Source organism: Gymnogyps californianus, chromosome 2 (genome assembly GCF_018139145.2).
Source record: "Gymnogyps californianus isolate 813 chromosome 2, ASM1813914v2, whole genome shotgun sequence".
Lineage (NCBI taxonomy): Eukaryota > Metazoa > Chordata > Aves > Accipitriformes > Cathartidae > Gymnogyps > Gymnogyps californianus.
In genome coordinates, this window is record NC_059472.1 from 93,618,213 (window position 1) to 93,740,108 (window position 121,896).

At 38.0% G+C, this 121,896-nt stretch overlaps 1 protein-coding gene and 1 long non-coding RNA gene across 4 annotated transcripts; both read left to right on the plus strand.

The window, feature by feature from the left end:
- The first annotated feature begins 13,964 nt into the window (after positions 1-13,964).
- On the plus strand, positions 13,965-119,767 carry CDYL (chromodomain Y like). Of its 2 annotated transcripts, XM_050891264.1 has the most exons (8): positions 13,965-14,060; positions 62,226-62,892; positions 96,697-96,741; positions 108,934-109,190; positions 109,798-109,970; positions 113,376-113,586; positions 118,325-118,468; positions 119,495-119,767. In XM_050891264.1, the coding sequence occupies exons 1-8, from the start codon at positions 14,037-14,039 to the stop codon at positions 119,651-119,653; spliced, it is 1,680 nt and encodes a 559-aa protein (XP_050747221.1). In that variant the 5' UTR covers positions 13,965-14,036; the 3' UTR covers positions 119,654-119,767. The 2 variants fall into 2 exon arrangements, with proteins under 2 accessions (XP_050747221.1, XP_050747222.1); XM_050891265.1 differs by lacking the exon at positions 96,697-96,741.
- LOC127012856 (uncharacterized) lies at positions 42,551-50,214 on the plus strand. Of its 2 annotated transcripts, XR_007766038.1 has the most exons (4): positions 42,551-42,663; positions 48,509-48,686; positions 49,649-49,828; positions 50,030-50,214. It is a non-coding gene; the product is annotated as an uncharacterized LOC127012856 (long non-coding RNA). The 2 variants fall into 2 exon arrangements; XR_007766037.1 differs by lacking the exon at positions 48,509-48,686 and having other exon boundaries at positions 42,551-42,679.
- Positions 119,768-121,896: the final 2,129 nt, after the last annotated feature.

Below are 121,896 nucleotides of genomic sequence, written 5' to 3' on the forward strand. Positions count from 1 at the left end.
CAAAAGAACACCCTCTAAATCATTATTACAGAAGCTTACAACAAAAAACACAGCCAAAACAATTTTACGGAAGTTGTAAAGTGCTTGAGCAAGAGGTGGACTTACCTGTGGATAAGGAGGAAAATATTTACATCAATCTGCACATGTTGTCAGCATTACTGGAGGCCCTCTGAAATGATAGTGGAAATACCTGTGAATATTAGTAAGTTTTAGAAGACGGTTCCACCCCTAGAGTAGTTGCTCCAAGTGAGTAAATGCCCACTTAATTAGAAGAAAACAACTTGACTTTGACACATTTGAAAGGCTTGTTGAGCTGTAACTCAAGAGCACATTCTGTGGGTACTACCGTATCACAGAATGAGTTAGCAAAGGCTCCAGGGAAAGTATCAGAAAAAACTGTACAGGCTTTTTTGCCAAGTGTCATTATTTTCTATGAATGCATTACATTATCTGGTAAAATAGTTTGAATGTGCCACCAAACATGTCATGCCCACCTGCACTTGGAGATTATGTCTGAAGAGAAAAGAAAGATCAACAGAAAATCTCTAAAGAGCAAATTGACATTATTCACGCTTTGAAAACCAGAAATGCCAAGGCTATTTGGCATAAGCGTATAGTAGCTTGGTAGTATGGACAGTGATTGGCATCTCTACTACATATTTCTCAAGTGACTATGTATATAGCAAAAGTATAAAAAAGCCAGTGTGAAAGGAGTCTTGGTAACAAATGATCTATACCACGCTGAATTTGAAAGGGATTTTTTAACAATTAATTCTTTGGTTAGGTTTGTAAAAAGAACAACAGATATGTCCTCTAACCCACTTGCAGTTACAAATTAAACTAAATTAAAACATGCTTTCTGAGCAAAATCATGTAATGTAGTAGCAGTGTGGGCTTCCACAGCATTGTTAGTGAATCCTGAACTGTAACTGAGTTGCTCTAGAATTTAATGGACTATGTTCCTGAGATCAGAACAACTATCACCTCCTATTTAAGATGCCACAGTCTAAAGTGAATAGGAAGAAAGTATCTGGAACTTTTATCCTTCAAATCACAATTGGAAAAAATTAACTTTTGTTCTGTGTAGAATTAAAAAAAAAAAAAGAAGAAGAAAGCAGCAGAAGAAGAATAACGAAGAAGAAAGAAGAAGAAGAAGAAGAAGAAGAATTTCTCTTTGGATTGAAAAGATAAAGTGAATTTCATGCAATTTAAAGGAGACTAACAGCCAGTTGCAAAAGCCAGGAAACAGAAATGGAGCCTTAAGGAGCCAATGAGGTCCTCAAAACTGAGAAGTGCCTGAAAACTCTATTCACAATGAAATCTGGCTGGGACTGTTCATCTCCAAATGGAAGTCAAAGCTGACCAATCTTAGTCTTTTTTATATCTCTAATTACTACTGTCACTAATGGAAAAACTGTAGGTATCCATTCACTTGATCCTGTTGCATGCAGGAGAAAAGAGATGAGAACAAATTTAAACAAAGCCAACATGAATCTAGATTACAAGATTTGCTTCACAAATGACAGGAACTCAGGATTAGTACCAAAGAAGATGTGGTGATTAAAAAAAGAAAAAATGAACACCCCAAGAAATGACAAGAATTGTCATTAAGCACTGTTGCTGATCTTTCAGATTTTGCATGTTAGTTGAATACTCAAAAATAAATTATGTTGTTGCTTGATTACCAATTGACAATAACTAAAAAATGTAAATTTCTTACCAACCTTTACCTTACTGGACACTTAACAGCCAGAACTTGAAATTCCCCAGAGGAAAAGAATTGTTTTCCCTCTTTTCAGGCATGGTTTTTTTCCTGAAATAATATCCATGTGGGGACTTTTTATTTTTGTTTTTACTTCCCCAAAAAACATTTATAATTCCCTAACAAGATTTAAATAGAAATTGCATTTCTTCAGCAAGCCTGAATCAGCAGGGCATTAGTTTGCATGTTGAAGACTATTTATAGTGGAGGGGAAAATCTGTGTATGTGCATAGGTGTCTTGCTTTAAGGTTTACGTTCTGCTGAAAACAAAAATTCTTTTCTTGATATCCTAAAATGTGAAACAAATTCTTACCTTGGGCAGCTCTTCAAAACCCAAGGATCCTAACAGCTATGCAAACACTGTTTTAAATATTTTTCAGTATGTCAGGAATAGCATAGAGGATGGTTATTAATCTTCACCTTCATAAATTCCCTCCATCTCCTGAGATTCCAAATTAGCTGACAGGTTTGAAAATTCTCCTCAAACAGCTGGACAGAAAATAAACCTACTTACATTGTTCACTGCTACATTGTCATCATCAGGAATGTAATTGTATTTCATGTTACTGAGAAAGTACCCATGATGAAAGCTAGCAAAGACTTCTATGGAACAGAATAAATAAGAAGGTGGAAAGTGGACTTTGAAAATATATATATTTATCTTTAATAACTATTGCATTGTTTCATCTCTGTTGAGGACATACTTACAGCCATTCTCCTCTTCAACTTTCTGTAAGTGAACTAGTAGTATATTTCCTTATGTGACATTTCCATGATAACACCGAACACATATTTTAACTGACCTTAGAATATCAGATAAATGTGCAAGTATTGTAACCAGTTCTCTTTCATTCATGTGCCTCTGTTTATTTTATTTTTGCCAGATATTGTTTTCTTCTTACACAATGTAATAGGAATGTGACTATGACAAATGTGGGTGTGTCTTTGAATAATTTTTCATGCTGTATTTAGATCTGTCCTTAATATGAAGTTTCTGTGCTATACATAAGGCACTGGACACGTAACTTTCAGGTCTTGAAGTGTGTCTTCACTTCCAGCCAGGTGACAGACACATACATCTGAACACCTGGGTGAACCTTCTGTGGGTGAGAGTATTCCCACAATGGAGTAGTACTTTCATTAATATCCCCACTTTTTTTTAAACTCACTCCTGTAAGTCAGGTTATTTGAGCTGAGATACTCTTTCAGAGTTGATGGTGTCAGTTGTTAGAGGTTGCCTGTCCTTGGGGGTGGGGGGAGAATTATGAGAAGCCATTTGATGACTATCAGCATGACTATGTTATTCCTGCATATCCCTATGAAGTGGATTGGTTCCAGCTGGACCTTAACCAAAATTGAATTAAATATGTGCCTAGGCTCTTTGGTGTTTCTAAAATCCCCTTTTCTCTCATGCTTTATTCCAACTGCTAAATAAAGATGCCTTCTTTTAAGGGAGCTGTTTGTCAATATCAAAAGAAAAACAGGTGCCTGAAACCAGTCAGATCTGCAGGATGGTAGGCATTAGTATATACAAGATAGCGCTTGCCTCCTGACTGAAAATAAAAGAAAAGCAAGATTGCACACAAACACAAGCCCAGGATCAGACAAGTCAGAGAGGAGACAGAGGTGAAGTCAATCCTGTAACATTGAAAAGGACATGTTAGGATTCTGGTAACAGCTGATACTGACTCTGCTGTCTACTCTTACACTTACAACTCTGAAAAAAAAAACTTTTTGAGTTTATTACCCCTTGGATACATATACATTGTCTGCCCAAGAATGAAAACTTCTCTTTAGCAAAATTATGTTTGCTGACTCTTAGAAGTTGCTTTATAAAGCTTTGACTCTTTGAAGTCAAGAGTTTTATCACATGACTAATGGACTATGTCCATAAAGCACAAAAATCTGTTTTGTCTTATTATATGCAACTTACTGATGGTTTTCTTCGATATGTTTCAAATATACTCAAGAACAACTCCTGTAAAGAATAGGATTTGAAGTAGGCCTGAGCCCTTGGCTTCTCCTGTTTCATGCAGAAGCAGGGAAATGTCTTCTGTGACGCCATCTCCAGCTTCCTTGACATGTTCCACATGACAGATTCTCTGAATAGAGCCAGGAAGATGAACAGTCACTGTTCTCTGCTCTGGACTTAGATACTTTTAATAGAAATAGAACTGATTTGTGATATATTTTTGATGGTTGACAGGGTTTTTTTCCTTGCCATTCTGCAGAGCTTTGAGTAAAAAGTCTATTCCCTTGGGAAGTGCCAGTGTTCCAGCCTTTGTAGGTGTAGAAAATCCTTCATTGCCCTTTAAAACCGCTTCCATATACAGAAACAATTTTAAGTAGTTCTGAGGTCTTTTGCAGAACACCTTTAAGTGTTCATCTTGTGTGAACCTTGAACTGTTGCAGTCAAGTTAATTAGAGCAGCCTTTATAGGTTCAAAAGATACAGACAACAATTGCAATACTGTTTTTTCAAATTTTCAAAACTATTCTTCAAATAGTTCCTCTCTGGTATATGTATCATATTGAAAAAAACGTAACACTGTGATGTGATATACAAAGATGTTATCTTCTGCACTCATTTAGGATGACCTGTATGACTAATTCATAATTATGCTATTTGTGAGTAATGGAATCATCCTATATTTATTTTCAAAAATTTTTATACTATGTAGTGTTTATGCATGCCTGTGCTGATCTGAGATTGTATCTTTGGGGAGTGCATTACATGCTATGTTAGACTGTTTTTATTATAGCCAATACAGATAGTAATGCCTACAGTTAACTTGCTCGACACTTTCTAGTATAAGACACTTCTACATTGTTATCTTTGCTGAGTTTAAACCATTTGGATTACAACTTTTCAATATATGCCTCTTGATGAATTCTTTAAAAGAATATTTCACCTGAAAAGATTCAGTTTGTGGTGGTTTGGGGTTTTTTTTCCAGAAAAATGTTCATGAAAAATATGTTCTTCTTTGAATAGCTTTTGTAGTTTCTCACTATGGGGACGTGCCAACAATACAACTTGACAGCTGCTTGACTCCTTGAGGAAGTACTCACTGGAGTGTCCTCATATCTCCTTTGCTCACTTCTTTTCCTTACTGCTGCATAGTGATCTAAGGGTAAGATTACAAAAGGCAGATGTAGGGAACTTTTAACGGCAAGAGTTCCTTCCAAACTACAGCAGTGATCATTGTTGGAATTTCAGTGAGCCAAGATGACGTAAATATACCAACATGGTTGGCATTTAGTTAGTTTTTCAGTTTGATTAAACATGAGTTTAGACCATTTTGTTTTATTAACTTTTTGGGGTTTTTTTAAGAATAATGAATATTATGCTGTAACAAAAAGTTATTAATGCCAAAATAAAAGATAGGCATTGTTTCTGTGTTAATGCTTGACCTTCTAGAGGAAAAGTCATTCCCCATTGCATCGCTGTAGAAAGACTAATAGAAACATATCCATGCCCTGCTAAAACACAATCTCCTCATGTGAGGACAATGAACACAGTTCAAGACGACATAGAGGCTTGATGGCAAAACCTAGTAAAGTGTTTACTAGTGAATTACCCTTGTCTATTGACAGCAAAACTTGAATAACGATACCAAAAGATCGCCAGCTAACAGCAGCTAAAATCTAACAGAGCAAATCCAGTAGAATTCAGCCTATCCTAATACAGGCAAACTTCTGGAACAAGGCCTTTTGTTCCAGTGCCGCCAGTCTAAACAACAAGGCTATTGACTGCATGTGCCAGCTTTTGTTAGTGAGGGCTACCTGAAAAGATGAAAATTGCATGAATCTGCAATTTCAGATCCATTAATTCTCAGCTGCAAAACCTCCATCTGTAAACTGACCCAAGAGGAGTGGTCATGTTGACTTAAGCTTCTATGTTAAAGGATCATACTGTCATGGTCTATCCCTAGGAAATAAATCTATTTCCAATGCAATTGCTGAATAAGTCTCAAGAAGCCATAGCATAGTTTTGATCTTTCATATCACCACAATTATTGCAATTAATTCATCTGCGGACCACCAGTCAAATCAGCAAGCCCTACAGACAGTTTCAGAGAAAGATAAGGAAACAAAATGAAAGGCATTCAGACCACTTCCTCTTCCACTTTGTCACACTTTTACTAAGCTATATACTGACATGAACGTGCTTCCCCGAAAAGGAACTGTTCATGAACCACCTCCAAGAAAAGACATCGATTTTCTCACTAAAGATTCCTTACCTTTTGCAATCCTTCCTTTACAGAAGATAACATTATTTTTGTTCAGGCTATACTGAATCCACAGTCAAATCTGCAGCCTAATGATGAATCAAGCAGACATCTTACTTTCCCTTCCCTATGCTGAAAGGCAGTTTGCAGTTTCGTGAACAGTTTTTCAAGCACCAAACCTAACTGATTAGCATAATATTCTTATATATGAGAAAAACTTTGGTAAGAGGTACTGGTAGAACTAGGCTACACTGCAGTGGACTGGATAAACCTACTTTATGATGATTACAGAAAGTCTAAATTTAATCCACTATATAGAAAACCTTTCTCTGGACAGTCAAGGGAAATCAAGCACTGGATCCCACATATCTACATCTATATTCCCAGTACTGAGGGGAAGCTGTAGGGCCTGTTGAGTCCCAAGAGGCAGGCACAGAACCAGGTGATCAGACCTAAGCAGATGATCCCATGGATGTTTGTTTTGTCATCATCTTCTTCAGAAGATACGTTGCAGTCCTAGGAACTGGAGGAAAGAAAGGATCGCAACCTGTAACATTCTGCGAGCAACCCTGGTTGAGACATCACAACAGTATTTGATATTCTGACATCACCATGTTAAAGTAAAATTACTCTTCCAGCTACAGAAAAACACAGGGTTGAATCTTTAAACTGAAAGAAAAATATAGAACTTTGACCCATTTCTGATCTGCAAAAATTCGACTGTTAGATCAAAAAGTTCATATTCTTTATTCATAATAATGCATTTCTATTGCTCTAGAAGATAGCTTTCCTCTGCATTTTTCAGTTTTCCCTTTTTCAGTTCTTTAAGAAGAAAAGATAGTTAAGCTTTTTATTTTTCTCATCTGAAGGGAAAAAATTATGGTTTTTAGTCTTTCTACAACTATCAGAAGGAATACCCTCTTCTTTCTCATTATCTACAAATGTCCTTATCATGGAAAACAGCTAACAGTTTACCACCCAGACTAACATTCTCTTCACTTGACAACGCTGGTTATAGGATTTTGAAAAGGCTTGATATGTCATGTAGAGAAAAAAAATGCTGGAGATTTTTAAACTCTGGAAAAGTCAACCTGTAAATACCATACTCATGACCAGAAAAAAAAAAAGTTCTCTATGAACAAATTTCCTGCATGAGCTATATTGGAATATCTACTTCATTAAAAATCTGTAGGGCTCTCTATATTTTCTATAAAACCACAGAATTTCAGCTGTCTCTATTCTCCACATACTTCAAAACTGTATTTAGTGATGAGAAGGTAAATTATGGATTCCAGAGAAAAGCAAAGAATGGCTGTCTTTCAGACATGGTACCTATATTTACATCAGTTCTCAACCTACTACTTTCTTAGCTTATGATACCTCCTTTCAAAAATTGAAAAGGACATTCCCTAATTTAATTTTCAGGTAATGCACTCTTCGTAATGATCGTTACATTGACTATGAGAATGAGCAAACTGTTATGGCTGATCAGCCATTTATAGCGTTCTGTAAGGACAAAATTATCCTTCAGCTTCACTATGCTCCCATCCCAACCCAATTATAAAGCTAGGATTTTGTTTTCTTAGTTGTTTTATAAACCAGTTCTCATCCTCACCAAGGCAAGGGAAGCTACATTCCAGTGGTAAGACAGCGCTACTTTGAATAGAGTCAAGGAGTTCAAGGAAGTAGCTAAAAATTTTTGTCTCTGATGTGGATGTAAACATCTAAACGCTGCTGGTGACCAACAGGGTGAGCTGAAAGGGTGAGCAATGTGATTGCACAAGATTATTTTTGGTTTACATTTCCAGTTTGGGGCTTTTAAACATAAACTTTTTAAAAGTTAGGTAATACTTGTACACCTTCACTGTCTCTGTGTGTTCTCCAATCAGCTATTCGCATTGCCTCTTCCATGGAGCTTTTGTCTCATTCAAGGCACAGAGCGTCTTCTAGGAATAAATCAGGGATGTGTAGCAGACAGATTTACCAGGGACATAAAGAGACATTAATCTCATCTCTGTTACCATTGACTGCACGGCTCCCGTAGTCAGGGCTATCTATGTCTGTTTCTGTGTACTGATGGAAGTTGTCGTATTTAAGATTCCAGTTTCACATGTTGCAGAACTAGAAAGGTGGGTCGTGAAAGAGGCAGGAGAATGCAGGAAGAGAAAAGCAGGTCCTATAGATAAAACATGCGTTTTGAACCATGAGATTATAATTTAGTCCTACTTATGTCACAAAGCTTCCATTTGATACTAAGCAAGTCATTTAAAACATAGTAGTCATGGATGGCTTCTATATATATCTTTGGAAACTCAACTCAAGATGTTGGGTGCCCAGCTGGAGTTACAGAAGCATCTAATATTTACAACAGTAACGAATATCAATAGGAATGCTACTTTTAAAATAAAAGGTACTGTATTCTCTTAGGTACTTAAATCTAGGCCTCTAATTGAACAGCAGAAATCAGTGGACATCTCTGACGGTGTTTAATTTCATGTCTCAGTTCTACATGGGTAGAGGATGGATAACAATACAAACTCATTTCATGGGCAGATTGTGAAGAAAAACCAATGTTTGTTAAAAAAAAATATTACATTGAGTCTATCGTTGAAGTCCACAAGGAAACAGTGGAGTATCTGCTAGCATTCTTTGAAAGCAAGAATTTAGGGAAAGAAACTATGTCCTTATCAATAGAGAGCTAGATATGATGATGTCAGTCCACAAAAATTACCAAGAATTTATTACTATAAGCATAATTACCATTCTTTTCTTCAGTTATTTAAATCTGATTATGTTACTGTCTTAATCTAATCTAGAAGTCAATGTTTTGCAGATCCATGACAGTAATGTCTTAGTAGTTTAGAGAATTAGGAGGCTCTCTCTTCTAGACTTCCATGTAAAGAATCTTGTTTAACAGTTGTTCCTTCAGGTGATCCTATTGTCCTCAATGTGTCACAGAACTAAACCCTTCTTTCTTCCTGAAATGACCTCTGTTTAAACTGCCCCCACTACAAAATGGGAAACGTAGTTCTCAGCTCTGTGCTGGAAGTACAGATACAGATTGCAAGAAATGCTTTTTTCTAGCATTTTTGTTCATTTTAAACTTAAGTGTCTCAAATCACTTAGAAGACAAGAGACTGAGATGGAGATGAGGAAGAGGCGAGGAAAGGAAGAGGGACAGAAATTACAGAGAATATCAGAGTGCAAGGATGAGCCACATCCTAGGTGTTAAGATGAGGACAAATGAGCATAGGATCAAAATAAGAAAGAAAAAATATTAGGTGCAAAGTGATATTATGTATTTCATATCTCATTTGCCAACATATTTTGGCCAGTATGGAGTTTTAAATTATCCAGTTGTCTTAGATCAAGAAAGCCTGGATCACAGAAACATGAGTAGGATTAATCTCACCTTTCTTTGGGCAGTTTGCAGAATAGGTGCCATACTTCCAATCAGTAAAAATCCAGTCAACAAAGTAAATAAAATTTGGACTTCAATTCATCTGGCCGGACATAGGCATCTACTTTAGGATGAGATGAAGCATGCCGTGAATTCCATTGACTATGCTGACTAGCTTTTTGTTGACTGTGAAAAAGTAGCATAGGGTGGTTTGATCAGATGTTAATGCCTATAGCGTAGACCATCGCATTTAGCCATATCAATCCCACCTTTTGAAATCCTTTAGCTAACCACTGACTGTATCTCAACTACTAAATGCTTCATGTCCAAGCCTGTCCTGGTTTTGGCTAGGATAGAGTTAATTTTCTTCTTAGTAGCTGGTACAGTGCTGTGTTTTGGATTCAGTGTGAGAATACTGTTGATAACACACTGATGTTTTAGTTGTTGCTAAGTAGCGCTTATCCTAAGTCAAGGATTTTTCAGTTTCCCATGCTCTGCCAGCAAGCAGGTGTGCAAGAAGCTGGGAGGGAGCACAGCCAGGACAGCTGACCCGAACTAGCCAAAGGGGTATTCCATACCATGGAACATCATGCCCAGTATATAAACTGGGGGGAGTTGGCCAGGAGGGGCAGATCACTGCTCTGGCATCAGTCAGCAGGTGGTGAGCAATTGCATTGTGCATCACTTGTCGTTTCTTGGGTCTAATTTCTCTCTTTTTGTTATATTCCTTTTCATTACAATTATTATTATTATATTTTATTATTATCATTGTTATTATTATATTTTATTTTATTTTAGTTATTAAACCGTTCTTATCTCAACCCATGAGTTTTACTTTTTTTTTTTCGATTCTCCTCCCCATCCCACTGGGAGGGGGGAGGAGTGGGCAAGTGGCTGCGTGGTGCTTCGTTGTTGGCTGGGGTTAAACGGCGACAAAGCCCTACTCCCAAATACTAAAAGGCAGATAATCACCTTAATATAACTGATCACAAGTTACTGATAGTCACTTTATTATCAAGAGTTATGATCTTATGGATAAATATCTGCATATCAAATATGGCTGTGAACCCTTGATTAGAGCAAATCCTGGAGATGTAGACCCATTCCCATCTAACACAGATCTCTCTGATATTTTCAGTACTGTAAACTTTCAGCCAGCTGTGTCCTACCACCATAACTATTTCAAATTCGGCTATTCCACCATCTATGAAGATCTTTATAGACATTACAATGGCATACAGTGAGGTCAAAATGGAGTTGACCTTTCAAACGAACTTGATTCCATGATCTGTACCTTGCCCATAAATTAGAACATTCTTCGTTCTGCTAAACAGAAGAGCGACTGTCCTCCTGACTTTACCATGACTGCCACTATAGGCAGTTGTCCACTTCAAACCGGAAGCACTGTATACGTATGGTAAAACTTCCTGCCTGGCTGCCATTGTCTGATTCTTTCCAAAGCCGGATTAACCGAGGCTGTTTCAAGCACCTCTAAAAACATTTGCTGCCACTGTCAGAACTCAAACTGGCCTGGCTTTCCACTCTTCCTAGACTGCTCCATTACTGTATTCCATACGTCTTCTCTACTAGAAACATTTATATGGAATGTTAGTAAAGTCATTTAGGAAGTTGGCAGGAAGATTGGTTTCAACAACCAAAATACTGTTAAAAATTGACACGTCCTGCCTCAGTGAGGGAAGTGTGAAACACCTTAAGAAATAAGAAGGAAATGGTGATCTAGACAATTCACCATACAACCTTTGGACAACTTGATTTTTTCTAGAGAAAGCAAGATGAGAGCAAGCTATCATGGAACTTAGTGTAGCAAAATCCAACTGCAAAACCCGGGCACCAGTCACAAAACCTGGTACCTCTCAGATGCTTGAACCATAGCACTATTGCATGGTATTTTTGAATAGTACGGTTGATTCTCCTGAAAAGTCTTATAAAGCAAGGACAAAAGGTTAGAATAGGAGGCAAAGAAGAATTAATGACAATGCAAGCAATGAATATGTGTAAAAGACGACCTTTTTTCACTGAAGATGAAATGTGGAGTGTGGTTGAAACGTTAAAAATTAGTAATAACTCTGAGCTCTTGCTGTTTCCTTGAAGTACTAAAAATAGAGCAGTACTGATGAACTGTGTTTCTTTTTAGTCATCCAGAAGATCAAAACACCTAAGACCTGGTTTACTGCAATGGTAAGACCCTTAGTACAAATTACGATGTTCTATTCTTCTGCCTTGCAAGCCAAGTAAGTTCTTCAGCAACCACTGCTGCCATCTCTTTGCTAAAACATGAGTACCAATTACTTTAAAAGATTGTCCTTCAAAGGGTGGCTACAACAACGATGGTATGCTGAGTACAGCTCAGAAAGGATTCAGACCACATCTTAGGAACTGTGATTAAATGCTCACCTCCAGAAGGCAGACACAGAGTTCCTAGATCTTAACCGTCTCCATTTCATACCTGGGCCTATTGTTCTGTCAATGATCCTGTTACTGTCACTGAATGACCTCCTTTTTCACCACTTAGATTAAGCCTAGCTCTTGAAGATCTCAAGGAGTGGTTTAAACACAGATCAGTTCTAACCTTTTCACAGACTAGTTAGGAAATTAGGAAAGCATGAAAAGTATGAAAGTTGTTAGATGTTTTATCTGCACAAATGATGTCCATCTAGCAGGCCAGTACCAGAAGAAGGATGTTGACCTGGGAGACACGATGTATTTGTCACAAAGAATGGGCAGGTTAACCAAGTCTGAGAAAGGAATCTCCAGCTCTTTCTACATAAAACATCCAAAGCCCACAAATGGATCAATGTTTTCCGAATGGGTACCTGCTGGGCAATGGTCCAAAACTTGTTTATTGAAGTAGAACGTTGAGGAGTTTCTTGGCTTTCCAGAAACGTTTTTGAAAGACTTTGGCAAAAAAATGAAAATAAGAGGAAACTTGATCAAAAATTAGTTGAGTCAATGGGTTGATTGCTTACACAAACGTGATGAACTCTGCTTTAACTTATGCTGTTCTGCAGCAGAGTATGGCTTCCTGGTGTGGTATGGAATAAGAAACACTCACCGGAACAAATGCCTCGGCGTGACAGAGAATGCACGGTACGGCACTCCTGTCCTGACACTGGTTTTGTCCCACCCTTCAGCCCTTTTGAGAACAGAAACGCCGTCTTGCAGAATTTGCTCTTGAAGGAGTAACGCATCACATCTACCTTTGCACAACGATGCCTTCAATTCATCAGGTTAATGGTTTACTACACGGCACCTTACTTGCACGATCTCCCGTGAAGCACCCCCAGATGACACACGAGGTGAGAGGAACAATTTGTCTGGCATAACTAGTACCGGACTCCTAAGAAACTCAAGCACTGAGCTACTTTCTGTTGACCCCTCGTGCCAGGGAGGCTTTGGTGGGGCCTTCCCGATTTTGCAAACAGGGTCAGTTGGGAGATGTAAGCCACATAGGTGCCGCGGGCAACGATCACTGAGGGCTGCTGACTTCCCGAGTGGATTTGCCCACGTCCTTCACTCTGTTGCGGCAAAGGCATTCAACCAAGTCAGTTCGGAAAAACGCATGCAGGCGCTTTACAATGTTGCTGACACGTGCGGTGGTGGCAGAGCAGGGCAACGGGCTGGCAACTGGCCGGAGCCCACGGAGGAACAAAGCTAGGAGGGCCGTGGGGTCCGGACAAGGCGTGGGTGGTGGGGCGAGGAGAGGGACGAGCGCGGGGGGCTCAGGGAAGCGACGAGGGCTCCGCACGTGCGCGGGCCCCGTGTCCCACACCCCCCGCCTCCCCAAACTCCGCGGCCGTCCCGCGGCCCCCCGCTCCCCCGATCCCCCGGGCGCGGCCCCTCCCGCCCCCCGCGCCCGGGCGCGCGCCCCGCCGCCCCCCGCGCGCCGCCGGGCTCAGCTGAGCAGACAATGGGAGATCAAAGCGGGGGGGGGGGGGGGGGGCGGGAGGAGGAGGATGGTGCCGGGGGCGGCTGGAGTCGAGACGGAGTGGTTGCGTGTGGCGCTCTCTCTGCGCTCGATTAGTGTTCCTGGGGAGGGAGCGAGCGAGCGAGCCGGGGACGGAGGGGTGGGGGTGCGGGGCGCCGCCGCCGCCGCCGTGCGCGAGTGCGTGTGTACGAGTGACTCTGTGTGTGTGTGTGTGTGCGCGCGCGCGCGCGCGCGAGTGTGTGTGCGCGAGTGAGTGTGTGCGTGCGTGCGTGCCGGCCTGCCGGAGTGTGCGAGAGGCAGCGCGAGGGCGAGGGAGCGAGCGCGAGCGGGGAGCGAGCGAGTTGCGCAGCTGCCGTGCGCGCAGCCCCGCCGCCGCCGCCAGCAGCAGCAGCAGCGGCAGCGGCAGCGGCAGCAGCAGCAGCAACACCTCACTGGCATTTAGCGAGCGGAGCTGCTAGTTGCGCTGGAGAGAGACGCGCAGGGAGGAGGAAGAAGAAGAGGAGGAGGAGGAGGAGAAGGAGGAGGGGAAGAGGAGGAGGAGGGAGAGGGAGGAGGAGGAGAAGAAGAAGAAGGAGAAGAAGACGAAGAAGAAGACGAAGACGAAGACGAGGAGGGAGAAGAGGAGGAGGCCACACGGACACCAACTGAAACAAAGTATTTCCAAACCAGCACCCAACTCCACCTTGTGAGGCTCCCCAGCATGGCTTCCGAGGAACTCTACGAGGTAACAGCCCCCGAGCGCCGGCCCTGCCCCCGGCCCCGCCGGCCACCCCACCCCACCCGCCTTTTTGTTGCTCTCGGGAGAGCCGGCGGTCTTGTCACCCACACTTGCCGCGGCTGCCCCTTCCCGCTGGGCCCAGCGCCTGCGTGTGTGTCCCCCCCCCGCCCAGCCTGGCCCCCCGCCCCCCCTTCCCTCCCCAGTTTTGCTGGAGGAGGACGGAAATGTGACTGAAAGGAGGAGACGGCAAAGTGTTACCCGTGGCCTGCGCTTCCCCCTCCACGTTCACACAACACTTTGACTCCAGAAGGAGAAGGGAGGGGGGGGTGCTGGATGGTGGGGAGCAGCGCTGACAGCCGCGACTTGCTCCGGGAGTGAGCACGCCGAAGTGCGAGACCGGCGGTGTGCAAAAATGTGTGCAAAGCCGAGTTATTGCATGTGTCCGGGGGGGGGGGGGGGGGGGGGAGAGGAAGGCAGAGGGGCTTTCCTCCTGGATTTGTGTCTGTACCAAAGTCCTGTGCTACTATCCTGTGCCTTGGCCATGCCGCAAGCTGCGGTGATGCAAAATATTAAAATTTAAGCTCCTCGGCTCTTCGTGCTCTAACGATACGGTTAAGGTTGCGAGGGAAGCCGAAAAGATTCAAAGTTAAGGCTCTGACACGCCATCCTTCACTCGTCGCTCGGGAGGTGGTCAAAGGGTGTGCTGACAGGAGAGGAAGGTTTTAGGGTGAAGAAGGGAATGAGGTGACAGCCTAACTTTGAATTTCCTGTCTTATGTGTGGCAATTTCACATCCTTGCCCTTAATTGAAAAGCATTATGGTTCTCTTGGATTTAACTTCCTTGTTTTTATTTTTACAAGAAGTCATCCCTGGGAGTGAAAAACCGTTGTTGTTTTGGAGGCATTCTTGTCTTTTGGGTAAAGAAGGGGCCACCCAAAACCAAAAATGCTTTTATCTCATAGTTAATATGCATCCAGGCAGTGTTCTATTAAAAAATATTTATATCCAGAGGCTGGATGGCTAAGGTCAAAGGGAGACAGACAGCCTTCAGGACAGTTGACAGAAGAAGATGTCTTACTGTGCTGTTGGTGCATGTGTGTCTCCCATTAATGGAGTTACATCTGTGCTGCTGTGGGTGAATAGACCCATAGAAGCCAGTGAAAGGTGCCCCGGGTGGGCTTATATTTTAAGCAAGTTGACTGCCGAGCGGAGGTGCTGAACTGATAGACTAGAAGACTGAAGGCCCGTATTCCCAAGACAGAAAAATCATAGTTAATTGCTTTGGCAAGTTTCCCCATCCTCATAATGTGGCTTAAGCCAATCTTGAAGGGATCACCCCTGGAAGTAGGAGAGAAATTTAGGGACCACTCTGGGTATGAAAGGATAGCCAAAAACTTGCTTTGACTTTGGAAAAAGTTCTCTCAGGTTTGTGGATTTGGGCCCATAGACTGTGCTGTGGCCAATACTTGCTCTTTGTGTGTTGCTCTATTTGATCAAAGACAGGCAGTGGGATATCGATTTTGATAGGCATAAAAAATGACCAGAAAAATTCTATTTGCAGGACATTGGACTGAGGTTAAGAGTGACCACTGCTCATTACTCTTCTTGGTTGTCTTAAGTTGTGTTCGAAATGTTGACTTGTGCGGAAGGCTCAGTAGTCTCTTGAGCTTGGCCATCCTCACTGGGCAGGCGGTGTGTGATGTCTGTTGGGCGAAAGCCTCTTTCGCAAAATGCCTGAAGTGATAAACTACTTTTTTATTTTAAAAATCAGACACATTCTTTAATTGTGTAAGTGCAAAGCTTATTTGAGATGCTGAAATTGTTAATGCTTTTGGACTCGGATGTGGTCAAGCTGTCTCTTTTGCAATTTTTTTTTTTTTTCTAAGTTGCTGTTCATTTTTGACAAGTTTTGTCTTGTCATGAAATTTATGGCCATGCCTGAAAAATCATAAAAGAATAAATGATTTAAATGTAGTGAATGCTAATTTGGGAAGTATTGCAAGTTGACCTGAAATGTTGAATATTGGGTAATTTAAACCCTTCTGTGAACTGCCTGTGTTATTGACTGGGGGTTTGCTTCTGTTTCATGGATATTTTCTTTGTAATTCATGCCATACAATGTTCTTTGAATCCGGTGATTGAAATCCAGTGCCATTTGTTATATCTCCATTTTTCCTTCTGAATCTTGATCTTGTGTGTTGATTGAAAAAAGTGTATAATCTATTTGCGGTTGTTAGACTAAGTATGAATGCCAACTACTCCTGCTGATATGTGTCATGGTTCTTCCAAAATACAAATGCAAAATCCTCTTATAAACAATAAAAATGAAGGTAAGTTCCTTTTTTTAAGGAAAAAAATCTTTATGGATTCACTTGTTGTTTGTGGGATGATTTTTATTTTTACTCTGGTTATCATCTCTGGAGAGAGGGAGCCGAACTGTAGGCCAGTGATTTGGAATTCAAAGATCGAAACCTTGAAATATACTAACAGACTGGAAGGATGACTGTATTGGGCTGGCTGTATGTCATTTGGTCCCGAGCATTTTAGAGATTGCGGTAATGATTACCTGCTTTTTTCAAGGGGGGGAGCAGATCTGAAGAAAATATGAAACTTTTATTGAGAAACGTTGAAGAGACTCTTTTTTTCTAGATGGAAAGTGAAACAAGTAGTAGTGTTGCCAACCTCTATGGGTGAGGCGAATAACATAGTTTTTCTGTTTGTAAGTTTGATTCTTCAAGTGACAACATGTTAGCGAGGTGGACAGACATGGAGAAACTGGTGAACAAGACAGGTAAAGGAAAACATAAGAAAAGGTGCCGTCGGGGTTTTTTTTCCCCAAATTTGTTTCAATAGGCATTGACATCTTACGGCATCTTTCTGCGTGCGTGCCTGCTGCCGTCTGCGTTACTGTGGCTTTTGGAAAGTCCTTTGTACAGCTGCTTGGGCAAATAGTAGGGCTACTTTCTTTTACATTGTGACAAGTTTGCCTTGCCTGACTGACTGGTTCCCACCCATTGAAAGATTGTTGCTTATTCTTATCATCTTCACTGGAGTAATTAGAAGTAGGGTACCCACAGCATTTAGAAGGTTCATTTGGAAGCAAACTATGTTTGCTCTCCCTGCAGTCAAATCACTCGACTTCCTCTGGCAGACCCTTGCAGTGATGTCTGGGATTGAAGTCATCCTGAATTGTGGTTGGCATGACAAATTTGTGTGATGAAACGTGGAAGTGATCCCATAAAAGTACTCCCCAGGACAACTGTGTGTTAGCCAGCAGATCAGAAGTACCAAATGGTGGTTGGTAGACAAATACTAAAGCTGTGCTGAATTTGGAAAAGTCTCTTTGTCATAAAATTTAATAACTTTTTTTTGTACTAAGTGCAGTGGAAATATATTGAAGTTCTCTGCCTGTTGGAGATTGTATCTAATCAAACGACCAAGTGTTTCCATCTTTCCTCTGAGAATTACTGGTACAGCTATTGGTATACGTGGCCCACTGGATCCATTTGTATAACTGTACTTAGGCTTGGGCCGTGATTGCTACTCATATCAAAACATTTTTACTGGGTTTTACCAAGAAGTAAGCAAAACAGTTTGTGTGAACTTTGCAAGTGCATCAGTGTCTTTTCTTCACTCTGTATTTCACCTTGACATTGCTCATAAACCTAGCGTTTTAAGATGACTTAATCGATTTCCATTAAAATATTACAGGTTAATACATTTAAAGTCCTGTAGTCCAAAATCATACATTTTTGTATGTTTTATAGAATGGAAAATGTCTTTTTTTTTTTTTTTTTTTAATTCTTCGAGTGTCTTGCAAAATACACATGCATTTTTTTTATCCCAATGTCTAGTATTCTCAAGGTGATACTTCACTTCCAATGATGATTCAGTATTTTTGGTTTTATTTTTAGAACTAAAGCCTTTGACATTAAATTATACAGATACAGTGAAATTACAGACTGAAACTAATTTCAGGAGCAACTGGCTGAAGTTCTATAGCCTTGCATTAGGCTATATGTCAAGTTTGATCACCTAATAAGTAAGACCCAAAGACATGTATTCCATGAAAATTTAAACTTTCTGTATACAGTAGTGGCCACAAGTCAAAAAAAGTGATCCTGTGGGCTGTTCTTCAGCTACTGTGCTAGTTTTTTAAATGATAGAGTATAGAAAACTGAAGGAGAAATGCTGTCATTTAGTTGAAAATTTGATACTGCATGGGAATTACCCACTTAAAACCAAAGTTTATCTCACAGCCCTAGTAACACTGCAGCGATCAGATCTTCATCATGTTTTGTGTGCATTTACTGGAAAGTTTAAACATTTGTTTTGCTTAAGTTAACTGAAAGGGTAAATCCATTGCCCATAGTACGCAGCTTGGAGTTTGTTGTAATTTCTTATGGCTATTTGATGAAAAATTGCTGTTAACAAATTAGAATTGCCTGTTTGGGCAATAGCCATTTTTTTCCCCATTGAAACGGGTTGGTTTTATTCAACCTGTCTTGCAGGAAGTCCAAAATATCTTGGGATCTATCTTCTGCTGCTTGTTGCTAATGGGCTGATTCCTAAGATCTTGGTTAAACATCTGTGATACTTGTTCATAAAAGGGGTCTTAAGGTCATTGAGCTGTAATGCCTGAATCTTTCAGATTTTATTTTGTCAACAAGTGGTGCAAATGTTATTGCTTATTTCAGAAGAGGTAAAAGACTAAGACTTGCTTGACTAAACCTAGCCAACTAAACACAACTAGAAATTTACATCAGACCTGTTTGCGTTGCTTCCACCCCTTAGGAACTGTACATCTAACTTAAAATAGCATTCATCCCCCTTTGGTGACTTTCACTTCTTTAAACCAGAGCGCAAACGCAAGAGCACTGCAGGAATGGAGCCACCATGTTTAGTGCAAGAAACTCGACTTTTTTCCGTGTCCCTTGCCACACTGCTTTTCACCAGCTTGAGTTATCTCTTATCTCCTGTCCCAGAGCTCTAGACAGAATTGAGGAGGTCTGGTACCCCATCTGCTGCTGCTGCTGCTGCCGCCGAGGAAATGCCTGAGCCCCTGGGGGCTCCTCCGGCGTGCCCTGCCCTCTGCAGTGCCGCCGGCATGGCAAGGCTCTAGTGGCTGCTCCCGGAGTTCAAACACCCACGGCCAGAGGAATGAAATTCTGCCTGGGTCCTGTGTAGGATCGCAAATGGTTCACAGATAAGGAGATGTTTTAGCAGTTTTTATGCACAAAACTCTTTTGTACATACGTGTATATGTCATAGGTATATTAAGAAAATAGATTTTTTTTCTTTTTTTTCTTCTGTGTAACTTGCTTTGAACTGCCCACGTCCATCAGGGAAAAAAAGGATGGGAGGGAGAGGAAGCGGGAGAGGGGGAGAGAAGCCCCATCCACAAAGCATGAGAGGCTTGATAATTCTTACCTTCACAGTCTCTGTCTTTCACAGCAGTCTGTGATTTCATTTCTTGAGTTTTTTGGTCAATCAAAGATTGGCTAATGTGGTGCCAGTCAAGTTTAGAGTTACAGAATAATTACTTCCAACTTACAAGACTGTACTATCGCAGAAGGCTGCTTCCACTACGCTGACGTTCAGTACCTCTTGAATGAGGATAAATTATTAGACACAAAGGACTTAATGAGACACGCCATAGCCCCTTGTTCCTCAGGAAGGCTGGCATAGCTGGAACAGCGTCAGCGATGCCGTGTCCCTCTTTGACTTCTCAGTAGGTGCAGCTTCATTTCCTCCTGACTGCTGCAGCGTGTCTGACCTGTGCCAAAGCAGTAGAAAAAACAAGTTACTAACAGTCACTGTTTCATCTCTCTCTGATAAATACTCCATGCTTGCAAAGACTGTATTTGATACAGAACTTTGACAACTAGAATGACTTCCTAAATATGTGATAACTGGATGTGCAGATCTGCTGGATATAGCTGATATGCAGGCCTATAATGCCACTCTTACTCTTCTGTAATAAACTCCAAATCTGGTGTTACTGGCAATGTATTATTTTTGGGTATCTGTTGGAAGCATGAGCTCCACAGACTGTATTTGCAAGGTGAAAAGGGATGCGCAAGTCTCTTCCTGTTAACTTCTTCTGTGCCTTTGAGGTTTTGGATGGCTGGATGGCATGTGATATCCTTATTTGTCAATAAATACAGGGTTGTTGGTTTTTTTGTTTATCTTTGAGTAAAACATTAATAATTTTCATATTAAATGTACCGTGTGCTTTCTCTGACAGTATGTTGTTAGTCCAGAAAGTATCTTAAAAATGAAAGTTCTGTATTTTTCATTATCAAATGTATTCTCCAAAGCCATAGTATCTCTCTAAGAAGAGCTTTTATTTTTCTAATTTTTGATGGGCTTTTAATATTTACACACAAGAATTTTGTGTTCTTTGAAATCATTTCTTTGAACTCCTCTCCGTATTACTTAGAGGAAAAGAAAATTGACATGTTACTGGTTCAGTACACTATAAAGGCAAGAATATTTACTGTTTTCATAAACATCCTCAGAAAACTTACATGTGTCCCTTAATGGTGACCTGCTGTAGATCTTTTTCAAGGAATTTATGAATATGTATGAATACATATAATGGATATGTATAAAAAACATTTTTTTAACCATAGATTTGCATTTTTAAATTATTTTGAAGCCACTTTGCTAGCATAAAATGCAAAATAATGCAACTATTTACTAAATATCTTTTAACTATATATTTGTTTTATTGAATAATGAAACAAAGTAACTACTGTAATAGTTTTGTAATTCTTCAGTGAGGCTTCACATTTTATAATCACACTGCATAAAATAAATTAGTACAGCTCTGATCAAATCTTCCTTCTTGGCCATGTTATGTCTGATGGTTTGTTTGTTTCATTTTTTTTGTGGGGAAAGATAAGGTATGTGTTTTAAGTGGCCTAACCACATTTGTAGTTATGCCTCTCCAACTCCTCTGCCCCCACAGTTTCTGAAAGTTTCACAGCTTTTAAGTAAATTAAGTCTTAATGTTCGATCTTTGCTGATTGTCATAGTAGCATCTGAAAAATCAGAACCCAGGGTTTTTTTGAGTATCCTGGATGAACAGGGAAGGAAGGAGATGTACTTTTTTCTTTTTCTTTTTTTTAAAAGTGACTTCGTGATTTTCATTTTGCAAAGACATTTAAATACCTCTCTAAGCATCTCTACTTCCTGTAAAACACTGGTTTATGGAAATTTGCTTGGTTTAGGGAATAATGAAAAATTTGGCTTTAGTTTTAAGATGCCACAGTTTAAAGCAAGGTATAGGAAGTATGTTGTGATCTATTTATCACAGAAAAATGTTAAATGTACATTTTGTAAATATGTATGTAGGGGAACCATTGAGGTACACTCTTAAGAGTGTTGAAATGAATATGTCTTAACTCCAAAATACTTCCCTGACACTGTGATGTGTCGAATGTTGTATTCAGTGGATATTCAGAAGTCTATAGCTTTTGAAGTTCTTTCCATAAAATGCAGTTCTTCAATGCAACATCGTCTGTATATTGGTAATGTTTTTGTTACCAGTAACAATGTAGATATATGAAGGGTACAAAACAATTCAAAGTAACTTTGGGAAAGTTAGCTGGATTATAGTTTGGCTAGTTGCTAAGTCAGGCTCGTTTGTTGTGTTTTGATTTCAGCACCTGATTTTCCCCAGTTATATGTATAAAATATAGCTTGTGCTAGCACAGTGTGACTCTTCCATCATATTTCAGTGGCTAGGTCACTTACAAGGTTAAAACTAACAGACCTGGGATTGTGTCTCTAAGAAGTAATGAGAATGTAAGACTATATGTACCGACACAAAAGATCCGTCCAGTTCAGCATTATGATTCCTATCAAGGGTCCGTAACGTCTTACTGTAGAGGGAAAAAATGGGGAACGTGGCACAGCGATAATCATTGGGAGCTTTCGTGGCTGGTTTGGTTGGGACCAAGGCAGATTTCAGCCTTGGTTATAAAATGCCAGCAGCATGACCTGAGCTCCCCAGATGTTCAAAGCCCGCCTTCATTCCCTGCGCATATCTGCTGGAGGGTCGCGGCTGCAGGTTTGGGCAAAGGCGGGCACATCTGTGGGAAGAGCGATGCCGTGCGTGTTTCCGTTGATCCTGGCAGGGCATGGTGTAAGCGGGAGTACGGTATGATTGCCAGGTCGCTCACTTGTGTTAGCACAATTGTTCGTCGGGCTAAACTGTCATCATTTCTCTTCAGACAATGTCTCTAAACACTCGCTGGGGTCTTGTTCAAATGGTAGAGTTTAAGGCATTTGTACAAGTCTTTTCTGAGTCATAACCACTGAGTACATTTTTGTTACGGAACACTGTGTTAACTTGAACTTTAATTTTCAAGAAGAGGTTGTTAGCCTATGTGATCAAACAAAACAGAAACACCAACTCTGAGTGAAATCTAAAGTCATCAGCAGTGTATGCCCTAGATACCTGCAAAGTCTTCAGTGGAGACGTCATGTGCTTAAGGTCTGTATCCCAAAATAAAGTCTAGCTAACTGCTTTATGTGAGCAGACTCCTAGTCTAGAAAATTTAGAGAAAGGAATATGGCCACAGAATAAAACAAACTGTAATAGCACTTGTAATAATAATTCTAGGAATTAATCTCATGATTTGAAATTAATACTATTTTGTGAGTGTAAGTATAAACCATAGTAGATCATACTGGAATATAATCTTTCTAAAATCGGGAAGATCGATGGAAAACTTCTCCTTAAAGAGAAAAAAATCAAATATTTTTTTTCTCTGTAGGCTTTTTACCATACAGTAACTCTCTACTGTAACTCTTAAATGGCCCCTCATGTTTTCAAGGCTGGCACATTTTTTCTCGCTTGTTTGGGTCACAGATAAGGACCAAACTTGATTTTTGATTAACAGTGCTTTCTAGGAACAAAGAAACAGAAAGAAAGTAAAAGCAATGATGTTTACATCAGACTGAGAGTCTTGAGTTTTTGTTCTTAGTGTACTTTTCTGTGGAATTAGATCATAAATATAGTTATTCTAAACGGACATATTCAAAGCAACTCAACAGTCAGTTGAGTGAGCATTTCCAGCTGAACAATTTCTAATGCTTCCTGAAAGTGACACTATAGAGCTTCTTCCCCTGGAAGACTGAGGCGTCTGTAGGAACAGCTCACCATCGTCCTTTGCAGCTGAAGGAATAACTAGATGTCCAAACATTCCCAAGGGCAACAGAGGTTTTAAATTAGTGCAGTTTTAGAGGAGTCAATCAATTTTCACTTATGATATAGTAAGGTCAGAAGTTTCAAAGTTAAAAATTAAATTGTTGTTTATACACACCAGGTTGTTTATAGTGTATGTACGTGGCTAGAGAAGGTTAAAGCCCAGCTTACAAACTGTTTTCAAATTTGTTCTTTCCTTTGTCTGGTTCATATGCTTAGTGTTATGTACTTTGTGTTTTGATTTGATTGTAAAAAGGGTATGTGTTGAGTGGGAGAGTAAAGGACACTTGATCTCTATTTCATTTTAATTTGGAAAAAACATCCATAAGACAATGTAATACAGAAGTCTAGGATGAGCTTATTATCATATGACTTTTGAGAGGCATGACTTCTAGAGAATTAACATTGGAAAAAGCTGTATTTTTACCCAGGTCATCACGGAATGATGATCAATAACAACAAAGAATTTTTTCCCAGATGCCGATGGTAGCGTCCTGTTTCAAAAGATCCATCAGTGTTTCAGATTCTATTTCACTCATGTTAGAGGCATCTCTCTTGTATCAGGGCAGCTCCTTAATTGATTTGTTTTTCCTCTCTCCCACATTATACTCATCTGGCCTCCTGAGATGTGTGCTTATTTATTTAAACTGCACAAGAATAAAATATTAGGTTCTGAATGAGAAGATGGAAATTATTGTATTTGAGGATGCTTCTTTGAGATGTAACATTGTAGGACTGTTAAAATGTGGAAGCCAGTGCATCAAGCAGTTGTTGATTTTACAGCTTATGTCCATGACTACAGAAACCCAATGGATATGAAGGATTACTACTTCACAAATCTTTAAAACCACACAAAGATGGGATCTTGCTCATTTTTTCATCAGCAGGCTACACGTGTCATAATTGTATGCAAACCACGCCATGCTTGTCTACTTTCTCATCAGTAAAGATTTAATAGCAGGGTTGTTTGTCTTTTATTGGATTTTTTTTTTAAAAAATGCTTATTGAGATAAATCATTAAAACACCTTATCTTTAAAACCAATTCTTTACAAGGATCAATTTCAATTTTAAGTTCAGTTTTGCCCTGAAACTGGTGCAATGCAGAACAAGCATGTTGAATAAGATGGTGTTTTGGAGGTTATCTCTGCTGCCATTAGTGGCAAAACGTGGATTTAGTGAGGAGATAGAGTGAGCACTAGGACGTCATATGGTTGCTGTCCCCATGAATGTTAGGTCTTGATCCACCCATAGTGACAGATGAAACTTCACTGTTACTCATTTATACCTATTCCTATGTTATTTTCCTCCGTTTATCCAGATAAAATTGTTTGTTATGCTCTAGTTCTTCATGCCTTTGGATACTCATGAAAAGCAATGAATGATGGACAGCTGTCAGTTAAGTTACAGTTAAAATAGTGTGAGATAAATTTTTTTTTTCAGTGTGAAATGTCTGTACAATGGGAAGTTCCTGTCTTTATTGCTGTGTGTTATTTGAATATGTTCAATATTAATTGAATTATTCAACGTTAAAGTCCTTGCTCAAGTAATTACAACCTAGTTTATTCTAAAGAATTTAATCATCTGCACTTGGACATATATATCTCTAATCAAAGCTATTAAATGTAACAAAACTGGTTCCTTCATGCACACAAAATAATTTGCTTTATTATGACATTCTTACTGTCAAGTAAAAATAATGTCCTTTGGCTTTTTTCCTTGTTCGTGATGGATGTTTTCATAAATAATGGGAATTAATAAGAGTCATTATTCTAACCTATATATATATATGGTTTTATTCTTTCCATTAGTAAAATAATGCTTTATTTGGCTCTTTTTTATTTTTCTTCTGTACACTTGTTTATATTTATGAAGGTTGAACCGAGATGTGAATAAAAGTGATTAATTTGGGGGAAGCGATTTTAGATCTTTATATGCTAAATAAAGTCTTAAAGCATACTGAGACATAGTAAATTATGAAAAGGGGAAGAAGAAAGTAGTGATTGGACTGTGGAACCACGTGACAACTTCATGTTCTGCTTCACTAAATGAATGCTCCCTTTTCATTCATTTGTCCCTTTTGTCAAATGTTTGAGCTCTACCTTCCCGGTGTCTTCCCAATACCTGTCTCTCTTGTTTTCAGTCAAACCACCAGAAAAATCTTTTTCCATCTGACTTGTTCAGAAAAGGGCACTTTCAGTGTGGAATTAGTTGTCTATTGATTGTAAAGTAAGGATGATTTTTATTTTTCTGAGCAAGAAACTAGAACTTTGTTATGTAGTGGAAGAAAGGCATATTCTGCTAGCACTGCCTTATCTTTTGTAGAAAGATGGGTAGGCAGGGGTTGTTGGGGAAAAATGGAGGATCTCATCATTAGGACACCTGAATGCTGTCTTGAAAAATGTAATTCTCTCTTTCCTCTGTCATACTTAGTCTAACACTGAGCATATCACTCAGACCAAATATTTCAGAGATGATTGCTAATCATTTGCTCATCTCCCTGACAAAGTTTGAATCCCTGAGCCAAAGCACAAGCAGAATAAAGGTTTTTTTCTCCCCCCCCTCCCCCCCAGGTAAATATTGTCAGAACATCTTAGAATAAAGTAGAGCAGGCTGATTGGGTCTTACAGAGAAAAGCTATTCTACAAGTACAAGCCACAGACAAACCTGTCTCCCTTTTATGTTGGTTTTTGTTTTATTTTGTTTTGGTTTTGGTGGTGCTAACTGCAGAGAGGTATTTAACTAGCATGCAGTGTTATCTTTGATATCCTCTGTAACCAGTGATGAGAGTCATCCAGAAGGCCATTCAGACCATCTAAGTGAAATTCCTCTAGAAGGTCATCAGACTTCATCCCCTGTCTCTACAAAGAGGTATAGAAAGGCTAGTTGGGTTAATTTAGTCAGTTAGGTTAAATATACTCTAAATATGACCTCCTAAGCACTGAGGGTTTTTTTCCTTTTTCTACTGTCTTCTGAACCTAATGCAGGATAATACCCAACTTTTCATTCATTACAGGCCTTCCCTTGGGACTCTAAACTGTGTTAGTAGGTGAGTGTTGTTAAGAGATTGTGCTGTTGGAGTATAAAGTGTTTAGGCACAGCACTGAGCTACTACGGTGTAAGTTAAGGTTTGCTATCTGAGTGACAGTAACTGATCAAGTTATGTTTTTAAACCATAATTGTTGTATTTTACTTCATTTTACTTCATTTTACATTAAATCTCAGAAGGTGTTTGAGTGGTAGTGCTTTATAATTGACTTCAGCAGGTCCTTCCTCTGACCTTCCAGCTGACCACTCAGCTGTTCCTTCTGTTGAGCCACAATGGCAGCTTGGCCACATGTTAAGAGGACTGGCAAATTGATACGGCACAATTAAAAACAACTAAACAAAAAACCCTGGCTCCAAAAATGTTTATTTGGTTGAATTAGGTCCTCAGTCTGGCCCAGCGCATGGCCATACGTGTATTTGCCAGGATGACGAAGCAGGTGTGGAAGGTCATTGGAGCTGTTGAGCCACCAAGTGATGTCCACAGAAGAACAGCCTCAGTGAGCGAGCCCTGAGACTGGGGGAAGAAATTTGTGTATCCTGGCAGCATTTGTGTCAGTTTTCCTCTCTTTCCCTTAATGTTTCTTTGAGTGGCGTGATGTTTAAAAGTTAGTTTTGAAACATACTAAATATGAAGGAAGGAGGCTATCTATTCCTTGTCCACTTTCAACTGGGAGTCTGAGGGCTCTGTTCTCTGCAGCTTAAGCAAATTTAAGTGCTGTGGGCCTTGCTTGCCACCGCCTCCTCCAGCAAGCCACTCGTTCTTCCCCTATCCTTTGCACCGACACTGATTTTTGTCGCTGGGTCAGGTGAATGCCATTTAAGGAAGCCTGTCTAGCTGAAGGCTGTCCACTGCTTTTGTAGAAATAGTTTTCTGGCAGTTTTCTGACTGACTCATGTCGAAATCCAAGAGGTGCCACTTCAGGTAAAGGAGCAAGAATATATGGCATGGTTGAAGGCAGACAGGAAAAAAACCCTGGGTAGATGTGGGGGGATGGTTGCAGCAATGTCTTGGCTCTGTTTAAAAAAAAGAAAGACTCTGTCAAACTGCGTGTTTAATTTTCAACTGGATCAACTCGCTGGACTGACTTGCACTGTGGCTGCACAGCTTCTTGCCCTTGGCTTGTGCTGACTCACAGAGCCTGTGTCCCTGGACTGCACCTTGAGGTCATGCAGCACCATGCAGGGACAGGGTGAGGAGCAGCACCCCTGAGAAAGGGGCTGCACCGAGTGATGGGGTGATCAAGTTCAGAGTAGGAGACGCTGTGCTGTATGGTTTTAGTGGCTGGTTACGCTTCCATTTTAATGTGGAAATGGAAAAGTCGTCCTTGCAACAATTTGGGATTCCAGTTACTTCTCAGTGCTGCATAACTGCTACTTATTAATAATTCCCTGAATTTTACTCTAAGCATAGCAGTTACAAAGCTTGCTGAAACTTTTTGTTACTTTTAGTGTGCCACACGAGTAATGAAAATTCTGCGGCCGTGTAAGGTTGTCTTTTCCCTGTCCACCTTGATTATATTATAATTATGCGCTGATGCTGTTGTGCAAACCCAATCTGAAGATGGGGGTGACGTACAAGCGTAGTTAAAAGTATCATTTATTTCTAAGGATTCTGCTTATTCAACGAGTGGGCAGTGGGCAGGGAGTGGGATGGGACAGGATATCTCCTCATAGCTGAGCTCACTTTAAGCTGCATTTCATTTAAAATGCTGATATTCATAAAGATTATTTTTAGCCCTTCAATGGAATTAAAGTTCAAAGTATAAGTGCTGGCAATATCTTTTGGGTAGGAAAAACTTATGCTTTAATTACTTTTGGTTTCAGTTTCATGGGCAGGAACAAATTATTTTCACTTTGAATGTGTTTATGTGAAGGTGGGAAAACTGATAAGGAAAGTAAACTGTGTTGCTCTTTAACCCCTTCCAATATATAAATAAAAACTGGTTAGAAAAAAATAATATCTACTAATACTAAAGACTACGAGGCTAGTGCTCTATTACGGCAGGATTTGGGAACATAGAGATAGTAATTGAGTGAGAATTTAAAAAGCAGCCAACTAGTTTAAGTGCCCCAAATCCAATGTTCTCAGTTCTGTGTGTGTGTAGGCTCCTTACTTTGTTTATATGAAGGAAAAATATTCTGTCAATTATTTAGGTGTAGCTAATACTTAATTAAGAAATTTAGTATTTCTAAATGTTAAATAAGATGATAAAAAAACTAGATTATGTATTCAGCATTTAAAAGACAATTTTCTTTTATTAAAAAGATTTAATATACTTATTACAAATGTAGTCTGCATTTGTATGCAGTTTGAAAACATAAAATAGATTAAAATATTGGTTATTTCAGGGGTGTAGCACACAAAAATTCAGATTGCATGAATATATATTCAGATGACTCATTGTTTTAACAGGTGCATGTAGCAATAAGTTTAAAAGCTATACTTTGCTTCTAAACCAGTACAATTTAATGGCATTGCCAGCCATTGGCATTCATCCTTCATTTAGTTTAAAAAAAAAATACAAATTATTAAATAAATAATTTAAAAGTACAAAACAAGATTACAGTCAGTTTAAAAAAAATTCTGTTGATCATCGTCTGGAAACTCAATCCAATATATTCAAATTTATTTACTTGCCAACAAAGTATTTAAAACAAAACCAAAACCAAACAACGAACACTTTAGACTACTTATGTGAAAATTACCAAGTCAAACAGACTTCCACTGCGCCAGTTTTTATTGAGTGCCACACTTTATTAAGAGCAGAATCAAATTATAAAATCAGGCCATTATTATTGCCCTGTCCATTTTTCCTCTGTGGTTCAATTCTGACATTGTTTTAACAGCCAGCCTGGCCTAGCCACTGTTTTTTTTTTTTCACCCAGAAAGCAAGGATTAAAATATTGCATTCTATTTTTGATTATTCGCAAGATAAAAGCAACTAAACAAAGTGTATGCTTAAGGATAGAAAGTTGCCTTAGAAAGCTCTGTAAGGTCTGAACTTTCTTTCTATAGAGATAAAGGCACGTTTTCCTGGGATTTAAGTGACATAGAAATCTTTCTTTAAATGTCTAGATGCAAAGAAACAATGCATTGTTATTTCAGAGTGATTACATTAGATGATCATTAATAAAATTTTCCTGGAATTTCTAATATGTGCAGGTCATTCATCATGCTTTTCTGAGAATAAGAAATTCTGTTCTGTTCAATTTTACTCTTCTTATATTTAATTTCATTTTTGTCAGATCACTTCCATGAAAACAATCAGCACTGATAGTTATTGTTGCTTATTTGAATCTGGTCTATCCAGTACAGGCCTTGCCAATAATATATAATCACTTTTTCTAAAAGAGTGACTTCCTAAAAATAATGTAATACAGATTTTACTGAAAATATAAAGAAAACCATTTTGTCTCAAAGTTATGTTACTTAAAAATAAAAGTTGCCCAGGGAATTTGTAATTCTTAAGATGAAAAGTTGTTAGGGATAGGTATGAAACTGTCATAGCGTAGTAAGGCAGAGATGAAGATTCAAATGAATGAAGATTCAGAGAAAATGCCATGAGCAGTAGTGGCTATTAGCTGTTATAATTAAAAGACCATTCATAGTAGATTATATAGACACTAATCATAAACCTTCTGTCAATGGAGTTAAGAACAATATGAAAATTCTCTTATTTATTGAGAGCAAAAAAATGCTAGTAATGACATGCGTCTACTAGATAGGGGCAATAATAGTTGAGAAGAGACAGAAATACTGCAAAAAATATCGTTCTATGATTCCTTAAAAAACATGCTGTGAGTCAAAATACTGTTATTCTCTGGCCAAAATCTGGATGTTGTATTTACAATTTACAGTGACTTACAAAAAATATGTCTTTATTCTGGTAGGAACAAACAAATTTAATTTTTTTCTTTAGTCTACAGGAGTCAGGATTTAAAGCAAACAAACAAAAAAACCCAACCAGCTGAAGATATCTAAGGTATTGGGGTTTGTATTTTGTTCCAATTGTTGTAGAACTGTAAATGAGATGGGATAGGCCAGGATATAACATTATGATCACAGAAAGAACTGTAGAAAGGCTGAAATGAGAATTGCTTAGCAGAAAATTGAAGAAAGCAGAGTGACTGCTTGCCTAACTGTTTGTGACAATTAGAACTTTTCTGTATGTATTTCTTTATTCTGAGGCTGAAATTTTTTGGTTGACAAAGATACTCATGTAGGTATAGTAAGCTTTCATAATGCACCTGATGCAGTACTGCATGGTATACTGATTTTTAAAACCTAGCTCTTTGCTAAGTCAACATGGCCCATATTAAATACATTTCAAACTGGTTAATTGACAGATCATAAAGCAGTAATAGATGAAGGATGTTCATGTTGGATTTTATAGAAGTTTTTCACAGCCCATTGCTTTGAGGATTTGGATAATGATCTGGAGGAAAATAGAATATAATCTCTGGTAAAATGCATACGTGCAAAAAATTGATGGATTAGTAAGTGTGAAGGATGGTCTGTACTTAGTTAATGGGGATCATTTCAACATACGTTAATATAGCTAAATATATCTGTCTAGACAGTAAGATCATACATGTAGGATGGAGAGTAGTACTTTGGAAAGGAGTAATTCAGTGATACGATACAGTAGCTAAAATGCACAGTGCAGTCCCTTGGTATGGATATTGGGAATCTCAAGTGGAATTAGGTGTGCTTTTATTTTGCTGTATAGTGCTAGTGAGATAATGTTAGAAAATTACATCCTGTTTGAGCTTAAGATGCAAAAAAACCCCAAACCTAGATAAACTTAAAAAGATGCAGAAAAACATGTCAAGGACAATTAAAAACCTTAAAAGCAAGTAAGTGAACAAACCCTGGTGTATAGTAAGAGCCTGGAGAAGCTTAGTCTATTTAGTTTAGCAAAGGGAAGTTTGGGAAGTGACTGATGGCCTGTAAGTACTTATATGGGGCAAAGATTTCGGAAGGAGCAGTCCTTTATGTATAGTAGGCAATGGTATGACAAAATACAGGAGCTGAAAGCTGAACTCAGGTGTATTTCTTCTAGAAATATAATAAATTTAAAACTGAAGGCAGTTGTCTATCAGAACAGTTTATTTAAGGATGTTCTGGATATGTCAGCAATAAAAAGCTGTGAATTTTTCCAAAAAGATGCCTTTAGTTCAAGCACAATATGATGGCCTGATGTAGGAACTTTGGAGTGAAATTACCTGTTATACTGGAAGGCAAACTAAATGATCATCGCTCACACAGGTCATCTACAAAATCTGACAAAAGTGTTTTCAGCATCAAAGGCACCCTGTACTCAGTTGTAATGTGCGTCTGTATTTTTGAAGGGAAGGCTGAAAAGAGCAGGGAAAGGGAGGGCTGGGGATGTGGGGAGAGGATATAATAAAGATGAGTTTAAATTTTATTTTGCACATACAGAGAAATTAAGTATGAGATTTATTAAATCAAAATATGTGATTATCCAAGCAATACATACATCTTCTATATAGCATTTTAAAAGATTTTTACATGCTAATCGTGTGAATTAGCAACCAGCTGGGAAAAATACCCTGCTATTTGTTAAAGGAGAGACAATAAAGTTCTTCTAGACAGGAAAGAATCTACATTGTTAACAGATGACCTGAAAGTTCAGCTCATTGAAAAGGCAAATATTTTGACCAGGAGAATAATTCCTCCTGTGGAGCAGTATGAGTTGCAGTGCTTAAGCCGTACAGCTATTTTTAACCATGTCACAGCTATTGAGCTTAGTTTTCAACTTACTTCATAAACAGTGTAAAAAAGACTAAGTAGGTCTTTCTCTTTGATGAATGTAGAGGTGAATATGTCAGAATCCCTTTTTGTTGCAGTTTTTGTTTATTTTGTGCTATTTCTATATTGGTTTTAACAGTTCAGATGTAGATTTTTGTCTCTTGTCACTATCTGCCACGTTCTGTTTTGTTAAACTCCAGAAGCACTATTGCATCGGAGTAACTGTGGGCAAAAGCTGGAGTTGCATGTGGAATGATGAAGGGGAAAAAAAAGTTAAGGCTCTCTATAAAATCCTACTTTCTGCGAATGGCACAGATACAGTTTTCCAAAAGCTTGTTCTTGAACGCTTCTGTGGTTTAAAAAATTTTACTCCAGTTTAATGGCAGTTTTACAGTAGAATTTGAGTTCAATATGTAGCTTTTTAGCTTGTCTGGATTCTTTCAGATGTTTGACTTGAGCATCTAAATCTTTATCAGAAAATCTTTAATTTGATTTCCTGAACTCTAGGATTTTCTGGTTTGAATGGTGATTTTGTTTACTATGATAAAGGTCTCTGAATTACTTTAGTGCTTTCTAAGAGTAAAGTTGTGCCTAAATTATGTCTTGCAAGTTAAGATTCTTCAGTTCACAAGACGTGTTAGTAATGTAATTAAGATTGTATTGAAAAATATTTAAAGGAATGAAATGCTGTTTTCAAGACCTATGCTTATCTTAGATTTAAAATATCTCATTTTTCAAAGACGGTATGATGGAAAATGGTATATCAAGGAAAATCTATTTTAACTTAAAAATGGGCATCACTTAGTAGACAGCCTTATGTATCTAGGTAGTTCTTTGTGGCAATCTCTGAACGTTATTTTGTGATATGCCTCTTGAGATTTTTTATTGTATATCTAAATTCTATATGATTTCTTTGGGACATGCTATAGAGTTTATGCTTACTCTGTATGTACGTAAGTGTGTACTGCATCCTTTGGGAAGAAAACAAGCATCTAACCTCTTTAATTACCATGCCCTTCCTTGTAATATGGCTTTAGCTTCTCACGCTTTTTAGGAAAACATGACCCAAATAGGAGAAACAGCTATGAATTGCACAGAGTGCAAAGCTCTGTGAATTTGGTTTCTTTTCCACTTTTGCAATTAGGGAGTATAGTCACTGTATCTGTCTAAACAGTGAAATTTGGTCAGGCCTAATCTTTTCCTTCTTCTTTCCACCACTTCCCTGTACCCATGCTAATGGGTTTGTGGGAAAATGGAAGGCAGGCACAATGTACTAAATTTTGTGATAACTTGCTTGATGATTTGGTGACAGGCTGAGACTAGACCAGACTACCTTTGACTATTATTCATGGAAATGAACTAGGAAGTGTAGCCACGCACACAAACGTTCCTTATGTTAGGGCACATTTTGGTAGTTCACCATAACCTTTTAAATAACTAATTTGACACTTTTTAGAAAGACTATTTGACTGATACGAAAAAGAAGTGATACAATATAATTGAAACTATACCCAGTCTGTTCTGTGATACAGTTAACTGGCAATGCATATGTGTTACCACAAAAAAAAGATATTTCAAGTTCAGCTCCCACCAAATTATGAGATAATTACTTTTGCTTGCCTGATAAAGACGTGTGCGTATGAACAAACCACATTTAGGTTAGCCCCTTGTTCATATGTACTTGATAAATCTGATAAAACTCTTGCACCCCTGCGAGGAGGAGGATTGTGAGCTCTCTAGGGCAAGGGCTATGCCTGAGCATCTTTTCTTTTTTTGTCTTTATAGATTTTATACCACATCATAAAAAGACTGTTATTTACGTCACAAATTCAAACACTCTAGATTGAGGAAATGCCAGATTTATGGTTGCCTGTGAGTTCTTAATTCTCTTTCTTCATATCTAATATTTGCACAGACTGGATCATGGGTCCTGTGGTCAGGGAAGAAAACCATTTGCAGTCGTAATTAAAAGAGAACTAGAAAGTGCACAGCTAATCTACCCTTTCTGATGAATTCAGTGGGAAGGGGTACTTCCCCTTTGGTGCTCCCAGGAGAGAAGCGTAAGACATGAGCAAAAACCATGGTACTGACATGTTTAGGTTCTTCTGTTTGTCCTTATTCTCAAGGACTAGAGATTCCCATGTATTTCCAAGGCAATGTATGTTGATATCCTGCATTCCCCCCGCCTCCTCAGCTGGGTGTTGCCTCTACCAGCGCTGGCACTCAGGATTTCACACAGAGTCAGTTTAGGGAGTTTATCCATCTGAAAATTCTTCTCCCTCACAACCCTCCACCTTTTTTTTACCTCCTGTTTTGCTTAACAGGGTTAGTTTGAGGCCAGATTTTCTCCAAGAGCAGGTTCAGTTTAAATTTTAGCAACCCCATAAGTATTGCTTTAGGCAGCTGTAGAAAAGCATCTTTGGACAGTTCAATCCGCTGAGTTTCAGAAGCTGCTGGCAACTTTGGAGGTGGTATAAATTCTGAAAGGGACTGCCATTGTAAGGAAACTTTAAATTTGGCATTATTTCACTACCAACTCCCGTATAATGAAATATGTTTAAAGTAGCATGCAAAAATATATTAAAGGTATAATAACTTTGTAGTTGAAATACCAATGCTTTTTTGTATTTGTAGTTGGAAGCAACTAGAATGAATTTGTTCATTAAAACTTGAGTTGTGTCTACTTAAAACAAAAAGGCAAACCCCAAATTCTCAATCTGGAAGTTAAAAACCAAACTTTATAGAAATTTATTGACTAAGACTGCCTGTTGTTTTCTCACAAGAGAGCAGAGCCAAATTTTGGTTTTATTCTAGAATTTGCTCCTTATTCTTTATTGTTCAATTATTTTCTTACCTTGGAATGCATATGAGGAGCTGATGATTTTGTTGATGTTTTTTGCCCTTTGGATAATAAGAAAAGTTATGGGGTAGAGGGAGTACTTCTAATGAGCATTTCTATGTTCCCGTCAATAACTCTTTTGATTATCCTAAGTATAGACCTTGTATCCAGCTGTATAGGTAAGGAGTCGGTAGTTTTTTCCACACCAACAGACGTATCATTCATAATAACGATTTTATTTTTCTTTGTCTACATGGATTCCAGTTAGTGTGCTTGACTCCATGTGCACAGGATCAATTTTCTGGGTGCCTGCCTGCTTCCTAGAAGCCATTGCCCCTTGCCTTTCCCCACTTGAACTTAAGAGTACCTGTTTTTAAGAGAATAATATACTTTCTGTCCATATAGCTTCTCTTGCTGTCTCTTATCAGGCTTAGAAAACAATAGCAACCTGCCTACAATATATATATTTACAGTCCTCCTTCAACAGTAGCTTTGTCAATGGAAGAGCAAGTCCACCCCAAAGAATTCATCACTGCCCTCTACCTGGGGTTATTGCCCTCTCTGGCAATAGCTGAGCTGCTCATGGGAGCTCTCCCTAATCCAATTCGGTCAAATTGAGCCATGTTAGGAAAGATTTGTTATTTAAATTACTTAAGCTGATCTAGCTTATTTTGACTGACATGTTTAGGGAGTTCTTATATATGCAGCTCAGCCCGAAGATTTGAGAAGTGGTAACCATCAGCAGGATGTGATAATAAGCTGGGGGCACAGGTGGCAAAGAGCAGGTCTTTCCCAGCTATGCCCAAACTGGTTGAGGTATGCTCATCTACAGCCTGAAATTTGGGAACCCGCTTTTCTTCATGGAGCACTCTTAAGTTTTTTGGGCCATTAAAAAAGAGAAGACTGCCAACACCAGTCCTTCTCTGTGTGCTCCTGTTAGCCACAATTTCACCTGGAACCACCTAGGGTGTATTGGCCAAGAGGCTTTGATTGCCCACTTTTGAATGACTCCTGCCAGCATTATTTCATAGTTGAACTAAAGTGCAGGTCTCCCTCTGGTGCCTACTTTGTAAAAGCACAAGATTTTATAATTGGGCTGAGCAATTGAAAACCAACTGTATGAAAAGAGAAAGGTCTCTTTGTTGTCCTGGTAATAACAGTTCTGAGAGTGCTGACAGTAACGTTAGACAGTAGACTACTTTTTTTCTTGTGGTACATAGTGCTAATCTACACATAAATTCAGAACTGTGTATTCACTGTCAGCTGCAGCAGTGCTTGTCCTCTGCACCTCTTCTAACAGTAAAATCTTCTATTTGGGAGGTATATTTATTAGTACATATATGGAAATAAAACCAGAGGATTTTTGTCAGTTTCTAATCTTTTTCACTTCCTTACCAATTCCTTTTAGCTGTTCATTTTGGAAATTACTTCACCACACAAAAAACGGTCTTTCTTATACAACTAGAAGTTTTCTGCCTTGATGGATTTCAAATTGTGACAATCAAGATCTGATTTAAAGCCATTACCCCACTGACGGAAAGGCTTAGACATCAGAACATTGTTAGGAGCACACCACCACACGTCCCCAACAAAATGCTAAAAACTGATGTCATCACTGAGAGAGGAATTTTTCATTTAAATCACCTTCCACCTCAGGGCCTCTGCCCCCTTCAGAGAACCACATTTTACATAATCAGTCCTACTGTTCACAGCTATCTATGTGTAAATTTTTCCGTTCATATTCCCAAGAACACACAGCGCAAACGTTTCTCAGAAATATCCTGGTTATGCCGTGCATTTTGGACTTGGTACCCTTTGGTTGTACCTTGCTGACTTTGAGAATACCTTGACAACTCCTGATATCAGCAGGCAGTTCTCAAACAACCACAAGTGATGTGTATGACTCAATCCTGTATGTTGGTATTTCCAGAAATAAGCCTGCTTTAAAAATGCCAAAAACAATTGCTTAGAAATACAGTTCTAGAGGAATACTGGTTAATGTTTCAGACGCATGATTTTCTCATCCGTTGTTGTGAACCAACATATGTCTACAAACTTCCCTGGTATGAGAAACAAAGCAACATAAAGGACTGATTTGGACTGCCCCAGCATTAGCAAGGCCACATTGATGCTTAGAAATGATAAGCTGAAGGCAGCCCCCCATCAGTTTACCTATTTGATACAGTCTTACAGAACAGCAGTCTAATCCTGCATTTGAAGCTTGCCTGGGGGTATCTCTGTGGACAATGTCCAGCACAACAACCTGCTCGACTGAGGTTTAGGATACTTTCTTCTAAAGCAGAGGAACAAGGAACTGTCTGGAACAGGAGTTCATTGTGGGGAGTTCCATCTTCTCATGATGCCTGTTGCTGCCTATGTGGGGGACAAGCTGCTAGCCCTGAAAAGAAGCCAGGCGGTCTTTCAACTTGCTTTGTGCTTTACTGCTCTTTGGAAAACTGCAGAGGACGAAGATGATCAGGTTCTTTTGGGGTTTATATAGGGATGGGGGTAGTGTCGGCCTTTAGTCTCCTTATAGTTCTCTGCTCCCTTGATATAAAGCTAGTGTTTCCCCATCTGAGTGTTAGGCTGTAGTTTTCATATGTATTAAGTCAGTACTGCGGCAGGAATGGTGTGGGGGGAGGCAACATTTGTTTTTAGGGGATTTTTTTTCCAGTGCGCTCTCTTCCATTGTGCTGGCTCATCTGTTTTTATGGCTGAATGTGAACCAGGTCCAGAAATTCAGCTAAAACATAAATATTATCCTGGTCTGCTTCTCAGCAGAATTAGTTCTCTGAATGGGTACAATATGCATCTGCACAACAACTATGCCAGCATAGAGGTGGGGGAGAAACAGAAGGGAACTTCAAGAAAAAGGTGTCCTTTTTTTAAAAAAATTTTTAGAAAGATTCTTAAAAGGAAGGAAGCAAGGATGAGCAGGTAGCAGGTCACCCAATGGGTAACACTTTCCTGCAAGTTGCCATTAAAGGGCTTCTGTTCATTCTCAGCAAGATCAATTCTCAGCTTGAACATCTGGCTGTAACTGGTCTTTGTGTTGTCCTCTTCTCCCATATTTTTGGAAATTTTTCATAGAAAACAAAACAAAGTGTTGAAGAAGCTCTTTCACACTCTCCCGTTTGGCTTTCAAAAGGAATAAATTGACCTCTAAATGCTTTGTAATTGTGGTGCTGTCCAAGGCAGGTCAGCGACCTCCTCTAAGAGCAAATCAGAGTACTGGATTACTTTTTCACTGCTGGCACTTAGTACCTCCTTAAATTCTGCCCTTGAGTTTAGACATCCTCTCAAGACAAATCTAGGTCCCAGTGGTAACAGATGTACATGGAGAGGTGGCAAAAGATTGCTTGCAAGGCTCTCTTATTTTTTCAGTGGTATAAAAAATTATTTTGTCCTGGAGGCTCAGTTAGACGCTTTATAAGGCTTCTGAATCTTACTCCTCCGTTTCCTTCCCAAGGAAACTTCCTTTCTTCATGTGATTGTTTTGTCTTTAAGAATTTGTTTGCTTATAATCTTCCAAAGTGTCTTGGAATCAGAGAAACCCTCTCAAGAATACTGCATTCTCAAAATGCACTCAGTGCTGTGGCGGAATATTGCTCAAAAAGGTTTTGTAATCTTCATAATAAAATAAAGAAGGCACTAAAGATTACTGGAAGGTACCCAAATGTCTGTCAGTGCCAGATTATGGGAAAGTTTGATGAAATATAGTTGTCCATCTAACTGTTTACACCTGCACTACATCCTTAAGCTGGGAATCACAGTAAGGATTGTACTGCAAGGCAAATAATGAAAAACATTCTTTTATGTTGAGAACTCAAGTTCAGACCTTAGACCGGTTGCTGAGAGGAGGAGGTGTTCAGAAGAATATATTGCACCACCATAAAGATACTTCAAAATATCCAACCACTTTTCTTGAGAAAAATAACGCCTTTCTGGAAGGCAATACTTAAAGAAGATGATAGTTTCAATGCTGACCAGTTCCACTGTAGGAATAATTCTTGTTTAGCCTGAGAGAAAAACTAAATGATGGTGTAGTGCTGTTTCTCAAAATGGCCCTTTTCCTTATTTAATTTTTTCAGAATTGCTGAAATTATTTTTACACACATCTTGAGCAGTTGAGTTTTGCATAGGCTGCAATGAAATCTGAGTGTTACTTGTAGTCTGAGCATATCCACTAGACCACAATCTTCACTGGGGCTTAAGCACATCCTTGATCTTTTATGGGTCCTGACTGAGTTTAGCCAGGAGCTAGCATCTAGATTCTCAAACCATGGTACTGCTGAGCATCAGCCAGGCAACTGTCTTAACAGCTATGCTTGCAGCGCTGTAGCCTGCTTCTTCATCCACAGTGTTTTTCCTGCTTTTCCATTTGGCCATTTTACTCCCACCTTCTACTCCAAGTCACTTTCAAATTTGTTATTGCATACAGTAAAAAGCCACCTGCTTGTCTTTTTGATGAAACTACTGTTGTACAGTACTTTCTACGTGCAACCTTTGTATCCTTTGTTCTATCCTAATCCTCACCTTCTTTTTACGTGGCTTCTTTCACAGACAGTGTTCCTTTTCCCTTCTGCTTGGATCCTTATTCTCTAACTCTATTTCCTTAAGCCCTCATTAAAATAATACCGTCTAGTCTTCCACCTTGAGAACTGAACATAGCAAGGGGTGCAGAGTTGTCTTTTAAATAATGCTGTTTTTCAGAGTGTACTCTTTATTGTTCCTTTCTGTTGACCCTCTTGTCCTCTCTACCCTTTTCCTTCTCTTACTGTATTTTAAATCTTTTTGGATCAACTATGTAACTAAGTGCTTACTAGCAGGATTTCAAATTGTTTGGCAGGTGCCAAGCTAAGCATTTTTTTAGATTTCCTCTGGTGTCACAGTAAGATCTGTTTCTGCTGATTTTGATGCATTAGCATTGTTGGTAGTCAGCAAAGTATCTCGCAAACTGCGTTGGCATGATTGAACCATACCACTAAATGTAAAACTCAGTGGTTAAAATTGAATATATTTACCTTTGACCCTTTGCTCTCACACTAATCTTTAAATAGGAAAGCATATACTGTTGCCGTTAGATCCATTGTACCTGGATCCACCATTAAGGAGAGTTTTTTGGAAACAATTCAGAATAAAGTAAATGCTGTTGCCTTGCTAAGTAGTAGGATATCCATTTCTGTTTTCTAAAAGAATGCAAAGCCAATCCTGCAACTTTTACTTATGTGGAAAATGCATACACAGGCAAACTGTCCTTTAGACTGAATTCTTTTTTCCCCAAACAATTTTAAGATATATTCAAAAAATTGTTTGTTTTTTCATGCCTGAAACATGTATGTATGTAGATTTTTAAGCCAGAAGCAGTTACGGAGGTGTACATGTATCAGATACACTTCATAATAATATGTGAAAGGAGCTTATGTTGATTCCCAGATCTGAAAATGGTTATCTGAATGAATCCTCATATACCATACTTGGGGCTCCTCCTGTTCCTTAACATACTTCCCTAATTAAGCTGTTCATTTCCTAGATTTAAATAGCTGTCCCCAGCTGTTGTGTGTTAGCAGATCCCCACTGCTAGTCTAAAAAATTGGCTGAAACTGTTTTTTAAATTCAGAATTTGGTCTGAATTTAATTTAGCCAATGTTTACTACTATAACCTCTTCTCTTTCTCTGGAGAGCAAGGCTTAGGCAGTGAAGTAATAACATTTAACAGATATAGTAACTCTCAGGTAGCTGTAAGAAAAATGAATCTGAGGAATTAAAAAAAAAATCTCTTCTTGACAGAACATGAAAGTAACAATATTATGCTAGATAAGCAAATAAGATACAGATTAATATAAAATTCTGAACATGTGATGATATGGCTAGGTGTATTTTTAAATAAGTATTTAACTTTAGTGAAAAACATACTTAAAATATGATACATCTGTTAAAGACTAAACTTTCTATAACCTACGAAGGTACAGAAAACTACAGAAAAGTATAAAATGCTGTGTCTTTTGCTGCCAGAGAATTACATCACTGAATCGGTCATGGGCTGAGCTTAAGTAAACTTGAGTTTTAAGTACCTAATCCATTCTTAGCAGTAGTAGCAAACCTTTCATAGATGCACAGAGATACTTTCTTCATTTCAGCTTATTCAACCGTCTCAATTAATTAACGTATTAAAAACTAAGAAAACCTTTTGGATTTCAGAAATCAATGTCTTATATATTCCTGTCTAAATAAAAGACTAGGTATGAGTTAAGATATTTTACTTCCAAAATCTTGAAGTATAAACACACAACCAAGTTTAGCTCCCTGCTACTCATTATTTTCTCAAAACAATTTATAATAAAATCATGTTAAGTAAAAAAAAAAACCCGAAACAACCAAGTATTTAAGTGCATAACCTATTTTTAGTTAAATAATACTAAAATAAACAACCAGAAAGGTAAGCTTCATGCACTGTAGTTAAATTTTAGTTTACATCCAAATAAAAATTTCTGTAAGTTATAAATAAACCCCTGGATTTTCAGAGTTTCCTTAATATTTTTAGGATTAAGAATGGTGCATTTCTTGGCTGAATAAAAAAAAACAGTTAAATCTTTTCACACCTTTATCATCACACTAATAAATGTGAGTGATGTATCATCCTGTTCAGCAAAACCCACCAACTTTGGTTAAAAGATGGTATTTATCATTTTGGCTTAACAATACCAACCAATGAAAATGGGCCTTTCCTTAAAATGTAGGATGCAGCTGCTGTTAAAATGTAAAATTCAAGCAAGTGGAAAACCTTGATTTAAACCAGGATTAAAATCTGTGGTGGTCTTAGTTTTGTTTGTTTGTTCATTTTTTTTTTTCTTCCAATGAATCCATTCTGCTGCTCCCATGCCTCCGAGTTTATTCATTCTTGTTAAAGCACCTATCTGGTGCAACAGGGAAGGGTAAACCAGAAAGAAGAACTGGACAAACCGAATCATAAAGGATTTGTTCCCAAAATGTAATGGAAGAGAGAAACAAAACTGGACCCCCTATCTTTGGAAGCTGCAGATATGGTTGAAGAGGAGGAGTGAAAAGACCATTGAACTGAGCTGGAGAAAGCAACTCTCGCTAAATTGATCTGATTAATTTCCATTTTATGTGTGTGTCCAGGGAAGTTAAAAAGAGCAGGAAAGAAGGTGGGAACAAATTTGAGTTAAAGTAAATTTGATTAGTGGCTAGATGAAGAGAAGGATAGAGTGGGAAAAGTAAATTTAAAAAGCAGGTTGAGCAAGAGCTAGCTGAACTTTGTTCTAGCCTATTTGTAGTACATGAAACATTCCTTTATTTTCTCCTTTAAATTTGGCTTTCTATTTGGTGTGGTTTCGTTTATTTCTTATTCTCTGTATGCAGTTGTTAGGATTTTTTTCTGATAATCAACACTAAAAAACCACCACCAAACTCATTCAGCTGATTTGAGAAAGCGAGGGTGGAGTTAACTACCCAGGAAAGCGTAGGATGACTCATGAGTCAGGAGACTCCTGGTTTGAAAAGGCCCTCAATTACCGGGGGCTGGACCCGTGGATCCAAACAATAGGAGATGGAGATGAACAGCTTCAAGGTGCAGTTCCATTGCAGCTTTTAAGCTGAGTTGAGTGGGGACTCTCTGTGGTTTCCCTTTTGACCCATCCCAAGCTACGGTTTCCTGCCTTGTATGAGCGCTGCTGCTGAGCTGATCTATTGGTGAGGCAATTCGGAGGGCTGGTGAGTTTTATACCAGGTGAGGGTACAAGAGGTAAAAGGTTCCTAAATCCTCTCCCTCTGAGATCAGATGAACTCCAGTGCTGTTCCCAAGGGAAGGGTCTGGGATACCCTGGGGTGGGAAGAGTGGGACTGTGGCAGAAATACTTTAGCTGTTGCCATGAAACTTCCCTTATAGGAAAGCCAGAGAAATGGCTAGGTGCTGTGATGAAATGACCTTTCTAAGGCTTTGGCTTTATTTGCTGAATGGGTAGGAACGTTGTAGTACTTAATCATTTAGCTAATCTTCAATGGGCTCAGCTATTAGGAGGCAGTTGATTGTGGGGAGGAAGAGAGGAAAGGAGAAGAGGGAAGATAAAAACAGGCTGTAAGACAGAATATATTGTGACAGTGGGACAAAATGTTCCATGACCCACTACAAGAAGTCTTTGGACATTTTGGTATCTGTACAAGAACAGTTGTGATTGATTATCGCTGAGTGGTGCCATTTCTTCTTACGGTCATCAGGTTTGTCAAATCACATCAAGCAGGAGAGAGAGCTTGCAATTCCAGGGAAGAGCTGTTTTCAGTAGAAACCATATCTGATGCCTGCAAAGGCCATCAAACCCAACAAGGTCTCTGAGCTGGCCTCAGCTATTCTTTTTGAAGACCTTTCTCTGTTACAGTTTCATCATCTAGTTACTGTCAAAGTTCTTGGTTTCAAAGTAATTCAAAAAGCCTTTCTGATGCTTGTTAGCTGATAGAAAACAAAAAAGAATAAAAGGAAAAATAACTCAGTTATTTCCATTGATTAAAGTAATTAAACTGATTCTTCAGGAGCTGCAATATCCCTATAATTGATAGAAGGAATGGGGAAGAGTAATAGTGAAATTATGACTGCCTGTTTCAGTGATAGCTTATAATTTACCTGCAACATAACACCTTACCTGTAAGCATCTGTAGACTGTCATTCTGTTCCATCAGACCACAGCTAAAATTAGTGTTATGTTGGCATAAGTTAGCACTGGTGCCACAAAAAGCAGAAAAGTTCCCTTCCTGTGCCTGGCTGCTCCTTCCTGCTCTTGTGCATGGCCAAAGCTTTTGAGCAATAATGGCGCAACATGATGCTGGAAAACAATTTAAGTTTAAAATATTTTTTTCTTTATTGGGACACTTTAAAGCTGGATCTGTTTCCCAGACTAGTTCATTGTGTAGCAAAAACCCGCTGTGCTAATGTTGGGGGGAGGGTCCAAAGAGCAGGGACTGCTTAAATTGGCACAAGTGCCTATACCAAAAGAAAAGTACCTCATATCATTGTGTTAGTCACCACTGTCTCAGTTATGCTGGTATTTTTAACGTATTCTTATGGAAATGTGGGGGGGTTGTGTGGTTTGTTTTGTTTTAATTTAGAAGGCAAGGCTTTTGCATTACCACGTGTCTCTGGCATTCGTATCCTAGCTATGTGATTGCCTGAATATCACCTTGCTGTAGGGTATGGTTGAATTCCATTGAGGGTGTTAAATCCAGAGACTGTAGCAGGCTGTGTATGTATAGAACATCTCACTTTTGATGTCTGGGGTAATCTGGATCTTACCTGTGTGGTGGCTTTCTGCTCTAAAAGTGTTAGATGTTGTCAGGTGTCCCTCTGCTTTGCCATCTTGGAAGCTAATTAACGTTCAAACATCAGGGTCCTCACTGAAAGCATTTATGTGAAGAGCTAGCTAAAACTTAGAATTTCCAACACAGGGAAATTCTGACAAACAGGATTTGTTTGGGTTTGGAGGGTTCGGGGGGAACAACAGAGGATGGTGGGGCTTTTTCTTGGTTGAAGTCAATTGAAATTGACTTTTTAACAGTAGAAATTCTCATCTTGTCTTGGGAATGTTAAAGTTGAGCTGAGTTTTGATACTTCAACCTGCATTTCGCCACTGTGGCATATCATATTCAGGGTGTTGTCATTTAGGAACTCAATATATTATTTACCCAAATGAACCAGGATCTTTGGCCAAGTTATTTCTCCCAGAATGCACCGAGAGTTATGTGTCTCTTGTGCTTCCTGCACAGACAGGTAGGAGGCATGCCTGCATAATGTGAGGAATTGCATCATCTTCTGAGGAAGGTCTTGTAATCCTCTGAAAAGAGTCGGGGCTTTAGGAGCTCAGAGGAGACGCCATCATGTCAACTTTTGTAGGAAAAGGAAGTTAAATTGATTTTGAATTACATTAAAGCAGAGTGCATTGAGTTGCTTTAAATATCATGTTGAGATGCTCCAACTCAGATCAGACAAAGAATGAAAAAGTGTCTTATGATTTTGTTGATTGAAGAAAATAAAACTTTCAGGAGAATTAAAATTCCCCATGGAAACATTGATTTAAGGAAAACTGCCTTACTGATAAGAAAATATTTCATTTGAAAAATTCCTGACAACATTTAAATTTAATAAGTAGTTATCTTTATGTTGCCTATACTTTCCAAACTGCCTCTCTAACCCTGACTCCAAAGTGTCACTGGTTTGAATGAAACAGAACGTAAGGGCTACTACTACAGTTCAAGCACTTGATCTGCTGGTGACCTTGGCTTTTCCATAAAGCTTCTTTCCCCTGTTGTCAATGAAGTATTAATCTTCATCTTTCTGCTTCTTAAAAATATTGAGTGGCTTTTGATCTAAGAGATGCTCTACTGGACTAGCCCGAAGATCTACCTAGGTAGTGTCCTGTCTTGAAATGACAGTAGTGAATGGATAAAGAATAATAAGACAGCACAGAGTGACTCTTCCTTTGGCATACCCTTCTCATTACTGGGAAACAGTAATCTGAGAGTTTACTGAGCTACAATTTACACTCAGTATTTAGTAATCTGTAATGGATCTATAGTTCATAAATTCGTCTAGTGCCTCCACTATGTGATGTGGCAATACATTCTGCAACTTGGTTTTATTTTTAAATAAAAATATAATATTTTTTATTTTTCACTAGGCATTCCCTGCTGCTTGTTGTTGTTATCGGAAGTATAGGAAATATTCCCTGTTCATTTTCTTATTCATCATTTCATATATGCCTTAACTTCATTCATCTCTTCCCCAGACTGAAGACTCAGTCTGTTTAGTTTTTCCTTCTTTGGAAACAGTTACAAACTTCTGATAGTTCTTGTCACTTGAGATAATCTCAAAAAAAAGATGGAGAGACAACTGCACATGCGATGTGGATAGCATTCAGGTTTATACAGTATGCGTGCAGTTTATGCAGTACTTGAGGAATTCAAGCAAACTTCAAAAAGTTCATTGTGTTTTGGGGTTTTCCAGGTTGAAAAAAGGTCTGGTCCCCGGAGTTCAATGCTCTCATATTTGTGATGAGTTGTTTAAGCAAGAAGAACCCAGTGGCACTGGGAAGTACAAAAAAAGATGGCACTTTAGATTTATTTTGGGGAGAGGTGGGGTGAACTAAAATAGTTGGAAAAAGGATAAGACAAAAGCAAACTCAGAAGGCCACCGGTCTTCATAACGATCTGTCTAGAGGCTTTGAGATCTAAAGCCTGTTTCAGCAGAGGATTCAGTTTTACACAGAGTGGTGTAGCTCAACTTACCAATCTTTGCAAATATCAGTTCAAAAAAGAAGCCCCTCAGTACCATCTGCTCTAGGAAGTTGGATAGTAAAGTTGTTTTTCTTGTCTGTTCACTTCCACCCATATAAAACATGAGCATTTTCATCCCATAGACACTTAAATTTTAAATACAGTCAGCAGAACCTTATTTCAGCTGTTAGTTTAGGAAAGTCTTGAAGGATTTCTCTTTAATTCTGGATATTACCACTTTCATTCTTCAGAACTGGCTCCAAACTCTTTGATAAAGAGAATCACAGCAATTTAATTTTATATTTGTATTACTGCTGTGTAGTACAAAGTAAATCCTCTCCCCCAATAATCAGTAACAGTTAAAAGTATTTTCAACTAACATTATTAAAATGACAAACAATACTGCAAAACATACATTTGTGGTCAGTCGTTTCCATCTTATTTCTCCTAGTTTTATCTGTCAAACTGGATTTATCTAAATTTGGTTGCAACTTTTAATAGGATTTTTATTTTTTTAAGTCTTAATATTTTTTTTCAAGTAAGAACTTACTCCACTTTGTTAGAACAACTTCCCTAATTTGTGGCGGTATTTTGAATTCTCAGTTTCCCTCCCTTTTTACATAAATACGCATATCCCCCTTCTTCAAAATATAGTCTATTCACGGTTGCTAGATCCAAGTATTAGTAAGTCAATCTGATCATGTGAGTGGACTATCCATCATGGTATCCAAATACCCCCTTATCCAAACTGATGGTCACATCTAAAACAGTAGTAGCAAGTATTCCACAGTAAACATATGCTGCCTTGGAAAAACCCTCTGAGGGAAAGGGAAACACTGGTGAATCTGGGGTTTTTTTTGTTTTTTTAATTATATTTTTTTTTTTAGGGGGGCAGGAATGGTGATGTAGACTGCAAACTGGATGCCTTGGTCTAGACAGGATACTGGCACTTGGAAAGCTGTGAAGGTGTAAGAGAGAACGGGCACAACTTACGCAGCAGTGTTTTAGGGCGTAAGGAGGCAGACTGAAACAGTTATTTTATGGCTAACGGCAGAAGAAAGCTTACACTGCTTCTATTACACACATTACACTCAATAAAAGGGCTGTTGCTCTCATAATGTTAAGCTAAAAAAAAAGCAAAATAAATGTGTGCTTTAGCAGTAGTTGGTCTGCGAAAGTGTCTCTCTCATATCCTGTCATAGACTGGTAGGTAGGAAAAAAAGCATCCCATTATAAGTTAAGGTACTATTAGCAGGGTCTCTAAGGTACATGCACACAGATGCATACAAAATCCTTTAGAAGAAATAAACCGTTTTTCCCCCTGATTTCTTTTTGAAAGTGACACTCGCTGTTTGTATAGTGGAAACTGAAATGAAATTTCACATTCATCAGTAACTTTATCCTTTAGGATTAAAGAGGAATCTGTTTCACTTCCCTTTCTCCTTGCTCCAGTGAGATGTCACAGAGTTCTGGAAGCGTCAAGAATAATTTCATTCAGAAATTGGCATCTGAATATCTGGATTATTAAAAAATAAAAAATGCTTGACTTAAACGCTTTTCTAGTTCGGAAGCCGTCATGCATTGGGGTTTTTTGTTTGTTTGTTTTTGAAACAGAGCTCTCTGAATGAAGATTCCAATCTGGCCCTTGAATAATTATTTCTAAATGTCAGGTGACAAGTTGAAATGACATTGTGCCTACAGAACAAAAATAAAAACTTTTATGTAATACTTCTTGCGTTTATAGGGAGTACTAATATAGGTTCCTTGCAAAATTTTGTTTATTTTGTTTTGGGGATTGGGATGGTTTCATTTTTACTTATCCTCTGTTTTAGTTGTTAGAAAGCAAGACTTCTTTAAACATGCGGTCAGGGTAAGGAATACATAGAAGAAGAGACAAAGTCCTAATCCTTTGTTGTGATGCCACATTGTACATGATTACTGTGAAAAGATTTGTGTCATAAAAAAAGATTAAAGACTTTGGGTAGAAAAGCTTTTGAAGGAGATGGACTTTTCAAAACTGTGATATCATCCTCATGTGATTGAAGACATTTCAAAAACAAGGAGTGAAAGACAAACATATGCAAGCAAGAAATTGGAAGGTTTTAATTCATACGCTTTCTGGTATTCTATAAAATGTAATTAGTCTTTAAGAATTCGTGATTATGCAATTAATTATCTTTACTTATATACAATTTGTAATATTTTCATGTGTATAAACTCAGTATTCAGTCTTTAAAGTAATCTCAAAAAATAATACATTCCTTCAGGTAACTTCCTCATATCTGATTTTTTTTTTCAGGTTGAGGGACTCTGGGTTAAATTTCCTTTGTGTTCATGACAAACCCGTATAAACCATGCTGCTACGGAACTGCAGCATTTTTCACTATAATTCGACACTCTCGTTATTCCAGAAAAACTCACCACTGCTGTATCTCCACTTACTTTTTTTTTTTCCTGCTCTGTCCCACTTCCATCATGTAAGTGTATGACTACACAGTAAACCAGCTGAAAACCAAAACGTTTCTGGATGTATTTATTTTTAGGCAGATCCATTTACCAGTTTAATTCACAACATTGCTACTTTTTGGAAAAGGAAGGAATCAGCTATGTTCTTTACAGTAACAAAGCCAAGCTGTTCCAGATTCAACAGGATATGAAACAAACGTGTTGGTTGTCATGGATTATAAGAACAAGGAAGGTTTTTTTGAGACCTCATCTGTTGAGGGGAAAAAAACCTAAATAAATCTTACATTCCCCCCAAAATGTAGTACATGCATTATTAACGTGCCTTTAAAAAAAAAAAAAAATTAGGAGGAAAGTACTTTTTAAAAGAAAAAAAAGTTGAAGGAATTATTACGGGATATTTAACTTTACCTAGTGCTTAACTGTTTGTCTGATTTCAGATTAAAAAAAAAATCTTTCTCACGTTAATGGCATGACTAATCTCACTCAATATAATGAAAAGCATAGCCTTAAAATCAAAGTCTGAATTAATCAGTGAGATATATCTTGGTGACTGATTAGTAATAGTAAAAATAGCAAGAAAAAAGCTGAACCTTTGTGTTACTCAAGTAGCAAGGTGTGGAAGATGCAGGCTCATGAACTACATGACAAAGTACAGCAGTTTGGACACAGTTTCCAGGAAATCCCTTTAAAAATCATTGCATCTAAATTTGTGCATTTGTTTTAGAGAGTCAATTCTGTTCTCTGTAGCACCACTGTAACGGTAACAATATCAATGAATTTAGTTTAATTTTTGAGTAACTGTAGAGATAAGAGTAAATCCTGTGCTGAGTAGCACTAATTACACTTTATGGTGCTAAAGTATTAAAAATGCTATCAAAAACTATCACAAAAGACCTTTAATATACAAACATCTTTTTTAAAGGTATGTTTTAAAACATATTCAAGTTAACCACTAGCTATTTTGAATTTACAGGTGATGCTGGACATTGCCAACAGATGACTAGATTAATTACCAGCACCTGAAAAAAGGGAAAATATCTATTTTTAAAGAAGATCCTGAATTCAAAAGATTTTTAAAAAATGTGACTATTTCTAGAAACAGATGGACTCTTGGCAAGGAATTTGCAGCATAAATTCTTTGGATGCAATATAGGTATGCAGTAATAATGCTAAGTATAAAGACAGATGTGTAGGGCGAAAGGAACTCTCACCTGTCCTTCCAGTCAAATTTGGAAGTGAAATATGCTTCTATATTTCGATGTTACTGTAACTATACTATGACAAAATAAGTATAATGCCATATTCCTGGAATTTGGCAACTTACTTCTAAATAAATTATTTCTATTTTATGTAGGCAGGGATTACCAAGGCTAGAAGTTTGGAAGACCAACATGCTAGACCTTGCCTGAGTGTTCCCTGAATCTGAAGACTTCTTTGTGCAAAGAAACCAACTGGCATTACTTCTGTGGGAAAGGTGTTTTGTGAGGCAGTAGCTGTTTCGGAAGGGTAACTCCCCACTGTTGACACTGGCCTGTGATGACCATTTCTTTATGGATTCTTCAGTCCATAAATAATGCTTATGTTGCAATGTGAAGATAATATTATGTGAATTTTTACATTGTTTTTGTGGCATTAGTTTGGATGTCAGTTTTTTTCCAATGGAGAAAGGGCAATAATGCTAAGATGTTATATATGAAAAACAGCTCTTAAGTAAGAAAGTGTTCACGCTTACAGTGCGTATTTAAACTGACTTTAAATATGAAAAGACATAGTGAAGGGGAAAGTAGATGCCAGTGTATTACATGCTTAAGTCTTGATTCTCCACGCACACATTAGTGAATTTGTCTATTCCATAAACAAAGAATTGAGACAGTCATTTATCCTGTACAGCCTATACAGTATAGAAATAACAATTTGAGATCTGTCAGTGAAATTGTACATATAACTACGGCAAAAAGAAAGGTTTGGGCCTAACTTAAAATACTTTCTATATGATAAAAAACCTGTTTGTGAACAGTGACTGTACCATAAACAGCTGTATAGATTAAAATGAACACAATGATTTTTAATTTTTTAAAAAATAAAACCAGTGTTATTTTGCAGGGTATTTTACAAATTACTTCAGTGTTGAAACTAGAGAAATGAGTAAGGGTTTAATATGCCATTACAGTATAAAAGGATGAGGAAAATAATCCTCCAGGCATTATTTGGAGAGCAAACTATGATGTGGGATTAGGAAAAGCATTGCAAATAGCAGTATCAGATTCAAACAGGGACAAACACAGGGAAAGGAATAAAAAGCAACTGAGACTAAAGGGGATGGCATGAGAGATGATTTTTTTTTTTTCTTTTCCAAGAACTACCCTTTTAAACAGGTGAAGTGTTATCTTAGAAGTGAGTAGAGCGGGTGGGTGAGGATGCACCAAAAGCTAATACAGTATCCATATCTGGTGGAAAATATAGAAAAATATGTTCTTCCTCTGCAAAACAGCACGTGCTAGTTTACTTACAATATTTTTGTAGTAATAATAGTTGACAGATGATTTCATATGACCTCTCTGCAGAGGGAAAGACTTGAATGCAAGTAGAGAAGGAAATTTGTGCTTGTAGAAGGTAACTCTTGGTTCCTTTGTTCTTGAGGATGGACTTTAACAAGTTGTAGTGTCATGCCATTTCTGCCTAAATGAAGATTTCAGACATGGTTCTTTTTAGGAAAAAAACTCTGGCTTTCCACAGACTTTAAAGAGTATTGGCAAAATCTGCAGAACAAATAGTTTAGGTTTCCTTAATATCTGCGTTGTGACCTTAGAAGACAAAGTTTTTAAGCATTTTATCAAGAGTGCAATGGCTACTTCATGCTACAGCCAATTTTGAGACAATGTTTTCTGGACAAAAATAATGGGCAAGAATAAATGTTTTCAGTAACAGATAACTTCTTTTATTTTATTACCTGATTCTGGAAACGGTGTGTATTTTTCCTTATCTTACTTCATTCCAGAGGGTAGTGAATAGAAGATTCTTCTGAAGAAGTTTTTTTATATTACTTCAGAAATTCTTGTTAACCATGTAATAGAGAAGTTGCTGCTACCCAGCTTTTTAAAAAAAAAAAAAATCTGAATTATTGAAAAATGAGTTTAACTGTCTCAACAGAAACTGCTGTTAATGAAGCTGCCCTTTTCCAAGCCTAAACCACTTTGCTTTTCATGCTGTTTGTTGTTATTGCCAAAGCATGAGGGATTTTGAGATGGGACAACATGTTTTATCAACGAACATCAGTCATCAAATTAATATCTAGTGTCTGTTACTTTTAGTATGCACGTATGAACTGATGGTGGATAGGATCAGTAAATAACGGAGCTTAAGACAGTGCATATTTTCAAAAGACAATAGAAGAAAATCTTATAGGCATCAGTCCCTTTGACTCAGAACTTGTAATATCAACGTAATGTGTTAGGTTGAATGACTAGTGATTTGACGTTAAGAAGTATGTATCATGCCTAAAGCATTAGATACATTTGTATGAAAATATATTTCAATAATTACAATTTTCCCAAAATGTATCAGGAAGAGGTATATGTATGTTAAAAACAGTGATACAATGTAGGCAAATTTTATTTCTGATTGGCATGTTTGAAGGATGAAAGGATGAGGCTTAGGAAGCCCTTAAAATTACAAATATTGGTGAAATAAGAAAGTAATTTGAACACATAGCTTATTGCAAAACTTGTACTACTAATGTGCTATGTGCAGGCCTAGTAAAAAGTTAATTATGTGCCAAAGATCATGAACTTATTTGTATGTACTCTGAATTTTGTTGTTGTTGTTAGGAAGGTACAGACTGGAAGAACATTATAAAACTCCTCTGTTTTTATGAATAAACTTTAAAACCTTGCAAGCTGGAAGAATCTTTTCCAAGCAGAGAGTTACCAGTGATACCACAGCTTTATTTGTACCCCACAGCCTGGTTCCAAAAGAAAATGGGAGAGTGGAGTCATGGAAGCTGCAGTGGTATTAAATAAGAAACAAGAATTTAGGTTCAGACTAAAAGCTGGGGAGACAGAGGAGAGGGACTTGAGACCTAAAACAGAGAAATGCCTTTTTCCAACTGGAAAAATAGTTCATCTACTAATAAATCCCACAGAGAAACAGAATGTCAGAACTAAGAGGCAGCTGTGCAGCATTGAGGTTGATTAATTAGGGGAAATTTCCATATCACCAGCTTTTCTAGATGGGATTAGATCAAGTATTGAGAGAAGTCATATTGCAGGCAGAGTGACTGGGGACCCGTGCTCATACAGCACATTCTTCTAGGACATGTTGGAGTTGAGGTAAGGAACACAGAACGAGCCAGTAAATAATGTTTTTCTTAACTATGATATGGAATTGTTTAGTGTGTTTTCCTGTATTTGAAAACAAAAATGCAGTCATGGTCTTCTGTCCAGAAGCTTGAATTATGTCTTGCTGAAATAAGCTTTTGGTGCAAGGGTGAGAGGAGCCTGGTAGGAGGCCGTAAGTGTGTATTGTGCCTTCTTGGATGCAGTGATTCCAAAGAAAGCTTGTCGCTACTATCTTTATGTAGGACAAGTACTTCAGGACCTCTAAGAGAAAAAAGGAAGAAGAGACTGCTACTGAATAAGCTTCTAAGAGCTTATATTAGGTCTGTGTCCCTTCTTACTGAGGTTTGGTCAAGTGATCTACAGTAGCAGAGTCATGTCACTGTCCCTTCTGCAAGCAGTAGGCTGCTGAAAAGCCTTGTTTGGTGTTGATAGGTAAAAGTGTTATTGTAGAATTAAGTGGAATTTGATAAATTAAGTGCAGCATACAAAGTTCACTCTTCAACTGTCCTGTGATTTTCTTTCTCTTCTTTCTTGTTACACTTCCCATTTCTGAAGTTTTCTTAGCCATGACAAAGTGTTCTCTAACATATCTGGAGTGCAGTTTTGCTGTGGCCTGCTGTGGCCTACTGTCTCCTTAAGGCAATCTTTTTAGATAAAATACTTTGAATCTTTATCAGTCACTTGTCTTTATAGAGTCTTTGTAATTGAGCACTGTTGAAGGTTCAGTTTCTCCTGCTTTGAAAGCAAAAGTCTGTAATCTTGATGCTTAATGTTGACGAATTCTTCATCTGCTACTCTGTATTATTCTAGCTGAAGGATAAAGTGACAATATTTCTATTGGCCTTATCCTTTAAGTAAATAGTAGTCAAGCTGTTGAAGCTGTTACTGTGAGGTAGCTTTAATTTATTACTACATTTTCCTGAATTATCACATCCCAAAACATGGTCATCTTTGGGTGAGAGTTTTGTCTTTCATGTTGCCATAGTTGCCAATAATAAATATACATTTCAGTTTTCTATATTTTTTTTCTTTGGGATAGTGTTGGCTGCACCAAGTTTGGGACGTGCACTTTGCGTGACTGCAGCAGAGAGATACCAGCAACAGAATTTGACAAGTGCAGACAGAATATTTACCTCTGGGGAAAAAAAAGATCCAGGATTTGCTTAATGGGATATAGCTTTTACAAATGAATTGAAGATGGGAAGAATTTCCTTTGGAATTCTATGTGTGGGTGATGCTGAGATTTTCTAGTAACTAGTGATGAGAAAATTTTTAATAACTTAATAACACAGTAATACTTATGTAATAGCTTTGACTGCCCAAAATGTGTATCTCAAATCAAATGCTAGTAGTTTTTAATAGTTTCTTCTGATTAGGGTAATTTCCATTTAAGAAGATAAGCCTATTTGATGCTACTTGTTCTTATTTGAAAAGGAGGAAAACAGTGCATGTTTGGTAAGAATACATTGTTGCGGGCGTTTGTTTATATTCAGTATTTGTATAGATATTAACAGCGTTTCATGTATTTTCATTCTGCTTTTGTGCAAAATAGAAAATGTGTGTCTTATCTCTTTGTAAATAAAAGGTTAGAACAGTTATGAACAGTGAGTTGATGAGAGTAAGATTTTCTAACCATTTTTGCAATAGCGAGATAACTATAATTAGGGTAAAGCAGTTGATAAATTCTGCAGTAGGCTATAACTTGCACCACAACTTGCTGTGATTATTTCTATGTAAATTGTATCTGGAAAGATCTGTGATGCTGATATTTTAGCATCAATCATCAGTGGCGACTTGTGAGGAAGTAAATCTCAGGCAAACTCTTTCTCCAGTGAGTTAATTCTCTAGAGCAAAGTGACTGTGCCACAGGCCCTCCCTCCCCACCCATTTCCCTGGTGTCCTCGATGGAAAAGGCGTCTTAGTAAGATCTTTTTTCTGATTGCGAACTGTATTTTTCAATAAATCATAAGAGTTGCAGGTACAGTGATACTCAGTTTGTTGAATGTAAGTGCGAGGCATAAAACTTCCTAAAGTGCCTTTTCAGGAGGTGGCTGTGCAGCCAGGCATGGCACGTGCCACAGCTGTGATTCCCTGGAACCATTGGCATTGATGAGAATGTGGTAATTAAATTATTTTGTCTATTGTCTTTGTTAAGACTATGGAAGTATGTAAGACATAAAGTTGATGATAAATTATGAGCTTGACTGAGACAATTGTATTTTTATAGGCAACTTGATTAGAAATTTATACAGAGGGTGAATTAAAACTTTATTTATGACCTGCAGGCCAGTGTATTAATTGAACGTTGTAGATAGCCACAAAGTTAGCTCTTGAATGACTTGTGCACAGGAATCCTAAAAGAATGGACAGTCTTTGATTGAAAAAAAGCTAGGGAAAAAGAGAAATCTTAATATTTGTTTTAGGGTTAAACCATGACACTCAGTTATTTAATTTTTGGAAGGAAGGTTGAGATATACGGTTCCATTTATTGCACTGCTAGCATGAAGGACCACTGGAAGTGTATTAGCCCTTTATGTGACTCCTGTTCATAACATAAATATGTTCCAACTTCACTGCACACACTGCTTCCTCAAAAAGAGGCTGGGAGCAGCTGCAGGTTGTAAAGTGATGATCTTGTGTCCTGCTTTCAGCTAGGATAGAGTTAATTTTCTTCCTAGTAGCTGCTATAGTGCTGTGTTTCGGATTTAGTAGGAAAATAATGTTGATAACACGCTGATGTTCTTAGTTGTTGCTAAGTAGCGTTTCTACGAAGTCAAGGATTTTTCAGCTTCTCATGCCCAGCCAGCAAGAAGGCTGGAGGGGCACAAGAAGTTGGGAGGGGACACAGCTGGAACAGCTGACCCAAACTGGCCAAAGGGATATTCCATACCATATGATGTCATGCCCAGTACATAAACTGGCGGGGAGTTGGCTGGGAGGGGCAGATCACTGCTGGGAACTAACTGACTGGACATTGGTCGGCGAGTGGTGAGCAATTGCATTGTGCATCACTTGTTTTGTATATTCTAATTCTGTTAGTATTATTATTGTCATTTTTTTATTATCATCATCATTATTTTTCCTTCCTTTCTGTCCTATTAAACTGTCTTTATCTCAATCCACAAGGTTGGTTTTTTTTTTTCCCGATTCTCTTGCCCATCCCACTGGGTGGGGGGAGTGAGCGAGCGGCTGCATGGTGCTTAGTTGCTGGCTGGGCTTAAGCAGTGACATCCTGTACAAACTCATCCTGCTAGTCCCGATTGCCAGAAGACAGTCAAGTAGCTGAACTCTGTATTGGCAGGCCTTGGGCCGGATCAAGTATCATCCCTCATCTCAGAGCTGTCTCAAAAGTAACATGAAAGCTGTATCATCTGCTGTAGGTAATTTGACAGAAAGGCAATAATGTGCCCACATCTGATCCGTGTTTATTTTGTACAGCTCTGGCTTCCAGAACAATATATGTGTAATAGTCATCATAGCCGGAGAGTCCTGGACTGTATAGACACTCTGGCCAGTCATGCCATAAGGATGCAGCAGCTCAGTTTACAACAGTTCATTGACTGTTAATCCAATCACTCTGTCCTGCTAATCAAATCAGTCAGCTCCAGGAGCATGTGGCAGCAGGGTGACATTCGTTCCCAGGCTAACGCAAATGGAGTAACATGGAGCTGCAGTGAAGACGAACTCTGGGATTTATACGGTATCCTAGTGTAACTTTTTAACGATGTTATTCAAACTTAAACCATACAATACTATGGTTTTAGTATTCTGAATGTATGTGTGTTGAGCTGGTTTTGAAATTTACCTGCTGGTGCTAACTGCAGTGAGTAATGCTCTGAACTGGCGTTAAGTCATACTATTGGAAATTATGTATTTGCTAATAAAATGTGTACACTGAAGATTTTAGTGCACATTTTGCAGACCTTCAGGTGTATTTTGACATCCTCATCAAATTTATTTTCGAATAACTGTCTTCCCAAAACTACTTTCTCCTTTTATTTACAGTAAGAAGTATTTGAATACTGTTTATCATTGACGTCTGCAAGATTTTAATAAATAGAGGATATAGTCATTCATAAACATTGCTGATTGCTTATGGATGATCATTTAGGTTCCATTTGTACATGGAACAGTTTCCAATTTAACCAAGGGTGACTGTTCACATGTAGCACATACATGCGTGCAAGACTTGCATTTATTCTAGCTTCAGGCTCTGAATTGGGGAATGTCTACAGTAGTAATTTGGCTTATTTGGAGAAAATGAGTAGAGTGAAGCAGTTGGTGCTGTGACCCCCACCTCTACGTATTCTGCTGTGTGGCACTTTTATTTTGGACTAGATTTAGTGGAGCCTCTCAGGATCAAATATCCATGCACAACGTGTGTTGAAACTGTTCAGAGCTGTTATTTGCTTGGACCTGTGTGCCCCCTGAGGGGTTGAAGCATGACAGATAATACCATTGCATTGGTAACACCATGTCCAGTTTATATTTCTCCATAAAGAATCCACATCACGTATACAAAAACTGGTCTGTGAATAAAACCGTTGCACAGTAAGTGGGAATAGTGCGGAGGGGAGAAGGATTTGCTTCTAAATTGCACTATTGCTCTGAACCAAAACACTAATGTGAACATAGCCTTCAGCTAACAGAACAAGGCCTTCTCCTGTATTTTACAGACAACAGATAGAGTATGAAGTCAAATAGATTGTATTCTGTTAACTTTAAATTAATTTAGCCTGACATGAATGTGAGGACAGAGAGGAACATCATGGGAATGGAAAATGGATTTATGATAAACAAGGCAGCACTTATTGAATATTTACATGCCTACTTATATGTTTATTTTGCTCATTCTGTTTTTTGTTCCCCTCCCTTGACAGCTGTACCTCTAGTTCAATCTCTTCAAATCTTCTGTTAAAGTATGATCTTTTTGTACGTATAAAACATGTATATAAACACACATACACGCACAGAGAGTATGCCTTACATAGAGTTTACAAATGTGCCCAAATTACAATGCTTTAGACTGAGAACATCCTCTTGAATTTCATCCTTACTTTGATTGACCTGAACTAAAGATCTTTCATCGTGGATTAAGATTGCGTGTCCTTTTTCTGACCGTAGCAGAACGAAGAGGTTACTGTACCTGTCCTGCCCGTAGGTGTTTGTTGTCCTCTGCTGGAAGCTGCAGTCCTCTTAGCTGTGTCGGAAAATACCGCATTTGTGGCTGCTCTCCAAACCAGTTATTTCAGGATGCCTACATTAGCTCAGGTATTCTTAATATCTGAACCAGGTCACTTTGACAGAACTACGTTAGGGAATAATTACACAAGAAGTTGTGCTGACAGATGGGGAGGAGCTGTTGTCTCTGAGCACAGGATGGGGAGTAGCAGTTGCAGTGTTGCTGTTTTTACCTGGTGCAGCTGTAGCCAAACAGCACTTTGGCCTGCAACCTTACCTTGTTCTTGCCCGTTTTTTTAAAAAGTATAAATACAGTATATTTTGTTAACAAAAGCAATTAAAATCAAAGCATCTGCTTCTTCAGGGGGAGAAAGCAAACATGAACTGATTCTCACCACATTCATGGAAAGAAGGGAAATTTACCATTTTACAGACGGAAAATCTCAGATATAATTATGGTGTGTGGGTTTGTAATTTGGGCAATCCCCTGTTGGATTATACCTCTGAGCAGTGCGTTGTTTTTCTGTGGGCTGAATTTTTGAGTGTCATTGATCAGTACCCCATGTGGGGAAAGTGATAACTTAGCATGCTAAAATAAACTGGGAGATGTTCTCCTTTGCCACCTAGATAGTTTGCCTGATAACTTCCCCTCACACTTGTTTTATCTTTCCTTTTCATATAATTTTCTTTTTTGTTCTGATTCTTCCACAACACTTGAAAACTAACCATTAGCAGCAAATCCTGGCAGTGCAGAACCTTTTAATTACTAAAAATAAATATTACCCTGTGGCAGAAGGCACTGGATGCTGTAGAAATGGTAGTTGGCGGGAACCAGTTGTCGCCAGCACTTCTGGCGTGATCATGGCTAAAGGTGTGGTCTAGCTCTTGCCCTGGTGCCTAGGAGCACTTTGCCAGTTTTTAACTCTCTGAACCAACTCAGCATAAGATCAGAAAAGCACCAGCTTAGCTCCAGGGTAACAATAGCGGGGGGAGAAGCAATGCTGCCCGTATGGATGTTACCTAGCTGTTCCAACAAGTTAGCTGTGTCATCAAACCGCACTGTAACTGATGTGTCAGGAAGTAGGAACGTAGGCTTTTTTCATGTCAGAACAGTCGTCATCTTTTTTCATTTTAATATTTGGATGTAAGTCATTAGTATCTTCTAACATAAGACTTTGAGATGTCTTTCATTATATTTCATGTCATGTCACCGCTGTATGTCAAAATAGAAACAGATGACTTGGGCAAGCTTTCTTTTTCAGTAGGAAAAGAGGAGAAGTACAAGGTCGTGGTCTCTGTTTTTGTCACGAAATCGAGTTTAAATACACCACTAGATCAGGATGAATATTCCTATTCCTGTTCTATAGCCAAACCCGCTGTACATTGTGGAAGCATTCCAGTTTCCTCTTCCCAAATCTGGATGAGAAAGACATATGTAGCTGTTATCACCAGCAAAAGTATTGAAGCAGAATATTCCTGAGCTGTTTTTCAAGTGGTCCTAGGGGAGTTAGACTAATCAAGCTGAGGCAATCCAAAAAGTCCCTCACTAAAGCTCTGAAGCCACATGATAAATTGTGTATCACAGGTTAATTGCTATAATTTTTGTGTTGTAAATAAAATAGAAATAAGATGTCTTCAAGAAGAATTAAAGGGTTAGGAAAAAAGTGTCCTTTTAATCAAAAAGAGCAATGTCAAAGTAGGCTTTGTTGCAGGTTTGGACAATACAGCTAAATATAATGGTTTTCTTTATGCGTTCCTGTTTCCTCTATAAATCATCAGGTTGGGAATGGATTTTTGCATCTCCTGTTCTAGAGTTCATCTGTTATCTCTGCAAGGTGTCTGTTTTTTTTGGATGAGAGAGATGGCTTCCTACTTGAAAAGGGCATGTCCTTAATGGGTGGCCTTTCAGTATTGAAAGACGTTAGTAGAACTTTGTGCCCGGTAATCGATGCTGTTTGTTACAAAGATTTCCTGCTAGAAAGTAAAAATACCTTGCTAGTAGTAGAGATCTTTCTCTGAGAATCGTGTTTTTAAAATCTGTTTTAGAAGGTCGAGAGAGGGAGAGAGGATAAGCAAGACTATAGCAGTAACTGCTTTTTTTGACAATATATCAAGTTTGATTCATGAGTTTGTTTTTATTTTTTAATCTAACATTTCTGGCTTAATACTTGCAGGTCTTTTTACTCAGTCTCTACTAAAAAAAATTTGAAGGCATATTTCTCCATAATGACTTTCTTATTTGGGGTAGCATTTTTGTTAAGATGTTCTTAAATACAGTTTCAAGGAAAAACAGTAGTTTCATTTTTCTAGCTGCATGGGTTTTTTTAAGTCCATTAACTTTACTAGAAAGTGAAATAACCAGAATAAAAACAGTTTTAATGTATTTTAACATTTTAAATAATATTTGGACAATTTATATTGCATTACTCTCTATAAAATGTATTGAATTGTACAATTGAGTAACAAGGTAAAGGTGGAGCTAGGTTGTGTTTGGTTTTTATTTGTGTGTTGCTGTTTTGGTTGGGTTTTTTAAGACCTATGCAAACAGAGCTGTGCAACATCCTAATGACAGGACAGCATAGTAGAACACCTGCAGGGTATCGCATGAAGTTGTAGGATGTGTGGTTATATTACTGCTGAGATTATAATAATAGTAATCATTTAACCTCACTGTTGAAAACCAGGCAGTACATTATGATAACATGCCACATATAAAACTGAGGTGCACTCTTAAGAGAATCTGTTGTCAACAGCCATATGATTCCGTAATGAATCATATACCATATATGTATATCATATATATGTATACCATACATACCCGTATTTTCCTTCCATCCTTCCAAACTGTTCTGTAGACGTTCCATTTGATTAATGCTACTGGTAAATGTTACTGCTCTTCAGAGGTTCTCCTAGGTATGTGTGATCTTAGCTTACATGCATGGTCTTTGTTCATGAGGGACTAGGAGTTAAATTAATAAGTGATAGTCCTATCCCTGCCCCCCCGCCCCCCCCCCCCCCCCCTTTTTTTTTTTAATAACCAAAAGGAAGATAGAAAGCTATGTTGGTCCCATAACTGAAATGAAGCGGGCTGGAGGATTTACCAGAAGGATCAGCCTGGGGAGGAAAAATGAAATAAAAAGGGGAAATCCTAAGACTAGCCTTGCACTTACATCTCTTTTTCTGTAAAAGAATTCCCTTTCTGCAGGACTAGCATGACTGGCATGAGTTTTGGTACGAGGCATGAGCCTCTGTCCCTGCAGCTGCTGCTGTCTTCCCTGTCTGCTTTACCCCAGTGCCTGAATTCCTCTAGCCTGTAGGTCCCACATGCAGTTGTAGCATGTGCATGCTTAATACTTGTGACATAAATATCATCTCTATTTGCAGATAAGTGAGGCATGGTGATTTGTTCAAGTATGTGTTTCAAAGACTCTGGCCAAAACAAGTTCTCTGTCTTCACAAGAACAACAAATCTAAAAAAAAATCTTCTGTATTTGCCCCAATTTCTGAGCTGTACCATATCGTCCCTGGTAGCTAAAGGATAGCTCACTGTACGTAAGAGATTCTCACGTATACCTTATGCTGAGCAAGGAAATTATTCAAACAATATCAAATTGATAAGTCTTGTAAGGTAAATATGCTGTATAAATACAGCATATTTAAACATGATCTCTATATTCAGAGAGGGAAATCCTATCCACGTTGAAGTTGGTGTCAAAACTTTGCTGGGGCCAGTGCTGACTGTCAACTGCAATGTGTCATATTCAGATTCTTGTGCATGCAAAATACTTACTGAAGAACAATTTTGGTATTTTAGAACATCTTTTATGAGACGGAAGTAACAATCTGTAGTTTAAAGAGAGGACTTTCCAGTCAGCAGTGAAAGACTGTAAGCTATAGAGCTACAATACAGAATTACAAAACTACAAGAGTATTTTTAAATCTGTCTACACTTAACAAATTATTTGCATGCAAGTTGCTCACTTGAGTTGTATATCTGCCCATGTCTAATGTTTAATTTTTGCTTTTTAACAGGTAGAGAGAATTGTTGACAAGAGGAAAAACAAGAAGGGAAAAACAGAGTATTTGGTGCGATGGAAAGGATACGACAGTGAAGACGATACTTGGGAGCCAGAACAGCACCTTGTTAATTGTGAGGAATATATACATGAATTTAACAGACGCCACAATGAAAAGCAGAAAGAAAGCACATTAACCAGGACAAACAGGACCTCTCCAAATAATGCCAGAAAACAAATTTCTAGATCTACCAATAGCTCTTTTTCAAAGACATCTACTAAATCTTTAGTTATGGGTAAAGACCATGAGTCAAAAAATAATCAACTCTTTTCTGCCACCCAGAAGTTCCGGAAAAACAATTCACCATCTCTTTCTGGAAGGAAAAATATGGACCTTGCAAAATCAGGTATTAAAATCCTAGTGCCCAAAAGCCCAATTAAGAGCCGGACAACAGTTGATGGCTTCCAGAATGAAAGCCCAGATAAAATGGACCATATAGAGCAGGATCAAGATGACTCTGTAGCACCAGAAGTAGCAGCAGAAAAACCAGTGGGAGCTTTATTAGGACCTGGTGCCGAACGTGCTAGGATGGGGAGCCGACCAAGGATACATCCATTAGTGCCACAATTGCCAGTGCCAGTAACAGCCACAATTGCATCAGCATTAACAATAAATGGAAAAGGTATGTGTACGAGTCGGTCATTTTTGTGTAGATTTTTCATTTGACTGATCTTTTCTGCTGTCCAGATGCAAACCAATTACCCACTCTGTTTCAGCCATGTTAAATCAAGTCTGGAGAACTTCACAACTTTATTTTACATAACTATATGACTACAAAGCCATTTCGAATTTTGCTAGCTTTTGCTTTCCTCGCAGAGATTCATTGGTATTTGTGTTTTCAGAATCACCATAAGATACATCTGTGTTTGCCTTGACATTGTGTGGTACACATATTCAGTGTACCATTTCCACAGATTACATCATTGCTTTAAGTTTATTTAAATAGGCCAAAATTGGTATGAATATTAGAAACATAAATTATGAGAATAGATGAACGATGTGAGCAGGGATTCTTCATAACAGTTCACGTATCTATTTTGTTATAAATATTGCCTGGAAAAAAACCTGTGAGAATGATGTTGCTTAAAAAAATGAAGTTGATAAGTTTTGTTTCAGTGAAAATTTGAGCCAGTTGTGGAGACACGTACGCCTTCTGCCTGGATTGAATTCTGTCGTCATATTTTATCAATATTTTGTTGTTTATACCTCATTTGATATTGAGAGCTTATTTAGGTTTGATGCCTGGTTTGCTAATATCTCAGTAGATGACAGTTTATTCAACTTGTGCTGTAAAATTTGTGATACTATTTGTGAAACCCAAACTGCTTTTGTGGGAGGAAGCTGTTTGTTCCCCCCATCCAGCTGAGACCCTCACTTAAGACTTCATGGTCCTCATTCTTGTGCCCCAAACCTTTGTTCTTCCCTGACAGACCCAGGTTGTTGTGTAGTCACAGGTGTTCTCGTAAGCATGCTTTTGAGGCTAAATTTTCAAGTGTAACACTGCATCCTCAAACAAAATGCAGCAGGTAAAACCTGCAGGTATGCTATTGATGACAGCTTGCTGGAAAAATTGCTTGAAAACCAAGGACTTGGCCTGCCAAAAAACACACTTAGAGACAAACTATATAGGCAAAAAAAAAAGTGTTGAAGACTTTGGGAGAGTTTGTGTTGGGTGCCCCACTGTTGCTTGCATTCGGATTTTCTGAAAAAACAGCTGCAGCGGGAGAGGCTGAAAAGCAGTGGACAAGGGAGCAGTATGCTCCTGGAGCTGCAGTGTCAGGTCATGGACCAACCCATTTTGCTGCAGATGAACTAGGTAACCATGGTAATGCACACACGGATGCCAGGAATATCTCTTCCTTTGCATGGGCTAAAGAAGGAATGTAAATCTCAGAGGATGTAAACAAAGCTGGAGGGGAAAATGCAAGAGATGCCAGTATATGAGTTTTCTGAGTAGGTGAGGTAGAGGAGTGTGTTTGCGCGTGTGATGGTTTTGTGATAATTAATATGTGTTCTGGAGTATGGTATTGTTCCTAGTGAAGTGATTGATAAGCACTGCCTTTGGTGTCTTGTCTTTTTGCCTCATGGCATTCAGAAAAAATATTGGGACACAAAGGACCTTCTTGGGTAGATCAGTACCCACAAATGATTACATCATTCCCACCAACCTTTCACTCTGGTAATAGTGGTACAGCAAGGGCCCAGTTACAGGGCATCAAGTGGAAGTGGAAGGACCTGCACAGGAATGGTAGTGACACATAGAATATTAGCTGAGGTGCATTTATCTGTTTCACTGAGATGTCACAATTTCCTCAACTGCCACCACCTCCTTCAGCTCTTTTTAGGCATTTGTCTGGGCAACTAACATCGAAAGCTATTGACTGGCCCTAGGGCTGATGACAATATGAGATTTTTCTCACACTTACGTTTTCACGAGATCTTAAGGTGCAGAGCAAAAAAAGGAGAGCCAAGGAGATAGTCACAATACGTGGTTGCCCAAAAATACACAATATGTTTCCACCTTCTGTCTGCTGCTGGAGGTATACTAGTACAAGTACATTAACTGAGGCTTTCCCTCTCTGTCCTGATACACTGCTGCCAGTCCCAAGCTGAGCTGTGCAGTCTGCTGGGAAACGGATGCTAAATATCCAAATTTATTATGGCTTTGCAGGCAGTTATGCTCATCTGCAACACTTTTGGGGGTAACATCCAAATCATGCAGTAATTCTCTGATTATAAAACTTGGAAACGAAGTTGCAAAAGAAAAATACTTTGCATTTATATCTGACATCAGTCTCTTTTCCTAGCTTTTTAGAATTTTTTGGACAGATATCTTTCTCACGAAAGCCCAGGCTCTGACTCAGCCATTCTGCATGGCCAGAGTGAACCTTTATTTAGAGAGAAGCCAAGAGAGGCAGCCCTGTCTCCTAGAGCTAGCCTGGCCTTGGAGCTTCCTGAGCTGACACATTCTCTGTCTCTTCATTAAAGCTGTGCTCTTCTCCGTGCTGTTTTTATTTTCAACTTCACACTGCTATTCATTAAAAATGTAGTAAATCGATGCTTCCCTCCCTCCCCTGCAATGGGGCTGTCGCGGTTCAGGATCCCATTTGGCTCCTTACTCAGGACATTCTTCTGTCTTAAATGGACACCTCATCACATTTGCAACACCACCTCAGGAATCATACATCATGAGAGGTATTCATGGCACAGAAACGCCATCAAATTCGTACCCTCATCTTCATACGCACCAGATCTGACATATTAATAATACAGATGATAGATCTGGCATTTGGAGCACTCTTTCCAAACTTCCCACCTCCTCCACATACACCTTCTCTTAATTTTAAGAGTTCCTACTTCCACATGGAGGATGCTGTCAGGAAGACAAAAGCACGTTTTGAAAAATAACTTGAGCTGGTTTAGCAATTTTTTATCAAGACACTTTTGTTGGAAAAACTCAGTCAAAACAGAAATCACTAATTGGAAAGCATAATTTTGAAAGATTCTAGAAAAACACATATTACAGTTCAAAAAATTTTTAGACAACTTTTAAGTAAAGCTGATTTAGCTTTTGACTTTTTTTTTAAAGTCATATTGGAAAAATCATTTAAAATTTTAATATGAAAACAGTGTTCCTAATTTTGAGATTAGGAACACTGTGTTCATTTTTTAGTCCTAGTTCAGGATGGTGAAACTCTTCAGCGTTTAGTCTGTTCTTAGTTTTCCCCAGCCTCGATTTTTATTTTTTTTATTTCATTTATAATAAAAGTACACACCAGGAAAAAAAACTTGTATCCATAGGAAAATCCCATGACTGCAACTACTAGGAAATATTAGTATTATTGTAGCACCTAGTCCTGCTTTTCGTGAGATGAACTGCCATGATGCAGTTCTTGTTCCAAAGTTCCTACAGCCTCAGAAAAGGCAACTAGCAAATATTTATACAAATATGCAGGGGTACTAGGGGAATACAATAACAGTAATGTTTGCTCTGGGAGTTGGTGGTTTCAACACACTAAAATCTAGCTTCTATCCAAAGTATATTTTTTAACAAAGACCACTATTATATTGAATGTTCATATTTTAAAGGCTTGGCCTTGAAAACAGAGTCGATGGAGTAATATACTGCATACAAGTCTAAGAAGGGTGATATATGGAAGAATTGGGAATGGGTCACTGAACGAATGTTGCTGTGGTTCTGGTTTTTTGAAATATGTGGTGATCATCAGCTGTTACTAGAAGTTAATAGAAGTGATCCTGAAATGGGTGAATGAAACAGAAAAACACTACCAGAGAACTGAAATGTTGTGGAAAAGATATTAATGGCACCTACAACCAATGCATATTACTCAAAACTAGGCCAGACAAAAAGTGGCCTCATGTCTAACAATAGGTTCTGAGACCCTTAAAGTTTTTGAAAGCTTCCTTCATCAAAATAGAATAAAAAAATAGCTTTGAAATTTTATTGCAAATGTTTTAGGCATAGTACACTCATAATATTCAGGAAAGTTCTATTTAATAGAGTACACAAGAAGTGAAACTGTAAAGGGGATCTAATCTGTCAGTCACACTAGACTAGGGAGTTGTCTTGCAATTTTAGAAAGGACTAAAAGACTGAATTGATTGTTCACCTTCTGCAAAACTTGATCATAAACCAGGTGAATACCATTGCTTGGCAAATACTAGTATCTTTTTTTTTCTGGGTCACCCTATAGTTGCTACAGTTTTTAGTCAGCTAACAATGTCCAACATGTGGATGTAATTGAGAATAAATGCCACAAGAAGGGAGATTTTGGGCAGAAAGGCATGCAAAGCTCAAAGTATAAAATGAGCAAGAAAAGCACATCTAGCTGCATATGTTGTTATAATTAGAATAAGGCAGGCTGGTGGCTGGCGTACGGGAAGAGAAGAAATACAAGAAATGCAGTGAATTACATCACTTGTTAGACAGAGAAGCACCACCAGTGTGCACAGTGGCATTAGCATTGCCCTCCTTACACATATTAGTTCAGATGAATAACTTGCAGGAGCAGCAGGCTGTCTGACAATACAAAGATGATTGCAGTATATCACCCTACAAGGAACAAGGGTGTCTGCTAATTTTTCAGTTGGATAATGGTGCTGGTTTTTATCTCAAAACAATGGTATTAGCACCAAAAGAAAAGCCAGGCATCAGGAAAAAAATACCTGAATTTAAGTTCTGTTTGTTACCTGTTCTCTCCCTTACCCAAAGCAGCTTATGGGATTAAAAACCACAGATTTGGAAAACCAAAAATCCACTCTAACAGCCAAGAAAAATAGTGTCTGTTGTTTGGTTAAGTGTCTGACAGCTTTAGTCTCAACAGGAACCAAGCAAGTGTAGAAGTGCTTATGGCGGCAACTGGAACTGGGGAGAAACATACGTTCTCAATACAATACTAAGCCAAGCTGAAAGGAGCTCAGCCACTCGCTGTTCCTTAGGGTGAGAGGAGCTCACCCATTTCCCTCCCAAATTCTCCCAGTTACTTTCTGCCCTCTCCCTGTATGTGCCTGAGTGTTGAGCTGTGCATGAGGAACAGCCCACTGTCACCAGCGCAACTCATTAGGCCACCCTCAAGAGTCCCATGGGAAGAGCATAGCAGTTGACAAAGGTGTGTTGAGTGTGAACCACATTAATTGTCCAGGTGGACCACAAGCTATGCATATAACCTCTTAAAAAGCAAAATTAAGAGGAGAGTTGCAGAAGTTAATTGCTGTGTGAATTAGAGTGGACAGTATAACTAAAGGAGAGTTGGGGTGAGGTGTTACAGTTTTTCAGATTTCTTTTTAGCATCCTGGAAGGACAGAAGCAGCTTTGAGCCCTCCTTTTGTTTGTTTTTGTTTTGGTTAAGTAGTAAAATGTGATTCCAAAAAAAGCCCTAAGACAGGAACTTCCTTTTTCAGTGTGTTTGTACATTGCACTTGGATGGTGGCTTGATCTCTGCTGAGTGATCTGGAAAGCAACCAAGTATTTTATTAGTGCAAACAAAAGCCTATGAAATGGGTTAGTCCTTTGTAAAGCCTGCCTAACTTCTGAAATTACTGGTTAAACTTTTTTGTCAAATGCAGCAGCGTGTAATTTTGTATCTTCTATTGTGTATGCATTTAGCAAATCACTAAGAGTAAAGAGTAAAACAGTTTTCATTTAATCAACCATAAAGACACCTTCGGGTTTTTTTTCCTTCAGAAGTTGCATTTGATTTAGATCTTATTACTTAAGAGTTCACATTATTACTTCCCTTATGCAGTGTTGCAACATTTTAACCTACCATCAAATTTTCCATCTGTATTACTAATTTTCAAGTTCTTCAGCTTCTTTAATCTTAACTAAAATAATATTCTGAATTGTTGCCAACTTATCATTTTTCTATATTTTCTGGCTTAATATAAATGTAAACATGTTAAGGAATATGGTAGACTGGATGGTCTGTATTATGTGGAAAACTGACCTGTTATGCCATACTGTTCTGGTTTTTGTCTCCCCCCCCACCCCGTTGCTTGTGCAGTTTCTGGTACAGATTATTGTTACTTTACGTGGTGCTCCAGGATCGAGAACTTCTTGTGAAAATCTCTCATCTTCAGGGCCATATTGGTTTATGTCAATAGATCATCATAATATTAAATCAGAATTTAAATGCAGGGTTTGCTTGAGTTTTAAGGCTGTTTTCCTGAGAACATAAGGCATAAGTGACTGGTTTCTTCCTTCTTCTGCCTTCTGCCATCCTCCACTACTTACAACAGAGATGCCTCAGTTGGATGCTATGTTGGTGTAGACTTTTGACACAGCTAAGCTGGTGTAAAAGGTAGCTACTTTGAAAAGAGTGGTCTCATTGCTTTCCCCACTTCCCCAACCCTAGGTTATAATATGGCCTAACCAACTGCTCCTTTAAGGACAGACTTATTTTTATCAGCCTTCTGGAAGTGACAATGAGGGAGAGGATGTGTCCCTGGGGAGGGAGACAGACACATGCTTTTTCCTTTTTTTAATTCTGTCCCTGAATGGGTCAGAATTCATTTCTGGTTTCATTCATCAAACCCTTTCATTCATGTCCCTGAATGAAGGGGGGGGGGGGGGGGGAAGTTTTCCATTAAAAACCTTTAATGGAAACTCTGGATAAAATTTGTTTTTTAAAAAAAAATGGGGGGGGAAGAAAGTTCTCAAGAAATACTCAGTTAGGACATAAAATCCTCAACCTAAGTTGATAGAAAAATGCCTGTTATTTTCACTGAAATTTGTATTACACCTGCAGGCCCACTGGTAAACACAAAGCTCTTAGCTGTGCAGTTCTTCTGACGTTGCATTAGTTTACACGGACTGAGGATCTGGAGTCTAAATCTCTCCTCACTACTCAGATGGGGTCAATAATGATCAGCTGTTATGTCCTCCTACAGTACTTGTACCAACATGAGACAAATGTAATTTCTGAGGACACGTTTGTCATACCTGCTGCGTCAAAACTTAGGAAAGATGAAGCACAATGAAGCAAAGGCTCTGTTTACAAGGCTCACTTTCAACCTACTTTGCATACGTCTACGCGGATAAAATGTGGTGAAGATCAGACTGATAGAACGGAAGTGTTAAGCGAGATTATTTTTTTTTCTTCCACCATTGTCAAAATTGTAGAACTTCAGAACAGCTTTTGATAATACAGCAGAAATGTGAAGTGCAATCAGAAATCCTCATGCGGTGCCTTTTGCAGTTGTGCCTGGCAGAGTAACCAGCAACTTTTTTTGTCTCGTGCTGTTTCAATTTTTAAAAAAGTTACATCTCCCATCTGTGTTAAGGCTGTGAAGTGGATGGAATGCATGTTTGCTGCCGGAACTGTCATTATGAATCTGTGTTCTCTTGAAAAGAAGATTAATCTTAATAGGTTGATACAAAAATCTGTAAAAAATGGACCAAAACGATCTTAATATGGCTCAGGGAAGATTTGCCTAGATCACATTTTCTACTTAAAACAAAAAGCCAACAAAACATCCTCACAGGGAGACTGTTACAGGTGGGATAAAATATCAGAGAATTAGTAAACAAACTATTTCAGTTTTTTTCCATCAATACTTGTGGAAGAGAAAATTGTTCAAATTCAAGGAAATTGAATTTGAAATTCAAGAACATGCAAAACTGAGATTTTTTTTTTTAAAGCTAGCTGCTCAGATAACAGCTGGAAACAGCTTTGCATTTTACAGGTGATTGCAAAAATATCTTTTTTTTACAATGAGAACTAATGAATAGCCAGATTCTATATTGCCCTGGGATAGCTGTACTTCCTACCCAGCCAGAGAAGTTGCAGTATTCAAACTGGCATAATCGTGATCCAAAACTGCTGCTGTAAGTTATTGATAATAATACAGCAAAGTACTATTCTTTTATTTAAAAGAAAATAAATACAGTAGCCGTACATTTGTGATACTGTATGCATTTTTTCAAATCAAACAAAAATATCTAAATTATCTGCTGTACATACCATTTATATTGTAAACATATTTAAGAACACACACTAAAATGCATTAGGCCACAAATTATCAAACAGTTAATTCTGCTCTAGTAACTGTTTTCTTAATTTTGCAATCTTAGAATGCATAAAAAAAGCTTTTGGTTTTTATTTAGTAAGTATTTTCAATTTGAAATGCTTTAAAGTTTATTATATTTTAGATGCCTTTAAGAAACAAAGGCTAATCATAAACACTAGTGCTTTGAACTAGAATATTCTATATTTGAACCCATCTGAAAACTGGGAAGTTCTAAGATTTAATCATAGCATCATAGAATGGTTTGGGTTGGAAGGGACCTTAAAGATCATCTAGTTCCAACCCTGCTGCCATGGGCAGGGACACCTGCCACTAGACCAGGTTGCTCAAAGCTCCATCCAACCTGGCCTTGAACGCTTCCAGGGAGGGGGCATCCACAGCCTCTCTGGGCAACCTGTTCCAGTGCGTCACCACCCTCACAGTCAAGAATTTCTTCCTTACATCTAACTAAATCTACCCTCTTTCAGTTTAAAGCCATTACCCCTTGTCCTATTACTGCCTGCCCTTATAAAAAGTTCTTCTCCAGCCTTCTTGTCGGCCCCCTTTAGGTACTAGAAGGCCGCTATAAGGTCTCCTTGGAGCCTTCTCTTCTCCAGGCTGAACAACCCCAACTCTCGCAGCCTGTCTTCATAGGAGAGGTGGAAGAAGAGGAGGAAAGAGAGTACCTTACTATTGTATTAAGAGTTCTTTGAACATCTCAGTGATGTTCACAATTCAGTGAAACATGGATAAAGTACAGATTGTCATTTATTTTCTTTGAAAATATTCCTTGAAAGAGGCAACTAAAGAAAGTAAGTAGTGCTTCAAAAGCCTGCTAAGAAACTGGCTGGGAAGATGGAAAACAGAGTAGGCTTAATGGTTCATTGTAGTTGTGTCAGAAGGTTAACAGTGGGATGTCATAAGATTCTGTAATAGGATCTGTGCTTATTTATATTTATTAGTGATCTCTAAAAAAAAAAAATTGCAGCGAGCAGCAAAGGTACAAAACTTGCAGAGAAACACTTAGTTATTTATTCCTTAAGATATAAGAAAATAGAACTTCAGAGGGACATATCTAAAGCGGGAGGCTAAGCTAAGTGATGAACAGCAGGAAGATAACTTGAACTGATCGTTTTCCTTGCTGGCTCCTAAACAGTTTTTAGCCTGGGATGCAGATAGGAATACCTAAACACTGCTAAGGGCAACTCCAAGAAGACTTGGCCTAATATTGGACTAAAGAAGTTCTCAAGGTTTCTCTGTTTGTCACACACATTTGTCATTACTCTTCAATCAAGCTTGGTGTATAATGAATCTGTAGATAATATGTGCTGGCTGGCATAGTATCTTCCATGTGTTAGCACTGCTGTCCCTCAGATTTCAACTTGGATTGCTATATTGTTTTTTAGGTGGGCTAGAATGAGAGGGAGTGGAGAAACTGGCTGGCTGCCTTCTCAGGCTACTTCCATGTGAGAGGTGTCCAAGTGGACTTCCAATGTATACACAGTTGGAGAATCTAGGCCAAGCCATTGATGAAAGGTGGTACAACAGGAACAAAGAGGATATAAAATAATAATTTAAAAAAACGATCATGTATCTGAAGGGAATACTGAAAAGATTTTAGAGAAGAAACAAACTATAGGCACGATGAAATAATGACTGATGTAGCTGGAAATTTCTATTCTGGAATTGAATGAGTAAGACAAGGGGACATTAAAGAAATGAAAGAGTGTCAAATTCAAAACAGAAAGATGATAGCTTTTGATATAGCTTCCATTTAGTCCTGAGAACTGTTTGCTAAAACACATTTGAGTCCAAGAGATAAAGAGATAATGACCATTTAAAAGAATTGTAGGCATTTATAAGGATAATGAGAATAAACTGTATTTATAGGGATGGTATAGTTTTACAAAGAATGTAAGTTCTCTTGCTTTAGAAGTCAGGAAATGTTTTGTGACATACCTGAAAATTGTAATTCAGGGATTTTTATACCTCTTTCTGCATTGTTAGCCATTATTATTTATGGAATAGTTCACTCAACTATTATTTATGAAATTACTTTTACACTGTGCAGACATTCAGAGATTCTAATCGTTGCCCTGTTAGGATAGGCATTGGAAAAGCAGTACGAAGGTGGAGCTCTGATCTGGTTCCTGCTGAGGTCCTTACTGTGAAGCACCTTTCTCTAGATCCATATATGAAATCCTTTAAAAAATGCTTAGAGAACTGTATAAAACAATCATTTGGAAAAAAATATCACAAAACTTAGATACTTTAAATAAAGAATACTGATTTTCACTCATCCTTTTTTGTTTTGGGATAGTCAGCTCAAAAACCCCTCCAGTGTAAACAGATTTGTTACATTGTATTCTCCCCTCATCCCTTGCATTTCTGGACAGCTTTCAAATTCAGTGGACACTTTTGAGAAATACAAGAATGAGTTGAAACCAACTGTAAATGCGAAGCTAATTCTTATTTTACCAGGCATAACATTTTATTGACATAGATAATTTAAAAATAATTTTCAGCATACCGAAAGAATATCCTGCTAGGGCTTCTCTGAAAGTTGGTGATTGTGTGAAGATGTATTTGTGGCAGTGCAGGGCAACATCCTTTCACCAAGGAATTCAAAGATAGGTTTTTTTCTTATATTAGTACACTCAGGGAAACTTAATATGGTAATAATGGGTATTTCAAACAATTTAAGTGTGTTTTGTGATTTTCTGTTTTAATTTCGGAATACAAAGGATGACAAATTATTCTGCATTCTTTAGTTTAGAGAATCATCTATTTTTACTTTCTGTGCACGTGCAGGCAATTAGCTTGAAAACCTGTTTTAAATATTTAAAAGTTTATACAAAACACAAGTTACATCTTTGCTGTTATTGAAAGCTAGTGAGACATCTTGTTTTCTTGTTTCTTTGCTTTGCACGTTGACAGTGCTTTTTGTTCCATTAGCTTTGTTGGGTCTTGTATAGTCAGTTAGGTTGGGGGGATGTTTTTAGAAATGATCTTTTGGAGCACAAACAATGGAGCAGCAAAAAACCCTTTTTAAATATGTGAGAGGGAGAAAAAAGAAATTTAGACATATTGCTTATCTCATGTCCTTGGTAAAATTGTTCAGGCATGACTGCCTTTAAGACACATGACAAATCAATGGTATGGTTTTTATTTTTTTATTCAATTGATGGTTTAGATACCTACTGTGTTTATTGACCTCATGGGGAAGTGCTGATGCTCTGCATTTTTGGAAATCAGATTTCTTTTGATTTGCATTTCCAAATACAGATGTAGCTAGCTAACATTAAAGATTGAGCTCTAAGTCTTCTGGTAAAGTAATACAAGCCAAAACAATCAGTATCCCTCACTGATCTTTATTTTTCGGCTTGCTGTGAAACTTTGAGGAAGAAAATGGACTTTTAAAAATGTTATGTTAAGATATTTTGCTCTTAAGTCCTTTCTTTTCTAGTATTAAGTTTTACTCTGGCACAGTGGTCACCTTCAAGAAATCATTATTCCTCTTGTTATATCTTGTCATAGTTAAGGGTTCCCTGTTACTGTTTTGTTGGCATAGTCCAATCTGAAATGTCATCTTATAATTGAATAAGATATATTAGTAGATTAGTGATTGATGCATGAAATGTTAAGGAGCACTCCATGCTCTATTAGATGTTTTGTGCATATCAATAATACACTTTTTTTTAACAAAATAATAAAAGACATAATTGCAATTGTGTGAGCTTTCTTTTTGAAAAGACAGTGAATTCTTATAATAGAGTTGCATTTATTCCCAGCTTTTTTAAAATTATTATGTTTTCTATTTTCAAATTCCTGGTATGAAGTCTTATACCAAATTTATTTATATCATATTGTTTTAGATTGTGGCAGGTGAAATTTAGGCCCCAGTGAAAGTAATACATCTCTCTAGATTCTTTTCAGTTAAAGTGTAATATGAAGAAATTATTACTGCACTATTGTGTATTATAAATTACAAACCTAGTAGGGTAATGTAATACAAATAGGCCATATACTTACATATGTTCAGGTTAAAAAGGGTGGGGGTAATACTAAATAAAATTTATTTCAGGATAAACCTGTATAAAAGTCACTCAGTGGGTCTGCAGTTGACCTGGCATTAACATCTCTATATTTTTGCTGTAATTTTGTCTAATATTTTAATATTTAGCCAGTGTAAGAATTAGCTATGCTATGATCTTCTAACAACTTAGTTAAAATTGATGATCACATCGTCAAATGTTTCAGTCTTTTATGTGTTGATTTTTTAAAATATAGTTTTTAATATACTTAAATATTAGCCTATCTTCCTACTGTAAGTACTTCATGTATTCTTTGGATAGGCTTCATATTCTTTGAAGACTCCAAAAAGAAAAATCCAATATACTGAGGCAATTTTTGATGGGTTTTAATTACAGTTTGACTACATATTTCTATCTCTAAAGCACTTCCCTCCAGTTGTATGTGCTCATTGGTTTCTCTGTCCCCTGGCTGGCCCTGCTATGATGCTAGCACCCTCGCTAAGGCGCTGTACCTGCTCTCCCCCTGCCCAGGGAGGAGGAGGGATCTGCACAGGAGTGAGTTTGGCAGCACTGTGTCAGGGTTAGGGAAGGCCCTTGGGGAGGCTGTTGGAGCCTTTGGATGAAAACTGAGATACCCCAGCATCCCTGGCAATCCTCAGCAGTTAAAGAGGATTTCTGTTGGTTGCAGAGTGATATTTATGTGGTCATCGTGTGCTTTTACAGACCTTGTTTATAGGTCAGTAAGTTCCTTGGTATGTGTCCAGTTTTCACAGATACTCTTGTAATTCTGCTCTAATTGTACTGTGGCTTCACTTAGAAAGGAGTAAAAACTTTTTGTAGGGGGTGAGGTTAGGTAGGTAAATTGGTTTGGTGTTTGGTTTTTTTATATTTAGATTTTGCAGAAATTGCTATGATATCCTAGAACTGCTCTGCCCAATGTTTGTTGTACCTCAAATCAGTCTCGTTTACGTCAGTTAGATACTGTGGAATGACTGTTTTGATCAAATCAGCATCATTGCAGTGATAAAGTTTGTAATGCTTAGGCATTTAGTTGATTGGTTTAAAATGAATTCATATATTTCAAAAATGTGGTGTAACAAGCTGAAGAATTATGAAGAACAATAAACAATTGAAATTTTGTTCACAGTATATCTACATTCATGGAGAGAAACTTTTATCTAGAGTTAGTTAAGGTAAAGCCCATCAGAGGAAGGGATGAAAATGAGTGTGTACTCTGTTCTTCTCTTAATGGGGGAAGTAAAGCCTTCCTCAACTTCTGAATTTTCATAACTGTGGTGAATTGTAAGCTCCCTAGTTCTCACAGGTATCCCAGCTAGCTTTTATTCTCATCAGGGAGCAACTAAAAGTCTACAGCCAAAAAATGACTACCTTCATTTCAGTATTTCTCAGATATAGTAGGTAAGGGGGTGAGGGAGTAAATTATTTTTTTTAAATCTCAGTATCTCGTGAGATGCACATTCAGAGTTTGGGGGTTTTTTAGGAAAAAGGTAAGAGAGGTGCAGACAGGTCTGAGTAGTTCTTTCTTACTAGCTAGTTTGCTAGGTTTTCACCTAGTGTTGAGCTGCTAGTTGGCTGGATTTCCATAGGGTTAGTTGTGGGAAAGCCAGATGAAGGAAGAAGATTGAAGCTTGGCAGCTGCTTCATATGGAGCTGTTAGAGCTTAGGTTTCTCAGTCGTCATCTCAGCTATACTTTCCCAAAAGGGGAGAGAGAACACAAAATCGGACTGGCTGGCAATGCTTGGAAATCGTCTGGGCATCCGCTTTGATATGAAGAACTAAACAGGAAAAACTACACAAACATGAAAAATTGAAGTTTCAACTTTGCTCAGCAACCTCCAATCATATTTGCATATCTGTAAAGTCTTTTCAGCATTCTGGATGTAGCAGAGAGGGGAAAAGTAGTGATGCAGGCTAATCTTCTCAAAGACACTTGAGTTAGGCAAAATCATCCAAATAATAATGGCCCAGACTCTTCTAAAAATAAGAATTACATGTTTAAATAAAACCTAAGTTTTGCTTTTTTACTCTTACCCATGTTCAGACACAACAAAGTAAAGTGAGAGTAAGTCATTGGTAAGAAATGGAATATTCACACTACAACTGTTTTATATTTACCTACTCAATTTACCTTTATGTATATAAGAAGAGAAAGAAGATATCAAAATTTCTTACTAATACAGCTATGATTTTGTATACTTTTATCACTCCTGATCATGAGAACTTTGGGTACAAGTCTCCTTGAGATGCAGTTAATTCGGCAAAAGATACAATTTCTTTTTTCTTCCAACATCTTTAACTGCACATAGTAGTTGATCCCAATAGGTAGGTCATGCGTGGAGTTGGCCCCAGAGAATCTATCTTTGGAGTCGTCTGCCCTTTCCCAAAGGTGATGGAGAACCATTTGAGCAGCAAGTGTGGTCCAAGTCCTGAAGTCCTTTCCTTCCCCTGCCTCCCAGGGATCCAGGCTTGCAGCTCCTGCTTGTGGGATGGAAGCCGCTAGCAGCAGCAGCTGCCCCATGCTGCCTGCAGCAGCTGTGTGCCCTGCCTGGCAGCAGCAGCAATCCCAGACCCGTCCCCCCTCGAGCAGTGTTTTAGCAGTCTCGGGATGGTGTGTGCAGGAGCAGCTGCTGTCGATGGAAGAAATGGAAGGCAGGGCTATTTGTATGGGAGAGGGAGAGGAGGGGGAAGGACCTCCTTACACAGAGTGTGGAAGGTGATGATCTTGAGTGGGGGTGCAGGTGAGGCATTGAAAAGAAGCTGGAAACACTGGCAGGAGGGGAAAGGGACCTTTAAAGTTGGACGTGAATGCAATGACTGCTGAATTTGGACCACCCTGGTACAGTGCATAACACACAAATTCCTTGAGTTAGTACTAGTATTCTTTCAGCATGCTCTTATTTAAAAACAAAACCAGTAAATTGTTAAATTATTGGAAAATATTAGGACCATCCACATTCTTCATGCAGAAAATTCTAAAATCACTTTAGTTTGTGGGTGTTCCTTAAATTTTAATTATGTGTTGTATGAGGCTGAAATGAGAGGATGACTCAGTTTTGGTGTACTACGTTGTACTACTGTGTGGTAAATGAACCTCTGTACATCAACACACTTGGATATATATGACTTCCCTATTAAAAGGAAACCATGTAGTATCTATTAAAGGTGGCACACAGTGATCTCAGAGTTGAGGTGTAGAGTAGGAAGGGTCAGGGGAGGGGAGTATTTGGTAGTATTTGGCTTCCTTCTAAATTATGTTTGTCAGTATGTAGTGATAATGTTTTCTTTAACATGATACCCTTCTACAAGTCTTTGTAGTGGTTGCTTAGGCTTTGCAGTGAATGGAGATTAAAGGTCGTGATTCAGGAGGAATTGCATAAAAACATAATATGAAGGCTATCAACAATGTCATACAGAATCCTACAATACAGCGATTGCATGGCAGTATTACTAACATACTTTATGACAGGATTTCTTGTATAAATACAAAAAGTTGCATTAGGCACTTCGGACTAACCTTAGGTCATGAGGTTTGTCCGTCAAATGTGCTCAGCAGCATGGAGGCTGCAATTTGCAATTTTTTTTCCCCACAGTTGGAATGCCTTTTTTTTTTTTAATATAACATTTAAGTCAAAAGACACTGAGGTGATCTAGTCTGTGCTCCAGTGTATTACAAGTCATTACATTTCATCACTTATTGCTGTATCCTGAGTTAGCTTGAGTTAGCCTAGAGTATTACCAGACTCTGGAGACTAAATTTTTGTTTGTCATTTAATGCTGAATAGCAGGGAGTTGATTAGAAAAAATATGCTCAGATGAAAATACTTGCTTTGTGTGTCATGTTCTGCATAACGTCTTGAGAGGATGCCATCTGCTTCTGAATAAATAAATAAACTGGATTCCTATTAAAAGAGCTTGCTTGCAGAAAAGCAGCTTATGTTTCAGCCATGTACACATAGCCTAGCCCTGGTAATGTGCCCTCCAAACACTTCCTTCTGGTAACCTCTGCTTTTCCCACCAAGACCCATGCAGATTGTTATGCCTCCCTGAATGCCTGAGTGTGCTGACAATGAAAAACTGTGTAGGCTGGTTATTAAAACTTCTGTTGAGGTCATCCTGCTAAAGGGCTTCCTTTCACTACTAGCAATTTCTTCCTTTAGTGTCCTTCTCAACTGAGGAAGAGAATAGAGGTGGGCTCCGATGATCCCTTGCTAAACCTCTGCAGCATGAACTCTGGCCTTTCTCTTGCATGTGAAAGTTGAGTTGGCATAAGGGGTTTTATGAATACAAGAGAAGTACAGAGGGGTATTTGTTGTTTCTCTTGTATAACAAAAAAGGGTTGGGGTTGTTTTGTTTTGTTGTGGTCTTTTTGTGGTTTTGTTGTTGTTGTTGTTTGTTTTTGTTGCAGTTGCCTATAGAGTAGCATATGACCAGAGAGATTTTTGAATTTTACGTGTGTCAAGATGAGCTGTAGCCTGGGAAGATTCAATGTGAATAGATTTTAAGACAGAAGGTCTCACAAACACATTGCATTTTTTTTTCTTGTATTGTCCAGGCTATGGAGTTCTGCAAAAGTAAGGAAAATATTTTAGACTTAAAATTTTTGGAAGTTGGTTACAGGAATATCCTCAGGTTTCCTGTACTGAACCCTTGCAAAGGTGGGAAAGGTCCTGTCAGAAAGAATGGATTTTTCTCTCTAAAAAGTGTTTAGATTGTTTTTCCTGTGCCTTGCTAAAGTGTCTTCTCCAGTTTCATTCTGTCTGTTGAATGCAGCTTCTTCAAAATCTTCAGTCTATACCGCTCCTTTGAGGGGAAGGAGAAATATAGCCACAGATGTCTATTAGGCAACCTAGCCCAAGCCAGCTATACTTTTCCCCCTATTTAATACTGTGGTTAAACATTAAGTAGAATGCTTCCTACACCTGCTTGCACAATGTCTTTTTTTCCTTCTATCTGTACCTCTTATCACTCCATGGTTTTGGCTGCTTGTTCCTGTCCATATCCTTTAATTTATGCCAGCCCACTTAAAGGGGCTGAGCAGGGGCTGAAACCAGCAGGCACTGGGCAGAGGAGGATCTTTAAACTGGCACTGCTTCTTACAGAAGCATGCCCTAGATGTATTTTTTTAAAAGCCTTTTTTTCTTTTTTTTTTTCACTGCTAAAAATATCTGGTGCAGTGGTGGAGAGTAGTGAAGAGCTGGTTTCTTCACTGCGCAAAAGCCCTTATTACAATGAGTAGCGATACAGAGATAACTCTGAGGTCCCCTAATTAACAATCTCTTAGGTGCTTGTAACTCCTACGCAATATAACAATCTGCTAACCCCCTCATAGAAGCAAGCAGTGTCACTAAGCAGCTTCTTCAAATACAGGCAGTATGTAATCTATGAACATAAAAACCTCTGAACTGAGTTTTATACCAGTAGAAAGATTGCTTTATAGCTCATCTAAGCTAATACAGAGTCTTTTTAATGAAGATTTCCCTTAGCCATCTTTACTCTTTGCATTGGCAGCTGTGTCCCTGTGGATGATAAGAAAGGAAGTAGTAACTGAGTCGAAACTTTGCTTCAGCCAGGAAGTTTATAGTTCAGACCCAGCAAAATGTGGCCTGGGCCATTAGTCAATATGACTTTTTGGAACTGCCTGATGAACAAAGATGCCTTTTGACTTCATTAGACTAATGTGATAGCAGGTCAGAGAAAGCTAGAAGCTGAACAAATTTTAAAAGGTAGTATTTAACAGAAAAATGTGTCCCTATTCTTTACTCAGCTCTATAATAAGAATAATTACCAAGATCTAGCGGGTAGTCCAATGAACAGAACACACTGGGTTGTATTTGGTTACTCAAAAAAATTATGTGATTCAGTCTTGTGCTTAAGGTGCTATTTTTTTCCTTCTCCTTCTCATTAGACATTCAGATATCCTCTTGAAGGTTGCTCAGGGCTTGTTTAGAGTATCTCCAAGGATGGAGATTCCACAGCTTTTGGGGATGCTTGTTCCAGTGCTTGACTACCGCATTATGAACTTTTATTTTTTTAACCTAATATCTAATCTGAATTTCCCTCGTTACAACTTGTTTCCACTGCGCCTCATCCTTTAATGTGCACCTCCAAGAATAATCTGGTTCTGCTTCTGTACAGCCACATGTTAGGTAGTTAAATACAACACGAGTAAGATCATCAGGTCTCGTTAGGTGCTTCTTTCTAATGTGTCAGGCCATCCTACGTAGACTGCGGGAACTAAAATCTGAATAATTTTTGCTTTTCCTTTTTAACTTTCAGCATTGGAAGTCTGATTTAGGGTGGAGAAGAGGGAATTTCTTAGTCTGAGAATCTCCCATCTACCTCATCAAATAGTCAAATTAAGCTTGTAAACTGTATTCAACCTTGTTGTTGTTCAGTATTAGTTGCTGTTTGAATAATTTGATTATTTTGGACATGTAGCCTCACAGTCTTTGTTACAAATTTGGAGAATTTGAGAAATCAATAGGGCTCCTCAAGTAGATGCTGTTACCAGATGGGAATTCTGTGGTGTGTGTTCTGGAGTTGGTTTAAATCTCTTGGAGAGTTAAGGCCCCCATTGGCTCTGTCTTTAGTGGCATGGTTTTCTACCAACAGCTTCAAACTAGCAAGATGGTATGTGTTTGTAGTAAGCCTGTTACTCAAACACTTTTTCTCCATTTAGAAATACCTAACATCTTCAGCTTAAGAGCTGTGTAGAACATGTCACTGAAGCAATAAATATTGGCCTTTGTTCAAATTATGATAGCATTGAAACTGGAACTATGTGTGTGGAAAGCAGAAATTTTTTTTTTGTTTGGTTTGGTTTTGGGTTTTTTGTTGTTTTGGGTTTTGGGGTTTTTTTTAAACCTCAGGGATGTTGTTAGGGCTGCAGCTTGGACTAAAGGAGATGTTGATCAGCTTAGTCCATCCTTGTACTGAGGAAGAATTGAGCAAGTGTTTGTTTTCCCTGACAGAGCTTGTATAACCTGTTCTTAAAATACATCCGTAATAGAGATTAAACCATCTCTAACTCACCTTTCATGCTGCTTTGATTAAAAAAGTCCTCTTCCTTTTCTTTCCCCAATATATTTTAATTGATATAGGTTAAGGCAATGCCATTCAGCAGTGATTCTTCCAATGAACAATTCATTTTTTACTTGCACATGCTGTGGAACAGCTGTCAGATCTCTGTACTTACTTCTTCTTATGGACTAAAAAGACCCTATTCCTTTCATCTTTCTTCATACATCTTGTTTTTAAACGTCTTGTCATTGTTGATCAAAAATGGACAGTCCAAAGTATCTCTCTTCAGGTATGGTACTCAAAACTGAATTGTTTCAGCAGATACTTCGCAAGTACTTAGTAGAATGTATCATCTCCTTGCATGTGTTTTTTCCTTACCAATGTGCTTCAGAATTGGGCTTTGCCCTTCTTTCTTACATTACATTGTTAACTGGTGTATACTTTGTGATTGATTATAACCCAATAAACTTTTCTGTGTTCTGCTTCATAGTCTGTTATTCCACATTTTTAGTGCATGTTTTATTTTTCTTCCATACAAGTAAAAATTCCTTTTTCAAGCTATCTTCTAAATTCAGCAATATAATTTAGAAATGTGATCATCCCCTTCTGAAAGCTTGCAGTCCTTTCAGTTTGATGTAATCTGTTCATTTCGTAAGTATGATTTCTCTTCCATTATCCAAGCCTTGAATAAAAAATACTGACTAGAATTGGGCCCAAGGCAGACCTTTGTACTTGAAAAGTATTTTTAGTTTGATAGTGTATGAATAATAACGTTTCTGCGTATATTTTTTTTCAACTGTTCATATACCTTCTCTCACCTCTCAATGGTTGTTACCCTTAGACAATAACTTATCTTGTTATGCCCCCACTGCCAAAAGCATCTACTCAATCTTTTTTTGTTTTTTCCCCTTTATCACTAGGTCATTTATTTCATTTCAAGCAACCTGTAGAGGTTGGTTGCAGGTGTGTGTGTGGGGGGGTGGTTTTGAGTTTTTGGGGGGTTGAGTGGGTGTTCAAAATTGGGTGGCCAAGAGCAGGAGCCAAAATTTTGTTGAAAAAAACCCAGCAGTGGTCCAAGTATATTTACAGGTGGAAGTGTAATACTTAAGTAGGGGGGGGTTGCTTCAGCCCCCCCTATCTATTCGTATAACCACTGCCCCAGTAACCCTATGATCTGTCACAGCATACCTTTTCCGCATGTCTAGTCCAGCAGCTATGATTACCTTCCGAGATTTCCTAACCTTGTTTTGCTGTTCCTCAAACTTAGGGGGTGACATGAGCACCTGTGAGACTTTCTAGATTCTGCAGACTTCCTCATTTTATCCTTGTGAAGCTAAAAAGGTGCGGTGAGATTGCTAGACTGTGGTTTTGGTTTTTCTGACTGGCACCAGGAAGGCCCAGCGTTTCACTGCCTTGGTGCAAGATTGGGCTGCGCTGGCTGTCTTACCTTCCTCTTCTGTAGCAAGGAATAGTGCTCGTGGGCTGTTAAGTTGTGGCGTCCTCTCCCAGAGAAGACCTTCACATGTCCTCTAGGTGGGTTGTGTGTGATTGTAGCCTCTGAACTGCCCCAAGTAAGGTTTGTCCATCCCGCTACCAAGCGTGACCTTGGGCTGCTTTAATTTGTGACTGCCTTGCATTTTCATCAGGTTTTGTAAATCAAAGTGTGTGCTGTTCCTGAATCAGTTACAAATTTGAAATGTTTTGCCTATCAGATTTTAAAGACCACGCTGGAGATTAGCAACCCAAGTAAGTGTAAGAGGAAGTGTTCCTCCACACTTGTTTTTTTTTTTTAACACCCCACCCCCCACCCCCCCCCCAGTGTTGGACTTTATTGGTCTGATTTCCTTTTGGTAGCATTAACTACATGTTTTGACCAAGGAACTCTGTAATTATAGTTATTTTAAGTATTTATTTTGGAGGAGGAGTGATTTGCAGTGCATCTTTTTTCCATGGGAATCCTTCCCAGTGTTTATAATGCACCAGCTCTTTTATTGCACAGTGACTTGCAGTTTCAGTAGTTGACACTGCTGAATCAGTTGCACTTTGTTTCATTTTTAGCTCCAGCCTTTCTGAAAAGTTATGCACTACTTGTTTGAATAATTTGGGTTTATGCTTGTTTCTGCTCATACCACAGTCACAATGCTTTATTTTCCCACATATTTCCCACTCTTTGGGCTGTGACTTTGTAGGAGAAAACAGGCAGTTTCTTATGTTTTGTATTTGTTTCAGGTAGTGATCTTCATCGTTTTTTTTAAAACAGTGCCATAGTTATTTTAATCTCTTTTTCTCTGTGAAGGTAAATGATTTATAAATCACTTAGACTCTAAGTATATGAATTAGTAGCCTTGTTAGTGGGCTTCAGCTCATTTAAATTAAGGTTTGTGATTCAGAGGGTAGGGGGAAATACTAATTCTCAAAATATCTCATAGATTTATATAATACTAGAATATGTACTGAAAGAATGACTTTCAGCATTTATCACTCCTAGCTTGAAATAATACAAGAAAGACAGCATCTCGTTCCATATTGTTTGCTAACTGTACAGAATTATGGAAAATTTTTGTGCTCAAACAAAATACCTGGCTAGCATAAAAAAAAAGTGCATAAGGGGTGAAGTCACTAATTATAAATTAGCGAGCTTCAGTTAAGTGAATTTCTGCTGAGAACTTTTCCTGTCTGGTCTCTGGCTTCCTGTCGCAGGCTTAAAGAAACAGCATGTGTATCCTAAAAACCCACTTATCTTTTTGTCCTACATGCTTTTCACTTTAAGACTGTTACAATGATTTTTTTCTGTAAGCAAAGTAGCATTACCTTGAGACTTTCTTGAAAACATTTGACTCTTACTGGTTTTAAATATATTCTAGAAAGTTGACAAATCTAGCCTGTGTTGGGTTTTTCTTGTTTGCACGGTAAATATGACCTCAAGCTGTTTAAGAACCAACTTCACAGGGTCACCACTCAGAAGGATTAGAATATTTTTACAGTTAAATTTAATGACAAATTATCTGTGTTTAAGAAAAATGATTAGTAGGTTTTGTTCTATAATTTTTATTTTCTTTTCATCAAGATACCAATGAAGACCACTTGATTTCAAATGTTTGTGCAACAGTGTGACAAACAAAAATGCACATCTCCAAATTTAAATACAGTTTGTAGTTCATGGGTTGTCACAGTATGTTTACAAGGATCTTTGTAGTTCTGTAAGCGGTAACATTTTGCCAGAAGAAAGAGGCAATATACCTTCAAGAACAATATATCTTTCTAAGGGATAGTAGTTGCTGTAGTCTGGGAAGCCTGGAGTGTAGAGTAATACTTTTGATACCTGGTGGTGACAGGAAAGTTATCCTGGCTCGCTGTGCAAACGAGAAACTTGTCTTAGTTTACAAGCTCACCAGAAATACTTAATTTAGGGCCTTTTGTGGTTGCATGCAATTGCAGCTTTGCTTTTGCTTTTGTCATAACTACTGCTATGTGAAGGCTGTAGTGGGATAGCTTCTTTCTAGTGCACCTGTGAGGGAAGTGGCATAATATAATTCTCAAATGTGGATTTTCTAAGGAGAAGTCTTTGTATATTTATTTGATAGTGTAATTTGTGGTGATGTGTACACATAGCACTAGAAGTGCGTTACAGATGATGCAGAGAATGAGCTTAAGTGTGTCTAACATTAAGTATGTCTAATATTACCTGCCCCATAAAACTCCCAACACTGATGCCCAGTTCTGTAATCAACCCTGTGCTTCAGAGACTCCTGCCTTGTAAATTCACAGGTCAACATTGCTACTTATGTAATACATATGAAACTAGTCGGGAATTTTTGTATATATTTTTTGTATATTATTATAGGTAATAAATAATAATTGGGGGGGAGTTATTATATATGAATTAGATTAAATCCTCTTTAAGCCACATTCTTTGTTTTTTATTGTCAGTGTAACAAGCTTTTGCCCACAAAATGTACTGATCAGATTCTAGGATCAAGTGTTTTCTTTTTTTTGCCTAAATTATGAGAATTCAAATTTCATTGCCTGAATCTGCTGCTCTGAATTAATAACATGATTAAATCTAAGAGGTAATAATCTTCATATCTCTACCTTAAATTTAAGACACTACAGAATTTGATAAATTTGTTATTTCATCTTTTTGCATGTTATTAAAGGTCAGGTAATAATAAGATCCCCTGAGACTGCATTTGTAAGTACATGGCAAATCTCTGCTTCTCAACTATTCTGCTGTCTGGTCATGCCAGAGACCTAAGCTCAGTGTGAAGTCATTAACACGGCTCTTTAGGCTGGTAGGAAATGCTGCAAAAGTATCAGGTTGATCTGAATCCTTAAGTTTTACGAAGACGGTTATGTTTGGCGAAGAGTAATTTCATTCGTGAATATTAAGGGCTCTTGCTGCCTCTTCCATTTCTTTTAGTCTTCTCATGGTTTTCTCATGTGATTCTTGCAAAATTCAGTCAGGTGGGAGAAAGGCTCAGTAGCAAATCATTGAATGATTTGTGGCCTACGAAATGTAGAGTGTTTTAACAAGGGATTCTGACCACTATTTTTTGAGAGCTGTCTTGTTTGCATTACAGAATATAAAGTTAGTAATTTTATAAACTTCTTCGAGTAACCTGCAATAATGGGTAGTTAACTGTAGCATTCCTGAGATTTAGATTTTTGGCTTAAAATGAGCAAATGCCAAGGACATAGTGCTCTTTCAGTATCACATAGCTCATCTTATGTTATGCGGACATATGGATTCGTTCTTTCTTACAGAGTTTTTTGCTCATTTCCAGTATGAGCATTCATTAAATTCACTGGCAGGTATTTGATTTTCTCATAATTAAAGTAAAGTTGGCGTAATTCTGATCATTAATTGCTTTATAATTGTTCGGATACTTTACCATACGCTGATCTTTCCATAAAGGAGCTAATATATCTCCAAAGCTCTATTTTGTGTTTTTAATAAAAAGTTGCATTTCACTTGTGAAGATATGCAGGTGTTTTTTAGGGGCTTTTTGGAATTTTGTTTTTCTTTAAAGTCAGTTTATTCTTTTACAGTAGAGGCAGATACTAGGATACTGTCCTATGCTATTACTACTCAAACAAAAAAGTCCTTGATACCTCAACACTAAGTACAGATTTATAGTTTTTATTTCTCTGTATGTTATCTTCACTCTTTCTGTCCTCTTGTTTTAGCTTTTCAGTATAATCCCCATAGTAAGGTTTTGTTTTTTTATACTAATAGGTTTCTTAGGTTGTTGGTTGGTTGGTTGTCTGTTTTTTGCCCTTACTGTGTAACACAGTTTTTCAGTTGCTGTGAGGTGAAAAGGCATAGGGAACAGTAGCGGGATAGAAATAAAACCTGCAGAAAACATGTTACTCTTCACTTTCTAGCTTATTTGAAAGGATTTAAACAGTAAAAATCTGTAAGATGACAATGAACATTCAGTAAGAGCGCCACAGGCTTCAGTGAGTGGAAATTCAGTAAAACATCTCCTACTTTGAAAGCTTATTCCCCCAAATCTACCCAAGTTTCCTGAGCAGAAGATACTTGGGCTTCACCTGATTGCTGTTCCACAGCTCCCTTTTTTTGCCAGTTAATTTTAGAGTGAAGTCCTACAGAAGGATGTTCTTTACTTTGCTTGTTTGGTCTTGGTTCCATCTTTAAAATATTTAGATTTCTCTAGGATGTCAGTATTTGTGGTTGGTTTAGGGACTATATTTGGTTTTTTCCCTCTTACAACTATTGTTACACATTTTTAAATTGTGAAACAGATTAACAGCTAAAAGACAAATATTTTAAAGTTTAGAGGGTATTTATTTTCTTTGTCTGTGTATCTTTCTCTCAAAACATTGTACATTGTTATAAACCAAAGGAATTCCATAGACAAACACTCTGTTTGACCAAATGTGTTTGCCTGAAATACCCACGATTCTGTTACATTAATTTTATCGCAGTTGTTACAAGCACAACAGAAGTAATATTCCATCTATTCTACACTGCTGTAGTGGTTAGGACTGCCATAACATTGATGCTGCCATAACGTTGATATTCTTACTCTCTCATCTCATAAGGTTATGGTCTGGCTAGTTTGTTCAAAGTTGCACTGGCCTTTTTGGCTCTAAATCTCATGTTGATGTTCATGGACTACTCTTAAATTTTTTATTATTATTATTTTATTTATTTATGAAACTTCAGTACTTGGAACTTTCAATAGGGATGTGAATACTTGCTTTGAATGACTGATTTTCACAATATATCAAGTTTGGGACAAATGTATCTACGCAGAGAAATGTCTATGTGCTTCTGATTGTTTACGTCTGATTATATTTCACTTTTGCTATTTTATAGTAATACTTAAGAGTATGTACTTTGTCATATTTTGTAAAAGAAAATAGGTCTTAATGTGGTCACATTGTTAAATTAACCAAGAAACGAGTCTTTGCCAAGAGATAACAAAAGCGATTTTTGAAATGTAGGTTATGGATGTAAATTAGATAAGCCAATATTAAATGAATTTTAATACTAAAATCCACATAGTAAAAGAATCAATTACACTGGCAAAAAAATTACAAAAACTGAATTAAACAATAATTGATTCTCTTGAATCATAAATGCAGCTTTGCTAAGCAGATGAGAAGGAACAATTTTCAGTGCAAATTAACCTCTTTTACTATGATAGATAAAGAAACATCCTTTCCAGGAAGAAATTTTAAAACAAAAAGTTTACATGGAATTTTTAGTGTGTGTAGGTTCACACAGGCTACCTTTCAGTGGACAGCAATATCTAATGGATAGATTTCCACTGAAAATATAACAGGGAGTGATTGTTATATGACATGTTTGTGGGGGTTGGATTTGGTTTTAGCCATCTTACTTGCAGTATTTAAGCTTTGGGACAGTGATGAAACTTTTATTGCTTGAGAGTTTAGCCTTTTGGGAAAAGGAGGGGCAAAAACCTCAGGCTCTTCACCTATCATCCAAACTTAAACACATTACCAGAAGAAGAAAGGAAAAGGAAAAGTAAAGGAAAAAGTCAATAGCAGAAAGTTTTGTGGTGAGTATTGGGCTTGCATCAGAGGGAATTACGTGGAAGAAATGTATGGGATGTCAGGAATTCGCATATCCTGAGAGCATCATACATTGCTCAGCAGTTTGCTTTCTGAAGAACTCAACTGTCAAAGAAGGTGAGCGATCGTCTGCTCCTCAGACAAGTCTTTGTGCAATGATTTGCAGTTCAACACAGCTTTGGCCTTTGTGTCAGAGATGTGCTTTTGCTATCACGTTAAAATCCATTCAGACTTGGCCACCTTTTAAGTCTTTCCAAAAATGTTTGACTGTGTGCACACTCAGCAAAACCCTCTTCATTTTTTTATCCATTACATTGCCTGAAGATCACCTACACTGAACATAGTCTGGCTTGGAAATGAATGTAACAGTGCCTGCAAATGTTTCCTACCAACATAATGCTAACAGCAGAGGAAGCAGTCTCCTTTTAAGTGAATGGATCTCCTCAGCATAGAAGTACTGCACCCACTAGCTAGACTTCTTTGAAAAGACTTTTTTTTTTTTTTTTTTTTTTTTTTTTTTTAAAGGGGAGTGAGTTTTGTAACCCTGCTCCTTTTGTGCTGGGAGGGCTGTGCCGGCTGGAGCAGGGACAGCTGAGGCTCTCTCTGAGCAGGCCAGGTGGGGAAGGGGTTGCTCACCAAATTACAACCAGCTGTGGCTGCCTCTGCTGGCACGCAGCTAAAGACTCTTTCTGCTTCAACTCCTTCCTCCCCCCCCCCCCCCTTCTTGACGAATTTCACCAGCCTTTTCTATCTTTCTATAACCTAATCCTGTGCTTCGCTGTAGAAGAGTGACTCCGTGCCCTTGCCGCCCGTCCTTTCCGTGTCTGCCCGGTGGGGAGCCCACCACCTCCTGCCTGCCAGCCTGGGACAGCAGCTGCAAACTGGCGGAGGGCCAAAAGCACCGCCAGCGTGGAAGACCCTCCTGCAACTCTTGTTCAGCTGCCGAATGCTCTTTTGACTCACGGTGATGTTTCCCTGGCAAAGTAGTGCTTGATTTAAGGGGGAAAAAAGGAGGAACCTGAAGCCCCTCAAGAAGCAACTGGCTCTGCTTTGCCTGAGACTTAGGGAAAACCTGATTTCCCCTTCCCCCCCACCCTCCCAATATGCTTTGGATGATCAGGTAACTTTCAGCATTCAGAAGTAATATAGTAACAGTGGGCAAGGCTGGGCAAAACAGGGAGTTGCAAAACCACTGTAAGGCCAAGAAAGGGGAAAAAATACCCTCAAAAAGTAACTGTTGTCACCCCCCTCAATAAATGCAGTAAGCCAGGGAAACATGGTGCTCTTGAACTCCTTATGTCCACTCTTGCTATTGTTTTATCAGATATTCCTGGCTCCCCCACATCAGGGGAAAGGTGATTTTACAGTGGTCTGCACTTAAATGCCAATAATATCAGAGGAATCAGACTGGCTTTGCTTCTCTTGCTGCAGCCCTGCCAAATTCTAGCTTAACACCAAGCGTTGCAGAAGGTCATCTCAGAGAATGACTCCTAGAGTTGGCCATAAACTCCCTCGAGCAGTACAAAAGGTATTGCACAGTTTATCCAATAATAGCACCCATATTTAATTTAGATAGTATTTTGGTTGTGCTGAAACCAAGGAGATTAGCAGTTTCCTCTGATGAATGACTGTTCATGTTCCTTACCCTTGGAGAAAAGGGAATTGTCATTTTTATTCTGATCATTTAGAAGTTTCCTCTTACCACAGGCTATCTTTCTCATCATTATTTTGAAACTGTTAGAAGGCTATCATTTCTTGTATGCAGTCATAGAGTCCAGTTTCCTGATTTGGAAGTATTTTACAAATAATGTATAAAACAGGAGTAGTTTTCACATCAGTGAGGCCATTGCAGAAATTATCAGTTCAGAATGGAGACTGCAATCCATAGGAACATTCTTACAAAGACCTTACATAGCATGAGACGCTGAGCTTTATGGCAGAAGTACAGATACATACCACAGCTGTGGTTGTGGCTTCCCAGACAAATATTCAGGCATCTCCACAGAAGAGGATTTTTCCCCCCAGGGTTCATTCAAGGACACAGGCAGAGAGCTCCCCATCAGGACTGAAAGCAGCAGTTAGCTAAGAATCTGACTGTCATTGTCCACAGTTTGCTAATCTGCACCTGATACCATCGGTCCAGGTACCTTGTCTTTGTATTCCAGCTTGTTGAAAAGCAACTGCCTTTAGGTCAGGACAAAAAGGCATAAATGCTACATAGTGTGATCACATATGCATCACAGAATACTAGGAAATAGGGCTGGAAGAGACCTTTGTCATCTAATCCATCCTCCTCCCCCCAGACTGCTCTGCAGATGCTGTTGTTGATTCAGTCAAGTGGTCTTCACATGCAGGGAAATCCATCAGGGTCACTGGGAAACACCTGTAGCTCTGTGGTTAAAGAATGTGCCAGCTAGTAAAAAGGCTAGTAGCTGTTGTGTCACTGTGCAGAAATAAAAGCAAGGAACTGCAAAATGGAGGTAGGTTCTCTCTGAGGGTCATCTGGTGGAGCAGAAGGTGTTTTAGGTAGTGCAATAAAGTCAGAATGCCATCTGCTTTTGTAGGTGCCCTTGGGACATCAGAAATACTGATAATTCTACCTAGTCAAGGATGCAGGGAAAAGAGTTTTAATGAGGTAAATTTTCAGTGAAAATAATTCACGTGTCTCTGGAGATGCTTGATTTTCTATTAAGCCATTTTTGCCTGTGAGGACTACAAAATGGGGGAATCTTGTTTTGCTTCCAGAGTCTGGGTTGAATTTACTTGTTGTTGAAGTGTTTAGTTGCATCAGAACATTAAAAGACACCTCTCGAGCATATGATAAGGTGGAATTGCAACACAGGGCAGTGGATGTATGTTATTTTAAGTGGACCATACTTCACCTTTTTTGCTTAGGGGTCCTGGTTATTTGCCTGGTTGTGTAGTATGACTGTACAGGGCAATCAGCACTAGTTCACTAGTGAGCCTGTGTGGGACAAATGCTTTTGGTTTTGTAGAGGAATCCTGACTGGGAGAGGGGCTGTTCCAATGCTTTTGGAAGGAAAATAATTGTGAGAAGTTGTGGTTTCCAACTGCCTTGTGACTACTGACACGCGTAGCTTTTTAAGTTACCTAAGCAGAGTGAAATCACTGACAGACCCTTTCGAAGAGTGATCTTGAAACAGCACAGGCCTGAATTCAAGCCATTGGTTTCCCTTTACCACATAAGGGAAACATCTTTCCAATCTTAGAATTTAAGATTAAATAATTTCTGGCTTTCAGCTAAACACATGTGGGACTAAAGTTATGATTAATTTTAAATCGACCTGTAAGATATAGTACTGGCTTTCTTCTGCTTCAATTTTAACCTTTCTCAAAGAGAATCTAGCGAGTTAAAAGCTTTAGTAGTATTTGCAAACTTTATTATGTTTCTTATTTATCTTTGCTACAAGTAACATGAATGATATGTATTCAGGTTCATACAGCAAAAGAATTAAAACTACTGCATTAACTCTAGTAATAAATGTTATAATTATATTACTCCTGAATGGATATGGCAACATTTTTTTTTAACAATAGAAATTGTAACAAAAGCAGAGCTTAGAACAGGGAAGAGCAGAATCCTATTTACAACTTAGTCCAATTTATTAAATACACATTTGACTTTGTTTTGAAGCAGCATTTTTATTTTGGTTCAGAACACTTTCAAAGATGTTACATAGAAGGATTAAATCTGAAAACAAAAGAACCACCTGTTTAAGTTTTTTGCTGTGTCTCCACCCACTGAGCCAAAATCCATTATTTGCCCACTTCTGCTCTTGATTGCTTCCTACTTCATGGTCATCATCATATTCATTTTTCATATGTTACAAGGAACATATGTAAGCTAGATGAAAAGGAAGGGGAAATTTTAAACTTTAAACCTGAATGTTTTAAACCTTAACCAGCCTAAAAGAAGGGGAAAGGCTTTGCTTGCTGGCTGGTATACACAGAGTGACACACAGTGAAACACTTGTCTTTGGAAGGAGCAGTTATGAGAGAACCACCCAGAGTGGCACGGTGTGAGTCTCTCTCTGAAGACAAAGCTGTTTCATGGGCTGGGAATCATAGAATCATTTAGGTTGGAAAGGACCTTTAAGATCATAGAGTCCAACTGTTAACCTAACACTACCAAGTTCACCACTAAACCATGTCCCTAAGCAACATATCTACATGTCTTTTAAATGATGGGCAACATATCATGGCATGTAGAAGGAATGTGTTTTGACATGAAGCCTACTATTTACCGTAGCCATTAGTTTAGAAAAAACAACTTTCCCAGCAGCTTTAGAGGCAATATCAGTTGCACTGTTTTCTGCGTCCTTCAAAAGGCTGACAAAGTCAGCAACTAAACAATCCCAAATTGGCTTTTTGAGTACATATTGCGCTAATATAATTCTCAGAGATGTCAGGGCACTCTCTAACAACATTTTCCAGGAGCTTACTGGAGCATTTGTTAGACTGATTTGTGGAGCCTCAGCCTGAACATTAGTCTCCTTTCCTATTCCACGCAGTTTACTCTAGAATTTATTATAGTCAAAACTCATGCTGCTGGGACAGTCCTGGACCTAGCAGGAAAGGAAGTCCTTGCTTATGAAGAGGAGGTGATGAATAGCTGCGCTTCTCTGACCGTCCCTGTTCATGCTTCATCCTCTGCAGACTGTGGCAGCCTCAGCGGATGCGTGGCTTTGCCTCCCACCTCCCACTCTAGCTCGTGTCTCAGTGGGACATCCTGTCTGCTTCTGATGCCATTTTCTTTTCTGTGGCAACTTTTCTCATTTCTTTGCTCTCTAGGTAAGCATTGATAAACTACAAATTGATGGCAGCAATGAAGTGTGCTATGTTTCCCTCACAGATACCTGCAACGTTTTTTTTCTCATGATTTTTCTGTTTGGGAAAGTGTGAAGAGTTTGCATCACAGGCTGTTTTCTACAGTATAAACAAATTAGTCCACTGATCTGTTCTAAACTACAAGTCACCTTATGCTTGCAAAAGTAGTTCATAATCTCAATGTTTATTGTAGCCATGTAATTGAAATATTAGAAGATAGATTCACAGCAGGTGGGGTTTTTTAAAATGCTTTAGATTGTAGAGCATGAAAGAGGATGTAGCACTACAATCATACCTGTTCTCTGATGATTTCAATTCTGCCAGTTTCCTATGCAGATAAATCAGTAGTGTTGGAGTTTATTTTGCAATACTGGGACTCGATCTCATAATTAAATGGTTTGCATGAGGAAATACCTACTCTTTTCTATAATTGTTATCTGCTAGTCAGTATATTATTTGAACTGGAGAGAAATGTGTTGCTGTTCTCTTTAGACATGCTTTTCACATTACTCTCGGTTATCCTGTCCTCTTTCCACCACCCCCTCCTCACACATTCTTGCTCCCTGCTTGGTCAGCAGCAGCACTCAGGAACTGATCAAGCTGAAAGCTAACCCAACGCACCCCGCAAAAATGTTTGGCTTGTTCCTGCTGTTAAATTAACTTTGTCAATTTTTGTGGGTTTTTTGGCGTGTTTTCATTTGTTTATGTCAGTTTATTACTCATTTCTTGCTACTTAGTCATAAGTTGATATTTCTGTCCAAATAGTGAGCCCGGAGTAGGAAAACACTAATGCTTTTGCCCGGATAGTCTGCTGTAGTTGAACTATATTTAATGTTTTTCATAAATTTGGGTTAGGATTCCAGTTGTCTTACTTAAGACTGGGAAAGGAAAGGAAAGTCAAAGGGGGTAAAAACACTGATGATGGTAAATAGTTTTGAACTGGAATTTGGTTTAACTTTGGAAGCTCTCGTGGAATTGTTCAGCAGATGTATCAGTGGAGGGAGGGAAGGTATTAAGGAACCCAGCTGCCTTGTTTCTGGGTTAGACAGAAATACATGAGATGAATGACTTGTTTCTGGTCTGGCAGACTATACAGGGAAGAAACAGAGCAGTGAAGGGAAACAAATCTTAATTTTCATGTTATGTAAACTAGATCGGTACTTAAGTACCGATAAGTAATTCAGTATGTGCTGCTTGCCCAGATCACAGGGGTATGGTGAGGCTCATGGAAGGTCCTTGGCTGATTTTCCTGAACTTGCCAGGTAAATGGAGTGCCAGTCTACTGGCAAGAACAATCGAGCCCAAGGACAGATGTGCGGCAGACTTCTTCCTCCTTGTAGCAGGGGTGAACTTGGTTAATACACTTGCAGTGTTGGTCTGATCTGAGCCAGCATATGATCATGCTGCTTCTTGCTCGTAGTCTCTTATCTGGTTTGAAAGAAGGGGGAGGGGGGAAGTAATCTTTTTTTTTTTTTTTTTTTTTAACAAAACACCGCATTAATTCTTTTAGAAATTTCAATAAGCATATGATTTTGTTTAAGAATTAATGAAGAAGTAAGATGATCCCACTGCAGCATTTTTGCTAATTATAACGATTCAAAAGAACAGCTTGAATATAAATTCCTTTGAGATATAGATAGTATTTTAACTGAGCTGTGGGGAGAAATATCTGATGGTGTGGTATCTTCTGTGAGGTAGCTATATTGGAAAAGTCATCTACCGTAGTAATTAAAAATGGACAAGCTGTTTGAGTTTGTAAATCACCAATATGTTGATGTATAGATAATAACAGAATAGAAAACTACAAGTGATGTCTTTGTTTCAGTTAACTATTGACCTTACGGCAACGTACTAGTGATATGGCAACATATTCTGAGATCAAATGGAGATGCAGAGTTTATTATAATTCTGTACATCAAACTCCCAATGACAGAGAATGTTACCATTCTTATCATACAATAACCCTGAAATCTTTGCTGTTACTAACTTCCACTTTTTGGCATCAGTAGAAACTTTCATGATTTAGGACCTTATAAAGTAAAATTAATTTTAGATAGAAAATTTTTACTTTTCAGTGTATTTCCAACTTTATATCACTAAGAATAATTCTATGTATACAGCTTCAATGCTGAGCAAAATAGGGTTGCTCCTGTGTGGAGATATTATTTTAAATCCTGAACTTTATATTAGATGTAAGTATATATGATAGGGAGGCTTCTGACGCATGTTTTGTAATAGTATGAAACTGCAAAATATTGGTAAAATATATGGCAAGTAATGAGTGAACTCTTGTAAGAAGATGAAATTTCTCTGCAGTATCCAGTATGGCTCTCCTGAGTTTTGCTTTGGATCCCCAGTAGGTTTTAATTGGAAGAACACTTTTGAAACGTGACTTTGAGAGCAGTCTTGTTTATAAACAGAAATAAACTGCAGAGGTTTAAGGCTTTTTTTTTTTTTAAAGTTTTTTTCCAACTCTATCTGAAACTACATCAACACAAATTTTATTACTCAAGGTACCTTCCAAATTTGCTAGTCTTTAAGCCAGCAAGTCTCTGAGGTATTTCACTTACTACATAGATACAGTGTGATACAGACTATCACATTTGTCTGTTTCTCTTTTTTTACTGTCAGTCAGCAATCTTGCCATGTTCAAGCCTTTTAGTCTGTCGTTTGTTATATGTACAGTATATTCATACTCATTATAAGTCTTTTCTGGTTTCTTATGGCATGCTGGTTTCCCCACTAATACTTTAATTGACTTTGTAGCTTACACTACATTTCACTTTTATTTTTGGTCTAATTCTCCTCTCATTTTTTTAATCACTGGAAAAATAATTTGTGTTTAGGATCTGTAACTATGAGAACTTTAGAGTTTTACTTTGCATTTCTAATACCCGTTCTTTATCTGTTTTAGCATCTCCCTGTATTCTTCCCAGTGTTCTTTACTTCCTATTTTCTTGTAAGTATAGCATATTCTATTTTTCCCCTCAGTTCCTATTGACATGTTTAACCATGTGGAGTTAATTGAAGCTACATCTCACTCCTGAAGAAAATAATTCAATTACTGTATAAGTTTAGTTCCATTTACACACCCTCTCCTTATGACTGGGGTATCTTGCTATTTGTCTAAGAAGTATTTAATGCAATATCTTTTTACATAACACATTTATCTAAAATTGCACAGCATTCATCTTGGTAGAAATTAAATTTCAATTCCATTTGCTGATACTGTCCTGTTTCTATTTTCTTTATTCTGTTTGTTTAGTGGTTGGAATCTGACTTGAATAGGTGGGTCCCTGGCAGGTTTCAGGAAACAACCAGTCATGTAATTCATCTATCATTTTGTCTCATCTATGGCATGTTTTAAATGGTTTCCAAATTAAAATTGAGCTCACAATCATGACTAGTTATGCACTAGTCCCATTATTTTTGTGTACACGATCTTTGCTTTAGTTAATAGTAATTCTTCTGTCTTTTATGTAGTGATTTCCTCTGATATTTTTGGTTTCTCCGTGTGTTCTTAATGGATTGTTTCCTAAGGCAAGATTCAGCATTTTAGGTGCCTGCTGTATCTAAAGAAGTTCAGAGTCTGTCACGCATGAACCACCTCTTAGTAAATGTAAGTCCAAGCACAGCTTTATGAACTTCCCGCTGAACATCTGAGGCTCCAGTGCTGGACTTTGGAATTGCAGCAGTTGGAGTTGCAACAATTCCCAAGCCAAAAATTCAAATGGAGATTTTTCTCCCCCCCCCGGCCCCCCCCTCCCCCCCCTGTTATCAGGTTGTGGACCCAAGTCCTTCCATGCACTTGCAGTGATAATATTTTTTAAAATCTACAAATTCACTCTTGAACTATGATCACATGTCCTGGTTTTGGCTGGGGTAGAGTTAATTTTCTTCCTAGTAGCTGGTACAGTGCTGTGTTTTGGATTTAGTAGGAGAATAATGTTGATAACACACTGATGTTTTTAGTTGTTGCTAAGTAGTGTTTATACTGAGTCAAGGATTTTTCAGCTTCTCATGCCCAGCCAGCAAGAAGGCTGGAGGGGCACAAGAAGCTGGGAGGGGACACATCCAGGGCAGCTGACCCAAACTGGCCAAAGGAATATACCATACCATATGAAGTCATGCCCAGTATATAAACTGGGGGGAGTTGGCTGGGAGGGGCGGATCGCTGCTCAGGAACTGACTGGGCATCGGTCAGCAAGTGGTGAGCGATTACATTGTGCATCACTTGCTTTGTATATTCTAATCTTTTATTATTATTGTCATTTTATTATTATTATTATCATTATTTTCTTTCCTTTCTGTCCTATTAAACTGTCTTTATCTCAACCCACGAGGGATTTTTTTCCGATTCTCTTGCCCACCCCACTGGGTGGGGGGAGTGAGCAATCAGCTGCATGGTGCTTAGTTGCCGGCTGGGGTTAAATCATGACATCACACCAGTATGACTACTGTGAAAAGATGTGCTCCTACTTGCATCTCCAAATAGTCAAATAAACCTTACTTTCCTATTGCCAGCTACACAGGCTATAAAATTCTCTCTGAGGCCACTGCACACTTTGATTTAAAGCATCAGATATGATACACTTTGTCTTGTTTTTGTGTAGCAATAGGCATTATGATACCTAACTAAGCCTCCCTTGTTTTTGGCACGGTTGACAGTAGTTGCTAAGTCCTACTCTCTGAGATAGATCTTAACTGGTTTGTCTTTTTTAAACTTGTTCTGAAATTTGTCTTAAACCACATTGATTTTTCTGTTGGTTGGGTTTTTTTTCTCTGCCACATCTGTAACTTCCTAATTTCTTGATTATTTTTTTCTTCAAAATTTCAGCCTCCTAATATTAGTCTTCGTAATCTTTTAGAGGCTGTAGTTTCATATTAATATATTGGTGCTGCTGAAACAACATGTCCCACTTAAATATCATAGTGCTTATTCCATTGCTTCCTTAGCTGTCTCTTCTGTTAAGCAATAGCATCAATATTGCTACTTGTGCTTTAATCTAGATACCTATAATTTCTGTAAAGAGAAAAAAATCCAGTACTTTATAAAAGCAGATTTTTACAGGGTAAAGTAGCTTTTGGGGATTAGGACCACCTGTAACTAATAATCCTGGCTTCTATACTGACTTGCTCTGTAGCCTGAGGGAAGCCACTTTTGCAGCTCTGCACCATTTTCTATGTATGGCAGCAAGTGTTAACTACTTAATTAGTGCTTTATGGAGTTATCAGTTTAGGTTTTTTGTCTGTGAGATTTTCCCTTTGATAGACTGTTCATAAATATGAGAACAGTCAATGAAGTAGAAAGCCTAAGGTCTTAAAGAGAAGCTGATTGCTTTCCTTAGCAATATGAAGAGTACACACCCAAACACTACCCATGCATGTGCAATCCATCCTGCTTGTGTAAGGGCAGCTCACTGCCTCCAGTTCCTCCCAGCTGCTGGCTGAGATTGGTTCACTGTTTTTGGCTGTGGTTATTTTCTTGTGATTTACCCTGGGCATGGTGGTGTTTTTTTTAATTTGCTTGTTTACTACTATATTCTTGACTTCAAAATTTGCTGAAAACGTGTTCTTATGATGGGCGTTTTCCCAAGACTCATGGCCATGTTCGAGATCTTTGCTATCTCTGCAAATCCAATGACATGGACAACCATACCATTTGTACTGGGGTCAAGCTGTGGGGCAAGATGATGTGAAGACAAATGCCTCCTGTGTTTTCTAGTAATTGCCTGTGGTGATACAGGACAAAGCCTAATTGAGGGAGGATATCATATAAGTTTTCCTCAGATGCAAAGCATCTGATCCAAGTGTTTTACTCTCGGTAGTCTCCTACTGTTGACTTTAGGACTTTCTCTGGGCTTTTGTTGTTGTTGTTGTTTGTTGGGGTTTTTTTAATTATTATTATTTAATATAGGAAGAATAAAGAATTCTGCATATTCTCCATGAGTCCTCCAATTCAGGCATGTGCTTTACATACTTGCTGATCCTAGCTAGTATTGCCAAAAACCAAACAGGAGAGATCAGATTCAGCTTGAGAGCACAGGTTGTATTTACTTAACTGTTTCCATCATACCTTATTTCAGCTGTTGCCGGTAGATCATATTTGGGATTTACTCCTCTCCAACAATATAAAAGGACAAATTTGGCAAGGTGATATACTGTTCTGAATTACTTTTTCAGTTCAGAGCATCTAACTATCCAGCACCTGTTCATGAGATACCCAAAAATACCTTTCATCATCCTGCTTTTAATGTGGGCTTATTTTCCCAGAAGATTGGGAAAACTGGTGGAGAGATTGCCTCTAGAACAATTTGTGAATGGCTCTTTAGATGTGGTGTAAATAGCAGTGTGTACTTTGCCTAAAGGCAGGGTCTTTCAGAAGTCTTCTTGGCTCAAATCCTGGACTCTCCAGTGGACGCTACTTTCCGTTGAGTACCTTTAAATCAAAAGTAAGAACCTGCTTGGCACATGAATTTCTGAATGTGCCGTTCATCAGAGGACTCTAGAGCTGTGTTTATGCTTCCCCAAGACGTCTGATCTTCTTTTCACCCATACTTTCTCCCCCTGGTGTCAATGCCCAGCTCTGTTGATTTTTGGTCCGCAACCCTTCAGGCAGGAGAAGTGCTCAAGGAGCTAGCAGCCCTCTTGCTTAAGTGCAAGGCTCAGGACTAAATACCCAGCACTGCAATATTTAGTTTTTTCTAAGAGGTACCCAAAAGCTTGAAGTCAAGACTCAAGAGACTCCTCCTTTGTGCTTCCCCTTCCCACCCCAGGCAGTTATTTCTGTCAAGATCAGTAATTTCTGTTAAGAGGGTGCTGCTGCAGAACAGATTGCCCATGTTAGTAGCAGCCAGCAACATTACGTATTGCAGGTTACCCAAGTATAGGGTATAGCTGGCCATGTTAAGGCACACAGCTGTGTGCACTTGTGTGCTGGAAGATGGCCTCTCTGCTGCAAGCTAGTATGGCTTCAGGTAATCTATTCATTGGCCACCTCTTAATGAACCTGTTGGTGAATATCACACAGGAGGTTGAGACATCTTTTATTAATAGCAGACATTAGACAGTGGCTGGAAAGACACATGTACCTCCTTGAGGTAGATATGTAAAAACAGAGGTGCTTCTTCCCAGCAGGGATGCTCACTCCAGATACTCCGAGCACTCAGAGCTTGGGGTCTCCTGTAAAGCTTAATACATACACATCACTGTCCTGAGCCTCTGAAAGTCCTCTAGCCCTCTTTGTCTACTACTTTTCTGCATTGAAATACCAAATGTTTTTGTGGGCAGTTGTGAATGGAGCTCTTGCAAACTCTGGTATTGAAAGCCTCATCTATGTGATAAGTATTCACTTTTCATTCTTATTGACATGTTGTTTTCAAAAAGCAGGTAAATGAAAGTATTCTGCCAACATAGTGGTGCTATACCCATCTGTCTAAATCTCATTAATAATTTAGCGAAAATGTTTTAGAAAGTTTTGTTGTCCTTACAAGAATTATGTCATGCGTACATGGCATGTATATGTTTGTGTCTACACAGGAAACTGCCTGGGATGTCTTTTGGCAGTATCTGTTCTAGGCTAGCTTTACGTTAGGGCACTCTTATTCCACAGGAAGAGAGCCATTTTTTAGATCACTTTGGGGATTGGATTAAATTGCAATGAAGTGCTCTTAATATAGAATGTGTTCACCTTAGGAGTTAGTGTGAAATAGCTGGGTATACTTCAAGTTTAAACCTTAGCCTATTTTGTGATAGCTTTCCTCTGTAGATGAGCCCCAAGAGATATCCTTACTTAACTCTCAAATTTGAGAGCATTTCGAATGAACAGTATCATAACCTGCAGCTCCAAGAATATCAAGATAGGACGGTTCTTCCTTATGAAATGTTCCCAGTATTAAAAGGCCTCAAAAAGGAGTCTGTAGCCTGGGGAAGGTTTTTCTTATTTGTACTTATTTGTGAGAAAAAGAAATACAACTAACTCTTTGCTTCCCCTATCAAATACTTTGGTGCATGCTACTGTGAAATATGGCTGGGATTTCTTGACTGGAGTAATATCAGAGGTGCTTAGAAATTTTTATGTATATTTTTTTTCCTTACAGCCACTTTAAATAACAGCTAAAATAGTGATAATGATCATGTGCACTGTTGTCTATTTGTCAGTAGTATCCCGACTATAGATTCAATGGAAGAAAAATCACTCCAAAATGAGTCTAAAACTGCAGTGGAAGGGGAGAAGAGAGCAATCCTAGTTTATCTGGATGTCATGATAAAGGAGAAAAAGAATTTGCTCACTTGAGTGTTTGTTTATATATTTCCGGTGAAATAATAAGAATGGAGATGTATTTGGAAAGCCTTTTGCAGTTGTTAGGAGGGGGACATTTTTTTCCACTGTAAGACTGTGGAAACTTTACTTAATATCTTATGCATAAAAATGCACAGTTCCTTCTTGAAGGTAGTAAAACTTAATCAGACTTTTAAAGAGATTTGTTGCCAGATTACATATTATTAATGTTATCCTTGTTTTTATGGGCATGGTCTTAATAAGTGTTAGGTCTAGTATTTTGTTATTCCCATCTTTTTAAAGTATGTAAACTTTCTTTTATTTCCACTTATATGACTGAAAATAGTCAGACTAAGGTAAACCTATTTAACTTGAGGGTGGAGAAATGCCATTTTCTCTTGTATTGATTGCCCACTTTCAGTAGTAGAAGTCCATGTTCTGATTAGTTGCATTTTTGGTTGGCATTCCGGGTTTATCTTTACATGGATGCTTATGCTCTGAGAAGGAAAGACATTCAAAAGCAAAAATAATTAAATAGCCTATAACCTACTAAAGTCCAAAATGACCAGTAATGCTGCCCTCTTCCTAATAGTATTATTGTAAACATATATTTGATTGATGCTGTAAGTAATCAAAGAAACAGAGAAAACTATCTACAAAAGGGAAAAAATGGCTACTATAGACCATATTACTCTAAATGTGACATGGCAGCCAAAATAAAAACTGGTGTAGGATGGAAAAACTTTTAATTGAGTAGAGAAATATTACCAGGGGGGGTGTGTGTGTGTTTCTCTTCTCACGTTAATTTTGTCCACAACAGTGTCCTGTAAGAAATGTAGATTTTATAGGAGCAATGTTTCAAAGTGACATTTAAAAGTAACACCCGTACAAAATATATGGAAAAGAGTAGGAATTAAAGGGCGTGAGAAAGGGCTTTTTAGGAATTGAAGACAGACATTGACAATCAAGCCCGCCAGCCACTGCAGGACTGTTTACTGCTGAGTTGTAGTTACCTATTGCTGATGTTTCACCAAGTACTACCGCAATAATTTGCCAGTTAATCTGTGCTTAAAACCCACATTCTTTGTGTATGGAAAGGTGACATATTTGCAAAAACAACAGAAGGTGGCTGAAGAACATCTAATGGTTCCCTGTGTAACTATTTCCTTGAAACAGAATCAAGAAGTGGTTAACTTTATTAGAAAAGATAAAGTTACGGCACACACACACGCTCCCTCCCAACAGTAAGAGTTTTGAGGAGGTTTCAACACCAGCAGCAGGGTATCACAGTGATCGGCAGCCCATAATTTGGAGAAGTATCGCCCTTTCCCCACCCCTCTCCCCCCAGACATCTTTGGGGATGCCTCTTCTAATGCTGAGGTATGCGCAGCTTATTATTGGTTGCACTGTTGTTTTGTGTGCTGCATCGATACAACACTGTATTCTGGAAGGATTTAACTAAAGTGTATCTTTCTTTCATAAATGGCCTATACCTTCTGAACACTTTCAGAAACACAGAGCAAAACAGTATTTTAGGTGAAATGCGCAATAAATTCAGAATTGTTTTTCTTCTTGCAAATATTTATAGTGACATTTCAAAGGAAGCTGGAACTTTTGTTTGATTCCAGAATGTAAGTGCTATAAATACATATACTGCGACAAAAAATGGGCACATGTATAGGTTTTTTTAGAACCCTCATTTTGAAGTTCTATAATCTGTGCCAATACACTACAATTCTAAGAAATATTTTCTGTGTAATTGTTGAAGCAGAGGTGGAAAAATTACTGGAAACTGTTATATATTATGTTTGCATTGTGGTATCACTGTCTGGGGTTGGTGTCTCATTGTGTGAAATATTTGATGTAGTGCAGAGTTAAGACTGGAAAAGCTTAACAGTGTTTACAGTTAGAGCTTGCTAGCACATATGAACATGTAGCAAAACACCACTGTTCGTAGGCAAAAAGGGAACATGAGGCAACCTGCACTAGATAACTGACATGAAGTCTTGTGGATTATATATACAGGGGACTATAAAGCAGCGAAAGTATAGAAAGGAAAAAATACAACTTGTAGCGCTGATTTTTATTTATTTATTTATTTTCAATTTAAATTTTTTTTCCCAATCAGTTTTGCAGATCATATTTTTCCCTCTCCAGTACTTGAGTTGTAATCAGTTACAATTACAGTGTTATTTTCGTAGTTAACACTTTAAGAAATTGTTGTTGCTGGTGTTTGTTCATTTGCTTATTCAAGTGAGATGCTTCTTATTAACCATGTCGTCACTTAGTGTAGGACAGGACGTGGTTGGTGCGTGAGGGTACAGGAAAGGCATGAGGGTCCCTGAAGCTCCTTGTGAGCACTGCAGACTTATCTGAAAATACTGAGTGATTTCATGATTAAAATGAGATTACTTTCAGCGCAGATGAATGCCAAGCAATAAGGAGGGGACAAAACAGACTTCTATGCAAAACCATGCCTATAGCAAAACATAAAACCGTGCCTGGACAATGACTGGTTCCTGACTACGTGTTACTGCTCAGGAAAAGGGCATTGGGTTTGTTTTGGGTAGTTTTCTACAAACACCTCAGTGTTTAGTGCTCAGTGCTAGTTTAAAACATAAAACCCAAATAAATTGTTAGAAATTATTATGGAAAAGGAGTAGAGGACAAAAGAGAAGGCTCGACTATGCCACATTATAAATCCCCGTCTCGAATATTGTGTGCCATTTTGGACCCTGTTCCAAGATTTATAGAAGAGGAAGAGGCATGGAGAAGAATGACAGGCTTGGGCTGGCTTCTGGAAGAAGAAAGGGTAAATAAGATTGGGACTAATCAATCTGGAGAAGGGATGTGATGAAAGGGATGAAGAAGGGGTAAGGATTTACTTACATGGGTTTGGGTGCAGCCTATGGTTCTCAGCATGCAAATTTTAGGAATCACTAAATTTCTGGTGGCTGGAGTCAGGGAAAATACTCAGACAGCACTGTTCACACCTCCCATCTTCTTATGCTTGTTCCTTAGACATCTGTGCTAAGCCTTTCAGAAACCACATACCCTGTCAGACAAACCTTTGAATTAAGAGTACCACCGCTAGTACATGTGTACTCGAAAAGAAGCGTGCAAGAGAGGCTTGGCTGTTTTTAGAGCACCTGTTTGGCTGTGTCCCCAGTATTGTTGCAGGGAGGGGAGTGTTTGTATTCAAGGCTTGCTATGTAAGCTAAATTGATCTTCTCAAGAATTTGGGACATGGTAATGGTGAGGCACAAATAGCTTAGAGAGGAACTTGGGATTTTAACTTCTGGATTGTTGTGAAATTGTGTTACTTGCTTTGGTTTTAATTGTGTCTATCTAGATGTCTGGCATCGTGCATTTTAATTGTTATCCCCCTCATATTTTAGAGAGGTGGCTTTTTTCTGTCTTCTGCCAGTGGAATGCGGATGATGATACCTTTGCTGTTCTGCCCCTTTTCCAGCTTCTGTATTTTGTGTCTGTCTGCCTTTTGAATAAGACCAGTGTCTGTCTTATCTGTTGCCCGTAGCTTTTTTTTTTTCTCTAAGAGCAGCTGCATGAAAATGGTGACTGTTATCAGGTTTTGATCAGCAGCTGCAAAACCAAGTAGTCCTCTTAATTTCATTTTGCATCTGTATGGTGAAGCTTTGCACAGTAGTAGTATGTCTTCACCTTTGAGAGGATCACATTATGTTAATTAACAGTTTGCAGTTGGAAGGGGTTTTTTATAACTATAAGAGCTGTTTGTTTACCTCTTAAACAAACATAGTTCTGCATTAGTTGACAATATCCAGGGTAAATTGTCTTTTTTCCAAGCCCTTATTGTTTTTGGAAGGCTCAGTTTGAAAGGAGAGGGCTGTGGCGTTTTGTTTGTCTTTGATATGCTATGGCCATTAACATATTAAAATGCAGAACTGCTTTTGGTTTGTTATGAAATCTGTATTTTAAAATTGTAAAATATAGTTGTAATTAACCTGAAAATAAGTAACCTCAATGCAAAATTTTCATGTGAGGAAATCTATGGCAATACAGTTAATTCTCTCTGGTACTCTTTTTTTTTAATTTTTCATCCTCATTTGGTGCAACACATGTCCAAGACTGTCCAGTGATGCAACCTTTGCCTATTTATATATAGCATGAAGTACTGCTTTACATCTCTGAGTTGTCTCTTCACTTTTGAGGACCGAATGCCAAAAGAAGGAGCCCCCTGTGCTTTAAGGTGTAGAAGGTCACAAACTTACAGCGATAACAACAAACACTGATGAATGTATTTTAACTCTGTTGGTGCTGTTTTCTAATCTGTACCAGCTGGCCGAATCTCCCTGCGCAGAGGTACGGTTTCTAAAGCTGACAGGTCTTGGATTCCAGTCTAAGTATCCTAAAAGTGTGTTTACAAGATTGGATGTAGGAGACTTCTTCCACTGAACGGCAGCTGTCCCTTGTTTGTGGTTTGAAACTGCAACTATTGACAAGTGCAGACAGAGTTTATATAAAAACTCAGAAGGTTTCTTGCCAATTCAATAAGCATGAAAAGTGGCGTGTGGTGTTTACGTCTTGGTCTGTCTTGCCAAAAGTTTTGTCTCTCAAAGTGTATAATCATTGCCTCTTACATCTCAAAAGTAATTTTCTGGTATTTGAGTATGTCTTTGAAAGTATGAGTTGTGGGAAAAGATCTACTCAAAGCTCTTACGCAAGTTTACTGACTCTTTTTTTGGCTTAGTCTAGTCTATTGTGCTCTCCTGGTTCTCCACTTTTTTCACTATGGCTAGGAAAGAAGCCATAAAATCTTGTATCAGGGTTTAGAAATCAGAGGTGATTTCAGTTGAAAAACAAACCATTGCGGCCAGTGATACCATTTCGTCTTGTGTTCCTAATGAACCATGGGGCAACAGTGGTGTTCCTGCAAATTCCCTTTGAAGGGAATTCTTTTAAAGGAATGTAATCAACATAGCGTGGTTTACAAAGGAAAAGTATCGAAAGCATCCCTCATCAATTTCATATTTGGTGTGCATCAAATCTTTATTCTGCTGAAATGAAAAAAGGAATTTGATAAGCCGTGAAACATTTAGGAATAAATGTGAAACTTCTGTGACAATATAAAATATTAATTTTCCATTTCATTTTGATCACCTCTGTTGTCTCTGAGACTGATCACAAACTGAATTCAGTTTCTTACTTTTCACTTTAAGAATTGAAAAATCTTGAGTTGTGTTTAACTTCTTCACAAAAAGTGATATGGTAAGAGGATTAAATCACTAATACAACAAGAAAGACTTTAAAAAGTAAAATAAAATCTTATTATTGTATAGCTCCTTTGACAGACAACTTGCCTAATTAATCATAACAGATTTATAATCAAAGATTTATTTATTTTAAAATATTTGATACAAAGACTTCATTTATATCTGAAGGCAGTTTCCAAAATACAAATAGAAAAACGTATAATGTTCTAAATTTTAATTGCGTTAGTCTTTGTTTTAATATCTCTCTCATACTTCAAATGGGTCAAAGTAAGCCACATTTGAATACAGTTAAAATGTGGAGATATAGGATATTCCAGTTATTTAGGTGAGCCTGTTTAATGTCTTCACTGGACCCACAAGTGTTTGAAGTATCTTGTTAAAAAAAAAAAAAAAATTAAATTAAAAATCATGACATTGCATGTTATTAGAACTTTAAAAATATAGCTTCTTCAAGAAAGATAATGACGAATTAAGTAAGATCCATCAATGGCATTTAATTAACAACTTATGCGTGGTTTAACTGTACTTTTTAAGACATCATATGCATGATGTTCTGAAGTGCCTGTTTGAGAGATAAGGGCTATGGGTTTCCAGTAGATTTTAACAAAGTCTCAGACCTCAGTTTTCAGGAAAAGGCTTTAGAAACTTTCTTATCTTGGCCTGTAACATATTTTTCCAACATTTTTAACCCTACTGTCCCCTCCCCCCATGCATACTCCATTACTTTAATCTGACAAATTTTATGGAGATTTTACATGGAGATTTTAACATACAGATGGATTATAAATCCAAGATGTTCTCTTAGTTTCTCTTATGAATGCTAATTATTTGGTATTATGTTTCAAATGTGGAGTACAGAAAAACGTGTCCCTTCTGTGTCATGAGGAATGGCCTGTTCACTTGCATGCTTTCAAACTCTGTCTATTTAAGTGACTGGGAACAAGACCAGAAAGACATAATGCTCTATTTGCCAATTCTAATAGCAAAAATTGTTTAGACTTGAGAAATATCTCATTGTCTATGAATCCATTAAAATATCCATCACTGCATGGGTCTTGTTTCCCTCTCACAGAAGTATAGTCTGTATTTCTTTGTTTCCATTTTCCTTTAAAGACTAATATGCTTCATATGATCTTGTCAATCAAGTTCTTTATTTGGCTTACTGTAAGTGTCATTTTCTTCTGTATATTAACTTCTCGTGGCGTTTGAAACAAAAGGCTTCTGCTTTCTCTTTGAATCTTGATGCTGCTAAACAACTTAAAGATGTTGGAAAGGGAGAAAGCAGAGCATTAACCTACTGAAGTGCGTTGGTACTAGAAAAGATAAATAAACCTTTCCCTCCTTCTAAAAATAAGTATATGATGATTGGTCTGTTTGACTTGTTTAAAATGTATTTTCTCACAACTGTAAAATGAATTTGTTGGATCCCTTTGTCACTTTAATTTTGCTGTGTGCACAGTGTCTATTTCTGTAACATTTCAGTAACTTCCAGGGGACTGAGTTTCATTTACTGTGTGTTCTTAATATGACTAGCCTGTTTTCATACTAATAGGGATTTTGAAACTGCTGAGCTAATAAAATGTAATTAATGGAATGTTATTTTTTAAACTATTTGCAGGTACATCCACCTTTATGGAAGCATTAGCAGCCAATGGTACAACCAACATACAGACATCTGTAACAGGAGTGACAGCCAGCAAACGAAGGTTTATTGATGACAGAAGAGATCAACCTTTTGATAAAAGGCTACGTTTCAGCGTGAGACAAACGGAGAGTGCGTACCGGTACAGAGACATTGTTGTCAGGAAACAAGATGGATTCACACACATTTTGCTATCAACAAAATCATCTGAAAATAATTCACTAAATCCAGAGGTCAGAATAATTCTGATTTTGGGGGGGGAAGGGTGCTGGGGGAATTCTAAGTCCTTGCCTCATTTATGCCTGTTATTCAGGCACAAACATACACAAAACAAGATTCAGGTTGTTGCTTGCAAGATGTTATACATACAACTGACTTTAAGTGTAATTCAGCTCAGTTTAAGAACTACGTTATCTGAACATGTAGAGGTACTGTCTTTTATAACACGTGTGGCGATTTACGAAGTGCAACTTGAAACAAGCTTTAGCCTGAATTAAGGTTCTTTTTTTCTGAACTGGTTGCATATGCCATCTGCTGTCCAAATTACAGAAATGCTGAATGGGTGCTTTAGTTACAGATAACATCTAATAAACTTTTCTTAATGATTTCATTATCTTAGTCTAATTACATTTTTGAAATGCAAAGCTTCTAATACTTTTTTTAAACTGTCTTATTTTTGGATAATGAAAAAAGTTAACTTTTCTAATATGATGGTTGAATGGATCCTAAGGAAAAATGAAAGATGTCAAAGATCTCATGGGGGTGGAGGGGAGGAGAACAGTATGCTACTTTTTAATGATGGAATAATAAAAAGATTCTAATGAATTTTTGATTTTTCAGGTAATGAAGGAAGTCCAAAGTGCACTGAACACAGCAGCTGCAGATGACAGTAAACTTGTGCTGTTCAGTGCAGTTGGTAGCATTTTCTGCTGTGGTCTTGATTTTATTTATTTTATACGACGTTTAACAGATGATAGAAAAAAGGAAAGCACTAAGATGGCAGAAGCTATTAGGTATGTAAGATTACCTTCAGTCATCTGAGTGGGTATTCATCATGTAGTCTGGCTTGTTTTATCTTTTTTATTTCAAAAGCCTCTAATTCAACAAGATCTCAGACATTCACCTGTTACGTGATATAGTGTGCAGCACTTCTTTATACTCCCTGTCCCTTTCTATTTGGGTTGTCATTTCATGCATCACTATTTTTACTACTAAAATTTAACTATAAAAACTGGTAGTATGGTAATACTCCTCCAGTTGAAACCAATTTTGAAAGACTTAAACAGCCATAGGGTTTCAGGAAAACAAATTTAACACACACAAATATAAGATGTGCATTGAATGAGTAACTTAATACAGTACATTCAGAGCAGTGGAATGATGGATATTTTAAAGGAGTAGATTAATGCTAGTGAACATCATCCCAACGCTAGGTACCAAACCTAACGTTTAAACAAAATGAGCTGAACTACTACAAACTAGAAGAATATATATGGAAAAAAGTATGGATCTTAGAGACCTGTTTTAACAGTACAAACCAAGTAGCTTATCATATGAACACTGGTTTTGAGGGTCTGGGCTCTTGGATTAGCTCTTGTATGCTTCCAGAGTATCTATATTCCTTCAGAGACCTATATTCTGTTGTCATTATCAATATTCATGTCCCTAAAAAAGGCCTTGTAACATGTAAAGCCTGTTTCATTGGAGGCACAGCTGGCTCACAGACATGATAATAGTTATTTTTTTTCGAAGGCAATTTTTCAATCATTCCATTTAAAAGTTGCTCATGCAGTGACTTCAGATGTGGCCAGGGGACAGAGGCTCTTAACACTGAGCTGCTGTCACTAGTTTAATTCAGGCCCTTCCAGAAGCCTGATTTGTCACCTATTATTCATTGTTAATAAAATGGATAAAGGTAACTTAAAACACCTATGAATGGTATTTTTCATATATATATATATGCTAGAGATGGTCCTCTCTGGAATATTCAGACATGATTAAAATTATCTTAAGTCTCTGGATGGGATGTTTGTATGACGGCTTGCATAAAATGGTTCCAGAAATTTTTTTGCATTCATCTATTTCAGTTCACTAGAATGAGTTAAGCAGCAGCATGATAACCTTTAGTGCTGGATGCGATATAGTAAAAATGTCCTGTGTCGCAGAAATACAAAACCATGTAATGCAGATAAAGAGCAAACTTTAAAATCACCACTAAATCCCCCCTTTTTTAAAATTTTTATAAAATCCCATATTTCAGCATGTAATACTGAAATGAAAAATCATTTGTCATTCAGAGCAAAGGAGTGCTTTACAGGTGCTGGCAACTGTATGTTGTACATTGTATTCTAATGAGAATTTGTCATGTACTTGAAGTAAATATGTACAACTTCTTCATTATATGTGGTAGCTATTAACTGAGAAATGTCTGCACTTCAGCCTTGAGGTTTTAGAAGTCTCTACTTGGTCTAATGCGTGTGTACACATACACATGTATGTACACACACGCTTACTTTTCCCTAAGAAGCTCTTGAAGGCATTTACTGTTTGAGAACAGAGAAGCATGTAAGCATCCATGCTTTGTGTGTACTGGAATGAACTGTCATTTTGTCAGGATGAGGATATGCATTTGTAACTTAATAGCATAGCACCCATAGCATTATGACCAACCAAGAGAGGGAGGTAAGGAGGGGAAGTTCACAGGTGTGTGATACGTGATAATGGAGCTCTACTATTTATGGCTTGTTCATAATTTAAAAACCAGATTTATTTATGAAGAAAAGCTGTCTCCCAGAAGTCCAGAAATAATCCTTAAGGAAACTCATTAATGCTTTGCCCATCTTCACTTATACCTATATACCTTATACCTTCACTTAAAAATATAGATAGATACGTAGATAGATACCTTTTATACCAATGTCATACATAAACACAGTGAAGACCAAGCAGGGCTGTAACCATGGTTTTCATGCCCAGAGGTGAGGTATGACTACAGCCTCATATAAGGGAGGGCTGTGAGGCATGTGAATATACCACAAGTGCCATATCAGCTGGTGCTTGTAGAAGGGGTGTTAAAGCACCTGCCCAATTACTGTGCTTTGTTGGGCTGGGAGAAATGCTAGGCTTTCACAGAATCAGAGAATGGTTGAGGTTGGAAGGGACCTTTGGAGGTCATCTTGTTCAACCTGCCCCTGCTCAAGCAGGGTCGCCTAGAGCACGTTGTCTGGGACCATATACAGGCAGGGGTTTTGAGTATCTCCAAGGAGGGAGACTCCACAACCTTGCTGGCTGCCTGTTCAGCACCCTGACAGTGAAACTTGTTTCCTGATGTTCAGAGGGAACCTCCTGTGTTTCAGTTTGTGCCCACTGGCTCTGGTCCTGTCATGGGACACCACTGAAAAGAGCCTGCCTCCATCCTCTTTGCATCCTCCCTTCAGGTATTTATACACATTGATGAGATCCTCCTGAGCCTTCTCGTCTCCAGGCTGAACAGTCCCAGCTCTCTCAGCCTTTCCTTACATGAGAGATGCTCCAGTCCCTTAGTCATCTTGGTGGCCCTTTGCTAGACCATCTTCAGTAGCTCCACATCTCTCTTTCACTGGGGAGCCAATAACTGGACACCAGTGCTGAGCAGAGGGGAAGGGTCACCTCCCGCAGTCTGCTGGCAACACTCCTCCTAATGCAGGCCAGGATGCCATTAGCATTCTTTGCCACAAGGGCACATTGCTGGCTCAAGTTCAACTTGGTGTCCCCCAGGACCCCTAGCTCCTTTTCTGCCAAGCTGCTTTCCAGCTGTTTGCCTTCCAGCATATATTGGTGCCTGGAGTTGTTCTTCCCCAGGTGCAGGACTTTGCACTTCCCCTTGTAGAACTGCATGAGGTTCCTGTCAGCCCATTTCCTCCAGCCTGTCGAGGTCCCTCTGGATGGCAGCATGACCCTCTAGTGGATGAGCCCAGTTTTGTATCATCAGCAACCTTGCTGAGGGTACACTCTGCCCCATCATCTAGATCATGAATGAAGCTGTTGAACAGTACTGGACCCAGCACTGACCTCCTGGGGTGCAACACTAATTACTGGCCTCCAACTAGACTTTGTGCCACTGATCGCCACCCTCTGGGCCAGCCATTCAGACATTTTTTCAGTCCACCTCGCTGTCTGCTCATCCAGCTCATACATCAACAGCTTGTCTATGAGAGTCTTATGGGAGTCAGTGCTGAAAGCCTCACCCTGAAGTCTGGGTAGACAATATCCACTGCTCTCCCCTCATCCACCAAGCTAACCACCTCACCGTGGAAGGTTATCAGGTTGGTTTTGAAAGTGATGTTACTGTGAAGATGAATTATTACTGCGTTTTCAAGGGCTGGTATATTTTACTCTTTCTATATATGTAGTGAGTGCATGTTTCTGTTTCTCTTCAGGAATTTTGTGAATACTTTTATTCAGTTTAAGAAGCCTATCATTGTAGCAGTAAATGGCCCAGCCATTGGACTTGGAGCATCTATATTGCCTCTGTGTGACGTGGTTTGGGCCAACGAGAAGGCTTGGTTTCAGACACCATACACTACTTTTGGACAAAGTCCAGATGGATGTTCATCCCTTACATTCCCCCGGATAATGGGCCTGGCTTCTGTAAGTAGCTTGCAGGGTAGGGGCTGACAGCTTCACAATGCAGTTGTGATAATTTATCCAGTGATTTCAAGACTTTTTACCTTTGCTGTGTTGTCTTTTCTTTATTTTTTCTTTCTCTCATGAAAACCTTTCATGAGAAACCAGTATCTATAGCTTCTCTTATCCGTGCTGTTACAACCTAGTCTTCACCTGCGTGCACAGAACAGAAAGCAGGCACGGGACCTAATCCCATGTCGTGGGCACCCTTAACCCTGACGGTGGCAGAAGGGTCATGTCCTGCATACCAGGACACACCTTCCCTGCTGATGCCTCATGAGGACCAGCCACCAGTGTCTTGCATTCAGCACAGCATCGGAGTGTTAGCAGAGGATGGGCTGGTCTGCGCTCAGTGTCGTTATATAGCAGAGCACTGTGTCACCAGCTATTAGCAGTCTCATGCTAGCATGCAAAATAAGTAATTCAGCTTTCATGCACTCGTTCTCAAGAAGTCATGTCGAACTTCCTCGCTTTGTAGATCTCTGCTGATGTTTAACACTAGTGTGTTATGCAGGAAATACTCAGTCCAAATTACCTTTGTGAAGGATTTTTTTTTTTTTTAGTCTTGCACTCTATTTACAGTATTGCTGGATTGAAAAAAAAAAAATGGTAGCTCTTTGCATTGTTGCTGAAAATATAAGCCACATGTTACTTAGTATCCCTTTTCTTGCTTTCCAATTAGATGAAAGACTCAAATGTAACAAAAAGCTATTTAAAAATCTCTTACCTACATTATTTTCCTGTTGCTTGCTATTTTTTATGCTGTGTTCTTTGAAAAGTGTTAGACCTATGTCCCATTCCAATTTGAAGTTGAATAGTAACAGTGTGAAACAAGTGCTTGTAGCTACACCTGTTTTTCCTAAATTACTGTTTATTATAAAAGCCAATTTTTCCCTGTAGGTATTTACTCATTTTAAAATACAGATTTTGATATATTAAAAGTATCAGCTTGAACAGATCTAATGACTAATTGTGTGATATCTGGATTTAGTTATTAGAAGAGAACAGAAAAGGTAACTGAAATAGATTAACAGTTATAAGAGTATCTTTAATATCTTAGCATGTTTCAAACTACTGATTGTTCCTTTCCCTTTTTATTTGGCCATCCATCCATTCATCCATCCATTCCATCCATCCCCGTCCTTTAGAGACGTGTGGTTGTTACTTTTCGTTGCTCCAAAAGTTGTATAAAAACACAAGAAGCTCTTCCCTAGTATACTCTTTCATGTGTGTTTGTGAATGCTCTCATTTTTCAATATAAAGACTTAAATTGAAAGCTTCCAGTGATAACAATTCCATAATACTCAGTGCAAAAGGGAAAAAAAATGTCCACTGTTTTCATACTATCCTCAACTCTCTGCAGTACAGCGATGTCAATGCTGTGCGGGACAAAGTTGGACTTTAAGCAGCAGATTCCATGAAATATATTCAGAATCTATACTGAAAATTTTGATAAAGTAGCATGCTTTCTATCTATAAAAGGGAGAGAGAAGTCAGCAGAAAGAAGAGATGGTGTGAATGAGATGAGAAACATTCAGGGGAAAAAAATTATGACACAAAAGAAAGAATTAAGGCCTCTGTATGCATCATAAAATTTGCTACAAATGTATTAATTCAGCAATATTAGTCCCACCCTTAACTCTTGTAAGCCAGATTCAGTGCATTCTTTTTATTATCAGCAGTTATGTAAAAATCTTCAATTGCAAGATTGTTGGAAATGTCTTCCCTACTGGGTCAGTCTTGGCTGGTGAGCAGGTCTGTCACGGAGGTTTTTTTTTTCCACAGAATATGTTCAACAGAGTTAATTATTACAGGAAATCTGAAGCCCACACCTTAGGATTCAAAACTGATACTGTATTGGAAATACCAAGTATTTTAGAAGGATTCTTAAACTTGGTTTCTGAGTTTTGAAAGTAATCTATTATAGAGATTAAGGTGATGTCTGTTTGGGGAGATACGTTATTTTGTGTCTGCTGTGGAGTTCTTGGTCTGGTTTTCTGGTCCTGGATATAATTTAGCACAGGAACTGCGTGATCAGCTTCACGCACTGGGTTTCCCTGTCAGTCTCCAGCATGCTTGGCAGAATTTCTTATGCTTTTCTGTCAGTCACGAGGGATTCGCATTTCCATAGTGCCTGTAGTCCACATCATAGCCAGGGTCTCAGGCATTACAGAGACCAGCTGCCTCCTGATCATAGTCCAAGAGAGCTGAGGTGCTCCATGGCAGCTAGCGCCTGTGGGCTTGCATGAAAGGTCCCCTGTGAGCCTCAAAGGACTCGCTGTAAAAGAGAGACCAGAGGATGTCCCAGTGAAGTTCCTCTCTGGAAGGAGAAAGACTGAGTAGAAAATGAGAGTTGTTAATGAGAATCTTATATGAATGAAATATTTTTATCATCTTCATTTCTATTGCTGTATTATAGTTCTTGGAAAGTAACCACCAAGTGTGTTAATTTTCACAGCAGATACAAGGCATGATTATTATATGATTAAAACTTGTTTAGTAGTGGGTCTCCAGCATATGTTGTGTATAGATCAAAAGTGAAGATGCCAGAGCAAAACATTTCCCTTCAAAACCTGTCAACTGAGAACACTAATGGGAGCACTCATTTCATGTGAGGTTTTCTGCTAATGCTGTGTTACAGCTGGCAGAAATAAGATAACAACTGCACCATTATCGTTTGTAGCTTTTCAAGTTCAGGAGAACTCAGCAGTTGCTACTGACTTTTAGAAAAAAATTATTAAGGTCTTCTAGCATTCATTTTTGTCCTTGTTACCAAGGACACATGTGAAGACTATGTAGACCTGACCAGCTGACTTAGATTTCTGACTTTCCTAACTCCCAGTTAGATTGACTTCATGTTTTTATCTTTCTTTGATATAAATGTTAAGTATCTCTTAAAATTATTTTGGAAGAATTTTTTTTTTCCATATCTCCTTAGGAAAATGATTCCTTGTTTTAGACGAACTTGTGTATATCACTGATTTTTGGCTAGTGTTTCAGGGTTAGTATCATTCACGTATAATCTGGAAAATCAGAAGGTATAGTTGTGATAGTTAATGAACCTTGTATATTTGATTCTGCTTTCGCAGAAGGTAGAACTATAGGGGTATATAATTTGTACCTTTAGTTTGAGGCTTGTGTTGTTTTTTTTTTTAAACTAATATATATGGATCACAACTTTCCATATTAACTTATGAGAGATGTGCTGATGATAAATTTTATGTAAAAGATCCTAGGGAACATCTCTCTTTTTACATGCCTAATGGACTGGGAGTCAGCAACTATAAACTGCCAGTAGAACCCAGACTTCGTATTTCATTACAAAGGGGCAAGTAACAGACCTCTAAGTTTTCAAGTTTCTTCATGTGTAAAATGGCAATACTAGGAACATTACCTACAGTAATTAGATAACTTGAGATCTTTAACTGAAAGTTGCTGTAATAATTACCAAAATTTCCAGTATTAGAAAACAATAAAAAACTCAGAATTTTGGCCTCAGAGATGCTATACGTGTCAGGTTTGGGTGTTTTATAACAGCCTTATTTCCCATATTCCAAGAGTCCAGCGATGGCTTTGTCATATTTTCAATGTAAATTAGTCATTAAGAAACAGTAAAACAGTTTTTGGGGGTTTGTTTTTTTTTTTTTTGAGGTTGACAATTACTCTGACTTTTTAATCTTCACTGGCTGTTTCCATGCAGGTGTCACTGCAAACAAAATTTAACTGTATAAGAAACTTCACTAAAGGTAGAATTAAAGTGTAAATGTAAACAGTTGTAAGATGAAGTTTTAATGGGGAAGCTGCTAAATAGTGAAGTGTATGATAATTACAAATCAAAAAGACTTACAGAACTAGAGATTACCTTATTGCATAGAGTGTAGTACTCATTCTGTACCTTTAAACTATGTTCAAGATCCTCTAAATACTGGGGTTTTTTTTAATAAGACTGTTAAGTCAGCTTTTGAAAGGATTTATCAGTTCAATATTGAACTCCTGAATAAAATGGGAATGTTTATTTTCTATGAATTTGATCAGAAATTGGAACATATCCTGCTCACTTCAGTGGGTTTTGGAGGTCAAATTCTAAGATGATCCAGCTATTTTAAATGTTGCATCATAAATGAAATACTGCTGAAGACTTTTGAGAAGTGCTGAAAATAAACCATATATTTAGGTTTCAAACATTTTCAGTACTAAAAAAACATTTTAGTTGCAAAATATGTAACTGTTCTTTTCTACCAAGACTGGCAGTTCCCGGGAGGTCTACTACCAAAACTGGGTTATCTTTATAATTTACAGATAATGTAGATTTTTAGCAAAGATTTCATTGCTGCAACTGAGTTTATTATAAAGGGCAAGCTGATGTATTCATTGCTGTTTCAGAGATCTGCCAGACATTATAACCTATTACCACATATACAGTTAATCAAGTCAGCAATACTGCAAGAAAGCTAGAACATTTTCACATTTAACCCTTAATCATAGACCACCGTATTTTTATAACTACAGACATAGTATAGTCAACAACATGGACCAGCTATCTGTAGGCAAGTCTTTTTTGTTATTAATTAAAAGTTGGAAGAGCTATAATAAAACTATTTCAAATAGTGCAGGCATTTTCCTTATTTGTTTTGAACATTTTTCCTTTAATGAGTTTTGTCTCATTACATTTCATACCAGAAGTAACTTTTTATCCCTTCAGGCCAATGAAATGTTATTCAGTGGAAGGAAGTTGACTGCGCAGGAAGCTTGTGCCAAAGGACTCGTCTCTCAAGTGTTTTGGCCGGGAACATTCACACAAGAAGTAATGGTTCGAATTAAGGAACTTGTCACATGTAATTCAGTTGTAAGTTTCCTTTCTTTTCTTACAATACATTTTTATGATTAGATTAATAAGAATTAATCTAAGGATTATTAGACTACATCATTATGTCCTTCTAAAAAAAGACCATTTTCATGATACAAGGACTGCATTTTAGTATAGCAATGTCTTTTAACACATTCTTATGTATCTTTTTTGTTCCTGGGTTTTTGAGGATTTTTTTAAGTTTGATCTGACCCTTCTTTATCATATGCCATAGCACATTGTGGTTAAGAACATTAAACCAGCATTGGACTCTTTACAATATATTTTGGTTTTAACGTAGTTGCGTAAGTCCAACTTATTGTAATCAACAGTGTAAACAGTTGCCCTAAGAACTGCACAGAAACGCAGAAATCTTGAGTTGTCTTGAGTTGTAATTTAAATTACCAAGGAAATAAATGCAGTCTTTGACATTATGTTGAACTTACAGTTTTATGAATCATGCCTACTGGTATTACTGGCAGTTGCACAAGATAGCTAAAACTACCACTATTTGATGCTTTCTTACAAGAAGAGATGCAGTACAAATTAACTGTTCTGTGCATCAGAAATTTTGGATTTTGAAACAGATTAATAGTTTTCTAAATGGAAAAGCAAACAACGTTTTTCAGTCTGTTTTAAATGCTCAAGAGAGTCAAGGTCTGCCTGGTTATTAGAGCAGTTCTGGAAAATATTGTTATGATTAGCCTTCACCAAAGTTGGAGTTGGAGTTTTCTGTAGTTATCAGTATAAAACCATATATAGCTATTCATAGTTATGATTTTCATTATTTCCACATTTTTGTGCACTTGTAAATTGTGCTGGTATAGGGTAAAGGAAATCCTGTGTGATGCTACAACAAAGACTATGAGAAATGTTTCTTAGCGTCACAGCATGTCCATGAATTGATAAGCTTATCATCAACTTCAGGATTTGTCCATATAAACCTGTAAGTGCACGTTGCTCAGTTCTCATGTAACACTAACCCAACTCCCTTTTTTTTTTTTTTTTTTTTCTTTTTTTGCCTAGGTACTTGAAGAATCCAAAGCTTTAGTACGTAATATCATGAAAGTGGATTTGGAACAAGCAAATGAAAAGGAGTGTGAAGTTTTGAAGAAAATCTGGGGCTCAGCACAAGGGATGGACTCAATGTTAAAATATCTGCAGAAGAAAATTGATGAGTTCTGATGAGATGCCCATTGACACTGGAATTGTATTTCTTGGACATCAGGGCAAACAAAATATGCCCATTTAAAAAAACCTATATAAACTCACCCCTTGCTCAGCTTGGGAACAGGAGTGGACCCCCCCCCCCCCCTTCTATTGTCAAGGGGTTTAAAAGTACTGTATCACTTAAATTTGAACAAAACTCCTTTCTCCCTGATTGTTACATATAGATATATATACACACATAAGTGTATGTGTGTGCATATATATGTCTTTTTTATATATATATATATAAAGTAATATGTGTGTGAGTGTGTATGTAGACACACACACACAAGCTAAAAAAAATGATAGAGTGCACTACCAAACATCTCTTTAAAGGCTCTAGTTTTTGTTATCTTTGGCTAGTACTGTATCAAATAGAGAATGGATTAAAAAGTGAATGGTGTTGCATTATTTTCTGTGTGGCAGGGAAGTCTGGAATAATGCTTTTCTTTTTCATTAGAATACAGAATTGAAACGGGTATTAGCCAGCCCTTACTTTCACTGCCCAATGAGTCAGCTAAGATACAAGGCGTCTCAGAAGAAGGTTGAAATACCTCAAGTAATGGAACATTCTAAAATTTTGGGGAATTAAACCCTATTAAGATTAAATCACACGTATCCCCAAAAAGAGAGTGTGCTCAGGATTAATGCTAAGAAAACACTCTGTCCTTTTTTGGGGGAGGTATAGAGGGGTGGGAGGAAGGGGGCAGGAATATGTTTAATTCTTACCCAGATAGCATGAAGAAACCACTGTCTCGTGGGGAAGGGGAATGAGGGGAAGTGGGAGGGAAATGGAAGGGGGAAGAAGAAAAAAAACAAAAACAAAAAAAAGCTTGTTTTGCAGTATTAGTGAATCACTGAATATCTTATGTATGAATATCCTAAGTTATAAGTTAGTTTTAGTGGGTTTTTAAATAGTCTCTCTGGGTTTGTTTTTTTGTTGTTTTTTTTTTTTTTTTTTAAATAACTACATAAGTGCTTCTATTGCTGGGTGAGAATACTACTTTATATACAGTTTGGGTTTTGGTTTCGGTTCTTTTTTCCTATTTGCTGGTTTAATTGATGTATTACACCAAAAATGCATTTTATGTTCATAAATTTTAGGTTCACTTAGAATATATTATTTAATAAGTTAAAATTCTTTTGGCACACTATTAAGTAAAAAAAAACTCCTTTAAAAAAAAACTACCTTATATTAGATGTTTAATGTTCTTTGTCTATGCTTTTTTATTATTTTAAATATACACTATATACGGTATGGTGTAAAAGAGTGCCCTGTGTAAATAGACCTATTTTGCATTCCTTTCAGGAGTGGTTATTGATTCCTGACTGCAGATATCTATTATTACTTGGGTATCTGTGCTTGCAATCTTATTGAATGTATTATGAAGAATGAAAAAGAAATCAAACCTTATTTTTGTACAGTTTTGAAGTTTTTACTTGGAACTGACCCACCTCCCCTTCCCAGTGGAGAGCTGTACAGTGTGTAAATCTGCCTTTACCTTGGATTGGTACAGTATTTTTGCATCTGTGGGACCTACTTTTTTGTTCTAGTAGTTTGAACTATATATAAACTGTACAATCTGTAAAGTTTTTATAGAATAAATATTCAGCTGTGAAAACTGGTTAAATAAAACTAATATTTCTTAACACATTTTAAATGTGGTTCTCATATAGTTGTCTCTTTCAAAGACATTTCAGTTCTAATTTTAAGTAAGAGTTGCTTAAATCTTGCAAATTAAGAGACTTCAATATTTATGTTTTATTTTCTTAAACTTATATAAGCACTTAAAAATGTCCTTCAAATGAAAAGCTGAAAATTAATTTATTGTTGTAAACTATATAGAAGTTTTCTTAGAGGAGGTGGATGGGGGAAGAAGACATATAGGAAGTCAATCTACTCAATTATTTTGTTTTACAGTTCTGAAAGAACATTCAGTAAATGTTTCTTTGCAATCTCTTAAAAATGGGTCTTCCCTACAATGCTGTGGTAAAGTGAGAATTCCTTAGTTGAATTTGATTTTATTGAAAGGGAGAAGGAAAGATACCTTACCTACAGTTCTGTAATGTTAAACCTTTTGGAGTTTGACTCAAATTTATATAAAGATCCCTTTTCTGGCATCTGTAAGAAGCATTTGGGCATAGATTGCATCTATTTCAGCTGGAAGATTATTTATGCTTTCCTTAAACATGGAAGAACTTCACCATAACAGAGGACT

Coding starts and splice junctions, on each gene's coding strand:
- CDYL (XM_050891264.1), top strand. CDS start 14,037: ATGGCTTCCGAGGAACTCTACGAG. Junction 14,061..62,225: donor CTTCCGAGGAACTCTACGAG/GTAACAGCCCCC, acceptor GCTTTTTAACAG/GTAGAGAGAATTGTTGACAA. Junction 109,971..113,375: donor AAGATGGCAGAAGCTATTAG/GTATGTAAGATT, acceptor GTTTCTCTTCAG/GAATTTTGTGAATACTTTTA.